This window comes from Aphelocoma coerulescens, unplaced genomic scaffold (genome assembly GCF_041296385.1).
Source record: "Aphelocoma coerulescens isolate FSJ_1873_10779 unplaced genomic scaffold, UR_Acoe_1.0 HiC_scaffold_59, whole genome shotgun sequence".
In the NCBI taxonomy this organism is placed as follows: domain Eukaryota; kingdom Metazoa; phylum Chordata; class Aves; order Passeriformes; family Corvidae; genus Aphelocoma; species Aphelocoma coerulescens.
Window position 1 is genome coordinate 586,532 of NW_027183938.1, and position 142,506 is coordinate 729,037.

Here is a 142,506-nt window from a genome sequence, read left to right on the forward strand (position 1 = left end):
TTTTGGAAAAAAGAACTTTCCTGGGAAGAAAGTGAAAGAGATAAAAACTATTTTTTTAACAAACACACAGGAAAAGGATAGCAATGCTAAATATTAAAAGCTCTCGCTGTGCAGAGAAAGCTGGGATAATTTGAGAGTCCTTCCGTGTTTCGGTGGGGTCTCCTGAAACATCCATAGACAGCGAGGCCCGTGCAAAGAAACAGGGAGCGATTCTTGAGAGAAGTTTCAGAGCTCTTTCTTCTCCAGCCACATGGGCGGGGCACTGCCAAAGAACTGAGCAATCACAGCACAACCAGGGCCCTCCTGGCACAAGGCAACACAAAATAAGCAGTGCTGAACAGGGTTAGGGCACATGTGAGCAGGGAGCAGGGAGACCCCCGTGCCCAGGCCATGCCTCTACCCCAGGGTCCCCTCTCCCATGACCTCATGGCAGGGGGGAGGAACCCCAACACTTCCGTAGGTGTAGTCTCTCTCCTCCTCCTTGCAGCTGGCTCATGGGCCCACATTCAGGGCCCCCACCTCGGGAGAAAATTCTCCCAATGTGGTCTGATGTTGAAAGAGTCAAGAAGAGAAGAAGGGAAAAAAACCCCCAAAGTCCCAGGAAAACAAAGTTCAACTCTCCATCTCCCCCCAGAGAAAAGGAGCTGAAAACTGGCTAAAAAGAAACCAAGTTGCTTCCTCTGCTCTTGCTGCAAGCAGGATGCAGAGGAGTGTGTATGTGTGTCCTTGAACAAACGCTCTGAGAAGTTTGTCCGGTTTTTTTCCTCTCCCCCCTCTCAGGCTCAGTTGAAAGGCACAGAAATGCACAAAGTTCACTTCTGGGCATAGAGCAGCAATAGGGGATACACACAATAAAGTCACCCCAAGACACAGGGACAGAGAATTCAGTGGAAAGACTCCGAGAATTCTGCTCCCAGAGATCATTCATTCCTGCTCACACTGACCCTTGTAGAAAGGGGACATCGTTCCAGGCAGCCTGTACTGAGCATGTGGCTCCTGAGTGGGGTTTGTTGTTTAGGAAACCTGCTCCGGCTTTTCCATTCTTTCCTTGCAAACAGGAAAACTTCTCCTGGGGCTGTGTGCAGGCAGAGCCCTGAGGAGAGCAGGTGGCACATGGTGCGCTGGGCTGGGACAGCCAGCTGCAGAGCTCAAGGGAAGAAGCCCAAAGTGTCACAATGGCTCCTTGCCTTCCCATGCAACACCTGGGTCACAATGGTCTCCTTGATTCCATGAGGCCCCACTGTGTCACAATGGCTCCTTGGTTCCATCAGGTTCCGCAGTGTCACCGTGGTCTCCTTTGATCCGCACTGTCATCATGGACAATTGGTTCCATGAGGCCCCGCAGTGTCACAATGGTCCCTTGCTTCCATAGCTTTTACGTTGTAACAATGGACTCCTTGCTTCTATGAGCTAGCCTGCTTTTTGCAGAGGTGTCTTTGGTTCCAACAAGGCCCCGCTGTGTCTCAGTGCACCCTGGCTTCCATGCGGATCTGGAGTATCACAAAGGCTCCTTGGTTCCACCAGGTCCTGCTGTGTCACAATGGGTCCTGTGGTCCCTGAGGCCCTCCAAAGTCATTGTGGAGGCTTGCTTCCATGAGGTTCCATTATGTGCCAGTGGTCATCTTGGTTCCAGGAGTTTCCTTAGTGTCACAATGCTCTCCATGCTTCCATTAGGCCCTGCTTTGCCACAATGGTCCCCTTGTTTCCATGAGGCCCCGCTGTGTCACAATGGACCTATGGTTCCATGATGTTGCGTGGTGTCACCGTGCTCTTCTTGAATCCGCAGTGTAACCATGGACCATTGGTTCCATGCAGCCGTGTCACAATGGGCTCCTTGATTCCATGATTCCCCACGGTGTCACAATGGAGCCTTGTTTCTAGGAGGTTCTGTACTGTCACAATTGCCTCCTTGATGCCATCAGCCCCTGCAGTGTCACAATGGCTCCTTGGTTCCATGAGGAACACAATAGCTTGGCATAAGCATTGAGCAACAGCTGCTGAACACACCTGGCAACATCTGCTTGCATCAAAAGAGGGCTTCAAGCTGACAATGGCACCAGCAGCTTCCATCTGCAACAGAGACCCAGGAAAGGACAGGCTGTGCCGGTTTGGACAAATTTGGAGGAAAATATCCTCTGATAGAAGGCAGGTTACACCCAGCCCTCCCCCACCAGGTTTTTGGAAAAAAGAACTTTCCTGGGAAGAAAGTGAAAGAGATAAAAACTATTTTTTTAACAAACACACAGGAAAAGGATAGCAATGCTAAATATTAAAAGCTCTCGCTGTGCAGAGAAAGCTGGGATAATTTGAGAGTCCTTCCGTGTTTCGGTGGGGTCTCCTGAAACATCCATAGACAGCGAGGCCCGTGCAAAGAAACAGGGAGCCATTCTTGAGAGAAGTTTCAGAGCTCTTTCTTCTCCAGCCACATGGGCGGGGCACTGCCAAAGAACTGAGCAATCACAGCACAACCAGGGCCCTCCTCGCACAAGGCAACACAAAATAAGCAGTGCTGAACAGGGTTAGGGCACATGTGAGCAGGGAGCAGGGAGACCCCCGTGCCCAGGCCATGCCTCTACCCCAGGGTCCCCTCTCCCATGACCTCATGGCAGGGGGGAGGAACCCCAACACTTCCGTAGGTGTAGTCTCTCTCCTCCTCCTTGCAGCTGGCTCATGGGCCCACATTCAGGGCCCCCACCTCGGGAGAAAATTCTCCCAATGTGGTCTGATGTTGAAAGAGTCAAGAAGAGAAGAAGGGAAAAAAACCCCCCGAAGTCCCAGGAAAACAAAGTTCAACTCTCCATCTCCCCCCAGAGAAAAGGAGCTGAAAACTGGCTAAAAAGAAACCAAGTTGCTTCCTCTGCTCTTGCTGCAAGCAGGATGCAGAGGAGTGTGTATGTGTGTCCTTGAACAAACGCTCTGAGAAGTTTGTCCGGTTTTTTTTCCTCTCCCCCCTCTCAGGCTCAGTTGAAAGGCACAGAAATGCACAAAGTTCACTTCTGGGCATAGAGCAGCAATAGGGGATACACACAATAAAGTCACCCCAAGACACAGGGACAGAGAATTCAGTGGAAAGACTCCGAGAATTCTGCTCCCAGAGATCATTCATTCCTGCTCACACTGACCCTTGTAGAAAGGGGACATCGTTCCAGGCAGCCTGTACTGAGCATGTGGCTCCTGAGTGGGGTTTGTTGTTTAGGAAACCTGCTCCGGCTTTTCCATTCTTTCCTTGCAAACAGGAAAACTTCTCCTGGGGCTGTGTGCAGGCAGAGCCCTGAGGAGAGCAGGTGGCACATGGTGCGCTGGGCTGGGACAGCCAGCTGCAGAGCTCAAGGGAAGAAGCCCAAAGTGGCACAATGGCTCCTTGCCTTCCCATGCAACACCTGGGTCACAATGGTCTCCTTGATTCCATGAGGCCCCACTGTGTCACAATGGCTCCTTGGTTCCATCAGGTTCCGCAGTGTCACCGTGGTCTCCTTTGATCCGCACTGTCATCATGGACAATTGGTTCCATGAGGCCCCGCAGTGTCACAATGGTCCCTTGCTTCCATAGCTTTTACGTTGTAACAATGGACTCCTTGCTTCTATGAGCTAGCCTGCTTTTTGCAGAGGTGTCTTTGGTTCCAACAAGGCCCCGCTGTGTCTCAGTGCACCCTGGCTTCCATGTGGATGTGGAGTATCACAAAGGCTCCTTGGTTCCACCAGGTCCTGCTGTGTCACAATCAGTCCTGTGGTCCCTGAGGCCCTCCAAAGTCATCATGGAGGCTTGGTTCCATGAGGTTCCATTATGTGCCAGTGGTCATCTTGGTTCCAGGAGTTTCCTTAGTTTCACAATGCTCTCCATGCTTCCATTAGGCCCTGCTTTGCCACAATGGTCCCCTTGTTTCCATGAGGCCCCGCTGTGTCACAATGGACCTATGGTTCCGTGATGTTGCGTGGTGTCACCGTGCTCTTCTTGAATCCGCCGTGTAACCATGGACCATTGGTTCCATGCAGCCGTGTCACAATGGGCTCCTTGATTCCATGATTCCCCACGGTGTCACAATGGAGCCTTGTTTCTAGGAGGTTCTGTACTGTCACAATTGCCTCCTTGATGCCATCAGCCCCTGCAGTGTCACAATGGCTCCTTGGTTCCATGAGGAACACAATAGCTTGGCATAAGCATTGAGCAACAGCTGCTGAACACACCTGGCAACATCTGCTTGCATCAAAAGAGGGCTTCAAGCTGACAATGGCACCAGCAGCTTCCATCTGCAACAGAGACCCAGGAAAGGACAGGCTGTGCCGGTTTGGACAAATGTGGAGGAAAATATCCTCTGATAGAAGGCAGGTTACACCCAGCCCTCCCCCACCAGGTTTTTGGAAAAAAGAACTTTCCTGGGAAGAAAGTGAAAGAGATAAAAACTATTTTTTTAACAAACACACAGGAAAAGGATAGCAATGCTAAATATTAAAAGCTCTCGCTGTGCAGAGAAAGCTGGGATAATTTGAGAGTCCTTCCGTGTTTCGCTGGGGTCTCCTGAAACATCCATAGACAGCGAGGCCCGTGCAAAGAAACAGGGAGCGATTCTTGAGAGAAGTTTCAGAGCTCTTTCTTCTCCAGCCACATGGGCGGGGCACTGCCAAAGAACTGAGCAATCACAGCACAACCAGGGCCCTCCTGGCACAGGGCAACACAAAATAAGCAGTGCTGAACAGGGTTAGGGCACATGTGAGCAGGGAGCAGGGAGACCCCTGTGCCCAGGCCATGCCTCTACCCCAGGGTCCCCTCTCCCATGACCTCATGGCAGGGGGGAGGAACCCCAACACTTCCGTAGGTGTAGTCTCTCTCCTCCTCCTTGCAGCTGGCTCATGGGCCCACATTCAGGGCCCCCACCTCGGGAGAAAATTCTCCCAATGTGCTCTGATGTTGAAAGAGTCAAGAAGAGAAGAAGGGAAAAAAACCCCCAAAGTCCCAGGAAAACAAAGTTCAACTCTCCATCTCCCCCCAGAGAAAAGGAGCTGAAAACTGGCTAAAAAGAAACCAAGTTGCTTCCTCTGCTCTTGCTGCAAGCAGGATGCAGAGGAGTGTGTATGTGTGTCCTTGAACAAACGCTCTGAGAAGTTTGTCCGGTTTTTTTTCCTCTCCCCCCTCTCAGGCTCAGTTGAAAGGCACAGAAATGCACAAAGTTCACTTCTGGGCATAGAGCAGCAATAGGGGATACACATGATAAAGTCACCCCAAGACACAGGGACAGAGAATTCAGTGGAAAGACTCCGAGAATTCTGCTCCCAGAGATCATTCATTCCTGCTCACACTGACCCTTGTAGAAAGGGGACATCGTTCCAGGCAGCCTGTACTGAGCATGTGGCTCCTGAGTGGGGTTTGTTGTTTAGGAAACCTGCTCCGGCTTTTCCATTCTTTCCTTGCAAACAGGAAAACTTCTCCTGGGGCTGTGTGCAGGCAGAGCCCTGAGGAGAGCAGGTGGCACATGGTGCGCTGGGCTGGGACAGCCAGCTGCAGAGCTCAAGGGAAGAAGCCCAAAGTGGCACAATGGCTCCTTGCCTTCCCATGCAACACCTGGGTCACAATGGTCTCCTTGATTCCATGAGGCCCCACTGTGTCACAATGGCTCCTTGGTTCCATCAGGTTCCGCAGTGTCACCGTGGTCTCCTTTGATCCGCACTGTCATCATGGACAATTGGTTCCATGAGGCCCCGCAGTGTCACAATGGTCCCTTGCTTCCATAGCTTTTACGTTGTAACAATGGACTCCTTGCTTCTATGAGCTAGCCTGCTTTTTGCAGAGGTGTCTTTGGTTCCAACAAGGCCCCGCTGTGTCTCAGTGCACCCTGGCTTCCATGCGGATCTGGAGTATCACAAAGGCTCCTTGGTTCCACCAGGTCCTGCTGTGTCACAATGGGTCCTGTGGTCCCTGAGGCCCTCCAAAGTCATTGTGGAGGCTTGCTTCCATGAGGTTCCATTATGTGCCAGTGGTCATCTTGGTTCCAGGAGTTTCCTTAGTGTCACAATGCTCTCCATGCTTCCATTAGGCCCTGCTTTGCCACAATGGTCCCCTTGTTTCCATGAGGCCCCGCTGTGTCACAATGGACCTATGGTTCCATGATGTTGCGTGGTGTCACCGTGCTCTTCTTGAATCCGCAGTGTAACCATGGACCATTGGTTCCATGCAGCCGTGTCACAATGGGCTCCTTGATTCCATGATTCCCCACGGTGTCACAATGGAGCCTTGTTTCTAGGAGGTTCTGTACTGTCACAATTGCCTCCTTGATGCCATCAGCCCCTGCAGTGTCACAATGGCTCCTTGGTTCCATGAGGAACACAATAGCTTGGCATAAGCATTGAGCAACAGCTGCTGAACACACCTGGCAACATCTGCTTGCATCAAAAGAGGGCTTCAAGCTGACAATGGCACCAGCAGCTTCCATCTGCAACAGAGACCCAGGAAAGGACAGGCTGTGCCGGTTTGGACAAATTTGGAGGAAAATATCCTCTGATAGAAGGCAGGTTACACCCAGCCCTCCCCCACCAGGTTTTTGGAAAAAAGAACTTTCCTGGGAAGAAAGTGAAAGAGATAAAAACTATTTTTTTAACAAACACACAGGAAAAGGATAGCAATGCTAAATATTAAAAGCTCTCGCTGTGCAGAGAAAGCTGGGATAATTTGAGAGTCCTTCCGTGTTTCGGTGGGGTCTCCTGAAACATCCATAGACAGCGAGGCCCGTGCAAAGAAACAGGGAGCCATTCTTGAGAGAAGTTTCAGAGCTCTTTCTTCTCCAGCCACATGGGCGGGGCACTGCCAAAGAACTGAGCAATCACAGCACAACCAGGGCCCTCCTCGCACAAGGCAACACAAAATAAGCAGTGCTGAACAGGGTTAGGGCACATGTGAGCAGGGAGCAGGGAGACCCCCGTGCCCAGGCCATGCCTCTACCCCAGGGTCCCCTCTCCCATGACCTCATGGCAGGGGGGAGGAACCCCAACACTTCCGTAGGTGTAGTCTCTCTCCTCCTCCTTGCAGCTGGCTCATGGGCCCACATTCAGGGCCCCCACCTCGGGAGAAAATTCTCCCAATGTGGTCTGATGTTGAAAGAGTCAAGAAGAGAAGAAGGGAAAAAAACCCCCCGAAGTCCCAGGAAAACAAAGTTCAACTCTCCATCTCCCCCCAGAGAAAAGGAGCTGAAAACTGGCTAAAAAGAAACCAAGTTGCTTCCTCTGCTCTTGCTGCAAGCAGGATGCAGAGGAGTGTGTATGTGTGTCCTTGAACAAACGCTCTGAGAAGTTTGTCCGGTTTTTTTTCCTCTCCCCCCTCTCAGGCTCAGTTGAAAGGCACAGAAATGCACAAAGTTCACTTCTGGGCATAGAGCAGCAATAGGGGATACACACAATAAAGTCACCCCAAGACACAGGGACAGAGAATTCAGTGGAAAGACTCCGAGAATTCTGCTCCCAGAGATCATTCATTCCTGCTCACACTGACCCTTGTAGAAAGGGGACATCGTTCCAGGCAGCCTGTACTGAGCATGTGGCTCCTGAGTGGGGTTTGTTGTTTAGGAAACCTGCTCCGGCTTTTCCATTCTTTCCTTGCAAACAGGAAAACTTCTCCTGGGGCTGTGTGCAGGCAGAGCCCTGAGGAGAGCAGGTGGCACATGGTGCGCTGGGCTGGGACAGCCAGCTGCAGAGCTCAAGGGAAGAAGCCCAAAGTGGCACAATGGCTCCTTGCCTTCCCATGCAACACCTGGGTCACAATGGTCTCCTTGATTCCATGAGGCCCCACTGTGTCACAATGGCTCCTTGGTTCCATCAGGTTCCGCAGTGTCACCGTGGTCTCCTTTGATCCGCACTGTCATCATGGACAATTGGTTCCATGAGGCCCCGCAGTGTCACAATGGTCCCTTGCTTCCATAGCTTTTACGTTGTAACAATGGACTCCTTGCTTCTATGAGCTAGCCTGCTTTTTGCAGAGGTGTCTTTGGTTCCAACAAGGCCCCGCTGTGTCTCAGTGCACCCTGGCTTCCATGTGGATGTGGAGTATCACAAAGGCTCCTTGGTTCCACCAGGTCCTGCTGTGTCACAATCAGTCCTGTGGTCCCTGAGGCCCTCCAAAGTCATCATGGAGGCTTGGTTCCATGAGGTTCCATTATGTGCCAGTGGTCATCTTGGTTCCAGGAGTTTCCTTAGTTTCACAATGCTCTCCATGCTTCCATTAGGCCCTGCTTTGCCACAATGGTCCCCTTGTTTCCATGAGGCCCCGCTGTGTCACAATGGACCTATGGTTCCGTGATGTTGCGTGGTGTCACCGTGCTCTTCTTGAATCCGCCGTGTAACCATGGACCATTGGTTCCATGCAGCCGTGTCACAATGGGCTCCTTGATTCCATGATTCCCCACGGTGTCACAATGGAGCCTTGTTTCTAGGAGGTTCTGTACTGTCACAATTGCCTCCTTGATGCCATCAGCCCCTGCAGTGTCACAATGGCTCCTTGGTTCCATGAGGAACACAATAGCTTGGCATAAGCATTGAGCAACAGCTGCTGAACACACCTGGCAACATCTGCTTGCATCAAAAGAGGGCTTCAAGCTGACAATGGCACCAGCAGCTTCCATCTGCAACAGAGACCCAGGAAAGGACAGGCTGTGCCGGTTTGGACAAATGTGGAGGAAAATATCCTCTGATAGAAGGCAGGTTACACCCAGCCCTCCCCCACCAGGTTTTTGGAAAAAAGAACTTTCCTGGGAAGAAAGTGAAAGAGATAAAAACTATTTTTTTAACAAACACACAGGAAAAGGATAGCAATGCTAAATATTAAAAGCTCTCGCTGTGCAGAGAAAGCTGGGATAATTTGAGAGTCCTTCCGTGTTTCGCTGGGGTCTCCTGAAACATCCATAGACAGCGAGGCCCGTGCAAAGAAACAGGGAGCGATTCTTGAGAGAAGTTTCAGAGCTCTTTCTTCTCCAGCCACATGGGCGGGGCACTGCCAAAGAACTGAGCAATCACAGCACAACCAGGGCCCTCCTGGCACAGGGCAACACAAAATAAGCAGTGCTGAACAGGGTTAGGGCACATGTGAGCAGGGAGCAGGGAGACCCCTGTGCCCAGGCCATGCCTCTACCCCAGGGTCCCCTCTCCCATGACCTCATGGCAGGGGGGAGGAACCCCAACACTTCCGTAGGTGTAGTCTCTCTCCTCCTCCTTGCAGCTGGCTCATGGGCCCACATTCAGGGCCCCCACCTCGGGAGAAAATTCTCCCAATGTGCTCTGATGTTGAAAGAGTCAAGAAGAGAAGAAGGGAAAAAAACCCCCAAAGTCCCAGGAAAACAAAGTTCAACTCTCCATCTCCCCCCAGAGAAAAGGAGCTGAAAACTGGCTAAAAAGAAACCAAGTTGCTTCCTCTGCTCTTGCTGCAAGCAGGATGCAGAGGAGTGTGTATGTGTGTCCTTGAACAAACGCTCTGAGAAGTTTGTCCGGTTTTTTTTCCTCTCCCCCCTCTCAGGCTCAGTTGAAAGGCACAGAAATGCACAAAGTTCACTTCTGGGCATAGAGCAGCAATAGGGGATACACATGATAAAGTCACCCCAAGACACAGGGACAGAGAATTCAGTGGAAAGACTCCGAGAATTCTGCTCCCAGAGATCATTCATTCCTGCTCACACTGACCCTTGTAGAAAGGGGACATCGTTCCAGGCAGCCTGTACTGAGCATGTGGCTCCTGAGTGGGGTTTGTTGTTTAGGAAACCTGCTCCGGCTTTTCCATTCTTTCCTTGCAAACAGGAAAACTTCTCCTGGGGCTGTGTGCAGGCAGAGCCCTGAGGAGAGCAGGTGGCACATGGTGCGCTGGGCTGGGACAGCCAGCTGCAGAGCTCAAGGGAAGAAGCCCAAAGTGGCACAATGGCTCCTTGCCTTCCCATGCAACACCTGGGTCACAATGGTCTCCTTGATTCCATGAGGCCCCACTGTGTCACAATGGCTCCTTGGTTCCATCAGGTTCCGCAGTGTCACCGTGGTCTCCTTTGATCCGCACTGTCATCATGGACAATTGGTTCCATGAGGCCCCGCAGTGTCACAATGGTCCCTTGCTTCCATAGCTTTTACGTTGTAACAATGGACTCCTTGCTTCTATGAGCTAGCCTGCTTTTTGCAGAGGTGTCTTTGGTTCCAACAAGGCCCCGCTGTGTCTCAGTGCACCCTGGCTTCCATGTGGATGTGGAGTATCACAAAGGCTCCTTGGTTCCACCAGGTCCTGCTGTGTCACAATCAGTCCTGTGGTCCCTGAGGCCCTCCAAAGTCATCATGGAGGCTTGGTTCCATGAGGTTCCATTATGTGCCAGTGGTCATCTTGGTTCCAGGAGTTTCCTTAGTGTCACAATGCCCTCCATGCTTCCATTAGGCCCTGCTTTGCCACAATGGTCCCCTTGTTTCCATGAGGCCCCGCTGTGTCACAATGGACCTATGGTTCCGTGATGTTGCGTGGTGTCACCGTGCTCTTCTTGAATCCGCCGTGTAACCATGGACCATTGGTTCCATGCAGCCGTGTCACAATGGGCTCCTTGATTCCATGATTCCCCACGGTGTCACAATGGAGCCTTGTTTCTAGGAGGTTCTGTACTGTCACAATTGCCTCCTTGATGCCATCAGCCCCTGCAGTGTCACAATGGCTCCTTGGTTCCATGAGGAACACAATAGCTTGGCATAAGCATTGAGCAACAGCTGCTGAACACACCTGGCAACATCTGCTTGCATCAAAAGAGGGCTTCAAGCTGACAATGGCACCAGCAGCTTCCATCTGCAACAGAGACCCAGGAAAGGACAGGCTGTGCCGGTTTGGACAAATTTGGAGGAAAATATCCTCTGATAGAAGGCAGGTTACACCCAGCCCTCCCCCACCAGGTTTTTGGAAAAAAGAACTTTCCTGGGAAGAAAGTGAAAGAGATAAAAACTATTTTTTTAACAAACACACAGGAAAAGGATAGCAATGCTAAATATTAAAAGCTCTCGCTGTGCAGAGAAAGCTGGGATAATTTGAGAGTCCTTCCGTGTTTCGGTGGGGTCTCCTGAAACATCCATAGACAGCGAGGCCCGTGCAAAGAAACAGGGAGCGATTCTTGAGAGAAGTTTCAGAGCTCTTTCTTCTCCAGCCACATGGGCGGGGCACTGCCAAAGAACTGAGCAATCACAGCACAACCAGGGCCCTCCTGGCACAAGGCAACACAAAATAAGCAGTGCTGAACAGGGTTAGGGCACATGTGAGCAGGGAGCAGGGAGACCTCGTGCCCAGGCCATGCCTCTACCCCAGGGTCCCCTCTCCCATGACCTCATGGCAGGGGGGAGGAACCCCAACACTTCCGTAGGTGTAGTCTCTCTCCTCCTCCTTGCAGCTGGCTCATGGGCCCACATTCAGGGCCCCCACCTCGGGAGAAAATTCTCCCAATGTGCTCTGATGTTGAAAGAGTCAAGAAGAGAAGAAGGGAAAAAAACCCCCCGAAGTCCCAGGAAAACAAAGTTCAACTCTCCATCTCCCCCCAGAGAAAAGGAGCTGAAAACTGGCTAAAAAGAAACCAAGTTGCTTCCTCTGCTCTTGCTGCAAGCAGGATGCAGAGGAGTGTGTATGTGTGTCCTTGAACAAACGCTCTGAGAAGTTTGTCCGGTTTTTTTTCCTCTCCCCCCTCTCAGGCTCAGTTGAAAGGCACAGAAATGCACAAAGTTCACTTCTGGGCATAGAGCAGCAATAGGGGATACACACGATAAAGTCACCCCAAGACACAGGGACAGAGAATTCAGTGGAAAGACTCCGAGAATTCTGCTCCCAGAGATCATTCATTCCTGCTCACACTGACCCTTGTAGAAAGGGGACATCGTTCCAGGCAGCCTGTACTGAGCATGTGGCTCCTGAGTGGGGTTTGTTGTTTAGGAAACCTGCTCAGGCTTTTCCATTCTTTCCTTCCAAACAGGAAAACTTCTCCTGGGGCTGTGTGCAGGCAGAGCCCTGAGGAGAGCAGGTGGCACATGGTGCGCTGGGCTGGGACAGCCAGCTGCAGAGCTCAAGGGAAGAAGCCCAAAGTGGCACAATGGCTCCTTGCCTTCCCATGCAACACCTGGGTCACAATGGTCTCCTTGATTCCATGAGGCCCCACTGTGTCACAATGGCTCCTTGGTTCCATCAGGTTCCGCAGTGTCACCGTGGTCTCCTTTGATCCGCACTGTCATCATGGACAATTGGTTCCATGAGGCCCCGCAGTGTCACAATGGTCCCTTGCTTCCATAGCTTTTACGTTGTAACAATGGACTCCTTGCTTCTATGAGCTAGCCTGCTTTTTGCAGAGGTGTCTTTGGTTCCAACAAGGCCCCGCTGTGTCTCAGTGCACCCTGGCTTCCATGTGGATCTGGAGTATCACAAAGGCTCCTTGGTTCCACCAGGTCCTGCTGTGTCACAATCAGTCCTGTGGTCCCTGAGGCCCTCCAAAGTCATCATGGAGGCTTGGTTCCATGAGGTTCCATTATGTGCCAGTGGTCATCTTGGTTCCAGGAGTTTCCTTAGTTTCACAATGCTCTCCATGCTTCCATTAGGCCCTGCTTTGCCACAATGGTCCCCTTGTTTCCATGAGGCCCCGCTGTGTCACAATGGACCTATGGTTCCGTGATGTTGCGTGGTGTCACCGTGCTCTTCTTGAATCCGCCGTGTAACCATGGACCATTGGTTCCATGCAGCCGTGTCACAATGGGCTCCTTGATTCCATGATTCCCCACGGTGTCACAATGGAGCCTTGTTTCTAGGAGGTTCTGTACTGTCACAATTGCCTCCTTGATGCCATCAGCCCCTGCAGTGTCACAATGGCTCCTTGGTTCCATGAGGAACACAATAGCTTGGCATAAGCATTGAGCAACAGCTGCTGAACACACCTGGCAACATCTGCTTGCATCAAAAGAGGGCTTCAAGCTGACAATGGCACCAGCAGCTTCCATCTGCAACAGAGACCCAGGAAAGGACAGGCTGTGCCGGTTTGGACAAATTTGGAGGAAAATATCCTCTGATAGAAGGCAGGTTACACCCAGCCCTCCCCCACCAGGTTTTTGGAAAAAAGAACTTTCCTGGGAAGAAAGTGAAAGAGATAAAAACTATTTTTTTAACAAACACACAGGAAAAGGATAGCAATGCTAAATATTAAAAGCTCTCGCTGTGCAGAGAAAGCTGGGATAATTTGAGAGTCCTTCCGTGTTTCGGTGGGGTCTCCTGAAACATCCATAGACAGCGAGGCCCGTGCAAAGAAACAGGGAGCGATTCTTGAGAGAAGTTTCAGAGCTCTTTCTTCTCCAGCCACATGGGCGGGGCACTGCCAAAGAACTGAGCAATCACAGCACAACCAGGGCCCTCCTGGCACAAGGCAACACAAAATAAGCAGTGCTGAACAGGGTTAGGGCACATGTGAGCAGGGAGCAGGGAGACCCCCGTGCCCAGGCCATGCCTCTACCCCAGGGTCCCCTCTCCCATGACCTCATGGCAGGGGGGAGGAACCCCAACACTTCCGTAGGTGTAGTCTCTCTCCTCCTCCTTGCAGCTGGCTCATGGGCCCACATTCAGGGCCCCCACCTCGGGAGAAAATTCTCCCAATGTGGTCTGATGTTGAAAGAGTCAAGAAGAGAAGAAGGGAAAAAAACCCCCAAAGTCCCAGGAAAACAAAGTTCAACTCTCCATCTCCCCCCAGAGAAAAGGAGCTGAAAACTGGCTAAAAAGAAACCAAGTTGCTTCCTCTGCTCTTGCTGCAAGCAGGATGCAGAGGAGTGTGTATGTGTGTCCTTGAACAAACGCTCTGAGAAGTTTGTCCGGTTTTTTTCCTCTCCCCCCTCTCAGGCTCAGTTGAAAGGCACAGAAATGCACAAAGTTCACTTCTGGGCATAGAGCAGCAATAGGGGATACACACAATAAAGTCACCCCAAGACACAGGGACAGAGAATTCAGTGGAAAGACTCCGAGAATTCTGCTCCCAGAGATCATTCATTCCTGCTCACACTGACCCTTGTAGAAAGGGGACATCGTTCCAGGCAGCCTGTACTGAGCATGTGGCTCCTGAGTGGGGTTTGTTGTTTAGGAAACCTGCTCCGGCTTTTCCATTCTTTCCTTGCAAACAGGAAAACTTCTCCTGGGGCTGTGTGCAGGCAGAGCCCTGAGGAGAGCAGGTGGCACATGGTGCGCTGGGCTGGGACAGCCAGCTGCAGAGCTCAAGGGAAGAAGCCCAAAGTGTCACAATGGCTCCTTGCCTTCCCATGCAACACCTGGGTCACAATGGTCTCCTTGATTCCATGAGGCCCCACTGTGTCACAATGGCTCCTTGGTTCCATCAGGTTCCGCAGTGTCACCGTGGTCTCCTTTGATCCGCACTGTCATCATGGACAATTGGTTCCATGAGGCCCCGCAGTGTCACAATGGTCCCTTGCTTCCATAGCTTTTACGTTGTAACAATGGACTCCTTGCTTCTATGAGCTAGCCTGCTTTTTGCAGAGGTGTCTTTGGTTCCAACAAGGCCCCGCTGTGTCTCAGTGCACCCTGGCTTCCATGTGGATGTGGAGTATCACAAAGGCTCCTTGGTTCCACCAGGTCCTGCTGTGTCACAATGGGTCCTGTGGTCCCTGAGGCCCTCCAAAGTCATTGTGGAGGCTTGCTTCCATGAGGTTCCATTATGTGCCAGTGGTCATCTTGGTTCCAGGAGTTTCCTTAGTGTCACAATGCTCTCCATGCTTCCATTAGGCCCTGCTTTGCCACAATGGTCCCCTTGTTTCCATGAGGCCCCGCTGTGTCACAATGGACCTATGGTTCCATGATGTTGCGTGGTGTCACCGTGCTCTTCTTGAATCCGCAGTGTAACCATGGACCATTGGTTCCATGCAGCCGTGTCACAATGGGCTCCTTGATTCCATGATTCCCCACGGTGTCACAATGGAGCCTTGTTTCTAGGAGGTTCTGTACTGTCACAATTGCCTCCTTGATGCCATCAGCCCCTGCAGTGTCACAATGGCTCCTTGGTTCCATGAGGAACACAATAGCTTGGCATAAGCATTGAGCAACAGCTGCTGAACACACCTGGCAACATCTGCTTGCATCAAAAGAGGGCTTCAAGCTGACAATGGCACCAGCAGCTTCCATCTGCAACAGAGACCCAGGAAAGGACAGGCTGTGCCGGTTTGGACAAATTTGGAGGAAAATATCCTCTGATAGAAGGCAGGTTACACCCAGCCCTCCCCCACCAGGTTTTTGGAAAAAAGAACTTTCCTGGGAAGAAAGTGAAAGAGATAAAAACTATTTTTTTAACAAACACACAGGAAAAGGATAGCAATGCTAAATATTAAAAGCTCTCGCTGTGCAGAGAAAGCTGGGATAATTTGAGAGTCCTTCCGTGTTTCGCTGGGGTCTCCTGAAACATCCATAGACAGCGAGGCCCGTGCAAAGAAACAGGGAGCCATTCTTGAGAGAAGTTTCAGAGCTCTTTCTTCTCCAGCCACATGGGCGGGGCACTGCCAAAGAACTGAGCAATCACAGCACAACCAGGGCCCTCCTCGCACAGGGCAACACAAAATAAGCAGTGCTGAACAGGGTTAGGGCACATGTGGGCAGGGAGCAGGGAGACCCCCGTGCCCAGGCCATGCCTCTACCCCAGGGTCCCCTCTCCCATGACCTCATGGCAGGGGGGAGGAACCCCAACACTTCCGTAGGTGTAGTCTCTCTCCTCCTCCTTGCAGCTGGCTCATGGGCCCACATTCAGGGCCCCCACCTCGGGAGAAAATTCTCCCAATGTGCTCTGATGTTGAAAGAGTCAAGAAGAGAAGAAGGGAAAAAAACCCCCCGAAGTCCCAGGAAAACAAAGTTCAACTCTCCATCTCCCCCCAGAGAAAAGGAGCTGAAAACTGGCTAAAAAGAAACCAAGTTGCTTCCTCTGCTCTTGCTGCAAGCAGGATGCAGAGGAGTGTGTATGTGTGTCCTTGAACAAACGCTCTGAGAAGTTTGTCCGGTTTTTTTTCCTCTCCCCCCTCTCAGGCTCAGTTGAAAGGCACAGAAATGCACAAAGTTCACTTCTGGGCATAGAGCAGCAATAGGGGATACACACAATAAAGTCACCCCAAGACACAGGGACAGAGAATTCAGTGGAAAGACTCCGAGAATTCTGCTCCCAGAGATCATTCATTCCTGCTCACACTGACCCTTGTAGAAAGGGGACATCGTTCCAGGCAGCCTGTACTGAGCATGTGGCTCCTGAGTGGGGTTTGTTGTTTAGGAAACCTGCTCCGGCTTTTCCATTCTTTCCTTGCAAACAGGAAAACTTCTCCTGGGGCTGTGTGCAGGCAGAGCCCTGAGGAGAGCAGGTGGCACATGGTGCGCTGGGCTGGGACAGCCAGCTGCAGAGCTCAAGGGAAGAAGCCCAAAGTGTCACAATGGCTCCTTGCCTTCCCATGCAACACCTGGGTCACAATGGTCTCCTTGATTCCATGAGGCCCCACTGTGTCACAATGGCTCCTTGGTTCCATCAGGTTCCGCAGTGTCACCGTGGTCTCCTTTGATCCGCACTGTCATCATGGACAATTGGTTCCATGAGGCCCCGCAGTGTCACAATGGTCCCTTGCTTCCATAGGTTTGATGTTGTAACAAAGGACTCCTTGCTTCTATGAGCTAGCCTGCTTTTTGCAGAGGTGTCTTTGGTTCCAACAAGGCCCCGCTGTGTCTCAGTGCACCCTGGCTTCCATGCGGATCTGGAGTATCACAAAGGCTCCTTGGTTCCACCAGGTCCTGCTGTGTCACAATGGGTCCTGTGGTCCCTGAGGCCCTCCAAAGTCATTGTGGAGGCTTGCTTCCATGAGGTTCCATTATGTGCCAGTGGTCATCTTGGTTCCAGGAGTTTCCTTAGTGTCACAATGCTCTCCATGCTTCCATTAGGCCCTGCTTTGCCACAATGGTCCCCTTGTTTCCATGAGGCCCCGCTGTGTCACAATGGACCTATGGTTCCGTGATGTTGCGTGGTGTCACCGTGCTCTTCTTGAATCCGCCGTGTAACCATGGACCATTGGTTCCATGCAGCCGTGTCACAATGGGCTCCTTGATTCCATGATTCCCCACGGTGTCACAATGGAGCCTTGTTTCTAGGAGGTTCTGTACTGTCACAATTGCCTCCTTGATGCCATCAGCCCCTGCAGTGTCACAATGGCTCCTTGGTTCCATGAGGAACACAATAGCTTGGCATAAGCATTGAGCAACAGCTGCTGAACACACCTGGCAACATCTGCTTGCATCAAAAGAGGGCTTCAAGCTGACAATGGCACCAGCAGCTTCCATCTGCAACAGAGACCCAGGAAAGGACAGGCTGTGCCGGTTTGGACAAATGTGGAGGAAAATATCCTCTGATAGAAGGCAGGTTACACCCAGCCCTCCCCCACCAGGTTTTTGGAAAAAAGAACTTTCCTGGGAAGAAAGTGAAAGAGATAAAAACTATTTTTTTAACAAACACACAGGAAAAGGATAGCAATGCTAAATATTAAAAGCTCTCGCTGTGCAGAGAAAGCTGGGATAATTTGAGAGTCCTTCCGTGTTTCGGTGGGGTCTCCTGAAACATCCATAGACAGCGAGGCCCGTGCAAAGAAACAGGGAGCGATTCTTGAGAGAAGTTGCAGAGCTCTTTCTTCTCCAGCCACATGGGCGGGGCACTGCCAAAGAACTGAGCAATCACAGCACAACCAGGGCCCTCCTGGCACAAGGCAACACAAAATAAGCAGTGCTGAACAGGGTTAGGGCACATGTGAGCAGGGAGCAGGGAGACCCCCGTGCCCAGGCCATGCCTCTACCCCAGGGTCCCCTCTCCCATGACCTCATGGCAGGGGGGAGGAACCCCAACACTTCCGTAGGTGTAGTCTCTCTCCTCCTCCTTGCAGCTGGCTCATGGGCCCACATTCAGGGCCCCCACCTCGGGAGAAAATTCTCCCAATGTGCTCTGATGTTGAAAGAGTCAAGAAGAGAAGAAGGGAAAAAAACCCCCCGAAGTCCCAGGAAAACAAAGTTCAACTCTCCATCTCCCCCCAGAGAAAAGGAGCTGAAAACTGGCTAAAAAGAAACCAAGTTGCTTCCTCTGCTCTTGCTGCAAGCAGGATGCAGAGGAGTGTGTATGTGTGTCCTTGAACAAACGCTCTGAGAAGTTTGTCCGGTTTTTTTTCCTCTCCCCCCTCTCAGGCTCAGTTGAAAGGCACAGAAATGCACAAAGTTCACTTCTGGGCATAGAGCAGCAATAGGGGATACACACAATAAAGTCACCCCAAGACACAGGGACAGAGAATTCAGTGGAAAGACTCCGAGAATTCTGCTCCCAGAGATCATTCATTCCTGCTCACACTGACCCTTGTAGAAAGGGGACATCGTTCCAGGCAGCCTGTACTGAGCATGTGGCTCCTGAGTGGGGTTTGTTGTTTAGGAAACCTGCTCAGGCTTTTCCATTCTTTCCTTCCAAACAGGAAAACTTCTCCTGGGGCTGTGTGCAGGCAGAGCCCTGAGGAGAGCAGGTGGCACATGGTGCGCTGGGCTGGGACAGCCAGCTGCAGAGCTCAAGGGAAGAAGCCCAAAGTGGCACAATGGCTCCTTGCCTTCCCATGCAACACCTGGGTCACAATGGTCTCCTTGATTCCATGAGGCCCCACTGTGTCACAATGGCTCCTTGGTTCCATCAGGTTCCGCAGTGTCACCGTGGTCTCCTTTGATCCGCACTGTCATCATGGACAATTGGTTCCATGAGGCCCCGCAGTGTCACAATGGTCCCTTGCTTCCATAGGTTTTACGTTGTAACAATGGACTCCTTGCTTCTATGAGCTAGCCTGCTTTTTGCAGAGGTGTCTTTGGTTCCAACAAGGCCCCGCTGTGTCTCAGTGCACCCTGGCTTCCATGTGGATCTGGAGTATCACAAAGGCTCCTTGGTTCCACCAGGTCCTGCTGTGTCACAATCAGTCCTGTGGTCCCTGAGGCCCTCCAAAGTCATCATGGAGGCTTGGTTCCATGAGGTTCCATTATGTGCCAGTGGTCATCTTGGTTCCAGGAGTTTCCTTAGTTTCACAATGCTCTCCATGCTTCCATTAGGCCCTGCTTTGCCACAATGGTCCCCTTGTTTCCATGAGGCCCCGCTGTGTCACAATGGACCTATGGTTCCGTGATGTTGCGTGGTATCACCGTGCTCTTCTTGAATCCGCCGTGTAACCATGGACCATTGGTTCCATGCAGCCGTGTCACAATGGGCTCCTTGATTCCATGATTCCCCACGGTGTCACAATGGAGCCTTGTTTCTAGGAGGTTCTGTACTGTCACAATTGCCTCCTTGATGCCATCAGCCCCTGCAGTGTCACAATGGCTCCTTGGTTCCATGAGGAACACAATAGCTTGGCATAAGCATTGAGCAACAGCTGCTGAACACACCTGGCAACATCTGCTTGCATCAAAAGAGGGCTTCAAGCTGACAATGGCACCAGCAGCTTCCATCTGCAACAGAGACCCAGGAAAGGACAGGCTGTGCCGGTTTGGACAAATGTGGAGGAAAATATCCTCTGATAGAAGGCAGGTTACACCCAGCCCTCCCCCACCAGGTTTTTGGAAAAAAGAACTTTCCTGGGAAGAAAGTGAAAGAGATAAAAACTATTTTTTTAACAAACACACAGGAAAAGGATAGCAATGCTAAATATTAAAAGCTCTCGCTGTGCAGAGAAAGCTGGGATAATTTGAGAGTCCTTCCGTGTTTCGGTGGGGTCTCCTGAAACATCCATAGACAGCGAGGCCCGTGCAAAGAAACAGGGAGCGATTCTTGAGAGAAGTTTCAGAGCTCTTTCTTCTCCAGCCACATGGGCGGGGCACTGCCAAAGAACTGAGCAATCACAGCACAACCAGGGCCCTCCTGGCACAAGGCAACACAAAATAAGCAGTGCTGAACAGGGTTAGGGCACATGTGAGCAGGGAGCAGGGAGACCCCCGTGCCCAGGCCATGCCTCTACCCCAGGGTCCCCTCTCCCATGACCTCATGGCAGGGGGGAGGAACCCCAACACTTCCGTAGGTGTAGTCTCTCTCCTCCTCCTTGCAGCTGGCTCATGGGCCCACATTCAGGGCCCCCACCTCGGGAGAAAATTCTCCCAATGTGGTCTGATGTTGAAAGAGTCAAGAAGAGAAGAAGGGAAAAAAACCCCCGAAGTCCCAGGAAAACAAAGTTCAACTCTCCATCTCCCCCCAGAGAAAAGGAGCTGAAAACTGGCTAAAAAGAAACCAAGTTGCTTCCTCTGCTCTTGCTGCAAGCAGGATGCAGAGGAGTGTGTATGTGTGTCCTTGAACAAACGCTCTGAGAAGTTTGTCTGGCTTTTTTTTCCTCTCCCCCCTCTCAGGCTCAGTTGAAAGGCACAGAAATGCACAAAGTTCACTTCTGGGCATAGAGCAGCAATAGGGGATACACATGATAAAGTCACCCCAAGACATAGGGACAGAGAATTCAGTGGAAAGACTCCGAGAATTCTGCTCCCAGAGATCATTCATTCCTGCTCACACTGACCCTTGTAGAAAGGGGACATCGTTCCCGGCAGCCTGTACTGAGCATGTGGCTCCTGAGTGGGGTTTGTTGTTTAGGAAACCTGCTCCGGCTTTTCCATTCTTTCCTTCCAAACAGGAAAACTTCTCCTGGGGCTGTGTGCAGGCAGAGCCCTGAGGAGAGCAGGTGGCACATGGTGCGCTTGGCTGGGACAGCCAGCTGCAGAGCTCAAGGGAAGAAGCCCAAAGTGTCACAATGGCTCCTTGCCTTCACATGCAACACCTGGGTCACAATGGTCTCTTTGATTCCATGAGGCCCCACTGTGTCACAATGGCTCCTTGGTTCCATCAGGTTCCGCAGTGTCACCATGGTCTCCTTTGATCCGCACTGTCATCATGGACAATTGGTTCCATGAGGCCCCGCAGTGTCACAATGGTCCCTTGCTTCCATAGCTTTGATGTTGTAAGAAAGGACTCCTTGCTTCTATGAGCTAGCCTGCTTTTTGCAGAGGTGTCTTTGGTTCCAACAAGGCCCCGCTGTGTCTCAGTGCACCCTGGCTTCCATGTGGATGTGGAGTATCACAAAGGCTCCTTGGTTCCACCAGGTCCTGCTGTGTCACAATGGGTCCTGTGGTCCCTGAGGCCCTCCAAAACCATCGTGGAGGCTTGCTTCCATGAGGTTCCATTATGTGCCAGTGGTCATCTTGGTTCCAGGAGTTTCCTTAGTTTCACAATGCCCTCCATGCTTCCATTAGGCCCTGCTTTGCCACAATGGTCCCCTTGTTTCCATGAGGCCCCGCTGTGTCACAATGGACCTATGGTTCCGTGATGTTGCGTGGTGTCACCGTGCTCTTCTTGAATCCGCCGTGTAACCATGGACCATTGGTTCCATGCAGCCGTGTCACAATGGGCTCCTTGATTCCATGATTCCCCACGGTGTCACAATGGAGCCTTGTTTCTAGGAGGTTCTGTACTGTCACAATTGCCTCCTTGATGCCATCAGCCCCTGCAGTGTCACAATGGCTCCTTGGTTCCATGAGGAACACAATAGCTTGGCATAAGCATTGAGCAACAGCTGCTGAACACACCTGGCAACATCTGCTTGCATCAAAAGAGGGCTTCAAGCTGACAATGGCACCAGCAGCTTCCATCTGCAACAGAGACCCAGGAAAGGACAGGCTGTGCCGGTTTGGACAAATGTGGAGGAAAATATCCTCTGATAGAAGGCAGGTTACACCCAGCCCTCCCCCACCAGGTTTTTGGAAAAAAGAACTTTCCTGGGAAGAAAGTGAAAGAGATAAAAACTATTTTTTTAACAAACACACAGGAAAAGGATAACAATGCTAAATATTAAAACCTCTCGCTGTGCAGAGAAAGCTGGGATAATTTGAGAGTCCTTCCGTGTTTTGGTGGGGTCTCCTGAAACATCCATAGACAGCGAGGCCCGTGCAAAGAAACAGGGAGCGATTCTTGAGAGAAGTTTCAGAGCTCTTTCTTCTCCAGCCACATGGGCGGGGCACTGCCAAAGAACTGAGCAATCACGGAACAACCAGGGCCCTCCTGGCACAGGGCAACACAAAATAAGCAGTGCTGCACAGGATTAGGGCACATGTGAGCAGGGAGCAGGGAGACCCCGTGCCCAGGCCATGCCTCTACCCCAGGGTCCCCTCTCCCATGACCGCATGGCAGGGGGGAAGAACCCCAACACTTCCGTAGGTGTAGTCTCTCTCCTCCTCCTTGCAGCTGGCTCATGGGCCCACATTCAGGGCCCCCACCTCGGGAGAAAATTCTCCCAATGTGCTCTGATGTTGAAAGAGTCAAGAAGAGAAGAAGGGAAAAAAACCCCCAAAGTCCCAGGAAAACAAAGTTCAACTCTCCATCTCCCCCCAGAGAAAAGGAGCTGAAAACTGGCTAAAAAGAAACCAAGTTGCTTCCTCTGCTCTTGCTGCAAGCAGGATGCAGAGGAGTGTGTATGTGTGTCCTTGAACAAACGCTCTGAGAAGTTTGTCCGGTTTTTTTTCCTCTCCCCCCTCTCAGGCTCAGTTGAAAGGCACAGAAATGCACAAAGTTCACTTCTGGGCATAGAGCAGCAATAGGGGATACACATGATAAAGTCACCCCAAGACACAGGGACAGAGAATTCAGTGGAAAGACTCCGAGAATTCTGCTCCCAGAGATCATTCATTCCTGCTCACACTGACCCTTGTAGAAAGGGGACATCGTTCCAGGCAGCCTGTACTGAGCATGTGGCTCCTGAGTGGGGTTTGTTGTTTAGGAAACCTGCTCAGGCTTTTCCATTCTTTCCTTGCAAACAGGAAAACTTCTCCTGGGGCTGTGTGCAGGCAGAGCCCTGAGGAGAGCAGGTGGCACATGGTGCGCTGGGCTGGGACAGCCAGCTGCAGAGCTCAAGGGAAGAAGCCCAAAGTGGCACAATGGCTCCTTGCCTTCCCATGCAACACCTGGGTCACAATGGTCTCCTTGATTCCATGAGGCCCCACTGTGTCACAATGGCTCCTTGGTTCCATCAGGTTCCGCAGTGTCACCATGGTCTCCTTTGATCCGCACTGTCATCATGGACAATTGGTTCCATGAGGCCCCGCAGTGTCACAATGGTCCCTTGCTTCCATAGCTTTTACGTTGTAACAATGGACTCCTTGCTTCTATGAGCTAGCCTGCTTTTTGCAGAGGTGTCTTTGGTTCCAACAAGGCCCCGCTGTGTCTCAGTGCACCCTGGCTTCCATGTGGATCTGGAGTATCACAAAGGCTCCTTGGTTCCACCAGGTCCTGCTGTGTCACAATGGGTCCTGTGGTCCCTGAGGCCCTCCAAAGTCATTGTGGAGGCTTGCTTCCATGAGGTTCCATTATGTGCCAGTGGTCATCTTGGTTCCAGGAGTTTCCTTAGTGTCACAATGCTCTCCATGCTTCCATTAGGCCCTGCTTTGCCACAATGGTCCCCTTGTTTCCATGAGGCCCCGCTGTGTCACAATGGACCTATGGTTCCATGATGTTGCGTGGTGTCACCGTGCTCTTCTTGAATCCGCCGTGTAACCATGGACCATTGGTTCCATGCGGCCTGGCTGTGTCACAATGGGCTCCTTGATTCCATGATTCCCCACGGTGTCACAATGGAGCCTTGTTTCTAGGAGGTTCTGTACTGTCACAATTGCCTCCTTGATGCCATCAGCCCCTGCAGTGTCACAATGGCTCCTTGGTTCCATGAGGAACACAATAGCTTGGCATAAGCATTGAGCAACAGCTGCTGAACACACCTGGCAACATCTGCTTGCATCAAAAGAGGGCTTCAAGCTGACAATGGCACCAGCAGCTTCCATCTGCAACAGAGACCCAGGAAAGGACAGGCTGTGCCGGTTTGGACAAATTTGGAGGAAAATATCCTCTGATAGAAGGCAGGTTACACCCAGCCCTCCCCCACCAGGTTTTTGGAAAAAAGAACTTTCCTGGGAAGAAAGTGAAAGAGATAAAAACTATTTTTTTAACAAACACACAGGAAAAGGATAGCAATGCTAAATATTAAAAGCTCTCGCTGTGCAGAGAAAGCTGGGATAATTTGAGAGTCCTTCCGTGTTTCGCTGGGGTCTCCTGAAACATCCATAGACAGCGAGGCCCGTGCAAAGAAACAGGGAGCGATTCTTGAGAGAAGTTTCAGAGCTCTTTCTTCTCCAGCCACATGGGCGGGGCACTGCCAAAGAACTGAGCAATCACAGCACAACCAGGGCCCTCCTGGCACAAGGCAACACAAAATAAGCAGTGCTGAACAGGGTTAGGGCACATGTGAGCAGGGAGCAGGGAGACCCCCGTGCCCAGGCCATGCCTCTACCCCAGGGTCCCCTCTCCCATGACCTCATGGCAGGGGGGAGGAACCCCAACACTTCCGTAGGTGTAGTCTCTCTCCTCCTCCTTGCAGCTGGCTCATGGGCCCACATTCAGGGCCCCCACCTCGGGAGAAAATTCTCCCAATGTGCTCTGATGTTGAAAGAGTCAAGAAGAGAAGAAGGGAAAAAAACCCCCCGAAGTCCCAGGAAAACAAAGTTCAACTCTCCATCTCCCCCCAGAGAAAAGGAGCTGAAAACTGGCTAAAAAGAAACCAAGTTGCTTCCTCTGCTCTTGCTGCAAGCAGGATGCAGAGGAGTGTGTATGTGTGTCCTTGAACAAACGCTCTGAGAAGTTTGTCCGGTTTTTTTTCCTCTCCCCCCTCTCAGGCTCAGTTGAAAGGCACAGAAATGCACAAAGTTCACTTCTGGGCATAGAGCAGCAATAGGGGATACACACAATAAAGTCACCCCAAGACACAGGGACAGAGAATTCAGTGGAAAGACTCCGAGAATTCTGCTCCCAGAGATCATTCATTCCTGCTCACACTGACCCTTGTAGAAAGGGGACATCGTTCCAGGCAGCCTGTACTGAGCATGTGGCTCCTGAGTGGGGTTTGTTGTTTAGGAAACCTGCTCAGGCTTTTCCATTCTTTCCTTGCAAACAGGAAAACTTCTCCTGGGGCTGTGTGCAGGCAGAGCCCTGAGGAGAGCAGGTGGCACATGGTGCGCTGGGCTGGGACAGCCAGCTGCAGAGCTCAAGGGAAGAAGCCCAAAGTGGCACAATGGCTCCTTGCCTTCCCATGCAACACCTGGGTCACAATGGTCTCCTTGATTCCATGAGGCCCCACTGTGTCACAATGGCTCCTTGGTTCCATCAGGTTCCGCAGTGTCACCGTGGTCTCCTTTGATCCGCACTGTCATCATGGACAATTGGTTCCATGAGGCCCCGCAGTGTCACAATGGTCCCTTGCTTCCATAGCTTTTACGTTGTAACAATGGACTCCTTGCTTCTATGAGCTAGCCTGCTTTTTGCAGAGGTGTCTTTGGTTCCAACAAGGCCCCGCTGTGTCTCAATGCACCCTGGCTTCCATGTGGATGTGGAGTATCACAAAGGCTCCTTGGTTCCACCAGGTCCTGCTGTGTCACAATGGGTCCTGTGGTCCCTGAGGCCCTCCAAAGTCATCATGGAGGCTTGGTTCCATGAGGTTCCATTATGTGCCAGTGGTCATCTTGGTTCCAGGAGTTTCCTTAGTTTCACAATGCTCTCCATGCTTCCATTAGGCCCTGCTTTGCCACAATGGTCCCCTTGTTTCCATGAGGCCCCGCTGTGTCACAATGGACCTATGGTTCCGTGATGTTGCGTGGTGTCACCGTGCTCTTCTTGAATCCGCCGTGTAACCATGGACCATTGGTTCCATGCAGCCGTGTCACAATGGGCTCCTTGATTCCATGATTCCCCACGGTGTCACAATGGAGCCTTGTTTCTAGGAGGTTCTGTACTGTCACAATTGCCTCCTTGATGCCATCAGCCCCTGCAGTGTCACAATGGCTCCTTGGTTCCATGAGGAACACAATAGCTTGGCATAAGCATTGAGCAACAGCTGCTGAACACACCTGGCAACATCTGCTTGCATCAAAAGAGGGCTTCAAGCTGACAATGGCACCAGCAGCTTCCATCTGCAACAGAGACCCAGGAAAGGACAGGCTGTGCCGGTTTGGACAAATTTGGAGGAAAATATCCTCTGATAGAAGGCAGGTTACACCCAGCCCTCCCCCACCAGGTTTTTGGAAAAAAGAACTTTCCTGGGAAGAAAGTGAAAGAGATAAAAACTATTTTTTTAACAAACACACAGGAAAAGGATAGCAATGCTAAATATTAAAAGCTCTCGCTGTGCAGAGAAAGCTGGGATAATTTGAGAGTCCTTCCGTGTTTCGGTGGGGTCTCCTGAAACATCCATAGACAGCGAGGCCCGTGCAAAGAAACAGGGAGCCATTCTTGAGAGAAGTTTCAGAGCTCTTTCTTCTCCAGCCACATGGGCGGGGCACTGCCAAAGAACTGAGCAATCACAGCACAACCAGGGCCCTCCTGGCACAAGGCAACACAAAATAAGCAGTGCTGAACAGGGTTAGGGCACATGTGAGCAGGGAGCAGGGAGACCCCCGTGCCCAGGCCATGCCTCTACCCCAGGGTCCCCTCTCCCATGACCTCATGGCAGGGGGGAGGAACCCCAACACTTCCGTAGGTGTAGTCTCTCTCCTCCTCCTTGCAGCTGGCTCATGGGCCCACATTCAGGGCCCCCACCTCGGGAGAAAATTCTCCCAATGTGCTCTGATGTTGAAAGAGTCAAGAAGAGAAGAAGGGAAAAAAACCCCCCGAAGTCCCAGGAAAACAAAGTTCAACTCTCCATCTCCCCCCAGAGAAAAGGAGCTGAAAACTGGCTAAAAAGAAACCAAGTTGCTTCCTCTGCTCTTGCTGCAAGCAGGATGCAGAGGAGTGTGTATGTGTGTCCTTGAACAAACGCTCTGAGAAGTTTGTCCGGTTTTTTTTCCTCTCCCCCCTCTCAGGCTCAGTTGAAAGGCACAGAAATGCACAAAGTTCACTTCTGGGCATAGAGCAGCAATAGGGGATACACACAATAAAGTCACCCCAAGACACAGGGACAGAGAATTCAGTGGAAAGACTCCGAGAATTCTGCTCCCAGAGATCATTCATTCCTGCTCACACTGACCCTTGTAGAAAGGGGACATCGTTCCAGGCAGCCTGTACTGAGCATGTGGCTCCTGAGTGGGGTTTGTTGTTTAGGAAACCTGCTCAGGCTTTTCCATTCTTTCCTTCCAAACAGGAAAACTTCTCCTGGGGCTGTGTGCAGGCAGAGCCCTGAGGAGAGCAGGTGGCACATGGTGCGCTGGGCTGGGACAGCCAGCTGCAGAGCTCAAGGGAAGAAGCCCAAAGTGGCACAATGGCTCCTTGCCTTCCCATGCAACACCTGGGTCACAATGGTCTCCTTGATTCCATGAGGCCCCACTGTGTCACAATGGCTCCTTGGTTCCATCAGGTTCCGCAGTGTCACCGTGGTCTCCTTTGATCCGCACTGTCATCATGGACAATTGGTTCCATGAGGCCCCGCAGTGTCACAATGGTCCCTTGCTTCCATAGCTTTTACGTTGTAACAATGGACTCCTTGCTTCTATGAGCTAGCCTGCTTTTTGCAGAGGTGTCTTTGGTTCCAACAAGGCCCCGCTGTGTCTCAGTGCACCCTGGCTTCCATGTGGATGTGGAGTATCACAAAGGCTCCTTGGTTCCACCAGGTCCTGCTGTGTCACAATCAGTCCTGTGGTCCCTGAGGCCCTCCAAAGTCATCATGGAGGCTTGGTTCCATGAGGTTCCATTATGTGCCAGTGGTCATCTTGGTTCCAGGAGTTTCCTTAGTTTCACAATGCTCTCCATGCTTCCATTAGGCCCTGCTTTGCCACAATGGTCCCCTTGTTTCCATGAGGCCCCGCTGTGTCACAATGGACCTATGGTTCCGTGATGTTGCGTGGTGTCACCGTGCTCTTCTTGAATCCGCCGTGTAACCATGGACCATTGGTTCCATGCAGCCGTGTCACAATGGGCTCCTTGATTCCATGATTCCCCACGGTGTCACAATGGAGCCTTGTTTCTAGGAGGTTCTGTACTGTCACAATTGCCTCCTTGATGCCATCAGCCCCTGCAGTGTCACAATGGCTCCTTGGTTCCATGAGGAACACAATAGCTTGGCATAAGCATTGAGCAACAGCTGCTGAACACACCTGGCAACATCTGCTTGCATCAAAAGAGGGCTTCAAGCTGACAATGGCACCAGCAGCTTCCATCTGCAACAGAGACCCAGGAAAGGACAGGCTGTGCCGGTTTGGACAAATGTGGAGGAAAATATCCTCTGATAGAAGGCAGGTTACACCCAGCCCTCCCCCACCAGGTTTTTGGAAAAAAGAACTTTCCTGGGAAGAAAGTGAAAGAGATAAAAACTATTTTTTTAACAAACACACAGGAAAAGGATAGCAATGCTAAATATTAAAAGCTCTCGCTGTGCAGAGAAAGCTGGGATAATTTGAGAGTCCTTCCGTGTTTCGCTGGGGTCTCCTGAAACATCCATAGACAGCGAGGCCCGTGCAAAGAAACAGGGAGCGATTCTTGAGAGAAGTTTCAGAGCTCTTTCTTCTCCAGCCACATGGGCGGGGCACTGCCAAAGAACTGAGCAATCACAGCACAACCAGGGCCCTCCTGGCACAGGGCAACACAAAATAAGCAGTGCTGAACAGGGTTAGGGCACATGTGAGCAGGGAGCAGGGAGACCCCCGTGCCCAGGCCATGCCTCTACCCCAGGGTCCCCTCTCCCATGACCTCATGGCAGGGGGGAGGAACCCCAACACTTCCGTAGGTGTAGTCTCTCTCCTCCTCCTTGCAGCTGGCTCATGGGCCCACATTCAGGGCCCCCACCTCGGGAGAAAATTCTCCCAATGTGCTCTGATGTTGAAAGAGTCAAGAAGAGAAGAAGGGAAAAAAACCCCCAAAGTCCCAGGAAAACAAAGTTCAACTCTCCATCTCCCCCCAGAGAAAAGGAGCTGAAAACTGGCTAAAAAGAAACCAAGTTGCTTCCTCTGCTCTTGCTGCAAGCAGGATGCAGAGGAGTGTGTATGTGTGTCCTTGAACAAACGCTCTGAGAAGTTTGTCCGGTTTTTTTTCCTCTCCCCCCTCTCAGGCTCAGTTGAAAGGCACAGAAATGCACAAAGTTCACTTCTGGGCATAGAGCAGCAATAGGGGATACACATGATAAAGTCACCCCAAGACACAGGGACAGAGAATTCAGTGGAAAGACTCCGAGAATTCTGCTCCCAGAGATCATTCATTCCTGCTCACACTGACCCTTGTAGAAAGGGGACATCGTTCCAGGCAGCCTGTACTGAGCATGTGGCTCCTGAGTGGGGTTTGTTGTTTAGGAAACCTGCTCCGGCTTTTCCATTCTTTCCTTGCAAACAGGAAAACTTCTCCTGGGGCTGTGTGCAGGCAGAGCCCTGAGGAGAGCAGGTGGCACATGGTGCGCTGGGCTGGGACAGCCAGCTGCAGAGCTCAAGGGAAGAAGCCCAAAGTGTCACAATGGCTCCTTGCCTTCCCATGCAACACCTGGGTCACAATGGTCTCCTTGATTCCATGAGGCCCCACTGTGTCACAATGGCTCCTTGGTTCCATCAGGTTCCGCAGTGTCACCATGGTCTCCTTTGATCCGCACTGTCATCATGGACAATTGGTTCCATGAGGCCCCGCAGTGTCACAATGGTCCCTTGCTTCCATAGCTTTGATGTTGTAAGAAAGGACTCCTTGCTTCTATGAGCTAGCCTGCTTTTTGCAGAGGTGTCTTTGGTTCCAACAAGGCCCCGCTGTGTCTCAGTGCACCCTGGCTTCCATGTGGATGTGGAGTATCACAAAGGCTCCTTGGTTCCACCAGGTCCTGCTGTGTCACAATGGGTCCTGTGGTCCCTGAGGCCCTCCAAAGTCATTGTGGAGGCTTGCTTCCATGAGGTTCCATTATGTGCCAGTGGTCATCTTGGTTCCAGGAGTTTCCTTAGTGTCACAATGCTCTCCATGCTTCCATTAGGCCCTGCTTTGCCACAATGGTCCCCTTGTTTCCATGAGGCCCCGCTGTGTCACAATGGACCTATGGTTCCATGATGTTGCGTGGTGTCACCGTGCTCTTCTTGAATCCGCAGTGTAACCATGGACCATTGGTTCCATGCAGCCGTGTCACAATGGGCTCCTTGATTCCATGATTCCCCACGGTGTCACAATGGAGCCTTGTTTCTAGGAGGTTCTGTACTGTCACAATTGCCTCCTTGATGCCATCAGCCCCTGCAGTGTCACAATGGCTCCTTGGTTCCATGAGGAACACAATAGCTTGGCATAAGCATTGAGCAACAGCTGCTGAACACACCTGGCAACATCTGCTTGCATCAAAAGAGGGCTTCAAGCTGACAATGGCACCAGCAGCTTCCATCTGCAACAGAGACCCAGGAAAGGACAGGCTGTGCCGGTTTGGACAAATTTGGAGGAAAATATCCTCTGATAGAAGGCAGGTTACACCCAGCCCTCCCCCACCAGGTTTTTGGAAAAAAGAACTTTCCTGGGAAGAAAGTGAAAGAGATAAAAACTATTTTTTTAACAAACACACAGGAAAAGGATAGCAATGCTAAATATTAAAAGCTCTCGCTGTGCAGAGAAAGCTGGGATAATTTGAGAGTCCTTCCGTGTTTCGGTGGGGTCTCCTGAAACATCCATAGACAGCGAGGCCCGTGCAAAGAAACAGGGAGCCATTCTTGAGAGAAGTTTCAGAGCTCTTTCTTCTCCAGCCACATGGGCGGGGCACTGCCAAAGAACTGAGCAATCACAGCACAACCAGGGCCCTCCTCGCACAGGGCAACACAAAATAAGCAGTGCTGAACAGGGTTAGGGCACATGTGGGCAGGGAGCAGGGAGACCCCCGTGCCCAGGCCATGCCTCTACCCCAGGGTCCCCTCTCCCATGACCTCATGGCAGGGGGGAGGAACCCCAACACTTCCGTAGGTGTAGTCTCTCTCCTCCTCCTTGCAGCTGGCTCATGGGCCCACATTCAGGGCCCCCACCTCGGGAGAAAATTCTCCCAATGTGCTCTGATGTTGAAAGAGTCAAGAAGAGAAGAAGGGAAAAAAACCCCCCGAAGTCCCAGGAAAACAAAGTTCAACTCTCCATCTCCCCCCAGAGAAAAGGAGCTGAAAACTGGCTAAAAAGAAACCAAGTTGCTTCCTCTGCTCTTGCTGCAAGCAGGATGCAGAGGAGTGTGTATGTGTGTCCTTGAACAAACGCTCTGAGAAGTTTGTCCGGTTTTTTTTCCTCTCCCCCCTCTCAGGCTCAGTTGAAAGGCACAGAAATGCACAAAGTTCACTTCTGGGCATAGAGCAGCAATAGGGGATACACACAATAAAGTCACCCCAAGACACAGGGACAGAGAATTCAGTGGAAAGACTCCGAGAATTCTGCTCCCAGAGATCATTCCTGCTCACACTGACCCTTGTAGAAAGGGGACATCGTTCCAGGCAGCCTGTACTGAGCATGTGGCTCCTGAGTGGGGTTTGTTGTTTAGGAAACCTGCTCCGGCTTTTCCATTCTTTCCTTGCAAACAGGAAAACTTCTCCTGGGGCTGTGTGCAGGCAGAGCCCTGAGGAGAGCAGGTGGCACATGGTGCGCTGGGCTGGGACAGCCAGCTGCAGAGCTCAAGGGAAGAAGCCCAAAGTGTCACAATGGCTCCTTGCCTTCCCATGCAACACCTGGGTCACAATGGTCTCCTTGATTCCATGAGGCCCCACTGTGTCACAATGGCTCCTTGGTTCCATCAGGTTCCGCAGTGTCACCGTGGTCTCCTTTGATCCGCACTGTCATCATGGACAATTGGTTCCATGAGGCCCCGCAGTGTCACAATGGTCCCTTGCTTCCATAGGTTTGATGTTGTAACAAAGGACTCCTTGCTTCTATGAGCTAGCCTGCTTTTTGCAGAGGTGTCTTTGGTTCCAACAAGGCCCCGCTGTGTCTCAGTGCACCCTGGCTTCCATGCGGATCTGGAGTATCACAAAGGCTCCTTGGTTCCACCAGGTCCTGCTGTGTCACAATGGGTCCTGTGGTCCCTGAGGCCCTCCAAAGTCATTGTGGAGGCTTGCTTCCATGAGGTTCCATTATGTGCCAGTGGTCATCTTGGTTCCAGGAGTTTCCTTAGTGTCACAATGCTCTCCATGCTTCCATTAGGCCCTGCTTTGCCACAATGGTCCCCTTGTTTCCATGAGGCCCCGCTGTGTCACAATGGACCTATGGTTCCGTGATGTTGCGTGGTGTCACCGTGCTCTTCTTGAATCCGCAGTGTAACCATGGACCATTGGTTCCATGCAGCCGTGTCACAATGGGCTCCTTGATTCCATGATTCCCCACGGTGTCACAATGGAGCCTTGTTTCTAGGAGGTTCTGTACTGTCACAATTGCCTCCTTGATGCCATCAGCCCCTGCAGTGTCACAATGGCTCCTTGGTTCCATGAGGAACACAATAGCTTGGCATAAGCATTGAGCAACAGCTGCTGAACACACCTGGCAACATCTGCTTGCATCAAAAGAGGGCTTCAAGCTGACAATGGCACCAGCAGCTTCCATCTGCAACAGAGACCCAGGAAAGGACAGGCTGTGCCGGTTTGGACAAATGTGGAGGAAAATATCCTCTGATAGAAGGCAGGTTACACCCAGCCCTCCCCCACCAGGTTTTTGGAAAAAAGAACTTTCCTGGGAAGAAAGTGAAAGAGATAAAAACTATTTTTTTAACAAACACACAGGAAAAGGATAGCAATGCTAAATATTAAAAGCTCTCGCTGTGCAGAGAAAGCTGGGATAATTTGAGAGTCCTTCCGTGTTTCGGTGGGGTCTCCTGAAACATCCATAGACAGCGAGGCCCGTGCAAAGAAACAGGGAGCGATTCTTGAGAGAAGTTTCAGAGCTCTTTCTTCTCCAGCCACATGGGCGGGGCACTGCCAAAGAACTGAGCAATCACAGCACAACCAGGGCCCTCCTGGCACAAGGCAACACAAAATAAGCAGTGCTGAACAGGGTTAGGGCACATGTGAGCAGGGAGCAGGGAGACCTCGTGCCCAGGCCATGCCTCTACCCCAGGGTCCCCTCTCCCATGACCTCATGGCAGGGGGGAGGAACCCCAACACTTCCGTAGGTGTAGTCTCTCTCCTCCTCCTTGCAGCTGGCTCATGGGCCCACATTCAGGGCCCCCACCTCGGGAGAAAATTCTCCCAATGTGCTCTGATGTTGAAAGAGTCAAGAAGAGAAGAAGGGAAAAAAACCCCCCGAAGTCCCAGGAAAACAAAGTTCAACTCTCCATCTCCCCCCAGAGAAAAGGAGCTGAAAACTGGCTAAAAAGAAACCAAGTTGCTTCCTCTGCTCTTGCTGCAAGCAGGATGCAGAGGAGTGTGTATGTGTGTCCTTGAACAAACGCTCTGAGAAGTTTGTCCGGTTTTTTTTCCTCTCCCCCCTCTCAGGCTCAGTTGAAAGGCACAGAAATGCACAAAGTTCACTTCTGGGCATAGAGCAGCAATAGGGGATACACACAATAAAGTCACCCCAAGACACAGGGACAGAGAATTCAGTGGAAAGACTCCGAGAATTCTGCTCCCAGAGATCATTCATTCCTGCTCACACTGACCCTTGTAGAAAGGGGACATCGTTCCAGGCAGCCTGTACTGAGCATGTGGCTCCTGAGTGGGGTTTGTTGTTTAGGAAACCTGCTCAGGCTTTTCCATTCTTTCCTTCCAAACAGGAAAACTTCTCCTGGGGCTGTGTGCAGGCAGAGCCCTGAGGAGAGCAGGTGGCACATGGTGCGCTGGGCTGGGACAGCCAGCTGCAGAGCTCAAGGGAAGAAGCCCAAAGTGGCACAATGGCTCCTTGCCTTCCCATGCAACACCTGGGTCACAATGGTCTCCTTGATTCCATGAGGCCCCACTGTGTCACAATGGCTCCTTGGTTCCATCAGGTTCCGCAGTGTCACCGTGGTCTCCTTTGATCCGCACTGTCATCATGGACAATTGGTTCCATGAGGCCCCGCAGTGTCACAATGGTCCCTTGCTTCCATAGCTTTGATGTTGTAAGAAAGGACTCCTTGCTTCTATGAGCTAGCCTGCTTTTTGCAGAGGTGTCTTTGGTTCCAACAAGGCCCCGCTGTGTCTCAGTGCACCCTGGCTTCCATGTGGATGTGGAGTATCACAAAGGCTCCTTGGTTCCACCAGGTCCTGCTGTGTCACAATCAGTCCTGTGGTCCCTGAGGCCCTCCAAAGTCATCATGGAGGCTTGGTTCCATGAGGTTCCATTATGTGCCAGTGGTCATCTTGGTTCCAGGAGTTTCCTTAGTTTCACAATGCTCTCCATGCTTCCATTAGGCCCTGCTTTGCCACAATGGTCCCCTTGTTTCCATGAGGCCCCGCTGTGTCACAATGGACCTATGGTTCCGTGATGTTGCGTGGTATCACCGTGCTCTTCTTGAATCCGCCGTGTAACCATGGACCATTGGTTCCATGCAGCCGTGTCACAATGGGCTCCTTGATTCCATGATTCCCCACGGTGTCACAATGGAGCCTTGTTTCTAGGAGGTTCTGTACTGTCACAATTGCCTCCTTGATGCCATCAGCCCCTGCAGTGTCACAATGGCTCCTTGGTTCCATGAGGAACACAATAGCTTGGCATAAGCATTGAGCAACAGCTGCTGAACACACCTGGCAACATCTGCTTGCATCAAAAGAGGGCTTCAAGCTGACAATGGCACCAGCAGCTTCCATCTGCAACAGAGACCCAGGAAAGGACAGGCTGTGCCGGTTTGGACAAATGTGGAGGAAAATATCCTCTGATAGAAGGCAGGTTACACCCAGCCCTCCCCCACCAGGTTTTTGGAAAAAAGAACTTTCCTGGGAAGAAAGTGAAAGAGATAAAAACTATTTTTTTAACAAACACACAGGAAAAGGATAGCAATGCTAAATATTAAAAGCTCTCGCTGTGCAGAGAAAGCTGGGATAATTTGAGAGTCCTTCCGTGTTTCGGTGGGGTCTCCTGAAACATCCATAGACAGCGAGGCCCGTGCAAAGAAACAGGGAGCGATTCTTGAGAGAAGTTTCAGAGCTCTTTCTTCTCCAGCCACATGGGCGGGGCACTGCCAAAGAACTGAGCAATCACAGCACAACCAGGGCCCTCCTGGCACAAGGCAACACAAAATAAGCAGTGCTGAACAGGGTTAGGGCACATGTGAGCAGGGAGCAGGGAGACCCCCGTGCCCAGGCCATGCCTCTACCCCAGGGTCCCCTCTCCCATGACCTCATGGCAGGGGGGAGGAACCCCAACACTTCCGTAGGTGTAGTCTCTCTCCTCCTCCTTGCAGCTGGCTCATGGGCCCACATTCAGGGCCCCCACCTCGGGAGAAAATTCTCCCAATGTGCTCTGATGTTGAAAGAGTCAAGAAGAGAAGAAGGGAAAAAAACCCCCCGAAGTCCCAGGAAAACAAAGTTCAACTCTCCATCTCCCCCCAGAGAAAAGGAGCTGAAAACTGGCTAAAAAGAAACCAAGTTGCTTCCTCTGCTCTTGCTGCAAGCAGGATGCAGAGGAGTGTGTATGTGTGTCCTTGAACAAACGCTCTGAGAAGTTTGTCCGGTTTTTTTTCCTCTCCCCCCTCTCAGGCTCAGTTGAAAGGCACAGAAATGCACAAAGTTCACTTCTGGGCATAGAGCAGCAATAGGGGATACACACAATAAAGTCACCCCAAGACACAGGGACAGAGAATTCAGTGGAAAGACTCCGAGAATTCTGCTCCCAGAGATCATTCATTCCTGCTCACACTGACCCTTGTAGAAAGGGGACATCGTTCCAGGCAGCCTGTACTGAGCATGTGGCTCCTGAGTGGGGTTTGTTGTTTAGGAAACCTGCTCAGGCTTTTCCATTCTTTCCTTCCAAACAGGAAAACTTCTCCTGGGGCTGTGTGCAGGCAGAGCCCTGAGGAGAGCAGGTGGCACATGGTGCGCTGGGCTGGGACAGCCAGCTGCAGAGCTCAAGGGAAGAAGCCCAAAGTGGCACAATGGCTCCTTGCCTTCCCATGCAACACCTGGGTCACAATGGTCTCCTTGATTCCATGAGGCCCCACTGTGTCACAATGGCTCCTTGGTTCCATCAGGTTCCGCAGTGTCACCGTGGTCTCCTTTGATCCGCACTGTCATCATGGACAATTGGTTCCATGAGGCCCCGCAGTGTCACAATGGTCCCTTGCTTCCATAGCTTTTACGTTGTAACAATGGACTCCTTGCTTCTATGAGCTAGCCTGCTTTTTGCAGAGGTGTCTTTGGTTCCAACAAGGCCCCGCTGTGTCTCAGTGCACCCTGGCTTCCATGTGGATCTGGAGTATCACAAAGGCTCCTTGGTTCCACCAGGTCCTGCTGTGTCACAATCAGTCCTGTGGTCCCTGAGGCCCTCCAAAGTCATCATGGAGGCTTGGTTCCATGAGGTTCCATTATGTGCCAGTGGTCATCTTGGTTCCAGGAGTTTCCTTAGTGTCACAATGCTCTCCATGCTTCCATTAGGCCCTGCTTTGCCACAATGGTCCCCTTGTTTCCATGAGGCCCCGCTGTGTCACAATGGACCTATGGTTCCGTGATGTTGCGTGGTGTCACCGTGCTCTTCTTGAATCCGCCGTGTAACCATGGACCATTGGTTCCATGCAGCCGTGTCACAATGGGCTCCTTGATTCCATGATTCCCCACGGTGTCACAATGGAGCCTTGTTTCTAGGAGGTTCTGTACTGTCACAATTGCCTCCTTGATGCCATCAGCCCCTGCAGTGTCACAATGGCTCCTTGGTTCCATGAGGAACACAATAGCTTGGCATAAGCATTGAGCAACAGCTGCTGAACACACCTGGCAACATCTGCTTGCATCAAAAGAGGGCTTCAAGCTGACAATGGCACCAGCAGCTTCCATCTGCAACAGAGACCCAGGAAAGGACAGGCTGTGCCGGTTTGGACAAATTTGGAGGAAAATATCCTCTGATAGAAGGCAGGTTACACCCAGCCCTCCCCCACCAGGTTTTTGGAAAAAAGAACTTTCCTGGGAAGAAAGTGAAAGAGATAAAAACTATTTTTTTAACAAACACACAGGAAAAGGATAGCAATGCTAAATATTAAAAGCTCTCGCTGTGCAGAGAAAGCTGGGATAATTTGAGAGTCCTTCCGTGTTTCGCTGGGGTCTCCTGAAACATCCATAGACAGCGAGGCCCGTGCAAAGAAACAGGGAGCGATTCTTGAGAGAAGTTTCAGAGCTCTTTCTTCTCCAGCCACATGGGCGGGGCACTGCCAAAGAACTGAGCAATCACAGCACAACCAGGGCCCTCCTGGCACAAGGCAACACAAAATAAGCAGTGCTGAACAGGGTTAGGGCACATGTGAGCAGGGAGCAGGGAGACCCCCGTGCCCAGGCCATGCCTCTACCCCAGGGTCCCCTCTCCCATGACCTCATGGCAGGGGGGAGGAACCCCAACACTTCCGTAGGTGTAGTCTCTCTCCTCCTCCTTGCAGCTGGCTCATGGGCCCACATTCAGGGCCCCCACCTCGGGAGAAAATTCTCCCAATGTGCTCTGATGTTGAAAGAGTCAAGAAGAGAAGAAGGGAAAAAAACCCCCCGAAGTCCCAGGAAAACAAAGTTCAACTCTCCATCTCCCCCCAGAGAAAAGGAGCTGAAAACTGGCTAAAAAGAAACCAAGTTGCTTCCTCTGCTCTTGCTGCAAGCAGGATGCAGAGGAGTGTGTATGTGTGTCCTTGAACAAACGCTCTGAGAAGTTTGTCTGGCTTTTTTTTCCTCTCCCCCCTCTCAGGCTCAGTTGAAAGGCACAGAAATGCACAAAGTTCACTTCTGGGCATAGAGCAGCAATAGGGGATACACATGATAAAGTCACCCCAAGACATAGGGACAGAGAATTCAGTGGAAAGACTCCGAGAATTCTGCTCCCAGAGATCATTCATTCCTGCTCACACTGACCCTTGTAGAAAGGGGACATCGTTCCCGGCAGCCTGTACTGAGCATGTGGCTCCTGAGTGGGGTTTGTTGTTTAGGAAACCTGCTCCGGCTTTTCCATTCTTTCCTTCCAAACAGGAAAACTTCTCCTGGGGCTGTGTGCAGGCAGAGCCCTGAGGAGAGCAGGTGGCACATGGTGCGCTTGGCTGGGACAGCCAGCTGCAGAGCTCAAGGGAAGAAGCCCAAAGTGTCACAATGGCTCCTTGCCTTCACATGCAACACCTGGGTCACAATGGTCTCTTTGATTCCATGAGGCCCCACTGTGTCACAATGGCTCCTTGGTTCCATCAGGTTCCGCAGTGTCACCATGGTCTCCTTTGATCCGCACTGTCATCATGGACAATTGGTTCCATGAGGCCCCGCAGTGTCACAATGGTCCCTTGCTTCCATAGCTTTGATGTTGTAAGAAAGGACTCCTTGCTTCTATGAGCTAGCCTGCTTTTTGCAGAGGTGTCTTTGGTTCCAACAAGGCCCCGCTGTGTCTCAGTGCACCCTGGCTTCCATGTGGATGTGGAGTATCACAAAGGCTCCTTGGTTCCACCAGGTCCTGCTGTGTCACAATGGGTCCTGTGGTCCCTGAGGCCCTCCAAAACCATCGTGGAGGCTTGCTTCCATGAGGTTCCATTATGTGCCAGTGGTCATCTTGGTTCCAGGAGTTTCCTTAGTTTCACAATGCCCTCCATGCTTCCATTAGGCCCTGCTTTGCCACAATGGTCCCCTTGTTTCCATGAGGCCCCGCTGTGTCACAATGGACCTATGGTTCCGTGATGTTGCGTGGTGTCACCGTGCTCTTCTTGAATCCGCCGTGTAACCATGGACCATTGGTTCCATGCAGCCGTGTCACAATGGGCTCCTTGATTCCATGATTCCCCACGGTGTCACAATGGAGCCTTGTTTCTAGGAGGTTCTGTACTGTCACAATTGCCTCCTTGATGCCATCAGCCCCTGCAGTGTCACAATGGCTCCTTGGTTCCATGAGGAACACAATAGCTTGGCATAAGCATTGAGCAACAGCTGCTGAACACACCTGGCAACATCTGCTTGCATCAAAAGAGGGCTTCAAGCTGACAATGGCACCAGCAGCTTCCATCTGCAACAGAGACCCAGGAAAGGACAGGCTGTGCCGGTTTGGACAAATGTGGAGGAAAATATCCTCTGATAGAAGGCAGGTTACACCCAGCCCTCCCCCACCAGGTTTTTGGAAAAAAGAACTTTCCTGGGAAGAAAGTGAAAGAGATAAAAACTATTTTTTTAACAAACACACAGGAAAAGGATAACAATGCTAAATATTAAAACCTCTCGCTGTGCAGAGAAAGCTGGGATAATTTGAGAGTCCTTCCGTGTTTTGGTGGGGTCTCCTGAAACATCCATAGACAGCGAGGCCCGTGCAAAGAAACAGGGAGCGATTCTTGAGAGAAGTTTCAGAGCTCTTTCTTCTCCAGCCACATGGGCGGGGCACTGCCAAAGAACTGAGCAATCACGGAACAACCAGGGCCCTCCTGGCACAGGGCAACACAAAATAAGCAGTGCTGCACAGGATTAGGGCACATGTGAGCAGGGAGCAGGGAGACCCCGTGCCCAGGCCATGCCTCTACCCCAGGGTCCCCTCTCCCATGACCGCATGGCAGGGGGGAGGAACCCCAACACTTCCGTAGGTGTAGTCTCTCTCCTCCTCCTTGCAGCTGGCTCATGGGCCCACATTCAGGGCCCCCACCTCGGGAGAAAATTCTCCCAATGTGCTCTGATGTTGAAAGAGTCAAGAAGAGAAGAAGGGAAAAAAACCCCCAAAGTCCCAGGAAAACAAAGTTCAACTCTCCATCTCCCCCCAGAGAAAAGGAGCTGAAAACTGGCTAAAAAGAAACCAAGTTGCTTCCTCTGCTCTTGCTGCAAGCAGGATGCAGAGGAGTGTGTATGTGTGTCCTTGAACAAACGCTCTGAGAAGTTTGTCCGGTTTTTTTTCCTCTCCCCCCTCTCAGGCTCAGTTGAAAGGCACAGAAATGCACAAAGTTCACTTCTGGGCATAGAGCAGCAATAGGGGATACACATGATAAAGTCACCCCAAGACACAGGGACAGAGAATTCAGTGGAAAGACTCCGAGAATTCTGCTCCCAGAGATCATTCATTCCTGCTCACACTGACCCTTGTAGAAAGGGGACATCGTTCCAGGCAGCCTGTACTGAGCATGTGGCTCCTGAGTGGGGTTTGTTGTTTAGGAAACCTGCTCAGGCTTTTCCATTCTTTCCTTGCAAACAGGAAAACTTCTCCTGGGGCTGTGTGCAGGCAGAGCCCTGAGGAGAGCAGGTGGCACATGGTGCGCTGGGCTGGGACAGCCAGCTGCAGAGCTCAAGGGAAGAAGCCCAAAGTGGCACAATGGCTCCTTGCCTTCCCATGCAACACCTGGGTCACAATGGTCTCCTTGATTCCATGAGGCCCCACTGTGTCACAATGGCTCCTTGGTTCCATCAGGTTCCGCAGTGTCACCATGGTCTCCTTTGATCCGCACTGTCATCATGGACAATTGGTTCCATGAGGCCCCGCAGTGTCACAATGGTCCCTTGCTTCCATAGCTTTTACGTTGTAACAATGGACTCCTTGCTTCTATGAGCTAGCCTGCTTTTTGCAGAGGTGTCTTTGGTTCCAACAAGGCCCCGCTGTGTCTCAGTGCACCCTGGCTTCCATGTGGATGTGGAGTATCACAAAGGCTCCTTGGTTCCACCAGGTCCTGCTGTGTCACAATGGGTCCTGTGGTCCCTGAGGCCCTCCAAAGTCATTGTGGAGGCTTGCTTCCATGAGGTTCCATTATGTGCCAGTGGTCATCTTGGTTCCAGGAGTTTCCTTAGTGTCACAATGCTCTCCATGCTTCCATTAGGCCCTGCTTTGCCACAATGGTCCCCTTGTTTCCATGAGGCCCCGCTGTGTCACAATGGACCTATGGTTCCATGATGTTGCGTGGTGTCACCGTGCTCTTCTTGAATCCGCCGTGTAACCATGGACCATTGGTTCCATGCGGCCTGGCTGTGTCACAATGGGCTCCTTGATTCCATGATTCCCCACGGTGTCACAATGGAGCCTTGTTTCTAGGAGGTTCTGTACTGTCACAATTGCCTCCTTGATGCCATCAGCCCCTGCAGTGTCACAATGGCTCCTTGGTTCCATGAGGAACACAATAGCTTGGCATAAGCATTGAGCAACAGCTGCTGAACACACCTGGCAACATCTGCTTGCATCAAAAGAGGGCTTCAAGCTGACAATGGCACCAGCAGCTTCCATCTGCAACAGAGACCCAGGAAAGGACAGGCTGTGCCGGTTTGGACAAATTTGGAGGAAAATATCCTCTGATAGAAGGCAGGTTACACCCAGCCCTCCCCCACCAGGTTTTTGGAAAAAAGAACTTTCCTGGGAAGAAAGTGAAAGAGATAAAAACTATTTTTTTAACAAACACACAGGAAAAGGATAGCAATGCTAAATATTAAAAGCTCTCGCTGTGCAGAGAAAGCTGGGATAATTTGAGAGTCCTTCCGTGTTTCGGTGGGGTCTCCTGAAACATCCATAGACAGCGAGGCCCGTGCAAAGAAACAGGGAGCGATTCTTGAGAGAAGTTTCAGAGCTCTTTCTTCTCCAGCCACATGGGCGGGGCACTGCCAAAGAACTGAGCAATCACAGCACAACCAGGGCCCTCCTGGCACAAGGCAACACAAAATAAGCAGTGCTGAACAGGGTTAGGGCACATGTGAGCAGGGAGCAGGGAGACCCCCGTGCCCAGGCCATGCCTCTACCCCAGGGTCCCCTCTCCCATGACCTCATGGCAGGGGGGAGGAACCCCAACACTTCCGTAGGTGTAGTCTCTCTCCTCCTCCTTGCAGCTGGCTCATGGGCCCACATTCAGGGCCCCCACCTCGGGAGAAAATTCTCCCAATGTGCTCTGATGTTGAAAGAGTCAAGAAGAGAAGAAGGGAAAAAAAACCCCCGAAGTCCCAGGAAAACAAAGTTCAACTCTCCATCTCCCCCCAGAGAAAAGGAGCTGAAAACTGGCTAAAAAGAAACCAAGTTGCTTCCTCTGCTCTTGCTGCAAGCAGGATGCAGAGGAGTGTGTATGTGTGTCCTTGAACAAACGCTCTGAGAAGTTTGTCCGGTTTTTTTTCCTCTCCCCCCTCTCAGGCTCAGTTGAAAGGCACAGAAATGCACAAAGTTCACTTCTGGGCATAGAGCAGCAATAGGGGATACACACAATAAAGTCACCCCAAGACACAGGGACAGAGAATTCAGTGGAAAGACTCCGAGAATTCTGCTCCCAGAGATCATTCATTCCTGCTCACACTGACCCTTGTAGAAAGGGGACATCGTTCCAGGCAGCCTGTACTGAGCATGTGGCTCCTGAGTGGGGTTTGTTGTTTAGGAAACCTGCTCAGGCTTTTCCATTCTTTCCTTCCAAACAGGAAAACTTCTCCTGGGGCTGTGTGCAGGCAGAGCCCTGAGGAGAGCAGGTGGCACATGGTGCGCTGGGCTGGGACAGCCAGCTGCAGAGCTCAAGGGAAGAAGCCCAAAGTGGCACAATGGCTCCTTGCCTTCCCATGCAACACCTGGGTCACAATGGTCTCCTTGATTCCATGAGGCCCCACTGTGTCACAATGGCTCCTTGGTTCCATCAGGTTCCGCAGTGTCACCGTGGTCTCCTTTGATCCGCACTGTCATCATGGACAATTGGTTCCATGAGGCCCCGCAGTGTCACAATGGTCCCTTGCTTCCATAGCTTTTACGTTGTAACAATGGACTCCTTGCTTCTATGAGCTAGCCTGCTTTTTGCAGAGGTGTCTTTGGTTCCAACAAGGCCCCGCTGTGTCTCAGTGCACCCTGGCTTCCATGTGGATGTGGAGTATCACAAAGGCTCCTTGGTTCCACCAGGTCCTGCTGTGTCACAATCAGTCCTGTGGTCCCTGAGGCCCTCCAAAGTCATCATGGAGGCTTGGTTCCATGAGGTTCCATTATGTGCCAGTGGTCATCTTGGTTCCAGGAGTTTCCTTAGTTTCACAATGCTCTCCATGCTTCCATTAGGCCCTGCTTTGCCACAATGGTCCCCTTGTTTCCATGAGGCCCCGCTGTGTCACAATGGACCTATGGTTCCGTGATGTTGCGTGGTGTCACCGTGCTCTTCTTGAATCCGCCGTGTAACCATGGACCATTGGTTCCATGCAGCCGTGTCACAATGGGCTCCTTGATTCCATGATTCCCCACGGTGTCACAATGGAGCCTTGTTTCTAGGAGGTTCTGTACTGTCACAATTGCCTCCTTGATGCCATCAGCCCCTGCAGTGTCACAATGGCTCCTTGGTTCCATGAGGAACACAATAGCTTGGCATAAGCATTGAGCAACAGCTGCTGAACACACCTGGCAACATCTGCTTGCATCAAAAGAGGGCTTCAAGCTGACAATGGCACCAGCAGCTTCCATCTGCAACAGAGACCCAGGAAAGGACAGGCTGTGCCGGTTTGGACAAATTTGGAGGAAAATATCCTCTGATAGAAGGCAGGTTACACCCAGCCCTCCCCCACCAGGTTTTTGGAAAAAAGAACTTTCCTGGGAAGAAAGTGAAAGAGATAAAAACTATTTTTTTAACAAACACACAGGAAAAGGATAGCAATGCTAAATATTAAAAGCTCTCGCTGTGCAGAGAAAGCTGGGATAATTTGAGAGTCCTTCCGTGTTTCGGTGGGGTCTCCTGAAACATCCATAGACAGCGAGGCCCGTGCAAAGAAACAGGGAGCCATTCTTGAGAGAAGTTTCAGAGCTCTTTCTTCTCCAGCCACATGGGCGGGGCACTGCCAAAGAACTGAGCAATCACAGCACAACCAGGGCCCTCCTGGCACAAGGCAACACAAAATAAGCAGTGCTGAACAGGGTTAGGGCACATGTGAGCAGGGAGCAGGGAGACCCCCGTGCCCAGGCCATGCCTCTACCCCAGGGTCCCCTCTCCCATGACCTCATGGCAGGGGGGAGGAACCCCAACACTTCCGTAGGTGTAGTCTCTCTCCTCCTCCTTGCAGCTGGCTCATGGGCCCACATTCAGGGCCCCCACCTCGGGAGAAAATTCTCCCAATGTGCTCTGATGTTGAAAGAGTCAAGAAGAGAAGAAGGGAAAAAAACCCCCCGAAGTCCCAGGAAAACAAAGTTCAACTCTCCATCTCCCCCCAGAGAAAAGGAGCTGAAAACTGGCTAAAAAGAAACCAAGTTGCTTCCTCTGCTCTTGCTGCAAGCAGGATGCAGAGGAGTGTGTATGTGTGTCCTTGAACAAACGCTCTGAGAAGTTTGTCCGGTTTTTTTTCCTCTCCCCCCTCTCAGGCTCAGTTGAAAGGCACAGAAATGCACAAAGTTCACTTCTGGGCATAGAGCAGCAATAGGGGATACACACAATAAAGTCACCCCAAGACACAGGGACAGAGAATTCAGTGGAAAGACTCCGAGAATTCTGCTCCCAGAGATCATTCATTCCTGCTCACACTGACCCTTGTAGAAAGGGGACATCGTTCCAGGCAGCCTGTACTGAGCATGTGGCTCCTGAGTGGGGTTTGTTGTTTAGGAAACCTGCTCAGGCTTTTCCATTCTTTCCTTCCAAACAGGAAAACTTCTCCTGGGGCTGTGTGCAGGCAGAGCCCTGAGGAGAGCAGGTGGCACATGGTGCGCTGGGCTGGGACAGCCAGCTGCAGAGCTCAAGGGAAGAAGCCCAAAGTGGCACAATGGCTCCTTGCCTTCCCATGCAACACCTGGGTCACAATGGTCTCCTTGATTCCATGAGGCCCCACTGTGTCACAATGGCTCCTTGGTTCCATCAGGTTCCGCAGTGTCACCGTGGTCTCCTTTGATCCGCATTGTCATCATGGACAATTGGTTCCATGAGGCCCCGCAGTGTCACAATGGTCCCTTGCTTCCATAGCTTTTACGTTGTAACAATGGACTCCTTGCTTCTATGAGCTAGCCTGCTTTTTGCAGAGGTGTCTTTGGTTCCAACAAGGCCCCGCTGTGTCTCAGTGCACCCTGGCTTCCATGTGGATGTGGAGTATCACAAAGGCTCCTTGGTTCCACCAGGTCCTGCTGTGTCACAATCAGTCCTGTGGTCCCTGAGGCCCTCCAAAGTCATCATGGAGGCTTGGTTCCATGAGGTTCCATTATGTGCCAGTGGTCATCTTGGTTCCAGGAGTTTCCTTAGTTTCACAATGCTCTCCATGCTTCCATTAGGCCCTGCTTTGCCACAATGGTCCCCTTGTTTCCATGAGGCCCCGCTGTGTCACAATGGACCTATGGTTCCGTGATGTTGCGTGGTGTCACCGTGCTCTTCTTGAATCCGCCGTGTAACCATGGACCATTGGTTCCATGCAGCCGTGTCACAATGGGCTCCTTGATTCCATGATTCCCCACGGTGTCACAATGGAGCCTTGTTTCTAGGAGGTTCTGTACTGTCACAATTGCCTCCTTGATGCCATCAGCCCCTGCAGTGTCACAATGGCTCCTTGGTTCCATGAGGAACACAATAGCTTGGCATAAGCATTGAGCAACAGCTGCTGAACACACCTGGCAACATCTGCTTGCATCAAAAGAGGGCTTCAAGCTGACAATGGCACCAGCAGCTTCCATCTGCAACAGAGACCCAGGAAAGGACAGGCTGTGCCGGTTTGGACAAATGTGGAGGAAAATATCCTCTGATAGAAGGCAGGTTACACCCAGCCCTCCCCCACCAGGTTTTTGGAAAAAAGAACTTTCCTGGGAAGAAAGTGAAAGAGATAAAAACTATTTTTTTAACAAACACACAGGAAAAGGATAGCAATGCTAAATATTAAAAGCTCTCGCTGTGCAGAGAAAGCTGGGATAATTTGAGAGTCCTTCCGTGTTTCGCTGGGGTCTCCTGAAACATCCATAGACAGCGAGGCCCGTGCAAAGAAACAGGGAGCGATTCTTGAGAGAAGTTTCAGAGCTCTTTCTTCTCCAGCCACATGGGCGGGGCACTGCCAAAGAACTGAGCAATCACAGCACAACCAGGGCCCTCCTGGCACAGGGCAACACAAAATAAGCAGTGCTGAACAGGGTTAGGGCACATGTGAGCAGGGAGCAGGGAGACCCCCGTGCCCAGGCCATGCCTCTACCCCAGGGTCCCCTCTCCCATGACCTCATGGCAGGGGGGAGGAACCCCAACACTTCCGTAGGTGTAGTCTCTCTCCTCCTCCTTGCAGCTGGCTCATGGGCCCACATTCAGGGCCCCCACCTCGGGAGAAAATTCTCCCAATGTGCTCTGATGTTGAAAGAGTCAAGAAGAGAAGAAGGGAAAAAAACCCCCAAAGTCCCAGGAAAACAAAGTTCAACTCTCCATCTCCCCCCAGAGAAAAGGAGCTGAAAACTGGCTAAAAAGAAACCAAGTTGCTTCCTCTGCTCTTGCTGCAAGCAGGATGCAGAGGAGTGTGTATGTGTGTCCTTGAACAAACGCTCTGAGAAGTTTGTCCGGTTTTTTTTCCTCTCCCCCCTCTCAGGCTCAGTTGAAAGGCACAGAAATGCACAAAGTTCACTTCTGGGCATAGAGCAGCAATAGGGGATACACATGATAAAGTCACCCCAAGACACAGGGACAGAGAATTCAGTGGAAAGACTCCGAGAATTCTGCTCCCAGAGATCATTCATTCCTGCTCACACTGACCCTTGTAGAAAGGGGACATCGTTCCAGGCAGCCTGTACTGAGCATGTGGCTCCTGAGTGGGGTTTGTTGTTTAGGAAACCTGCTCCGGCTTTTCCATTCTTTCCTTGCAAACAGGAAAACTTCTCCTGGGGCTGTGTGCAGGCAGAGCCCTGAGGAGAGCAGGTGGCACATGGTGCGCTGGGCTGGGACAGCCAGCTGCAGAGCTCAAGGGAAGAAGCCCAAAGTGTCACAATGGCTCCTTGCCTTCCCATGCAACACCTGGGTCACAATGGTCTCCTTGATTCCATGAGGCCCCACTGTGTCACAATGGCTCCTTGGTTCCATCAGGTTCCGCAGTGTCACCGTGGTCTCCTTTGATCCGCACTGTCATCATGGACAATTGGTTCCATGAGGCCCCGCAGTGTCACAATGGTCCCTTGCTTCCATAGCTTTTACGTTGTAACAATGGACTCCTTGCTTCTATGAGCTAGCCTGCTTTTTGCAGAGGTGTCTTTGGTTCCAACAAGGCCCCGCTGTGTCTCAGTGCACCCTGGCTTCCATGTGGATCTGGAGTATCACAAAGGCTCCTTGGTTCCACCAGGTCCTGCTGTGTCACAATCAGTCCTGTGGTCCCTGAGGCCCTCCAAAGTCATCATGGAGGCTTGGTTCCATGAGGTTCCATTATGTGCCAGTGGTCATCTTGGTTCCAGGAGTTTCCTTAGTGTCACAATGCCCTCCATGCTTCCATTAGGCCCTGCTTTGCCACAATGGTCCCCTTGTTTCCATGAGGCCCCGCTGTGTCACAATGGACCTATGGTTCCGTGATGTTGCGTGGTGTCACCGTGCTCTTCTTGAATCCGCCGTGTAACCATGGACCATTGGTTCCATGCAGCCGTGTCACAATGGGCTCCTTGATTCCATGATTCCCCACGGTGTCACAATGGAGCCTTGTTTCTAGGAGGTTCTGTACTGTCACAATTGCCTCCTTGATGCCATCAGCCCCTGCAGTGTCACAATGGCTCCTTGGTTCCATGAGGAACACAATAGCTTGGCATAAGCATTGAGCAACAGCTGCTGAACACACCTGGCAACATCTGCTTGCATCAAAAGAGGGCTTCAAGCTGACAATGGCACCAGCAGCTTCCATCTGCAACAGAGACCCAGGAAAGGACAGGCTGTGCCGGTTTGGACAAATTTGGAGGAAAATATCCTCTGATAGAAGGCAGGTTACACCCAGCCCTCCCCCACCAGGTTTTTGGAAAAAAGAACTTTCCTGGGAAGAAAGTGAAAGAGATAAAAACTATTTTTTTAACAAACACACAGGAAAAGGATAGCAATGCTAAATATTAAAAGCTCTCGCTGTGCAGAGAAAGCTGGGATAATTTGAGAGTCCTTCCGTGTTTCGCTGGGGTCTCCTGAAACATCCATAGACAGCGAGGCCCGTGCAAAGAAACAGGGAGCCATTCTTGAGAGAAGTTTCAGAGCTCTTTCTTCTCCAGCCACATGGGCGGGGCACTGCCAAAGAACTGAGCAATCACAGCACAACCAGGGCCCTCCTGGCACAAGGCAACACAAAATAAGCAGTGCTGAACAGGGTTAGGGCACATGTGAGCAGGGAGCAGGGAGACCTCGTGCCCAGGCCATGCCTCTACCCCAGGGTCCCCTCTCCCATGACCTCATGGCAGGGGGGAGGAACCCCAACACTTCCGTAGGTGTAGTCTCTCTCCTCCTCCTTGCAGCTGGCTCATGGGCCCACATTCAGGGCCCCCACCTCGGGAGAAAATTCTCCCAATGTGCTCTGATGTTGAAAGAGTCAAGAAGAGAAGAAGGGAAAAAAACCCCCCGAAGTCCCAGGAAAACAAAGTTCAACTCTCCATCTCCCCCCAGAGAAAAGGAGCTGAAAACTGGCTAAAAAGAAACCAAGTTGCTTCCTCTGCTCTTGCTGCAAGCAGGATGCAGAGGAGTGTGTATGTGTGTCCTTGAACAAACGCTCTGAGAAGTTTGTCCGGTTTTTTTTCCTCTCCCCCCTCTCAGGCTCAGTTGAAAGGCACAGAAATGCACAAAGTTCACTTCTGGGCATAGAGCAGCAATAGGGGATACACACAATAAAGTCACCCCAAGACACAGGGACAGAGAATTCAGTGGAAAGACTCCGAGAATTCTGCTCCCAGAGATCATTCATTCCTGCTCACACTGACCCTTGTAGAAAGGGGACATCGTTCCAGGCAGCCTGTACTGAGCATGTGGCTCCTGAGTGGGGTTTGTTGTTTAGGAAACCTGCTCAGGCTTTTCCATTCTTTCCTTCCAAACAGGAAAACTTCTCCTGGGGCTGTGTGCAGGCAGAGCCCTGAGGAGAGCAGGTGGCACATGGTGCGCTGGGCTGGGACAGCCAGCTGCAGAGCTCAAGGGAAGAAGCCCAAAGTGGCACAATGGCTCCTTGCCTTCCCATGCAACACCTGGGTCACAATGGTCTCCTTGATTCCATGAGGCCCCACTGTGTCACAATGGCTCCTTGGTTCCATCAGGTTCCGCAGTGTCACCGTGGTCTCCTTTGATCCGCACTGTCATCATGGACAATTGGTTCCATGAGGCCCCGCAGTGTCACAATGGTCCCTTGCTTCCATAGCTTTTACGTTGTAACAATGGACTCCTTGCTTCTATGAGCTAGCCTGCTTTTTGCAGAGGTGTCTTTGGTTCCAACAAGGCCCCGCTGTGTCTCAGTGCACCCTGGCTTCCATGTGGATCTGGAGTATCACAAAGGCTCCTTGGTTCCACCAGGTCCTGCTGTGTCACAATCAGTCCTGTGGTCCCTGAGGCCCTCCAAAGTCATCATGGAGGCTTGGTTCCATGAGGTTCCATTATGTGCCAGTGGTCATCTTGGTTCCAGGAGTTTCCTTAGTTTCACAATGCTCTCCATGCTTCCATTAGGCCCTGCTTTGCCACAATGGTCCCCTTGTTTCCATGAGGCCCCGCTGTGTCACAATGGACCTATGGTTCCGTGATGTTGCGTGGTGTCACCGTGCTCTTCTTGAATCCGCCGTGTAACCATGGACCATTGGTTCCATGCAGCCGTGTCACAATGGGCTCCTTGATTCCATGATTCCCCACGGTGTCACAATGGAGCCTTGTTTCTAGGAGGTTCTGTACTGTCACAATTGCCTCCTTGATGCCATCAGCCCCTGCAGTGTCACAATGGCTCCTTGGTTCCATGAGGAACACAATAGCTTGGCATAAGCATTGAGCAACAGCTGCTGAACACACCTGGCAACATCTGCTTGCATCAAAAGAGGGCTTCAAGCTGACAATGGCACCAGCAGCTTCCATCTGCAACAGAGACCCAGGAAAGGACAGGCTGTGCCGGTTTGGACAAATTTGGAGGAAAATATCCTCTGATAGAAGGCAGGTTACACCCAGCCCTCCCCCACCAGGTTTTTGGAAAAAAGAACTTTCCTGGGAAGAAAGTGAAAGAGATAAAAACTATTTTTTTAACAAACACACAGGAAAAGGATAGCAATGCTAAATATTAAAAGCTCTCGCTGTGCAGAGAAAGCTGGGATAATTTGAGAGTCCTTCCGTGTTTCGCTGGGGTCTCCTGAAACATCCATAGACAGCGAGGCCCGTGCAAAGAAACAGGGAGCCATTCTTGAGAGAAGTTTCAGAGCTCTTTCTTCTCCAGCCACATGGGCGGGGCACTGCCAAAGAACTGAGCAATCACAGCACAACCAGGGCCCTCCTGGCACAAGGCAACACAAAATAAGCAGTGCTGAACAGGGTTAGGGCACATGTGAGCAGGGAGCAGGGAGACCCCCGTGCCCAGGCCATGCCTCTACCCCAGGGTCCCCTCTCCCATGACCTCATGGCAGGGGGGAGGAACCCCAACACTTCCGTAGGTGTAGTCTCTCTCCTCCTCCTTGCAGCTGGCTCATGGGCCCACATTCAGGGCCCCCACCTCGGGAGAAAATTCTCTAAATGTGGTCTGATGTTGAAAGAGTCAAGAAGAGAAGAAGGGAAAAAAACCCCCAAAGTCCCAGGAAAACAAAGTTCAACTCTCCATCTCCCCCCAGAGAAAAGGAGCTGAAAACTGGCTAAAAAGAAACCAAGTTGCTTCCTCTGCTCTTGCTGCAAGCAGGATGCAGAGGAGTGTGTATGTGTGTCCTTGAACAAACGCTCTGAGAAGTTTGTCCGGTTTTTTTCCTCTCCCCCCTCTCAGGCTCAGTTGAAAGGCACAGAAATGCACAAAGTTCACTTCTGGGCATAGAGCAGCAATAGGGGATACACACAATAAAGTCACCCCAAGACACAGGGACAGAGAATTCAGTGGAAAGACTCCGAGAATTCTGCTCCCAGAGATCATTCATTCCTGCTCACACTGACCCTTGTAGAAAGGGGACATCGTTCCAGGCAGCCTGTACTGAGCATGTGGCTCCTGAGTGGGGTTTGTTGTTTAGGAAACCTGCTCCGGCTTTTCCATTCTTTCCTTGCAAACAGGAAAACTTCTCCTGGGGCTGTGTGCAGGCAGAGCCCTGAGGAGAGCAGGTGGCACATGGTGCGCTGGGCTGGGACAGCCAGCTGCAGAGCTCAAGGGAAGAAGCCCAAAGTGTCACAATGGCTCCTTGCCTTCCCATGCAACACCTGGGTCACAATGGTCTCCTTGATTCCATGAGGCCCCACTGTGTCACAATGGCTCCTTGGTTCCATCAGGTTCCGCAGTGTCACCGTGGTCTCCTTTGATCCGCACTGTCATCATGGACAATTGGTTCCATGAGGCCCCGCAGTGTCACAATGGTCCCTTGCTTCCATAGCTTTTACGTTGTAACAATGGACTCCTTGCTTCTATGAGCTAGCCTGCTTTTTGCAGAGGTGTCTTTGGTTCCAACAAGGCCCCGCTGTGTCTCAGTGCACCCTGGCTTCCATGCGGATCTGGAGTATCACAAAGGCTCCTTGGTTCCACCAGGTCCTGCTGTGTCACAATGGGTCCTGTGGTCCCTGAGGCCCTCCAAAGTCATTGTGGAGGCTTGCTTCCATGAGGTTCCATTATGTGCCAGTGGTCATCTTGGTTCCAGGAGTTTCCTTAGTGTCACAATGCTCTCCATGCTTCCATTAGGCCCTGCTTTGCCACAATGGTCCCCTTGTTTCCATGAGGCCCCGCTGTGTCACAATGGACCTATGGTTCCATGATGTTGCGTGGTGTCACCGTGCTCTTCTTGAATCCGCAGTGTAACCATGGACCATTGGTTCCATGCAGCCGTGTCACAATGGGCTCCTTGATTCCATGATTCCCCACGGTGTCACAATGGAGCCTTGTTTCTAGGAGGTTCTGTACTGTCACAATTGCCTCCTTGATGCCATCAGCCCCTGCAGTGTCACAATGGCTCCTTGGTTCCATGAGGAACACAATAGCTTGGCATAAGCATTGAGCAACAGCTGCTGAACACACCTGGCAACATCTGCTTGCATCAAAAGAGGGCTTCAAGCTGACAATGGCACCAGCAGCTTCCATCTGCAACAGAGACCCAGGAAAGGACAGGCTGTGCCGGTTTGGACAAATTTGGAGGAAAATATCCTCTGATAGAAGGCAGGTTACACCCAGCCCTCCCCCACCAGGTTTTTGGAAAAAAGAACTTTCCTGGGAAGAAAGTGAAAGAGATAAAAACTATTTTTTTAACAAACACACAGGAAAAGGATAGCAATGCTAAATATTAAAAGCTCTCGCTGTGCAGAGAAAGCTGGGATAATTTGAGAGTCCTTCCGTGTTTCGGTGGGGTCTCCTGAAACATCCATAGACAGCGAGGCCCGTGCAAAGAAACAGGGAGCCATTCTTGAGAGAAGTTTCAGAGCTCTTTCTTCTCCAGCCACATGGGCGGGGCACTGCCAAAGAACTGAGCAATCACAGCACAACCAGGGCCCTCCTCGCACAAGGCAACACAAAATAAGCAGTGCTGAACAGGGTTAGGGCACATGTGAGCAGGGAGCAGGGAGACCCCCGTGCCCAGGCCATGCCTCTACCCCAGGGTCCCCTCTCCCATGACCTCATGGCAGGGGGGAGGAACCCCAACACTTCCGTAGGTGTAGTCTCTCTCCTCCTCCTTGCAGCTGGCTCATGGGCCCACATTCAGGGCCCCCACCTCGGGAGAAAATTCTCCCAATGTGCTCTGATGTTGAAAGAGTCAAGAAGAGAAGAAGGGAAAAAAACCCCCCGAAGTCCCAGGAAAACAAAGTTCAACTCTCCATCTCCCCCCAGAGAAAAGGAGCTGAAAACTGGCTAAAAAGAAACCAAGTTGCTTCCTCTGCTCTTGCTGCAAGCAGGATGCAGAGGAGTGTGTATGTGTGTCCTTGAACAAACGCTCTGAGAAGTTTGTCCGGTTTTTTTTCCTCTCCCCCCTCTCAGGCTCAGTTGAAAGGCACAGAAATGCACAAAGTTCACTTCTGGGCATAGAGCAGCAATAGGGGATACACACAATAAAGTCACCCCAAGACACAGGGACAGAGAATTCAGTGGAAAGACTCCGAGAATTCTGCTCCCAGAGATCATTCATTCCTGCTCACACTGACCCTTGTAGAAAGGGGACATCGTTCCAGGCAGCCTGTACTGAGCATGTGGCTCCTGAGTGGGGTTTGTTGTTTAGGAAACCTGCTCCGGCTTTTCCATTCTTTCCTTGCAAACAGGAAAACTTCTCCTGGGGCTGTGTGCAGGCAGAGCCCTGAGGAGAGCAGGTGGCACATGGTGCGCTGGGCTGGGACAGCCAGCTGCAGAGCTCAAGGGAAGAAGCCCAAAGTGTCACAATGGCTCCTTGCCTTCCCATGCAACACCTGGGTCACAATGGTCTCCTTGATTCCATGAGGCCCCACTGTGTCACAATGGCTCCTTGGTTCCATCAGGTTCCGCAGTGTCACCATGGTCTCCTTTGATCCGCACTGTCATCATGGACAATTGGTTCCATGAGGCCCCGCAGTGTCACAATGGTCCCTTGCTTCCATAGCTTTGATGTTGTAAGAAAGGACTCCTTGCTTCTATGAGCTAGCCTGCTTTTTGCAGAGGTGTCTTTGGTTCCAACAAGGCCCCGCTGTGTCTCAGTGCACCCTGGCTTCCATGTGGATGTGGAGTATCACAAAGGCTCCTTGGTTCCACCAGGTCCTGCTGTGTCACAATGGGTCCTGTGGTCCCTGAGGCCCTCCAAAGTCATTGTGGAGGCTTGCTTCCATGAGGTTCCATTATGTGCCAGTGGTCATCTTGGTTCCAGGAGTTTCCTTAGTGTCACAATGCTCTCCATGCTTCCATTAGGCCCTGCTTTGCCACAATGGTCCCCTTGTTTCCATGAGGCCCCGCTGTGTCACAATGGACCTATGGTTCCGTGATGTTGCGTGGTGTCACCGTGCTCTTCTTGAATCCGCAGTGTAACCATGGACCATTGGTTCCATGCAGCCGTGTCACAATGGGCTCCTTGATTCCATGATTCCCCACGGTGTCACAATGGAGCCTTGTTTCTAGGAGGTTCTGTACTGTCACAATTGCCTCCTTGATGCCATCAGCCCCTGCAGTGTCACAATGGCTCCTTGGTTCCATGAGGAACACAATAGCTTGGCATAAGCATTGAGCAACAGCTGCTGAACACACCTGGCAACATCTGCTTGCATCAAAAGAGGGCTTCAAGCTGACAATGGCACCAGCAGCTTCCATCTGCAACAGAGACCCAGGAAAGGACAGGCTGTGCCGGTTTGGACAAATTTGGAGGAAAATATCCTCTGATAGAAGGCAGGTTACACCCAGCCCTCCCCCACCAGGTTTTTGGAAAAAAGAACTTTCCTGGGAAGAAAGTGAAAGAGATAAAAACTATTTTTTTAACAAACACACAGGAAAAGGATAGCAATGCTAAATATTAAAAGCTCTCGCTGTGCAGAGAAAGCTGGGATAATTTGAGAGTCCTTCCGTGTTTCGGTGGGGTCTCCTGAAACATCCATAGACAGCGAGGCCCGTGCAAAGAAACAGGGAGCCATTCTTGAGAGAAGTTTCAGAGCTCTTTCTTCTCCAGCCACATGGGCGGGGCACTGCCAAAGAACTGAGCAATCACAGCACAACCAGGGCCCTCCTCGCACAAGGCAACACAAAATAAGCAGTGCTGAACAGGGTTAGGGCACATGTGAGCAGGGAGCAGGGAGACCCCCGTGCCCAGGCCATGCCTCTACCCCAGGGTCCCCTCTCCCATGACCTCATGGCAGGGGGGAGGAACCCCAACACTTCCGTAGGTGTAGTCTCTCTCCTCCTCCTTGCAGCTGGCTCATGGGCCCACATTCAGGGCCCCCACCTCGGGAGAAAATTCTCCCAATGTGCTCTGATGTTGAAAGAGTCAAGAAGAGAAGAAGGGAAAAAAACCCCCCGAAGTCCCAGGAAAACAAAGTTCAACTCTCCATCTCCCCCCAGAGAAAAGGAGCTGAAAACTGGCTAAAAAGAAACCAAGTTGCTTCCTCTGCTCTTGCTGCAAGCAGGATGCAGAGGAGTGTGTATGTGTGTCCTTGAACAAACGCTCTGAGAAGTTTGTCCGGTTTTTTTTCCTCTCCCCCCTCTCAGGCTCAGTTGAAAGGCACAGAAATGCACAAAGTTCACTTCTGGGCATAGAGCAGCAATAGGGGATACACACAATAAAGTCACCCCAAGACACAGGGACAGAGAATTCAGTGGAAAGACTCCGAGAATTCTGCTCCCAGAGATCATTCATTCCTGCTCACACTGACCCTTGTAGAAAGGGGACATCGTTCCAGGCAGCCTGTACTGAGCATGTGGCTCCTGAGTGGGGTTTGTTGTTTAGGAAACCTGCTCCGGCTTTTCCATTCTTTCCTTGCAAACAGGAAAACTTCTCCTGGGGCTGTGTGCAGGCAGAGCCCTGAGGAGAGCAGGTGGCACATGGTGCGCTGGGCTGGGACAGCCAGCTGCAGAGCTCAAGGGAAGAAGCCCAAAGTGTCACAATGGCTCCTTGCCTTCCCATGCAACACCTGGGTCACAATGGTCTCCTTGATTCCATGAGGCCCCACTGTGTCACAATGGCTCCTTGGTTCCATCAGGTTCCGCAGTGTCACCATGGTCTCCTTTGATCTGCACTGTCATCATGGACAATTGGTTCCATGAGGCCCCGCAGTGTCACAATGGTCCCTTGCTTCCATAGCTTTGATGTTGTAAGAAAGGACTCCTTGCTTCTATGAGCTAGCCTGCTTTTTGCAGAGGTGTCTTTGGTTCCAACAAGGCCCCGCTGTGTCTCAGTGCACCCTGGCTTCCATGTGGATGTGGAGTATCACAAAGGCTCCTTGGTTCCACCAGGTCCTGCTGTGTCACAATGGGTCCTGTGGTCCCTGAGGCCCTCCAAAGTCATTGTGGAGGCTTGCTTCCATGAGGTTCCATTATGTGCCAGTGGTCATCTTGGTTCCAGGAGTTTCCTTAGTGTCACAATGCTCTCCATGCTTCCATTAGGCCCTGCTTTGCCACAATGGTCCCCTTGTTTCCATGAGGCCCCGCTGTGTCACAATGGACCTATGGTTCCATGATGTTGCGTGGTGTCACCGTGCTCTTCTTGAATCCGCAGTGTAACCATGGACCATTGGTTCCATGCAGCCGTGTCACAATGGGCTCCTTGATTCCATGATTCCCCACGGTGTCACAATGGAGCCTTGTTTCTAGGAGGTTCTGTACTGTCACAATTGCCTCCTTGATGCCATCAGCCCCTGCAGTGTCACAATGGCTCCTTGGTTCCATGAGGAACACAATAGCTTGGCATAAGCATTGAGCAACAGCTGCTGAACACACCTGGCAACATCTGCTTGCATCAAAAGAGGGCTTCAAGCTGACAATGGCACCAGCAGCTTCCATCTGCAACAGAGACCCAGGAAAGGACAGGCTGTGCCGGTTTGGACAAATTTGGAGGAAAATATCCTCTGATAGAAGGCAGGTTACACCCAGCTCTCCCCCACCAGGTTTTTGGAAAAAAGAACTTTCCTGGGAAGAAAGTGAAAGAGATAAAAACTATTTTTTTAACAAACACACAGGAAAAGGATAGCAATGCTAAATATTAAAAGCTCTCGCTGTGCAGAGAAAGCTGGGATAATTTGAGAGTCCTTCCGTGTTTCGGTGGGGTCTCCTGAAACATCCATAGACAGCGAGGCCCGTGCAAAGAAACAGGGAGCGATTCTTGAGAGAAGTTTCAGAGCTCTTTCTTCTCCAGCCACATGGGCGGGGCACTGCCAAAGAACTGAGCAATCACAGCACAACCAGGGCCCTCCTCGCACAGGGCAACACAAAATAAGCAGTGCTGAACAGGGTTAGGGCACATGTGAGCAGGGAGCAGGGAGACCCCCGTGCCCAGGCCATGCCTCTACCCCAGGGTCCCCTCTCCCATGACCTCATGGCAGGGGGGAGGAACCCCAACACTTCCGTAGGTGTAGTCTCTCTCCTCCTCCTTGCAGCTGGCTCATGGGCCCACATTCAGGGCCCCCACCTCGGGAGAAAATTCTCCCAATGTGCTCTGATGTTGAAAGAGTCAAGAAGAGAAGAAGGGAAAAAAACCCCCCGAAGTCCCAGGAAAACAAAGTTCAACTCTCCATTTCCCCCCAGAGAAAAGGAGCTGAAAACTGGCTAAAAAGAAACCAAGTTGCTTCCTCTGCTCTTGCTGCAAGCAGGATGCAGAGGAGTGTGTATGTGTGTCCTTGAACAAACGCTCTGAGAAGTTTGTCCGGTTTTTTTTCCTCTCCCCCCTCTCAGGCTCAGTTGAAAGGCACAGAAATGCACAAAGTTCACTTCTGGGCATAGAGCAGCAATAGGGGATACACACAATAAAGTCACCCCAAGACACAGGGACAGAGAATTCAGTGGAAAGACTCCGAGAATTCTGCTCCCAGAGATCATTCCTGCTCACACTGACCCTTGTAGAAAGGGGACATCGTTCCAGGCAGCCTGTACTGAGCATGTGGCTCCTGAGTGGGGTTTGTTGTTTAGGAAACCTGCTCCGGCTTTTCCATTCTTTCCTTGCAAACAGGAAAACTTCTCCTGGGGCTGTGTGCAGGCAGAGCCCTGAGGAGAGCAGGTGGCACATGGTGCGCTGGGCTGGGACAGCCAGCTGCAGAGCTCAAGGGAAGAAGCCCAAAGTGTCACAATGGCTCCTTGCCTTCCCATGCAACACCTGGGTCACAATGGTCTCCTTGATTCCATGAGGCCCCACTGTGTCACAATGGCTCCTTGGTTCCATCAGGTTCCGCAGTGTCACCGTGGTCTCCTTTGATCCGCACTGTCATCATGGACAATTGGTTCCATGAGGCCCCGCAGTGTCACAATGGTCCCTTGCTTCCATAGGTTTGATGTTGTAACAAAGGACTCCTTGCTTCTATGAGCTAGCCTGCTTTTTGCAGAGGTGTCTTTGGTTCCAACAAGGCCCCGCTGTGTCTCAGTGCACCCTGGCTTCCATGCGGATCTGGAGTATCACAAAGGCTCCTTGGTTCCACCAGGTCCTGCTGTGTCACAATGTGTCCTGTGGTCCCTGAGGCCCTCCAAAGTCATTGTGGAGGCTTGCTTCCATGAGGTTCCATTATGTGCCAGTGGTCATCTTGGTTCCAGGAGTTTCCTTAGTGTCACAATGCTCTCCATGCTTCCATTAGGCCCTGCTTTGCCACAATGGTCCCCTTGTTTCCATGAGGCCCCGCTGTGTCACAATGGACCTATGGTTCCGTGATGTTGCGTGGTGTCACCGTGCTCTTCTTGAATCCGCCGTGTAACCATGGACCATTGGTTCCATGCAGCCGTGTCACAATGGGCTCCTTGATTCCATGATTCCCCACGGTGTCACAATGGAGCCTTGTTTCTAGGAGGTTCTGTACTGTCACAATTGCCTCCTTGATGCCATCAGCCCCTGCAGTGTCACAATGGCTCCTTGGTTCCATGAGGAACACAATAGCTTGGCATAAGCATTGAGCAACAGCTGCTGAACACACCTGGCAACATCTGCTTGCATCAAAAGAGGGCTTCAAGCTGACAATGGCACCAGCAGCTTCCATCTGCAACAGAGACCCAGGAAAGGACAGGCTGTGCCGGTTTGGACAAATGTGGAGGAAAATATCCTCTGATAGAAGGCAGGTTACACCCAGCCCTCCCCCACCAGGTTTTTGGAAAAAAGAACTTTCCTGGGAAGAAAGTGAAAGAGATAAAAACTATTTTTTTAACAAACACACAGGAAAAGGATAGCAATGCTAAATATTAAAAGCTCTCGCTGTGCAGAGAAAGCTGGGATAATTTGAGAGTCCTTCCGTGTTTCGGTGGGGTCTCCTGAAACATCCATAGACAGCGAGGCCCGTGCAAAGAAACAGGGAGCGATTCTTGAGAGAAGTTTCAGAGCTCTTTCTTCTCCAGCCACATGGGCGGGGCACTGCCAAAGAACTGAGCAATCACAGCACAACCAGGGCCCTCCTGGCACAAGGCAACACAAAATAAGCAGTGCTGAACAGGGTTAGGGCACATGTGAGCAGGGAGCAGGGAGACCCCCGTGCCCAGGCCATGCCTCTACCCCAGGGTCCCCTCTCCCATGACCTCATGGCAGGGGGGAGGAACCCCAACACTTCCGTAGGTGTAGTCTCTCTCCTCCTCCTTGCAGCTGGCTCATGGGCCCACATTCAGGGCCCCCACCTCGGGAGAAAATTCTCCCAATGTGCTCTGATGTTGAAAGAGTCAAGAAGAGAAGAAGGGAAAAAAACCCCCCGAAGTCCCAGGAAAACAAAGTTCAACTCTCCATCTCCCCCCAGAGAAAAGGAGCTGAAAACTGGCTAAAAAGAAACCAAGTTGCTTCCTCTGCTCTTGCTGCAAGCAGGATGCAGAGGAGTGTGTATGTGTGTCCTTGAACAAACGCTCTGAGAAGTTTGTCCGGTTTTTTTTCCTCTCCCCCCTCTCAGGCTCAGTTGAAAGGCACAGAAATGCACAAAGTTCACTTCTGGGCATAGAGCAGCAATAGGGGATACACACAATAAAGTCACCCCAAGACACAGGGACAGAGAATTCAGTGGAAAGACTCCGAGAATTCTGCTCCCAGAGATCATTCATTCCTGCTCACACTGACCCTTGTAGAAAGGGGACATCGTTCCAGGCAGCCTGTACTGAGCATGTGGCTCCTGAGTGGGGTTTGTTGTTTAGGAAACCTGCTCAGGCTTTTCCATTCTTTCCTTCCAAACAGGAAAACTTCTCCTGGGGCTGTGTGCAGGCAGAGCCCTGAGGAGAGCAGGTGGCACATGGTGCGCTGGGCTGGGACAGCCAGCTGCAGAGCTCAAGGGAAGAAGCCCAAAGTGGCACAATGGCTCCTTGCCTTCCCATGCAACACCTGGGTCACAATGGTCTCCTTGATTCCATGAGGCCCCACTGTGTCACAATGGCTCCTTGGTTCCATCAGGTTCCGCAGTGTCACCGTGGTCTCCTTTGATCCGCATTGTCATCATGGACAATTGGTTCCATGAGGCCCCGCAGTGTCACAATGGTCCCTTGCTTCCATAGCTTTTACGTTGTAACAATGGACTCCTTGCTTCTATGAGCTAGCCTGCTTTTTGCAGAGGTGTCTTTGGTTCCAACAAGGCCCCGCTGTGTCTCAGTGCACCCTGGCTTCCATGTGGATCTGGAGTATCACAAAGGCTCCTTGGTTCCACCAGGTCCTGCTGTGTCACAATCAGTCCTGTGGTCCCTGAGGCCCTCCAAAGTCATCATGGAGGCTTGGTTCCATGAGGTTCCATTATGTGCCAGTGGTCATCTTGGTTCCAGGAGTTTCCTTAGTTTCACAATGCTCTCCATGCTTCCATTAGGCCCTGCTTTGCCACAATGGTCCCCTTGTTTCCATGAGGCCCCGCTGTGTCACAATGGACCTATGGTTCCGTGATGTTGCGTGGTGTCACCGTGCTCTTCTTGAATCCGCCGTGTAACCATGGACCATTGGTTCCATGCAGCCGTGTCACAATGGGCTCCTTGATTCCATGATTCCCCACGGTGTCACAATGGAGCCTTGTTTCTAGGAGGTTCTGTACTGTCACAATTGCCTCCTTGATGCCATCAGCCCCTGCAGTGTCACAATGGCTCCTTGGTTCCATGAGGAACACAATAGCTTGGCATAAGCATTGAGCAACAGCTGCTGAACACACCTGGCAACATCTGCTTGCATCAAAAGAGGGCTTCAAGCTGACAATGGCACCAGCAGCTTCCATCTGCAACAGAGACCCAGGAAAGGACAGGCTGTGCCGGTTTGGACAAATTTGGAGGAAAATATCCTCTGATAGAAGGCAGGTTACACCCAGCCCTCCCCCACCAGGTTTTTGGAAAAAAGAACTTTCCTGGGAAGAAAGTGAAAGAGATAAAAACTATTTTTTTAACAAACACACAGGAAAAGGATAGCAATGCTAAATATTAAAAGCTCTCGCTGTGCAGAGAAAGCTGGGATAATTTGAGAGTCCTTCCGTGTTTCGGTGGGGTCTCCTGAAACATCCATAGACAGCGAGGCCCGTGCAAAGAAACAGGGAGCGATTCTTGAGAGAAGTTTCAGAGCTCTTTCTTCTCCAGCCACATGGGCGGGGCACTGCCAAAGAACTGAGCAATCACAGCACAACCAGGGCCCTCCTGGCACAAGGCAACACAAAATAAGCAGTGCTGAACAGGGTTAGGGCACATGTGAGCAGGGAGCAGGGAGACCCCCGTGCCCAGGCCATGCCTCTACCCCAGGGTCCCCTCTCCCATGACCTCATGGCAGGGGGGAGGAACCCCAACACTTCCGTAGGTGTAGTCTCTCTCCTCCTCCTTGCAGCTGGCTCATGGGCCCACATTCAGGGCCCCCACCTCGGGAGAAAATTCTCCCAATGTGCTCTGATGTTGAAAGAGTCAAGAAGAGAAGAAGGGAAAAAAACCCCCCGAAGTCCCAGGAAAACAAAGTTCAACTCTCCATCTCCCCCCAGAGAAAAGGAGCTGAAAACTGGCTAAAAAGAAACCAAGTTGCTTCCTCTGCTCTTGCTGCAAGCAGGATGCAGAGGAGTGTGTATGTGTGTCCTTGAACAAACGCTCTGAGAAGTTTGTCCGGTTTTTTTTCCTCTCCCCCCTCTCAGGCTCAGTTGAAAGGCACAGAAATGCACAAAGTTCACTTCTGGGCATAGAGCAGCAATAGGGGATACACATGATAAAGTCACCCCAAGACACAGGGACAGAGAATTCAGTGGAAAGACTCCGAGAATTCTGCTCCCAGAGATCATTCATTCCTGCTCACACTGACCCTTGTAGAAAGGGGACATCGTTCCAGGCAGCCTGTACTGAGCATGTGGCTCCTGAGTGGGGTTTGTTGTTTAGGAAACCTGCTCAGGCTTTTCCATTCTTTCCTTGCAAACAGGAAAACTTCTCCTGGGGCTGTGTGCAGGCAGAGCCCTGAGGAGAGCAGGTGGCACATGGTGCGCTGGGCTGGGACAGCCAGCTGCAGAGCTCAAGGGAAGAAGCCCAAAGTGGCACAATGGCTCCTTGCCTTCCCATGCAACACCTGGGTCACAATGGTCTCCTTGATTCCATGAGGCCCCACTGTGTCACAATGGCTCCTTGGTTCCATCAGGTTCCGCAGTGTCACCGTGGTCTCCTTTGATCCGCACTGTCATCATGGACAATTGGTTCCATGAGGCCCCGCAGTGTCACAATGGTCCCTTGCTTCCATAGCTTTTACGTTGTAACAATGGACTCCTTGCTTCTATGAGCTAGCCTGCTTTTTGCAGAGGTGTCTTTGGTTCCAACAAGGCCCCGCTGTGTCTCAGTGCACCCTGGCTTCCATGTGGATGTGGAGTATCACAAAGGCTCCTTGGTTCCACCAGGTCCTGCTGTGTCACAATCAGTCCTGTGGTCCCTGAGGCCCTCCAAAGTCATCATGGAGGCTTGGTTCCATGAGGTTCCATTATGTGCCAGTGGTCATCTTGGTTCCAGGAGTTTCCTTAGTGTCACAATGCCCTCCATGCTTCCATTAGGCCCTGCTTTGCCACAATGGTCCCCTTGTTTCCATGAGGCCCCGCTGTGTCACAATGGACCTATGGTTCCGTGATGTTGCGTGGTGTCACCGTGCTCTTCTTGAATCCGCCGTGTAACCATGGACCATTGGTTCCATGCAGCCGTGTCACAATGGGCTCCTTGATTCCATGATTCCCCACGGTGTCACAATGGAGCCTTGTTTCTAGGAGGTTCTGTACTGTCACAATTGCCTCCTTGATGCCATCAGCCCCTGCAGTGTCACAATGGCTCCTTGGTTCCATGAGGAACACAATAGCTTGGCATAAGCATTGAGCAACAGCTGCTGAACACACCTGGCAACATCTGCTTGCATCAAAAGAGGGCTTCAAGCTGACAATGGCACCAGCAGCTTCCATCTGCAACAGAGACCCAGGAAAGGACAGGCTGTGCCGGTTTGGACAAATTTGGAGGAAAATATCCTCTGATAGAAGGCAGGTTACACCCAGCCCTCCCCCACCAGGTTTTTGGAAAAAAGAACTTTCCTGGGAAGAAAGTGAAAGAGATAAAAACTATTTTTTTAACAAACACACAGGAAAAGGATAGCAATGCTAAATATTAAAAGCTCTCGCTGTGCAGAGAAAGCTGGGATAATTTGAGAGTCCTTCCGTGTTTCGGTGGGGTCTCCTGAAACATCCATAGACAGCGAGGCCCGTGCAAAGAAACAGGGAGCGATTCTTGAGAGAAGTTTCAGAGCTCTTTCTTCTCCAGCCACATGGGCGGGGCACTGCCAAAGAACTGAGCAATCACAGCACAACCAGGGCCCTCCTGGCACAAGGCAACACAAAATAAGCAGTGCTGAACAGGGTTAGGGCACATGTGAGCAGGGAGCAGGGAGACCCCGTGCCCAGGCCATGCCTCTACCCCAGGGTCCCCTCTCCCATGACCTCATGGCAGGGGGGAGGAACCCCAACACTTCCGTAGGTGTAGTCTCTCTCCTCCTCCTTGCAGCTGGCTCATGGGCCCACATTCAGGGCCCCCACCTCGGGAGAAAATTCTCCCAATGTGCTCTGATGTTGAAAGAGTCAAGAAGAGAAGAAGGGAAAAAAACCCCCCGAAGTCCCAGGAAAACAAAGTTCAACTCTCCATCTCCCCCCAGAGAAAAGGAGCTGAAAACTGGCTAAAAAGAAACCAAGTTGCTTCCTCTGCTCTTGCTGCAAGCAGGATGCAGAGGAGTGTGTATGTGTGTCCTTGAACAAACGCTCTGAGAAGTTTGTCCGGTTTTTTTTCCTCTCCCCCCTCTCAGGCTCAGTTGAAAGGCACAGAAATGCACAAAGTTCACTTCTGGGCATAGAGCAGCAATAGGGGATACACACAATAAAGTCACCCCAAGACACAGGGACAGAGAATTCAGTGGAAAGACTCCGAGAATTCTGCTCCCAGAGATCATTCATTCCTGCTCACACTGACCCTTGTAGAAAGGGGACATCGTTCCAGGCAGCCTGTACTGAGCATGTGGCTCCTGAGTGGGGTTTGTTGTTTAGGAAACCTGCTCAGGCTTTTCCATTCTTTCCTTCCAAACAGGAAAACTTCTCCTGGGGCTGTGTGCAGGCAGAGCCCTGAGGAGAGCAGGTGGCACATGGTGCGCTGGGCTGGGACAGCCAGCTGCAGAGCTCAAGGGAAGAAGCCCAAAGTGGCACAATGGCTCCTTGCCTTCCCATGCAACACCTGGGTCACAATGGTCTCCTTGATTCCATGAGGCCCCACTGTGTCACAATGGCTCCTTGGTTCCATCAGGTTCCGCAGTGTCACCGTGGTCTCCTTTGATCCGCACTGTCATCATGGACAATTGGTTCCATGAGGCCCCGCAGTGTCACAATGGTCCCTTGCTTCCATAGCTTTTACGTTGTAACAATGGACTCCTTGCTTCTATGAGCTAGCCTGCTTTTTGCAGAGGTGTCTTTGGTTCCAACAAGGCCCCGCTGTGTCTCAGTGCACCCTGGCTTCCATGTGGATCTGGAGTATCACAAAGGCTCCTTGGTTCCACCAGGTCCTGCTGTGTCACAATCAGTCCTGTGGTCCCTGAGGCCCTCCAAAGTCATCATGGAGGCTTGGTTCCATGAGGTTCCATTATGTGCCAGTGGTCATCTTGGTTCCAGGAGTTTCCTTAGTTTCACAATGCTCTCCATGCTTCCATTAGGCCCTGCTTTGCCACAATGGTCCCCTTGTTTCCATGAGGCCCCGCTGTGTCACAATGGACCTATGGTTCCGTGATGTTGCGTGGTGTCACCGTGCTCTTCTTGAATCCGCCGTGTAACCATGGACCATTGGTTCCATGCAGCCGTGTCACAATGGGCTCCTTGATTCCATGATTCCCCACGGTGTCACAATGGAGCCTTGTTTCTAGGAGGTTCTGTACTGTCACAATTGCCTCCTTGATGCCATCAGCCCCTGCAGTGTCACAATGGCTCCTTGGTTCCATGAGGAACACAATAGCTTGGCATAAGCATTGAGCAACAGCTGCTGAACACACCTGGCAACATCTGCTTGCATCAAAAGAGGGCTTCAAGCTGACAATGGCACCAGCAGCTTCCATCTGCAACAGAGACCCAGGAAAGGACAGGCTGTGCCGGTTTGGACAAATTTGGAGGAAAATATCCTCTGATAGAAGGCAGGTTACACCCAGCCCTCCCCCACCAGGTTTTTGGAAAAAAGAACTTTCCTGGGAAGAAAGTGAAAGAGATAAAAACTATTTTTTTAACAAACACACAGGAAAAGGATAGCAATGCTAAATATTAAAAGCTCTCGCTGTGCAGAGAAAGCTGGGATAATTTGAGAGTCCTTCCGTGTTTCGCTGGGGTCTCCTGAAACATCCATAGACAGCGAGGCCCGTGCAAAGAAACAGGGAGCCATTCTTGAGAGAAGTTTCAGAGCTCTTTCTTCTCCAGCCACATGGGCGGGGCACTGCCAAAGAACTGAGCAATCACAGCACAACCAGGGCCCTCCTCGCACAAGGCAACACAAAATAAGCAGTGCTGAACAGGGTTAGGGCACATGTGAGCAGGGAGCAGGGAGACCCCCGTGCCCAGGCCATGCCTCTACCCCAGGGTCCCCTCTCCCATGACCTCATGGCAGGGGGGAGGAACCCCAACACTTCCGTAGGTGTAGTCTCTCTCCTCCTCCTTGCAGCTGGCTCATGGGCCCACATTCAGGGCCCCCACCTCGGGAGAAAATTCTCCCAATGTGCTCTGATGTTGAAAGAGTCAAGAAGAGAAGAAGGGAAAAAAACCCCCCGAAGTCCCAGGAAAACAAAGTTCAACTCTCCATCTCCCCCCAGAGAAAAGGAGCTGAAAACTGGCTAAAAAGAAACCAAGTTGCTTCCTCTGCTCTTGCTGCAAGCAGGATGCAGAGGAGTGTGTATGTGTGTCCTTGAACAAACGCTCTGAGAAGTTTGTCCGGTTTTTTTTCCTCTCCCCCCTCTCAGGCTCAGTTGAAAGGCACAGAAATGCACAAAGTTCACTTCTGGGCATAGAGCAGCAATAGGGGATACACACAATAAAGTCACCCCAAGACACAGGGACAGAGAATTCAGTGGAAAGACTCCGAGAATTCTGCTCCCAGAGATCATTCATTCCTGCTCACACTGACCCTTGTAGAAAGGGGACATCGTTCCAGGCAGCCTGTACTGAGCATGTGGCTCCTGAGTGGGGTTTGTTGTTTAGGAAACCTGCTCCGGCTTTTCCATTCTTTCCTTGCAAACAGGAAAACTTCTCCTGGGGCTGTGTGCAGGCAGAGCCCTGAGGAGAGCAGGTGGCACATGGTGCGCTGGGCTGGGACAGCCAGCTGCAGAGCTCAAGGGAAGAAGCCCAAAGTGTCACAATGGCTCCTTGCCTTCCCATGCAACACCTGGGTCACAATGGTCTCCTTGATTCCATGAGGCCCCACTGTGTCACAATGGCTCCTTGGTTCCATCAGGTTCCGCAGTGTCACCATGGTCTCCTTTGATCCGCACTGTCATCATGGACAATTGGTTCCATGAGGCCCCGCAGTGTCACAATGGTCCCTTGCTTCCATAGCTTTGATGTTGTAAGAAAGGACTCCTTGCTTCTATGAGCTAGCCTGCTTTTTGCAGAGGTGTCTTTGGTTCCAACAAGGCCCCGCTGTGTCTCAGTGCACCCTGGCTTCCATGTGGATGTGGAGTATCACAAAGGCTCCTTGGTTCCACCAGGTCCTGCTGTGTCACAATGGGTCCTGTGGTCCCTGAGGCCCTCCAAAGTCATTGTGGAGGCTTGCTTCCATGAGGTTCCATTATGTGCCAGTGGTCATCTTGGTTCCAGGAGTTTCCTTAGTGTCACAATGCTCTCCATGCTTCCATTAGGCCCTGCTTTGCCACAATGGTCCCCTTGTTTCCATGAGGCCCCGCTGTGTCACAATGGACCTATGGTTCCATGATGTTGCGTGGTGTCACCGTGCTCTTCTTGAATCCGCAGTGTAACCATGGACCATTGGTTCCATGCAGCCGTGTCACAATGGGCTCCTTGATTCCATGATTCCCCACGGTGTCACAATGGAGCCTTGTTTCTAGGAGGTTCTGTACTGTCACAATTGCCTCCTTGATGCCATCAGCCCCTGCAGTGTCACAATGGCTCCTTGGTTCCATGAGGAACACAATAGCTTGGCATAAGCATTGAGCAACAGCTGCTGAACACACCTGGCAACATCTGCTTGCATCAAAAGAGGGCTTCAAGCTGACAATGGCACCAGCAGCTTCCATCTGCAACAGAGACCCAGGAAAGGACAGGCTGTGCCGGTTTGGACAAATTTGGAGGAAAATATCCTCTGATAGAAGGCAGGTTACACCCAGCCCTCCCCCACCAGGTTTTTGGAAAAAAGAACTTTCCTGGGAAGAAAGTGAAAGAGATAAAAACTATTTTTTTAACAAACACACAGGAAAAGGATAGCAATGCTAAATATTAAAAGCTCTCGCTGTGCAGAGAAAGCTGGGATAATTTGAGAGTCCTTCCGTGTTTCGGTGGGGTCTCCTGAAACATCCATAGACAGCGAGGCCCGTGCAAAGAAACAGGGAGCCATTCTTGAGAGAAGTTTCAGAGCTCTTTCTTCTCCAGCCACATGGGCGGGGCACTGCCAAAGAACTGAGCAATCACAGCACAACCAGGGCCCTCCTCGCACAAGGCAACACAAAATAAGCAGTGCTGAACAGGGTTAGGGCACATGTGAGCAGGGAGCAGGGAGACCCCCGTGCCCAGGCCATGCCTCTACCCCAGGGTCCCCTCTCCCATGACCTCATGGCAGGGGGGAGGAACCCCAACACTTCCGTAGGTGTAGTCTCTCTCCTCCTCCTTGCAGCTGGCTCATGGGCCCACATTCAGGGCCCCCACCTCGGGAGAAAATTCTCCCAATGTGCTCTGATGTTGAAAGAGTCAAGAAGAGAAGAAGGGAAAAAAACCCCCCGAAGTCCCAGGAAAACAAAGTTCAACTCTCCATCTCCCCCCAGAGAAAAGGAGCTGAAAACTGGCTAAAAAGAAACCAAGTTGCTTCCTCTGCTCTTGCTGCAAGCAGGATGCAGAGGAGTGTGTATGTGTGTCCTTGAACAAACGCTCTGAGAAGTTTGTCCGGTTTTTTTTCCTCTCCCCCCTCTCAGGCTCAGTTGAAAGGCACAGAAATGCACAAAGTTCACTTCTGGGCATAGAGCAGCAATAGGGGATACACACAATAAAGTCACCCCAAGACACAGGGACAGAGAATTCAGTGGAAAGACTCCGAGAATTCTGCTCCCAGAGATCATTCATTCCTGCTCACACTGACCCTTGTAGAAAGGGGACATCGTTCCAGGCAGCCTGTACTGAGCATGTGGCTCCTGAGTGGGGTTTGTTGTTTAGGAAACCTGCTCCGGCTTTTCCATTCTTTCCTTGCAAACAGGAAAACTTCTCCTGGGGCTGTGTGCAGGCAGAGCCCTGAGGAGAGCAGGTGGCACATGGTGCGCTGGGCTGGGACAGCCAGCTGCAGAGCTCAAGGGAAGAAGCCCAAAGTGGCACAATGGCTCCTTGCCTTCCCATGCAACACCTGGGTCACAATGGTCTCCTTGATTCCATGAGGCCCCACTGTGTCACAATGGCTCCTTGGTTCCATCAGGTTCCGCAGTGTCACCGTGGTCTCCTTTGATCCGCACTGTCATCATGGACAATTGGTTCCATGAGGCCCCGCAGTGTCACAATGGTCCCTTGCTTCCATAGGTTTGATGTTGTAACAAAGGACTCCTTGCTTCTATGAGCTAGCCTGCTTTTTGCAGAGGTGTCTTTGGTTCCAACAAGGCCCCGCTGTGTCTCAGTGCACCCTGGCTTCCATGCGGATCTGGAGTATCACAAAGGCTCCTTGGTTCCACCAGGTCCTGCTGTGTCACAATGGGTCCTGTGGTCCCTGAGGCCCTCCAAAGTCATTGTGGAGGCTTGCTTCCATGAGGTTCCATTATGTGCCAGTGGTCATCTTGGTTCCAGGAGTTTCCTTAGTGTCACAATGCTCTCCATGCTTCCATTAGGCCCTGCTTTGCCACAATGGTCCCCTTGTTTCCATGAGGCCCCGCTGTGTCACAATGGACCTATGGTTCCGTGATGTTGCGTGGTGTCACCGTGCTCTTCTTGAATCCGCCGTGTAACCATGGACCATTGGTTCCATGCAGCCGTGTCACAATGGGCTCCTTGATTCCATGATTCCCCACGGTGTCACAATGGAGCCTTGTTTCTAGGAGGTTCTGTACTGTCACAATTGCCTCCTTGATGCCATCAGCCCCTGCAGTGTCACAATGGCTCCTTGGTTCCATGAGGAACACAATAGCTTGGCATAAGCATTGAGCAACAGCTGCTGAACACACCTGGCAACATCTGCTTGCATCAAAAGAGGGCTTCAAGCTGACAATGGCACCAGCAGCTTCCATCTGCAACAGAGACCCAGGAAAGGACAGGCTGTGCCGGTTTGGACAAATGTGGAGGAAAATATCCTCTGATAGAAGGCAGGTTACACCCAGCCCTCCCCCACCAGGTTTTTGGAAAAAAGAACTTTCCTGGGAAGAAAGTGAAAGAGATAAAAACTATTTTTTTAACAAACACACAGGAAAAGGATAGCAATGCTAAATATTAAAAGCTCTCGCTGTGCAGAGAAAGCTGGGATAATTTGAGAGTCCTTCCGTGTTTCGGTGGGGTCTCCTGAAACATCCATAGACAGCGAGGCCCGTGCAAAGAAACAGGGAGCGATTCTTGAGAGAAGTTTCAGAGCTCTTTCTTCTCCAGCCACATGGGCGGGGCACTGCCAAAGAACTGAGCAATCACAGCACAACCAGGGCCCTCCTGGCACAAGGCAACACAAAATAAGCAGTGCTGAACAGGGTTAGGGCACATGTGAGCAGGGAGCAGGGAGACCCCCGTGCCCAGGCCATGCCTCTACCCCAGGGTCCCCTCTCCCATGACCTCATGGCAGGGGGGAGGAACCCCAACACTTCCGTAGGTGTAGTCTCTCTCCTCCTCCTTGCAGCTGGCTCATGGGCCCACATTCAGGGCCCCCACCTCGGGAGAAAATTCTCCCAATGTGCTCTGATGTTGAAAGAGTCAAGAAGAGAAGAAGGGAAAAAAAACCCCCAAAGTCCCAGGAAAACAAAGTTCAACTCTCCATCTCCCCCCAGAGAAAAGGAGCTGAAAACTGGCTAAAAAGAAACCAAGTTGCTTCCTCTGCTCTTGCTGCAAGCAGGATGCAGAGGAGTGTGTATGTGTGTCCTTGAACAAACGCTCTGAGAAGTTTGTCCGGTTTTTTTTCCTCTCCCCCCTCTCAGGCTCAGTTGAAAGGCACAGAAATGCACAAAGTTCACTTCTGGGCATAGAGCAGCAATAGGGGATACACACAATAAAGTCACCCCAAGACACAGGGACAGAGAATTCAGTGGAAAGACTCCGAGAATTCTGCTCCCAGAGATCATTCATTCCTGCTCACACTGACCCTTGTAGAAAGGGGACATCGTTCCAGGCAGCCTGTACTGAGCATGTGGCTCCTGAGTGGGGTTTGTTGTTTAGGAAACCTGCTCAGGCTTTTCCATTCTTTCCTTCCAAACAGGAAAACTTCTCCTGGGGCTGTGTGCAGGCAGAGCCCTGAGGAGAGCAGGTGGCACATGGTGCGCTGGGCTGGGACAGCCAGCTGCAGAGCTCAAGGGAAGAAGCCCAAAGTGGCACAATGGCTCCTTGCCTTCCCATGCAACACCTGGGTCACAATGGTCTCCTTGATTCCATGAGGCCCCACTGTGTCACAATGGCTCCTTGGTTCCATCAGGTTCCGCAGTGTCACCGTGGTCTCCTTTGATCCGCACTGTCATCATGGACAATTGGTTCCATGAGGCCCCGCAGTGTCACAATGGTCCCTTGCTTCCATAGGTTTGATGTTGTAACAAAGGACTCCTTGCTTCTATGAGCTAGCCTGCTTTTTGCAGAGGTGTCTTTGGTTCCAACAAGGCCCCGCTGTGTCTCAGTGCACCCTGGCTTCCATGCGGATCTGGAGTATCACAAAGGCTCCTTGGTTCCACCAGGTCCTGCTGTGTCACAATGGGTCCTGTGGTCCCTGAGGCCCTCCAAAGTCATTGTGGAGGCTTGCTTCCATGAGGTTCCATTATGTGCCAGTGGTCATCTTGGTTCCAGGAGTTTCCTTAGTGTCACAATGCTCTCCATGCTTCCATTAGGCCCTGCTTTGCCACAATGGTCCCCTTGTTTCCATGAGGCCCCGCTGTGTCACAATGGACCTATGGTTCCATGATGTTGCGTGGTGTCACCGTGCTCTTCTTGAATCCGCAGTGTAACCATGGACCATTGGTTCCATGCAGCCGTGTCACAATGGGCTCCTTGATTCCATGATTCCCCACGGTGTCACAATGGAGCCTTGTTTCTAGGAGGTTCTGTACTGTCACAATTGCCTCCTTGATGCCATCAGCCCCTGCAGTGTCACAATGGCTCCTTGGTTCCATGAGGAACACAATAGCTTGGCATAAGCATTGAGCAACAGCTGCTGAACACACCTGGCAACATCTGCTTGCATCAAAAGAGGGCTTCAAGCTGACAATGGCACCAGCAGCTTCCATCTGCAACAGAGACCCAGGAAAGGACAGGCTGTGCCGGTTTGGACAAATTTGGAGGAAAATATCCTCTGATAGAAGGCAGGTTACACCCAGCCCTCCCCCACCAGGTTTTTGGAAAAAAGAACTTTCCTGGGAAGAAAGTGAAAGAGATAAAAACTATTTTTTTAACAAACACACAGGAAAAGGATAGCAATGCTAAATATTAAAAGCTCTCGCTGTGCAGAGAAAGCTGGGATAATTTGAGAGTCCTTCCGTGTTTCGCTGGGGTCTCCTGAAACATCCATAGACAGCGAGGCCCGTGCAAAGAAACAGGGAGCGATTCTTGAGAGAAGTTTCAGAGCTCTTTCTTCTCCAGCCACATGGGCGGGGCACTGCCAAAGAACTGAGCAATCACAGCACAACCAGGGCCCTCCTCGCACAAGGCAACACAAAATAAGCAGTGCTGAACAGGGTTAGGGCACATGTGAGCAGGGAGCAGGGAGACCCCCGTGCCCAGGCCATGCCTCTACCCCAGGGTCCCCTCTCCCATGACCTCATGGCAGGGGGGAGGAACCCCAACACTTCCGTAGGTGTAGTCTCTCTCCTCCTCCTTGCAGCTGGCTCATGGGCCCACATTCAGGGCCCCCACCTCGGGAGAAAATTCTCCCAATGTGGTCTGATGTTGAAAGAGTCAAGAAGAGAAGAAGGGAAAAAAACCCCCCGAAGTCCCAGGAAAACAAAGTTCAACTCTCCATCTCCCCCCAGAGAAAAGGAGCTGAAAACTGGCTAAAAAGAAACCAAGTTGCTTCCTCTGCTCTTGCTGCAAGCAGGATGCAGAGGAGTGTGTATGTGTGTCCTTGAACAAACGCTCTGAGAAGTTTGTCCGGTTTTTTTTCCTCTCCCCCCTCTCAGGCTCAGTTGAAAGGCACAGAAATGCACAAAGTTCACTTCTGGGCATAGAGCAGCAATAGGGGATACACACAATAAAGTCACCCCAAGACACAGGGACAGAGAATTCAGTGGAAAGACTCCGAGAATTCTGCTCCCAGAGATCATTCCTGCTCACACTGACCCTTGTAGAAAGGGGACATCGTTCCAGGCAGCCTGTACTGAGCATGTGGCTCCTGAGTGGGGTTTGTTGTTTAGGAAACCTGCTCCGGCTTTTCCATTCTTTCCTTGCAAACAGGAAAACTTCTCCTGGGGCTGTGTGCAGGCAGAGCCCTGAGGAGAGCAGGTGGCACATGGTGCGCTGGGCTGGGACAGCCAGCTGCAGAGCTCAAGGGAAGAAGCCCAAAGTGTCACAATGGCTCCTTGCCTTCCCATGCAACACCTGGGTCACAATGGTCTCCTTGATTCCATGAGGCCCCACTGTGTCACAATGGCTCCTTGGTTCCATCAGGTTCCGCAGTGTCACCGTGGTCTCCTTTGATCCGCACTGTCATCATGGACAATTGGTTCCATGAGGCCCCGCAGTGTCACAATGGTCCCTTGCTTCCATAGGTTTGATGTTGTAACAAAGGACTCCTTGCTTCTATGAGCTAGCCTGCTTTTTGCAGAGGTGTCTTTGGTTCCAACAAGGCCCCGCTGTGTCTCAGTGCACCCTGGCTTCCATGCGGATCTGGAGTATCACAAAGGCTCCTTGGTTCCACCAGGTCCTGCTGTGTCACAATGGGTCCTGTGGTCCCTGAGGCCCTCCAAAGTCATTGTGGAGGCTTGCTTCCATGAGGTTCCATTATGTGCCAGTGGTCATCTTGGTTCCAGGAGTTTCCTTAGTGTCACAATGCTCTCCATGCTTCCATTAGGCCCTGCTTTGCCACAATGGTCCCCTTGTTTCCATGAGGCCCCGCTGTGTCACAATGGACCTATGGTTCCGTGATGTTGCGTGGTGTCACCGTGCTCTTCTTGAATCCGCCGTGTAACCATGGACCATTGGTTCCATGCAGCCGTGTCACAATGGGCTCCTTGATTCCATGATTCCCCACGGTGTCACAATGGAGCCTTGTTTCTAGGAGGTTCTGTACTGTCACAATTGCCTCCTTGATGCCATCAGCCCCTGCAGTGTCACAATGGCTCCTTGGTTCCATGAGGAACACAATAGCTTGGCATAAGCATTGAGCAACAGCTGCTGAACACACCTGGCAACATCTGCTTGCATCAAAAGAGGGCTTCAAGCTGACAATGGCACCAGCAGCTTCCATCTGCAACAGAGACCCAGGAAAGGACAGGCTGTGCCGGTTTGGACAAATGTGGAGGAAAATATCCTCTGATAGAAGGCAGGTTACACCCAGCCCTCCCCCACCAGGTTTTTGGAAAAAAGAACTTTCCTGGGAAGAAAGTGAAAGAGATAAAAACTATTTTTTTAACAAACACACAGGAAAAGGATAGCAATGCTAAATATTAAAAGCTCTCGCTGTGCAGAGAAAGCTGGGATAATTTGAGAGTCCTTCCGTGTTTCGGTGGGGTCTCCTGAAACATCCATAGACAGCGAGGCCCGTGCAAAGAAACAGGGAGCGATTCTTGAGAGAAGTTTCAGAGCTCTTTCTTCTCCAGCCACATGGGCGGGGCACTGCCAAAGAACTGAGCAATCACAGCACAACCAGGGCCCTCCTCGCACAGGGCAACACAAAATAAGCAGTGCTGAACAGGGTTAGGGCACATGTGAGCAGGGAGCAGGGAGACCCCCGTGCCCAGGCCATGCCTCTACCCCAGGGTCCCCTCTCCCATGACCTCATGGCAGGGGGGAGGAACCCCAACACTTCCGTAGGTGTAGTCTCTCTCCTCCTCCTTGCAGCTGGCTCATGGGCCCACATTCAGGGCCCCCACCTCGGGAGAAAATTCTCCCAATGTGCTCTGATGTTGAAAGAGTCAAGAAGAGAAGAAGGGAAAAAAACCCCCAAAGTCCCAGGAAAACAAAGTTCAACTCTCCATCTCCCCCCAGAGAAAAGGAGCTGAAAACTGGCTAAAAAGAAACCAAGTTGCTTCCTCTGCTCTTGCTGCAAGCAGGATGCAGAGGAGTGTGTATGTGTGTCCTTGAACAAACGCTCTGAGAAGTTTGTCCGGTTTTTTTTCCTCTCCCCCCTCTCAGGCTCAGTTGAAAGGCACAGAAATGCACAAAGTTCACTTCTGGGCATAGAGCAGCAATAGGGGATACACACAATAAAGTCACCCCAAGACACAGGGACAGAGAATTCAGTGGAAAGACTCCGAGAATTCTGCTCCCAGAGATCATTCATTCCTGCTCACACTGACCCTTGTAGAAAGGGGACATCGTTCCAGGCAGCCTGTACTGAGCATGTGGCTCCTGAGTGGGGTTTGTTGTTTAGGAAACCTGCCCAGGCTTTTCCATTCTTTCCTTGCAAACAGGAAAACTTCTCCTGGGGCTGTGTGCAGGCAGAGCCCTGAGGAGAGCAGGTGGCACATGGTGCGCTGGGCTGGGACAGCCAGCTGCAGAGCTCAAGGGAAGAAGCCCAAAGTGTCACAATGGCTCCTTGCCTTCCCATGCAACACCTGGGTCACAATGGTCTCCTTGATTCCATGAGGCCCCACTGTGTCACAATGGCTCCTTGGTTCCATCAGGTTCCGCAGTGTCACCATGGTCTCCTTTGATCCGCACTGTCATCATGGACAATTGGTTCCATGAGGCCCCGCAGTGTCACAATGGTCCCTTGCTTCCATAGGTTTGATGTTGTAACAAAGGACTCCTTGCTTCTATGAGCTAGCCTGCTTTTTGCAGAGGTGTCTTTGGTTCCAACAAGGCCCCGCTGTGTCTCAGTGCACCCTGGCTTCCATGCGGATCTGGAGTATCACAAAGGCTCCTTGGTTCCACCAGGTCCTGCTGTGTCACAATGGGTCCTGTGGTCCCTGAGGCCCTCCAAAGTCATTGTGGAGGCTTGCTTCCATGAGGTTCCATTATGTGCCAGTGGTCATCTTGGTTCCAGGAGTTTCCTTAGTGTCACAATGCTCTCCATGCTTCCATTAGGCCCTGCTTTGCCACAATGGTCCCCTTGTTTCCATGAGGCTCCGCTGTGTCACAATGGACCTATGGTTCCATGATGTTGCGTGGTGTCACCGTGCTCTTCTTGAATCCGCAGTGTAACCATGGACCATTGGTTCCATGCAGCCGTGTCACAATGGGCTCCTTGATTCCATGATTCCCCACAGTGTCACAATGGAGCCTTGTTTCTAGGAGGTTCTGTACTGTCACAATTGCCTCCTTGATGCCATCAGCCCCTGCAGTGTCACAATGGCTCCTTGGTTCCATGAGGAACACAATAGCTTGGCATAAGCATTGAGCAACAGCTGCTGAACACACCTGGCAACATCTGCTTGCATCAAAAGAGGGCTTCAAGCTGACAATGGCACCAGCAGCTTCCATCTGCAACAGAGACCCAGGAAAGGACAGGCTGTGCCGGTTTGGACAAATGTGGAGGAAAATATCCTCTGATAGAAGGCAGGTTACACCCAGCCCTCCCCCACCAGGTTTTTGGAAAAAAGAACTTTCCTGGGAAGAAAGTGAAAGAGATAAAAACTATTTTTTTAACAAACACACAGGAAAAGGATAGCAATGCTAAATATTAAAAGCTCTCGCTGTGCAGAGAAAGCTGGGATAATTTGAGAGTCCTTCCGTGTTTCGCTGGGGTCTCCTGAAACATCCATAGACAGCGAGGCCCGTGCAAAGAAACAGGGAGCGATTCTTGAGAGAAGTTTCAGAGCTCTTTCTTCTCCAGCCACATGGGCGGGGCACTGCCAAAGAACTGAGCAATCACAGCACAACCAGGGCCCTCCTGGCACAAGGCAACACAAAATAAGCAGTGCTGAACAGGGTTAGGGCACATGTGAGCAGGGAGCAGGGAGACCCCCGTGCCCAGGCCATGCCTCTACCCCAGGGTCCCCTCTCCCATGACCTCATGGCAGGGGGGAGGAACCCCAACACTTCCGTAGGTGTAGTCTCTCTCCTCCTCCTTGCAGCTGGCTCATGGGCCCACATTCAGGGCCCCCACCTCGGGAGAAAATTCTCCCAATGTGCTCTGATGTTGAAAGAGTCAAGAAGAGAAGAAGGGAAAAAAACCCCCCGAAGTCCCAGGGAAACAAAGTTCAACTCTCCATCTCCCCCCAGAGAAAAGGAGCTGAAAACTGGCTAAAAAGAAACCAAGTTGCTTCCTCTGCTCTTGCTGCAAGCAGGATGCAGAGGAGTGTGTATGTGTGTCCTTGAACAAACGCTCTGAGAAGTTTGTCCGGTTTTTTTTCCTCTCCCCTCTCTCAGGCTCAGTTGAAAGGCACAGAAATGCACAAAGTTCACTTCTGGGCATAGAGCAGCAATAGGGGATACACACAATAAAGTCACCCCAAGACACAGGGACAGAGAATTCAGTGGAAAGACTCCGAGAATTCTGCTCCCAGAGATCATTCATTCCTGCTCACACTGACCCTTGTAGAAAGGGGACATCGTTCCAGGCAGCCTGTACTGAGCATGTGGCTCCTGAGTGGGGTTTGTTGTTTAGGAAACCTGCTCCGGCTTTTCCATTCTTTCCTTGCAAACAGGAAAACTTCTCCTGGGGCTGTGTGCAGGCAGAGCCCTGAGGAGAGCAGGTGGCACATGGTGCGCTGGGCTGGGACAGCCAGCTGCAGAGCTCAAGGGAAGAAGCCCAAAGTGTCACAATGGCTCCTTGCCTTCACATGCAACACCTGGGTCACAATGGTCTCCTTGATTCCATGAGGCCCCACTGTGTCACAATGGCTCCTTGGTTCCATCAGGTTCCGCAGTGTCACCATGGTCTCCTTTGATCCGCATTGTCATCATGGACAATTGGTTCCATGAGGCCCTGCAGTGTCACAATGGTCCCTTGCTTCCATAGGTTTTATGTTGGGGAAGATGAAACAGGAAAGCCTTATAAATATGATTGCCTAACAAAAGATTTTGGGAATATGAAAACTGTGAGCGACATCGAAATGAAGGCCATCTTTGAGATATAGAGTCTTAGTTACTGAACAACTAGAAAACAATGGTATAGCCGGCTGAAGGTAATCCCCTCTTGATTGAACAATACCCTCTGCTTGCAGACAGGTCCAAGGGTCAGAGCAGACCCTACTAGCTCAGCAGAAGGGGTCCAAGGAGTAGTTTTTAGAAGTTAAAATGTAACACTCTATGGTAATGTAAGAACTCTTATAGGCTGTATGTAAATGCTATAGGATTTGTACCTTGTATTAGATTGGCTAGTGAGAATTAGAATATTCACTACAGAAGATGATTTATTGTATTGTAACAAGGACCTCGCGGCTCCTCTTAATTCAGCTCTCCTCTTAATTCGTCTCTCTTACCTCTTAGTTCTCTCTCTCTCTCAGTTTACCTCTCTTAGTAACTCTCTTAGCTCTTAGCTCTCTCGCTCACTCTCTCTCCCTCTCTTACACCTTGGGCCTGCTTGGAGCTGCAGCTGGCAGCTCTAAGCAGTGCCTCTGTACCCACGCCCTCTGCAATAAACTGCATGCTCCAAAGACCTGCTTATAGAGATCTCTCGTCGCCGTCCATCTCCGGCCGGGCCCGACCGAACCCACACCCTCATCACGATCAGTTTCGACAAACTGGCGCCCAAACGTGAGTGAAGGCCCGATTCAGCTTCTTCCACCAGTGGGAGACTTCTCCATGGACGGTAGCTAAATGACCAGTTATAGCCACCTGGAACGTGTCGTGAGCACGGCATACCGTTGCTGCGCAGCGTAAAAGCCGGAGCTCTATAACTCTGCCGAGGCAGCCCTCGAGCACGGGGAGCCGTTACTTCGTAGCAATTACCTGGAGCTCTCGGAGGGAGGAAATTGCCTGGCAGTCCTCGAGCACAGACGGCCACTGCTGCGCAGCGGTTACCTGGAGCTCTTTGAGGAAGTTTGCCGCGGTACCCCTCGAGCACGGACACGCTGCTAAGCAGTGCAGACCGGAGCTCTACGGAGGGACCCAGCCGCGCGCCCGAGCACAGACGGGTATTGCTCAGCACCGCCCGCGCTGGAGCTCTGAGTGGAGACACCTGCGAGGTCCCGAGCACGGAAAGCCGTTGCCAAGCGACGCCTGAAACCGGAGCTCTGAGGAGGGACCCGACAGCAGCGTCCTGAGCGCCGTGTGGAGAGCCTGGCCAGCCCCCCACGACGGATCCCTCACTAAGGACCCTGCCCCCTGCGACATCTAGGTGAGTATCATACTGGTCAATAATGGGACAAACTCACTCTGCCCATGACAGACATCTCTATAAGCAACTTAAGTATTTACTAAGCTCCGGTCCAAGTCAATTACCTAAACAGGAGCTAAAAAACCTCTTAGAATGGACTCTGATTAATTTCCCAAATGCTGACCGTTCAGCCGTCTTTACAAGAGACTTCTGGGACACAGTTGGGGTTAAACTCTTTAATAATATCTCCCGCCGGGATATGGCTGCCGCGGAGCTGCTCCCGGCTTGCAGAGCGCTTGTGGAGCTGTTTGCTGCGAAGGCGCCGCCCGCAGCACTCACCTCGCCGGGTCCCGCTCCTGCTGCGAGCCCGCCCCTCACCGCCGCGAGCCTGCAACAGGGCACGGCCCCCGCCCCGCCGCCGGACCTCACGGCTCCGGTACCCGCGGTCCGGCTGTCTCGTGCCGCCCCGCCCCACCCCCCCGCGGTCCCTGCACCGGTCACCCCTGCTCCACCGGACCCCACCGCCCCCCCCACCGCCCCCGTCATCTCCACCCCCACGGTCCCGTTAGTCCCTGCTGTCCCGCCTCTCGCGGCTCCGGTAGCCGCGGTCCGACTGACTCGTGCCGCCCCGCCCCCCGCCCCCGCTGTCCCGGCAGCCGTCACCCCTGTCCCACCGGACCCTACGACCCCCTCCACCGCTCCCCCCATCCCCGCCCCCCCCATCCCGTTCCTCCCTGCTGCCCCGGCTCCCGCGGTCCCCGCCCTCGGCTCCAGCGTCTTCGCGGCCCCGTCCCTCGCTCCTCCCACCCCGTCCGCCAGCGCCTTCGCGGCCCCGCCCCCCGCCGATAGCCCCGCGGGGCCAGCGGCTGCTCCCCTGCCACCTACGGGTCCTACCGATCCCCCAGCCGCGCCTGTTATGGCTGTAGCCGCCATCATAGCCGGCCCCCCGCAAAGCCAGGCGGCGACCCTTCTTCCAGCCCCCCAGGTCCCCCTCGCCGCCACCGACACGGCGCCGGTGGTGGCCAACGTCCCGTCCGCGTCCGTGGGACACGGAGCGCCCCAGCCCCGCCAGCTACCTGGTGCCGGCGCTGCAGCGCCTACACAGATGGCTGCTGCCTCTCCCGTGCCTGCCGCTGCTCCAGCCCCGTCTCCCGGCACCGCCGCGCCGGCAGCCACACCAGCCCAGCCTGCAAACTCCCAGCGGCAGCACGCCGCGGTCCAGCCGCCGACTGGCCCACCGTTCGCCATGGCCCCACCGCAACATACTCCCGCCGCCTCCACGCCGGCCCTCCCGCCTCCCGCAGCCCCGGGATCATCTCCTGCCGACGGGACAGCCCTGCCACCTCCCGCTCTCCCCGACACACAGACAGCGGCCATCACAGTCCGCCACGTTGACCTGATGACGCAACCCAAGTATGCTCACACTTCTCCAACCACAGCACTGCTCACGGAACTAGCTCCGCCACCGCCCCCCACGGCTTTCACCTCGCCTTCAATAGATCCACCCGCACCCCCTCGCCCGCTGCCGCGGAGCCAGTTCCCCGCGGCTCCCCCGCCTCCTCGCCCGCCACCGCGGAGATCGGCAGTGCCATCGCCGCCCCCGCCGGGGCCCTCCGGCACCGTGCAGCTGTATCCCTCGGCTACCGCCGCCCAGCTGTATCCCTCCGCGCAGCTCAGCCTCGCCTCACAGGCCGCAAACAGGGGGGGAACGGAGGGCAATGGTCCAGCTCCGGTGGCAGGGAAGACGGAGAGCCGCTCTGCCGGAGCTGATGCTTTAAATCTAACACCAGGAAACCCTGAAAAGCAGCCAGATTTGTTTGCAATGAGCCCCAGAGTCCCGCCAGCGAGCGGCTGGGATCTTGCAACCCATAAGGAGAAAACGAGTTCTGAGAGTTTGTTAGCGCTACTTTCTGAATCAAAAAATCCTCCAAAGTGCTCAGATTATTCTCAATTAACAGATTGGCATGAAATAAGACGCCAAAGCTGTAAAGATGAAAGTCTATTAGCTAAGCCTGTGATAGCTAGCCAACAGCCTGACAGTCCTAAAACGTGGGTTCCCATCCCCACTCACGAAATTAAAGAACTAAGAAGGGCTGTAAGAGATAGTGGTATTTGCTCACCGTATCTTAAACAACTGCTAAAAAGTACCCTAAAAAGAACACATCAAACCCTAAAACGCATTTTAGATCAACAGAAAGGGGGAGAAGCCCAGGATACACCTCAAAGGAGGTTGAACAAGGCTTTGTATGTGTACAATTTTTTGAATAGCTCTGCAGAAGAGCCTGATCCTCCCATTTATAGACATTTTTTGAACAACAAAAAAGCAAAACTGAAAGAGCGCCCCCCAGTTTTGATTAAAAATCTAGACTCAGGAAAAATAGAAGGACCATACAATCTTATAATGTGGGGGAAGGGGTTTGCGTGTGTTTCCACAGGTGAAGGAATCAAGTGGGTTCCAGCAAAAAACGTGAAGCCATACCTCGCATCAAAGCCTGCCGACGCCTCCACACCAGCCAGTGACCCTGCAAGTGGAAGCCAGGAAGCAAGCACCCAGACCTGAACTGTGCAGAATCACCAGAAGAAAGTGATCTGCCAAAAACAGCTCAAGAAAAGAATGGAGTTTTCTCATTTGCGCGCGTGCATGTTGCTTTTATTCTTTTGTTTTAGTTTTTGTAGTGAAGCTTTACCTGTGAATCAACCAAAGACAAATGTCTGGGTTGCTTTGGCAAATCTGCAGGCTCCGATACCATCTGTCTATATGACACAAGCCCTGACAAACCTTTTTCAACCTGTTTAGTTGGAATACCTCTTCCAGAAGGTTTTGATAATATTACTCTTGATAAATATTGGCCATAAGACGATCATCATGTATCTCCAACTCCCAGCCATAGACACCAAACTTATATTGATAATTCTAAAATTGATAAATCTGACCTAGCTAACCAAATCACAACAGATGACCCGTCTTGGCTAGACAGTTTGTTTGATGATTGGAGCTTTGCACCTTGGCTAAGGGAACTCTGTAAAATAGGCTTGATTATTCTAGTAGTAATAATTATAGTATTAGTAGCAGTACCTTGTATACTTCAGTGTGTGCAAAAAATAACGAGTAGGACTGTATCTAATATCTTAGTTGTTCATCAGAACGGGGGAGATGTTGGGGAAGATGAAACAGGAAAGCCTTATAAATATGATTGCCTAACAAAAGATTTTGGGAATATGAAAACTGTGAGCGACATCAAAATGAAGGCCATCTTTGAGATATAGAGTCTTAGTTACTGAACAACTAGAAAACAATGGTATAGCCGGCTGAAGGTAATCCCCTCTTGATTGAACAATACCCTCTGCTTGCAGACAGGTCCAAGGGTCAGAGCAGACCCTACTAGCTCAGCAGAAGGGGTCCAAGGAGTAGTTTTTAGAAGTTAAAATGTAACACTCTATGGTAATATAAGAACTCTTATAGGCTGTATGTAAATGCTATAGGATTTGTACCTTGTATTAGATTGGCTAGTGAGAATTAGAATATTCACTACAGAAGATGATTTATTGTATTGTAACAAGGACCTCGCGGCTCTTCTTAATTCAGCTCTCCTCTTAATTCGTCTCTCTTACCTCTTAGTTCTCTCTCTCTCTCAGTTTACCTCTCTTAGTAACTCTCTTAGCTCTTAGCTCTCTCGCTCACTCTCTCTCCCTCTCTTACACCTTGGGCCTGCTTGGAGCTGCAGCTGGCAGCTCTAAGCAGTGCCTCTGTACCCACGCCCTCTGCAATAAACTGCATGCTCCAAAGACCTGCTTATAGAGATCTCTCGTCGCCGTCCATCTCCGGCCGGGCCCGACCGAACCCACACCCTCATCACGATCAGTTTCGACAGTTATATGTTGTAACAATGGACTCCTTGCTTCTATGAGCTAGCCTGCTTTTTGCAGAGGTGTCTTTGGTTCCAACAAGGCCCCGCTGTGTCCCAGTGCACCCTGGCTTCCATGTGGATCTGGAGTATCACAAAGGCTCCTTGGTTCCACCAGGTCCTGCTGTGTCACAATGGGTCCTGTGGTCCCTGAGGCCCTCCAAAACCATCGTGGAGGCTTGCTTCCATGAGGTTCCATTATGTGCCAGTGGTCATCTTGGTTCCAGGAGTTTCCTTAGTGTCACAATGCCCTCCATGCTTCCATTAGGCCCTGCTTTGCCACAATGGTCCCCTTGTTTCCATGAGGCCCCGCTGTGTCACAATGGACCTATGGTTCCGTGATGTTGCGTGGTGTCACCGTGCTCTTCTTGAATCCGCAGTGTAACCATGGACCATTGGTTCCATGCAGCCGTGTCACAATGGGCTCCTTGATTCCATGATTCCCCACGGTGTCACAATGGAGCCTTGTTTCTAGGAGGTTCTGTACTGTCACAATTGCCTCAGTGATGCCATCAGCCCCTGCAGTGTCACAATGGCTCCTTGGTTCCATGAGGAACACAATAGCTTGGCATAAGCATTGAGCAACAGCTGCTGAACACACCTGGCAACATCTGCTTGCATCAAAAGAGGGCTTCAAGCTGACAATGGCACCAGCAGCTTCCATCTGCAACAGAGACCCAGGAAAGGACAGGCTGTGCCGGTTTGGACAAATGTGGAGGAAAATATCCTCTGATAGAAGGCAGGTTACACCCAGCCCTCCCCCACCAGGTTTTTGGAAAAAAGAACTTTCCTGGGAAGAAAGTGAAAGAGATAAAAACTATTTTTTTAACAAACACACAGGAAAAGGATAACAATGCTAAATATTAAAAGCTCTCGCTGTGCAGAGAAAGCTGGGATAATTTGAGAGTCCTTCCGTGTTTCGGTGGGGTCTCCTGAAACATCCATAGACAGCGAGGCCCGTGCAAAGAAACAGGGAGCGATTCTTGAGAGAAGTTTCAGAGCTCTTTCTTCTCCAGCCACATGGGCGGGGCACTGCCAAAGAACTGAGCAATCACAGCACAACCAGGGCCCTCCTGGCACAGGGCAACACAAAATAAGCAGTGCTGAACAGGATTAGGGCACATGTGAGCAGGGAGCAGGGAGACCCCGTGCCCAGGCCATGCCTCTACCCCAGGGTCCCCTCTCCCATGACCTCATGGCAGGGGGGAGGAACCCCAACACTTCCGTAGGTGCAGTCTCTCTCCTCCTCCTTGCAGCTGGCTCATGGGCCCACATTCAGGGCCCCCACCTCGGGAGAAAATTCTCCCAATGTGGTCTGATGTTGAAAGAGTCAAGAAGAGAAGAAGGGGAAAAAACCCCCAAAGTCCCAGGAAAACAAAGTTCAACTCTCCATCTCCCTCCAGGGAAAAGGAGCTGAAAACTGGCTAAAAAGAAACAAGGTTGCTTCCTTCGCTCTTGCTGCCAGCAGGATGCAGAGGAGTGTGTATGTGTGTCCTTGAACAAACGCTCTGAGAAGTTTGTCCGGTTTTTTTTCCTCTCCCCCCTCTCAGGCTCAGTGGAAAGGCACAGAAATGCACAAAGTTCACTTCTGGGCATAGAGCAGCAATAGGGGATACACACAATAAAGTCACCCCAAGACACAGGGACAGAGAATTCAGTGGAAAGACTCCGAGAATTCTGCTCCCAGAGATCATTCCTGCTCACACTGACCCTTGTAGAAAGGGGACATCGTTCCAGGCAGCCCGTACTGAGCATGTGGCTCCTGAGTGGGGTTTGTTGTTTAGGAAACCTGCTCCGGCTTTTCCATTCTTTCCTTGCAAACAGGAAAACTTCTCCTGGGGCTGTGTGCAGGCAGAGCCCTGAGGAGAGCAGGTGGCACATGGTGCGCTGGGCTGGGACAGCCAGCTGCAGAGCTCAAGGGAAGAAGCCCAAAGTGTCACAATGGCTCCTTGCCTTCACATGCAACACCTGGGTCACAATGGTCTCCTTGATTCCATGAGGCCCCACTGTGTCACAATGGCTCCTTGGTTCCATCAGGTTCCGCAGTGTCACCATGGTCTCCTTTGATCCGCATTGTCATCATGGACAATTGGTTCCATGAGGCCCCGCAGTGTGACAATGGTCCCTTGCTTCCATAGGTTTGATGTTGTAACAATGGACTCCTTGCTTCTATGAGCTAGCCTGCTTTTTGCAGAGGTGTCTTTGGTTCCAACAAGGCCCCGCTGTGTCCCAGTGCACCCTGGCTTCCATGTGGATCTGGAGTATCACAAAGGCTCCTTGGTTCCACCAGGTCCTGCTGTCTCACAATGGGTCCTGTGGTCCCTGAGGCCCTCCAAAGTCATCATGGAGGCTTGCTTCCATGAGGTTCCATTATGTGCCAGTGGTCATCTTGGTTCCAGGAGTTTCCTTAGTGTCACAATGCTCTCCAGGCTTCCATTAGGCCCTGCTTTGCCACAATGGTCCCCTTGTTTCCATGAGGCCCCGCTGTGTCACAATGGACCTATGGTTCCATGATGTTGCATGGTGTCACCGTGCTCTTCTTGAATCCGCAGTGTAACCATGGACCATTGGTTCCATGCAGCCGTGTCACAATGGGCTCCTTGATTCCATGATTCCCCACGGTGTCACAATGGAGCCTTGTTTCTAGGAGGTTCTGTACTGTCACAATTGCCTCCTTGATGCCATCAGCCCCTGCAGTGTCACAATGGCTCCTTGGTTCCATGAGGAACACAATAGCTTGGCATAAGCATTGAGCAACAGCTGCTGAACACACCTGGCAACATCTGCTTGCATCAAAAGAGGGCTTCAAGCTGACAATGGCACCAGCAGCTTCCATCTGCAACAGAGACCCAGGAAAGGACAGGCTGTGCCGGTTTGGACAAATTTGGAGGAAAATATCCTCTGATAGAAGGCAGGTTACACCCAGCCCTCCCCCACCAGGTTTTTGGAAAAAAGAACTTTCCTGGGAAGAAAGTGAAAGAGATAAAAACTATTTTTTTAACAAACACACAGGAAAAGGATAGCAATGCTAAATATTAAAAGCTCTCGCTGTGCAGAGAAAGCTGGGATAATTTGAGAGTCCTTCCGTGTTTCGGTGGGGTCTCCTGAAACATCCATAGACAGCGAGGCCCGTGCAAAGAAACAGGGAGCGATTCTTGAGAGAAGTTTCAGAGCTCTTTCTTCTCCAGCCACATGGGCGGGGCACTGCCAAAGAACTGAGCAATCACAGCACAACCAGGGCCCTCCTGGCACAAGGCAACACAAAATAAGCAGTGCTGAACAGGGTTAGGGCACATGTGAGCAGGGAGCAGGGAGACCCCGTGCCCAGGCCATGCCTCTACCCCAGGGTCCCCTCTCCCATGACCTCATGGCAGGGGGGAGGAACCCCAACACTTCCGTAGGTGTAGTCTCTCTCCTCCTCCTTGCAGCTGGCTCATGGGCCCACATTCAGGGCCCCCACCTCGGGAGAAAATTCTCCCAATGTGCTCTGATGTTGAAAGAGTCAAGAAGAGAAGAAGGGAAAAAAACCCCCCGAAGTCCCAGGAAAACAAAGTTCAACTCTCCATCTCCCCCCAGAGAAAAGGAGCTGAAAACTGGCTAAAAAGAAACCAAGTTGCTTCCTCTGCTCTTGCTGCAAGCAGGATGCAGAGGAGTGTGTATGTGTGTCCTTGAACAAACGCTCTGAGAAGTTTGTCCGGTTTTTTTTCCTCTCCCCCCTCTCAGGCTCAGTTGAAAGGCACAGAAATGCACAAAGTTCACTTCTGGGCATAGAGCAGCAATAGGGGATACACACAATAAAGTCACCCCAAGACACAGGGACAGAGAATTCAGTGGAAAGACTCCGAGAATTCTGCTCCCAGAGATCATTCATTCCTGCTCACACTGACCCTTGTAGAAAGGGGACATCGTTCCAGGCAGCCTGTACTGAGCATGTGGCTCCTGAGTGGGGTTTGTTGTTTAGGAAACCTGCTCAGGCTTTTCCATTCTTTCCTTCCAAACAGGAAAACTTCTCCTGGGGCTGTGTGCAGGCAGAGCCCTGAGGAGAGCAGGTGGCACATGGTGCGCTGGGCTGGGACAGCCAGCTGCAGAGCTCAAGGGAAGAAGCCCAAAGTGGCACAATGGCTCCTTGCCTTCCCATGCAACACCTGGGTCACAATGGTCTCCTTGATTCCATGAGGCCCCACTGTGTCACAATGGCTCCTTGGTTCCATCAGGTTCCGCAGTGTCACCGTGGTCTCCTTTGATCCGCACTGTCATCATGGACAATTGGTTCCATGAGGCCCCGCAGTGTCACAATGGTCCCTTGCTTCCATAGCTTTTACGTTGTAACAATGGACTCCTTGCTTCTATGAGCTAGCCTGCTTTTTGCAGAGGTGTCTTTGGTTCCAACAAGGCCCCGCTGTGTCTCAGTGCACCCTGGCTTCCATGTGGATCTGGAGTATCACAAAGGCTCCTTGGTTCCACCAGGTCCTGCTGTGTCACAATCAGTCCTGTGGTCCCTGAGGCCCTCCAAAGTCATCATGGAGGCTTGGTTCCATGAGGTTCCATTATGTGCCAGTGGTCATCTTGGTTCCAGGAGTTTCCTTAGTTTCACAATGCTCTCCATGCTTCCATTAGGCCCTGCTTTGCCACAATGGTCCCCTTGTTTCCATGAGGCCCCGCTGTGTCACAATGGACCTATGGTTCCGTGATGTTGCGTGGTGTCACCGTGCTCTTCTTGAATCCGCCGTGTAACCATGGACCATTGGTTCCATGCAGCCGTGTCACAATGGGCTCCTTGATTCCATGATTCCCCACGGTGTCACAATGGAGCCTTGTTTCTAGGAGGTTCTGTACTGTCACAATTGCCTCCTTGATGCCATCAGCCCCTGCAGTGTCACAATGGCTCCTTGGTTCCATGAGGAACACAATAGCTTGGCATAAGCATTGAGCAACAGCTGCTGAACACACCTGGCAACATCTGCTTGCATCAAAAGAGGGCTTCAAGCTGACAATGGCACCAGCAGCTTCCATCTGCAACAGAGACCCAGGAAAGGACAGGCTGTGCCGGTTTGGACAAATTTGGAGGAAAATATCCTCTGATAGAAGGCAGGTTACACCCAGCCCTCCCCCACCAGGTTTTTGGAAAAAAGAACTTTCCTGGGAAGAAAGTGAAAGAGATAAAAACTATTTTTTTAACAAACACACAGGAAAAGGATAGCAATGCTAAATATTAAAAGCTCTCGCTGTGCAGAGAAAGCTGGGATAATTTGAGAGTCCTTCCGTGTTTCGCTGGGGTCTCCTGAAACATCCATAGACAGCGAGGCCCGTGCAAAGAAACAGGGAGCCATTCTTGAGAGAAGTTTCAGAGCTCTTTCTTCTCCAGCCACATGGGCGGGGCACTGCCAAAGAACTGAGCAATCACAGCACAACCAGGGCCCTCCTCGCACAAGGCAACACAAAATAAGCAGTGCTGAACAGGGTTAGGGCACATGTGAGCAGGGAGCAGGGAGACCCCCGTGCCCAGGCCATGCCTCTACCCCAGGGTCCCCTCTCCCATGACCTCATGGCAGGGGGGAGGAACCCCAACACTTCCGTAGGTGTAGTCTCTCTCCTCCTCCTTGCAGCTGGCTCATGGGCCCACATTCAGGGCCCCCACCTCGGGAGAAAATTCTCCCAATGTGCTCTGATGTTGAAAGAGTCAAGAAGAGAAGAAGGGAAAAAAACCCCCCGAAGTCCCAGGAAAACAAAGTTCAACTCTCCATCTCCCCCCAGAGAAAAGGAGCTGAAAACTGGCTAAAAAGAAACCAAGTTGCTTCCTCTGCTCTTGCTGCAAGCAGGATGCAGAGGAGTGTGTATGTGTGTCCTTGAACAAACGCTCTGAGAAGTTTGTCCGGTTTTTTTTCCTCTCCCCCCTCTCAGGCTCAGTTGAAAGGCACAGAAATGCACAAAGTTCACTTCTGGGCATAGAGCAGCAATAGGGGATACACACAATAAAGTCACCCCAAGACACAGGGACAGAGAATTCAGTGGAAAGACTCCGAGAATTCTGCTCCCAGAGATCATTCATTCCTGCTCACACTGACCCTTGTAGAAAGGGGACATCGTTCCAGGCAGCCTGTACTGAGCATGTGGCTCCTGAGTGGGGTTTGTTGTTTAGGAAACCTGCTCCGGCTTTTCCATTCTTTCCTTGCAAACAGGAAAACTTCTCCTGGGGCTGTGTGCAGGCAGAGCCCTGAGGAGAGCAGGTGGCACATGGTGCGCTGGGCTGGGACAGCCAGCTGCAGAGCTCAAGGGAAGAAGCCCAAAGTGTCACAATGGCTCCTTGCCTTCCCATGCAACACCTGGGTCACAATGGTCTCCTTGATTCCATGAGGCCCCACTGTGTCACAATGGCTCCTTGGTTCCATCAGGTTCCGCAGTGTCACCATGGTCTCCTTTGATCCGCACTGTCATCATGGACAATTGGTTCCATGAGGCCCCGCAGTGTCACAATGGTCCCTTGCTTCCATAGCTTTGATGTTGTAAGAAAGGACTCCTTGCTTCTATGAGCTAGCCTGCTTTTTGCAGAGGTGTCTTTGGTTCCAACAAGGCCCCGCTGTGTCTCAGTGCACCCTGGCTTCCATGTGGATGTGGAGTATCACAAAGGCTCCTTGGTTCCACCAGGTCCTGCTGTGTCACAATGGGTCCTGTGGTCCCTGAGGCCCTCCAAAGTCATTGTGGAGGCTTGCTTCCATGAGGTTCCATTATGTGCCAGTGGTCATCTTGGTTCCAGGAGTTTCCTTAGTGTCACAATGCTCTCCATGCTTCCATTAGGCCCTGCTTTGCCACAATGGTCCCCTTGTTTCCATGAGGCCCCGCTGTGTCACAATGGACCTATGGTTCCATGATGTTGCGTGGTGTCACCGTGCTCTTCTTGAATCCGCAGTGTAACCATGGACCATTGGTTCCATGCAGCCGTGTCACAATGGGCTCCTTGATTCCATGATTCCCCACGGTGTCACAATGGAGCCTTGTTTCTAGGAGGTTCTGTACTGTCACAATTGCCTCCTTGATGCCATCAGCCCCTGCAGTGTCACAATGGCTCCTTGGTTCCATGAGGAACACAATAGCTTGGCATAAGCATTGAGCAACAGCTGCTGAACACACCTGGCAACATCTGCTTGCATCAAAAGAGGGCTTCAAGCTGACAATGGCACCAGCAGCTTCCATCTGCAACAGAGACCCAGGAAAGGACAGGCTGTGCCGGTTTGGACAAATTTGGAGGAAAATATCCTCTGATAGAAGGCAGGTTACACCCAGCCCTCCCCCACCAGGTTTTTGGAAAAAAGAACTTTCCTGGGAAGAAAGTGAAAGAGATAAAAACTATTTTTTTAACAAACACACAGGAAAAGGATAGCAATGCTAAATATTAAAAGCTCTCGCTGTGCAGAGAAAGCTGGGATAATTTGAGAGTCCTTCCGTGTTTCGGTGGGGTCTCCTGAAACATCCATAGACAGCGAGGCCCGTGCAAAGAAACAGGGAGCCATTCTTGAGAGAAGTTTCAGAGCTCTTTCTTCTCCAGCCACATGGGCGGGGCACTGCCAAAGAACTGAGCAATCACAGCACAACCAGGGCCCTCCTCGCACAAGGCAACACAAAATAAGCAGTGCTGAACAGGGTTAGGGCACATGTGAGCAGGGAGCAGGGAGACCCCCGTGCCCAGGCCATGCCTCTACCCCAGGGTCCCCTCTCCCATGACCTCATGGCAGGGGGGAGGAACCCCAACACTTCCGTAGGTGTAGTCTCTCTCCTCCTCCTTGCAGCTGGCTCATGGGCCCACATTCAGGGCCCCCACCTCGGGAGAAAATTCTCCCAATGTGCTCTGATGTTGAAAGAGTCAAGAAGAGAAGAAGGGAAAAAAACCCCCCGAAGTCCCAGGAAAACAAAGTTCAACTCTCCATCTCCCCCCAGAGAAAAGGAGCTGAAAACTGGCTAAAAAGAAACCAAGTTGCTTCCTCTGCTCTTGCTGCAAGCAGGATGCAGAGGAGTGTGTATGTGTGTCCTTGAACAAACGCTCTGAGAAGTTTGTCCGGTTTTTTTTCCTCTCCCCCCTCTCAGGCTCAGTTGAAAGGCACAGAAATGCACAAAGTTCACTTCTGGGCATAGAGCAGCAATAGGGGATACACACAATAAAGTCACCCCAAGACACAGGGACAGAGAATTCAGTGGAAAGACTCCGAGAATTCTGCTCCCAGAGATCATTCATTCCTGCTCACACTGACCCTTGTAGAAAGGGGACATCGTTCCAGGCAGCCTGTACTGAGCATGTGGCTCCTGAGTGGGGTTTGTTGTTTAGGAAACCTGCTCCGGCTTTTCCATTCTTTCCTTGCAAACAGGAAAACTTCTCCTGGGGCTGTGTGCAGGCAGAGCCCTGAGGAGAGCAGGTGGCACATGGTGCGCTGGGCTGGGACAGCCAGCTGCAGAGCTCAAGGGAAGAAGCCCAAAGTGGCACAATGGCTCCTTGCCTTCCCATGCAACACCTGGGTCACAATGGTCTCCTTGATTCCATGAGGCCCCACTGTGTCACAATGGCTCCTTGGTTCCATCAGGTTCCGCAGTGTCACCGTGGTCTCCTTTGATCCGCACTGTCATCATGGACAATTGGTTCCATGAGGCCCCGCAGTGTCACAATGGTCCCTTGCTTCCATAGGTTTGATGTTGTAACAAAGGACTCCTTGCTTCTATGAGCTAGCCTGCTTTTTGCAGAGGTGTCTTTGGTTCCAACAAGGCCCCGCTGTGTCTCAGTGCACCCTGGCTTCCATGCGGATCTGGAGTATCACAAAGGCTCCTTGGTTCCACCAGGTCCTGCTGTGTCACAATGGGTCCTGTGGTCCCTGAGGCCCTCCAAAGTCATTGTGGAGGCTTGCTTCCATGAGGTTCCATTATGTGCCAGTGGTCATCTTGGTTCCAGGAGTTTCCTTAGTGTCACAATGCTCTCCATGCTTCCATTAGGCCCTGCTTTGCCACAATGGTCCCCTTGTTTCCATGAGGCCCCGCTGTGTCACAATGGACCTATGGTTCCGTGATGTTGCGTGGTGTCACCGTGCTCTTCTTGAATCCGCCGTGTAACCATGGACCATTGGTTCCATGCAGCCGTGTCACAATGGGCTCCTTGATTCCATGATTCCCCACGGTGTCACAATGGAGCCTTGTTTCTAGGAGGTTCTGTACTGTCACAATTGCCTCCTTGATGCCATCAGCCCCTGCAGTGTCACAATGGCTCCTTGGTTCCATGAGGAACACAATAGCTTGGCATAAGCATTGAGCAACAGCTGCTGAACACACCTGGCAACATCTGCTTGCATCAAAAGAGGGCTTCAAGCTGACAATGGCACCAGCAGCTTCCATCTGCAACAGAGACCCAGGAAAGGACAGGCTGTGCCGGTTTGGACAAATGTGGAGGAAAATATCCTCTGATAGAAGGCAGGTTACACCCAGCCCTCCCCCACCAGGTTTTTGGAAAAAAGAACTTTCCTGGGAAGAAAGTGAAAGAGATAAAAACTATTTTTTTAACAAACACACAGGAAAAGGATAGCAATGCTAAATATTAAAAGCTCTCGCTGTGCAGAGAAAGCTGGGATAATTTGAGAGTCCTTCCGTGTTTCGGTGGGGTCTCCTGAAACATCCATAGACAGCGAGGCCCGTGCAAAGAAACAGGGAGCGATTCTTGAGAGAAGTTTCAGAGCTCTTTCTTCTCCAGCCACATGGGCGGGGCACTGCCAAAGAACTGAGCAATCACAGCACAACCAGGGCCCTCCTGGCACAAGGCAACACAAAATAAGCAGTGCTGAACAGGGTTAGGGCACATGTGAGCAGGGAGCAGGGAGACCCCCGTGCCCAGGCCATGCCTCTACCCCAGGGTCCCCTCTCCCATGACCTCATGGCAGGGGGGAGGAACCCCAACACTTCCGTAGGTGTAGTCTCTCTCCTCCTCCTTGCAGCTGGCTCATGGGCCCACATTCAGGGCCCCCACCTCGGGAGAAAATTCTCCCAATGTGCTCTGATGTTGAAAGAGTCAAGAAGAGAAGAAGGGAAAAAAAACCCCCAAAGTCCCAGGAAAACAAAGTTCAACTCTCCATCTCCCCCCAGAGAAAAGGAGCTGAAAACTGGCTAAAAAGAAACCAAGTTGCTTCCTCTGCTCTTGCTGCAAGCAGGATGCAGAGGAGTGTGTATGTGTGTCCTTGAACAAACGCTCTGAGAAGTTTGTCCGGTTTTTTTTCCTCTCCCCCCTCTCAGGCTCAGTTGAAAGGCACAGAAATGCACAAAGTTCACTTCTGGGCATAGAGCAGCAATAGGGGATACACACAATAAAGTCACCCCAAGACACAGGGACAGAGAATTCAGTGGAAAGACTCCGAGAATTCTGCTCCCAGAGATCATTCATTCCTGCTCACACTGACCCTTGTAGAAAGGGGACATCGTTCCAGGCAGCCTGTACTGAGCATGTGGCTCCTGAGTGGGGTTTGTTGTTTAGGAAACCTGCTCAGGCTTTTCCATTCTTTCCTTCCAAACAGGAAAACTTCTCCTGGGGCTGTGTGCAGGCAGAGCCCTGAGGAGAGCAGGTGGCACATGGTGCGCTGGGCTGGGACAGCCAGCTGCAGAGCTCAAGGGAAGAAGCCCAAAGTGGCACAATGGCTCCTTGCCTTCCCATGCAACACCTGGGTCACAATGGTCTCCTTGATTCCATGAGGCCCCACTGTGTCACAATGGCTCCTTGGTTCCATCAGGTTCCGCAGTGTCACCGTGGTCTCCTTTGATCCGCACTGTCATCATGGACAATTGGTTCCATGAGGCCCCGCAGTGTCACAATGGTCCCTTGCTTCCATAGGTTTGATGTTGTAACAAAGGACTCCTTGCTTCTATGAGCTAGCCTGCTTTTTGCAGAGGTGTCTTTGGTTCCAACAAGGCCCCGCTGTGTCTCAGTGCACCCTGGCTTCCATGCGGATCTGGAGTATCACAAAGGCTCCTTGGTTCCACCAGGTCCTGCTGTGTCACAATGGGTCCTGTGGTCCCTGAGGCCCTCCAAAGTCATTGTGGAGGCTTGCTTCCATGAGGTTCCATTATGTGCCAGTGGTCATCTTGGTTCCAGGAGTTTCCTTAGTGTCACAATGCTCTCCATGCTTCCATTAGGCCCTGCTTTGCCACAATGGTCCCCTTGTTTCCATGAGGCCCCGCTGTGTCACAATGGACCTATGGTTCCATGATGTTGCGTGGTGTCACCGTGCTCTTCTTGAATCCGCAGTGTAACCATGGACCATTGGTTCCATGCAGCCGTGTCACAATGGGCTCCTTGATTCCATGATTCCCCACGGTGTCACAATGGAGCCTTGTTTCTAGGAGGTTCTGTACTGTCACAATTGCCTCCTTGATGCCATCAGCCCCTGCAGTGTCACAATGGCTCCTTGGTTCCATGAGGAACACAATAGCTTGGCATAAGCATTGAGCAACAGCTGCTGAACACACCTGGCAACATCTGCTTGCATCAAAAGAGGGCTTCAAGCTGACAATGGCACCAGCAGCTTCCATCTGCAACAGAGACCCAGGAAAGGACAGGCTGTGCCGGTTTGGACAAATTTGGAGGAAAATATCCTCTGATAGAAGGCAGGTTACACCCAGCCCTCCCCCACCAGGTTTTTGGAAAAAAGAACTTTCCTGGGAAGAAAGTGAAAGAGATAAAAACTATTTTTTTAACAAACACACAGGAAAAGGATAGCAATGCTAAATATTAAAAGCTCTCGCTGTGCAGAGAAAGCTGGGATAATTTGAGAGTCCTTCCGTGTTTCGCTGGGGTCTCCTGAAACATCCATAGACAGCGAGGCCCGTGCAAAGAAACAGGGAGCGATTCTTGAGAGAAGTTTCAGAGCTCTTTCTTCTCCAGCCACATGGGCGGGGCACTGCCAAAGAACTGAGCAATCACAGCACAACCAGGGCCCTCCTCGCACAAGGCAACACAAAATAAGCAGTGCTGAACAGGGTTAGGGCACATGTGAGCAGGGAGCAGGGAGACCCCCGTGCCCAGGCCATGCCTCTACCCCAGGGTCCCCTCTCCCATGACCTCATGGCAGGGGGGAGGAACCCCAACACTTCCGTAGGTGTAGTCTCTCTCCTCCTCCTTGCAGCTGGCTCATGGGCCCACATTCAGGGCCCCCACCTCGGGAGAAAATTCTCCCAATGTGGTCTGATGTTGAAAGAGTCAAGAAGAGAAGAAGGGAAAAAAACCCCCCGAAGTCCCAGGAAAACAAAGTTCAACTCTCCATCTCCCCCCAGAGAAAAGGAGCTGAAAACTGGCTAAAAAGAAACCAAGTTGCTTCCTCTGCTCTTGCTGCAAGCAGGATGCAGAGGAGTGTGTATGTGTGTCCTTGAACAAACGCTCTGAGAAGTTTGTCCGGTTTTTTTTCCTCTCCCCCCTCTCAGGCTCAGTTGAAAGGCACAGAAATGCACAAAGTTCACTTCTGGGCATAGAGCAGCAATAGGGGATACACACAATAAAGTCACCCCAAGACACAGGGACAGAGAATTCAGTGGAAAGACTCCGAGAATTCTGCTCCCAGAGATCATTCCTGCTCACACTGACCCTTGTAGAAAGGGGACATCGTTCCAGGCAGCCTGTACTGAGCATGTGGCTCCTGAGTGGGGTTTGTTGTTTAGGAAACCTGCTCCGGCTTTTCCATTCTTTCCTTGCAAACAGGAAAACTTCTCCTGGGGCTGTGTGCAGGCAGAGCCCTGAGGAGAGCAGGTGGCACATGGTGCGCTGGGCTGGGACAGCCAGCTGCAGAGCTCAAGGGAAGAAGCCCAAAGTGTCACAATGGCTCCTTGCCTTCCCATGCAACACCTGGGTCACAATGGTCTCCTTGATTCCATGAGGCCCCACTGTGTCACAATGGCTCCTTGGTTCCATCAGGTTCCGCAGTGTCACCGTGGTCTCCTTTGATCCGCACTGTCATCATGGACAATTGGTTCCATGAGGCCCCGCAGTGTCACAATGGTCCCTTGCTTCCATAGGTTTGATGTTGTAACAAAGGACTCCTTGCTTCTATGAGCTAGCCTGCTTTTTGCAGAGGTGTCTTTGGTTCCAACAAGGCCCCGCTGTGTCTCAGTGCACCCTGGCTTCCATGCGGATCTGGAGTATCACAAAGGCTCCTTGGTTCCACCAGGTCCTGCTGTGTCACAATGGGTCCTGTGGTCCCTGAGGCCCTCCAAAGTCATTGTGGAGGCTTGCTTCCATGAGGTTCCATTATGTGCCAGTGGTCATCTTGGTTCCAGGAGTTTCCTTAGTGTCACAATGCTCTCCATGCTTCCATTAGGCCCTGCTTTGCCACAATGGTCCCCTTGTTTCCATGAGGCCCCGCTGTGTCACAATGGACCTATGGTTCCGTGATGTTGCGTGGTGTCACCGTGCTCTTCTTGAATCCGCCGTGTAACCATGGACCATTGGTTCCATGCAGCCGTGTCACAATGGGCTCCTTGATTCCATGATTCCCCACGGTGTCACAATGGAGCCTTGTTTCTAGGAGGTTCTGTACTGTCACAATTGCCTCCTTGATGCCATCAGCCCCTGCAGTGTCACAATGGCTCCTTGGTTCCATGAGGAACACAATAGCTTGGCATAAGCATTGAGCAACAGCTGCTGAACACACCTGGCAACATCTGCTTGCATCAAAAGAGGGCTTCAAGCTGACAATGGCACCAGCAGCTTCCATCTGCAACAGAGACCCAGGAAAGGACAGGCTGTGCCGGTTTGGACAAATGTGGAGGAAAATATCCTCTGATAGAAGGCAGGTTACACCCAGCCCTCCCCCACCAGGTTTTTGGAAAAAAGAACTTTCCTGGGAAGAAAGTGAAAGAGATAAAAACTATTTTTTTAACAAACACACAGGAAAAGGATAGCAATGCTAAATATTAAAAGCTCTCGCTGTGCAGAGAAAGCTGGGATAATTTGAGAGTCCTTCCGTGTTTCGGTGGGGTCTCCTGAAACATCCATAGACAGCGAGGCCCGTGCAAAGAAACAGGGAGCGATTCTTGAGAGAAGTTTCAGAGCTCTTTCTTCTCCAGCCACATGGGCGGGGCACTGCCAAAGAACTGAGCAATCACAGCACAACCAGGGCCCTCCTCGCACAGGGCAACACAAAATAAGCAGTGCTGAACAGGGTTAGGGCACATGTGAGCAGGGAGCAGGGAGACCCCCGTGCCCAGGCCATGCCTCTACCCCAGGGTCCCCTCTCCCATGACCTCATGGCAGGGGGGAGGAACCCCAACACTTCCGTAGGTGTAGTCTCTCTCCTCCTCCTTGCAGCTGGCTCATGGGCCCACATTCAGGGCCCCCACCTCGGGAGAAAATTCTCCCAATGTGCTCTGATGTTGAAAGAGTCAAGAAGAGAAGAAGGGAAAAAAACCCCCAAAGTCCCAGGAAAACAAAGTTCAACTCTCCATCTCCCCCCAGAGAAAAGGAGCTGAAAACTGGCTAAAAAGAAACCAAGTTGCTTCCTCTGCTCTTGCTGCAAGCAGGATGCAGAGGAGTGTGTATGTGTGTCCTTGAACAAACGCTCTGAGAAGTTTGTCCGGTTTTTTTTCCTCTCCCCCCTCTCAGGCTCAGTTGAAAGGCACAGAAATGCACAAAGTTCACTTCTGGGCATAGAGCAGCAATAGGGGATACACACAATAAAGTCACCCCAAGACACAGGGACAGAGAATTCAGTGGAAAGACTCCGAGAATTCTGCTCCCAGAGATCATTCATTCCTGCTCACACTGACCCTTGTAGAAAGGGGACATCGTTCCAGGCAGCCTGTACTGAGCATGTGGCTCCTGAGTGGGGTTTGTTGTTTAGGAAACCTGCCCAGGCTTTTCCATTCTTTCCTTGCAAACAGGAAAACTTCTCCTGGGGCTGTGTGCAGGCAGAGCCCTGAGGAGAGCAGGTGGCACATGGTGCGCTGGGCTGGGACAGCCAGCTGCAGAGCTCAAGGGAAGAAGCCCAAAGTGTCACAATGGCTCCTTGCCTTCCCATGCAACACCTGGGTCACAATGGTCTCCTTGATTCCATGAGGCCCCACTGTGTCACAATGGCTCCTTGGTTCCATCAGGTTCCGCAGTGTCACCATGGTCTCCTTTGATCCGCACTGTCATCATGGACAATTGGTTCCATGAGGCCCCGCAGTGTCACAATGGTCCCTTGCTTCCATAGGTTTGATGTTGTAACAAAGGACTCCTTGCTTCTATGAGCTAGCCTGCTTTTTGCAGAGGTGTCTTTGGTTCCAACAAGGCCCCGCTGTGTCTCAGTGCACCCTGGCTTCCATGCGGATCTGGAGTATCACAAAGGCTCCTTGGTTCCACCAGGTCCTGCTGTGTCACAATGGGTCCTGTGGTCCCTGAGGCCCTCCAAAGTCATTGTGGAGGCTTGCTTCCATGAGGTTCCATTATGTGCCAGTGGTCATCTTGGTTCCAGGAGTTTCCTTAGTGTCACAATGCTCTCCATGCTTCCATTAGGCCCTGCTTTGCCACAATGGTCCCCTTGTTTCCATGAGGCTCCGCTGTGTCACAATGGACCTATGGTTCCATGATGTTGCGTGGTGTCACCGTGCTCTTCTTGAATCCGCAGTGTAACCATGGACCATTGGTTCCATGCAGCCGTGTCACAATGGGCTCCTTGATTCCATGATTCCCCACAGTGTCACAATGGAGCCTTGTTTCTAGGAGGTTCTGTACTGTCACAATTGCCTCCTTGATGCCATCAGCCCCTGCAGTGTCACAATGGCTCCTTGGTTCCATGAGGAACACAATAGCTTGGCATAAGCATTGAGCAACAGCTGCTGAACACACCTGGCAACATCTGCTTGCATCAAAAGAGGGCTTCAAGCTGACAATGGCACCAGCAGCTTCCATCTGCAACAGAGACCCAGGAAAGGACAGGCTGTGCCGGTTTGGACAAATGTGGAGGAAAATATCCTCTGATAGAAGGCAGGTTACACCCAGCCCTCCCCCACCAGGTTTTTGGAAAAAAGAACTTTCCTGGGAAGAAAGTGAAAGAGATAAAAACTATTTTTTTAACAAACACACAGGAAAAGGATAGCAATGCTAAATATTAAAAGCTCTCGCTGTGCAGAGAAAGCTGGGATAATTTGAGAGTCCTTCCGTGTTTCGCTGGGGTCTCCTGAAACATCCATAGACAGCGAGGCCCGTGCAAAGAAACAGGGAGCGATTCTTGAGAGAAGTTTCAGAGCTCTTTCTTCTCCAGCCACATGGGCGGGGCACTGCCAAAGAACTGAGCAATCACAGCACAACCAGGGCCCTCCTGGCACAAGGCAACACAAAATAAGCAGTGCTGAACAGGGTTAGGGCACATGTGAGCAGGGAGCAGGGAGACCCCCGTGCCCAGGCCATGCCTCTACCCCAGGGTCCCCTCTCCCATGACCTCATGGCAGGGGGGAGGAACCCCAACACTTCCGTAGGTGTAGTCTCTCTCCTCCTCCTTGCAGCTGGCTCATGGGCCCACATTCAGGGCCCCCACCTCGGGAGAAAATTCTCCCAATGTGCTCTGATGTTGAAAGAGTCAAGAAGAGAAGAAGGGAAAAAAACCCCCCGAAGTCCCAGGGAAACAAAGTTCAACTCTCCATCTCCCCCCAGAGAAAAGGAGCTGAAAACTGGCTAAAAAGAAACCAAGTTGCTTCCTCTGCTCTTGCTGCAAGCAGGATGCAGAGGAGTGTGTATGTGTGTCCTTGAACAAACGCTCTGAGAAGTTTGTCCGGTTTTTTTTCCTCTCCCCTCTCTCAGGCTCAGTTGAAAGGCACAGAAATGCACAAAGTTCACTTCTGGGCATAGAGCAGCAATAGGGGATACACACAATAAAGTCACCCCAAGACACAGGGACAGAGAATTCAGTGGAAAGACTCCGAGAATTCTGCTCCCAGAGATCATTCATTCCTGCTCACACTGACCCTTGTAGAAAGGGGACATCGTTCCAGGCAGCCTGTACTGAGCATGTGGCTCCTGAGTGGGGTTTGTTGTTTAGGAAACCTGCTCCGGCTTTTCCATTCTTTCCTTGCAAACAGGAAAACTTCTCCTGGGGCTGTGTGCAGGCAGAGCCCTGAGGAGAGCAGGTGGCACATGGTGCGCTGGGCTGGGACAGCCAGCTGCAGAGCTCAAGGGAAGAAGCCCAAAGTGTCACAATGGCTCCTTGCCTTCACATGCAACACCTGGGTCACAATGGTCTCCTTGATTCCATGAGGCCCCACTGTGTCACAATGGCTCCTTGGTTCCATCAGGTTCCGCAGTGTCACCATGGTCTCCTTTGATCCGCATTGTCATCATGGACAATTGGTTCCATGAGGCCCTGCAGTGTCACAATGGTCCCTTGCTTCCATAGGTTTTATGTTGGGGAAGATGAAACAGGAAAGCCTTATAAATATGATTGCCTAACAAAAGATTTTGGGAATATGAAAACTGTGAGCGACATCGAAATGAAGGCCATCTTTGAGATATAGAGTCTTAGTTACTGAACAACTAGAAAACAATGGTATAGCCGGCTGAAGGTAATCCCCTCTTGATTGAACAATACCCTCTGCTTGCAGACAGGTCCAAGGGTCAGAGCAGACCCTACTAGCTCAGCAGAAGGGGTCCAAGGAGTAGTTTTTAGAAGTTAAAATGTAACACTCTATGGTAATGTAAGAACTCTTATAGGCTGTATGTAAATGCTATAGGATTTGTACCTTGTATTAGATTGGCTAGTGAGAATTAGAATATTCACTACAGAAGATGATTTATTGTATTGTAACAAGGACCTCGCGGCTCCTCTTAATTCAGCTCTCCTCTTAATTCGTCTCTCTTACCTCTTAGTTCTCTCTCTCTCTCAGTTTACCTCTCTTAGTAACTCTCTTAGCTCTTAGCTCTCTCGCTCACTCTCTCTCCCTCTCTTACACCTTGGGCCTGCTTGGAGCTGCAGCTGGCAGCTCTAAGCAGTGCCTCTGTACCCACGCCCTCTGCAATAAACTGCATGCTCCAAAGACCTGCTTATAGAGATCTCTCGTCGCCGTCCATCTCCGGCCGGGCCCGACCGAACCCACACCCTCATCACGATCAGTTTCGACAAACTGGCGCCCAAACGTGAGTGAAGGCCCGATTCAGCTTCTTCCACCAGTGGGAGACTTCTCCATGGACGGTAGCTAAATGACCAGTTATAGCCACCTGGAACGTGTCGTGAGCACGGCATACCGTTGCTGCGCAGCGTAAAAGCCGGAGCTCTATAACTCTGCCGAGGCAGCCCTCGAGCACGGGGAGCCGTTACTTCGTAGCAATTACCTGGAGCTCTCGGAGGGAGGAAATTGCCTGGCAGTCCTCGAGCACAGACGGCCACTGCTGCGCAGCGGTTACCTGGAGCTCTTTGAGGAAGTTTGCCGCGGTACCCCTCGAGCACGGACACGCTGCTAAGCAGTGCAGACCGGAGCTCTACGGAGGGACCCAGCCGCGCGCCCGAGCACAGACGGGTATTGCTCAGCACCGCCCGCGCTGGAGCTCTGAGTGGAGACACCTGCGAGGTCCCGAGCACGGAAAGCCGTTGCCAAGCGACGCCTGAAACCGGAGCTCTGAGGAGGGACCCGACAGCAGCGTCCTGAGCGCCGTGTGGAGAGCCTGGCCAGCCCCCCACGACGGATCCCTCACTAAGGACCCTGCCCCCTGCGACATCTAGGTGAGTATCATACTGGTCAATAATGGGACAAACTCACTCTGCCCATGACAGACATCTCTATAAGCAACTTAAGTATTTACTAAGCTCCGGTCCAAGTCAATTACCTAAACAGGAGCTAAAAAACCTCTTAGAATGGACTCTGATTAATTTCCCAAATGCTGACCGTTCAGCCGTCTTTACAAGAGACTTCTGGGACACAGTTGGGGTTAAACTCTTTAATAATATCTCCCGCCGGGATATGGCTGCCGCGGAGCTGCTCCCGGCTTGCAGAGCGCTTGTGGAGCTGTTTGCTGCGAAGGCGCCGCCCGCAGCACTCACCTCGCCGGGTCCCGCTCCTGCTGCGAGCCCGCCCCTCACCGCCGCGAGCCTGCAACAGGGCACGGCCCCCGCCCCGCCGCCGGACCTCACGGCTCCGGTACCCGCGGTCCGGCTGTCTCGTGCCGCCCCGCCCCACCCCCCCGCGGTCCCTGCACCGGTCACCCCTGCTCCACCGGACCCCACCGCCCCCCCCACCGCCCCCGTCATCTCCACCCCCACGGTCCCGTTAGTCCCTGCTGTCCCGCCTCTCGCGGCTCCGGTAGCCGCGGTCCGACTGACTCGTGCCGCCCCGCCCCCCGCCCCCGCTGTCCCGGCAGCCGTCACCCCTGTCCCACCGGACCCTACGACCCCCTCCACCGCTCCCCCCATCCCCGCCCCCCCCATCCCGTTCCTCCCTGCTGCCCCGGCTCCCGCGGTCCCCGCCCTCGGCTCCAGCGTCTTCGCGGCCCCGTCCCTCGCTCCTCCCACCCCGTCCGCCAGCGCCTTCGCGGCCCCGCCCCCCGCCGATAGCCCCGCGGGGCCAGCGGCTGCTCCCCTGCCACCTACGGGTCCTACCGATCCCCCAGCCGCGCCTGTTATGGCTGTAGCCGCCATCATAGCCGGCCCCCCGCAAAGCCAGGCGGCGACCCTTCTTCCAGCCCCCCAGGTCCCCCTCGCCGCCACCGACACGGCGCCGGTGGTGGCCAACGTCCCGTCCGCGTCCGTGGGACACGGAGCGCCCCAGCCCCGCCAGCTACCTGGTGCCGGCGCTGCAGCGCCTACACAGATGGCTGCTGCCTCTCCCGTGCCTGCCGCTGCTCCAGCCCCGTCTCCCGGCACCGCCGCGCCGGCAGCCACACCAGCCCAGCCTGCAAACTCCCAGCGGCAGCACGCCGCGGTCCAGCCGCCGACTGGCCCACCGTTCGCCATGGCCCCACCGCAACATACTCCCGCCGCCTCCACGCCGGCCCTCCCGCCTCCCGCAGCCCCGGGATCATCTCCTGCCGACGGGACAGCCCTGCCACCTCCCGCTCTCCCCGACACACAGACAGCGGCCATCACAGTCCGCCACGTTGACCTGATGACGCAACCCAAGTATGCTCACACTTCTCCAACCACAGCACTGCTCACGGAACTAGCTCCGCCACCGCCCCCCACGGCTTTCACCTCGCCTTCAATAGATCCACCCGCACCCCCTCGCCCGCTGCCGCGGAGCCAGTTCCCCGCGGCTCCCCCGCCTCCTCGCCCGCCACCGCGGAGATCGGCAGTGCCATCGCCGCCCCCGCCGGGGCCCTCCGGCACCGTGCAGCTGTATCCCTCGGCTACCGCCGCCCAGCTGTATCCCTCCGCGCAGCTCAGCCTCGCCTCACAGGCCGCAAACAGGGGGGGAACGGAGGGCAATGGTCCAGCTCCGGTGGCAGGGAAGACGGAGAGCCGCTCTGCCGGAGCTGATGCTTTAAATCTAACACCAGGAAACCCTGAAAAGCAGCCAGATTTGTTTGCAATGAGCCCCAGAGTCCCGCCAGCGAGCGGCTGGGATCTTGCAACCCATAAGGAGAAAACGAGTTCTGAGAGTTTGTTAGCGCTACTTTCTGAATCAAAAAATCCTCCAAAGTGCTCAGATTATTCTCAATTAACAGATTGGCATGAAATAAGACGCCAAAGCTGTAAAGATGAAAGTCTATTAGCTAAGCCTGTGATAGCTAGCCAACAGCCTGACAGTCCTAAAACGTGGGTTCCCATCCCCACTCACGAAATTAAAGAACTAAGAAGGGCTGTAAGAGATAGTGGTATTTGCTCACCGTATCTTAAACAACTGCTAAAAAGTACCCTAAAAAGAACACATCAAACCCTAAAACGCATTTTAGATCAACAGAAAGGGGGAGAAGCCCAGGATACACCTCAAAGGAGGTTGAACAAGGCTTTGTATGTGTACAATTTTTTGAATAGCTCTGCAGAAGAGCCTGATCCTCCCATTTATAGACATTTTTTGAACAACAAAAAAGCAAAACTGAAAGAGCGCCCCCCAGTTTTGATTAAAAATCTAGACTCAGGAAAAATAGAAGGACCATACAATCTTATAATGTGGGGGAAGGGGTTTGCGTGTGTTTCCACAGGTGAAGGAATCAAGTGGGTTCCAGCAAAAAACGTGAAGCCATACCTCGCATCAAAGCCTGCCGACGCCTCCACACCAGCCAGTGACCCTGCAAGTGGAAGCCAGGAAGCAAGCACCCAGACCTGAACTGTGCAGAATCACCAGAAGAAAGTGATCTGCCAAAAACAGCTCAAGAAAAGAATGGAGTTTTCTCATTTGCGCGCGTGCATGTTGCTTTTATTCTTTTGTTTTAGTTTTTGTAGTGAAGCTTTACCTGTGAATCAACCAAAGACAAATGTCTGGGTTGCTTTGGCAAATCTGCAGGCTCCGATACCATCTGTCTATATGACACAAGCCCTGACAAACCTTTTTCAACCTGTTTAGTTGGAATACCTCTTCCAGAAGGTTTTGATAATATTACTCTTGATAAATATTGGCCATAAGACGATCATCATGTATCTCCAACTCCCAGCCATAGACACCAAACTTATATTGATAATTCTAAAATTGATAAATCTGACCTAGCTAACCAAATCACAACAGATGACCCGTCTTGGCTAGACAGTTTGTTTGATGATTGGAGCTTTGCACCTTGGCTAAGGGAACTCTGTAAAATAGGCTTGATTATTCTAGTAGTAATAATTATAGTATTAGTAGCAGTACCTTGTATACTTCAGTGTGTGCAAAAAATAACGAGTAGGACTGTATCTAATATCTTAGTTGTTCATCAGAACGGGGGAGATGTTGGGGAAGATGAAACAGGAAAGCCTTATAAATATGATTGCCTAACAAAAGATTTTGGGAATATGAAAACTGTGAGCGACATCAAAATGAAGGCCATCTTTGAGATATAGAGTCTTAGTTACTGAACAACTAGAAAACAATGGTATAGCCGGCTGAAGGTAATCCCCTCTTGATTGAACAATACCCTCTGCTTGCAGACAGGTCCAAGGGTCAGAGCAGACCCTACTAGCTCAGCAGAAGGGGTCCAAGGAGTAGTTTTTAGAAGTTAAAATGTAACACTCTATGGTAATATAAGAACTCTTATAGGCTGTATGTAAATGCTATAGGATTTGTACCTTGTATTAGATTGGCTAGTGAGAATTAGAATATTCACTACAGAAGATGATTTATTGTATTGTAACAAGGACCTCGCGGCTCTTCTTAATTCAGCTCTCCTCTTAATTCGTCTCTCTTACCTCTTAGTTCTCTCTCTCTCTCAGTTTACCTCTCTTAGTAACTCTCTTAGCTCTTAGCTCTCTCGCTCACTCTCTCTCCCTCTCTTACACCTTGGGCCTGCTTGGAGCTGCAGCTGGCAGCTCTAAGCAGTGCCTCTGTACCCACGCCCTCTGCAATAAACTGCATGCTCCAAAGACCTGCTTATAGAGATCTCTCGTCGCCGTCCATCTCCGGCCGGGCCCGACCGAACCCACACCCTCATCACGATCAGTTTCGACAGTTATATGTTGTAACAATGGACTCCTTGCTTCTATGAGCTAGCCTGCTTTTTGCAGAGGTGTCTTTGGTTCCAACAAGGCCCCGCTGTGTCCCAGTGCACCCTGGCTTCCATGTGGATCTGGAGTATCACAAAGGCTCCTTGGTTCCACCAGGTCCTGCTGTGTCACAATGGGTCCTGTGGTCCCTGAGGCCCTCCAAAACCATCGTGGAGGCTTGCTTCCATGAGGTTCCATTATGTGCCAGTGGTCATCTTGGTTCCAGGAGTTTCCTTAGTGTCACAATGCCCTCCATGCTTCCATTAGGCCCTGCTTTGCCACAATGGTCCCCTTGTTTCCATGAGGCCCCGCTGTGTCACAATGGACCTATGGTTCCGTGATGTTGCGTGGTGTCACCGTGCTCTTCTTGAATCCGCAGTGTAACCATGGACCATTGGTTCCATGCAGCCGTGTCACAATGGGCTCCTTGATTCCATGATTCCCCACGGTGTCACAATGGAGCCTTGTTTCTAGGAGGTTCTGTACTGTCACAATTGCCTCAGTGATGCCATCAGCCCCTGCAGTGTCACAATGGCTCCTTGGTTCCATGAGGAACACAATAGCTTGGCATAAGCATTGAGCAACAGCTGCTGAACACACCTGGCAACATCTGCTTGCATCAAAAGAGGGCTTCAAGCTGACAATGGCACCAGCAGCTTCCATCTGCAACAGAGACCCAGGAAAGGACAGGCTGTGCCGGTTTGGACAAATGTGGAGGAAAATATCCTCTGATAGAAGGCAGGTTACACCCAGCCCTCCCCCACCAGGTTTTTGGAAAAAAGAACTTTCCTGGGAAGAAAGTGAAAGAGATAAAAACTATTTTTTTAACAAACACACAGGAAAAGGATAACAATGCTAAATATTAAAAGCTCTCGCTGTGCAGAGAAAGCTGGGATAATTTGAGAGTCCTTCCGTGTTTCGGTGGGGTCTCCTGAAACATCCATAGACAGCGAGGCCCGTGCAAAGAAACAGGGAGCGATTCTTGAGAGAAGTTTCAGAGCTCTTTCTTCTCCAGCCACATGGGCGGGGCACTGCCAAAGAACTGAGCAATCACAGCACAACCAGGGCCCTCCTGGCACAGGGCAACACAAAATAAGCAGTGCTGAACAGGATTAGGGCACATGTGAGCAGGGAGCAGGGAGACCCCGTGCCCAGGCCATGCCTCTACCCCAGGGTCCCCTCTCCCATGACCTCATGGCAGGGGGGAGGAACCCCAACACTTCCGTAGGTGCAGTCTCTCTCCTCCTCCTTGCAGCTGGCTCATGGGCCCACATTCAGGGCCCCCACCTCGGGAGAAAATTCTCCCAATGTGGTCTGATGTTGAAAGAGTCAAGAAGAGAAGAAGGGGAAAAAAACCCCAAAGTCCCAGGAAAACAAAGTTCAACTCTCCATCTCCCTCCAGGGAAAAGGAGCTGAAAACTGGCTAAAAAGAAACAAGGTTGCTTCCTTCGCTCTTGCTGCCAGCAGGATGCAGAGGAGTGTGTATGTGTGTCCTTGAACAAACGCTCTGAGAAGTTTGTCCGGTTTTTTTTCCTCTCCCCCCTCTCAGGCTCAGTGGAAAGGCACAGAAATGCACAAAGTTCACTTCTGGGCATAGAGCAGCAATAGGGGATACACACAATAAAGTCACCCCAAGACACAGGGACAGAGAATTCAGTGGAAAGACTCCGAGAATTCTGCTCCCAGAGATCATTCCTGCTCACACTGACCCTTGTAGAAAGGGGACATCGTTCCAGGCAGCCCGTACTGAGCATGTGGCTCCTGAGTGGGGTTTGTTGTTTAGGAAACCTGCTCCGGCTTTTCCATTCTTTCCTTGCAAACAGGAAAACTTCTCCTGGGGCTGTGTGCAGGCAGAGCCCTGAGGAGAGCAGGTGGCACATGGTGCGCTGGGCTGGGACAGCCAGCTGCAGAGCTCAAGGGAAGAAGCCCAAAGTGTCACAATGGCTCCTTGCCTTCACATGCAACACCTGGGTCACAATGGTCTCCTTGATTCCATGAGGCCCCACTGTGTCACAATGGCTCCTTGGTTCCATCAGGTTCCGCAGTGTCACCATGGTCTCCTTTGATCCGCATTGTCATCATGGACAATTGGTTCCATGAGGCCCCGCAGTGTGACAATGGTCCCTTGCTTCCATAGGTTTGATGTTGTAACAATGGACTCCTTGCTTCTATGAGCTAGCCTGCTTTTTGCAGAGGTGTCTTTGGTTCCAACAAGGCCCCGCTGTGTCCCAGTGCACCCTGGCTTCCATGTGGATCTGGAGTATCACAAAGGCTCCTTGGTTCCACCAGGTCCTGCTGTCTCACAATGGGTCCTGTGGTCCCTGAGGCCCTCCAAAGTCATCATGGAGGCTTGCTTCCATGAGGTTCCATTATGTGCCAGTGGTCATCTTGGTTCCAGGAGTTTCCTTAGTGTCACAATGCTCTCCAGGCTTCCATTAGGCCCTGCTTTGCCACAATGGTCCCCTTGTTTCCATGAGGCCCCGCTGTGTCACAATGGACCTATGGTTCCATGATGTTGCATGGTGTCACCGTGCTCTTCTTGAATCCGCAGTGTAACCATGGACCATTGGTTCCATGCAGCCGTGTCACAATGGGCTCCTTGATTCCATGATTCCCCACGGTGTCACAATGGAGCCTTGTTTCTAGGAGGTTCTGTACTGTCACAATTGCCTCCTTGATGCCATCAGCCCCTGCAGTGTCACAATGGCTCCTTGGTTCCATGAGGAACACAATAGCTTGGCATAAGCATTGAGCAACAGCTGCTGAACACACCTGGCAACATCTGCTTGCATCAAAAGAGGGCTTCAAGCTGACAATGGCACCAGCAGCTTCCATCTGCAACAGAGACCCAGGAAAGGACAGGCTGTGCCGGTTTGGACAAATTTGGAGGAAAATATCCTCTGATAGAAGGCAGGTTACACCCAGCCCTCCCCCACCAGGTTTTTGGAAAAAAAGAACTTTCCTGGGAAGAAAGTGAAAGAGATAAAAACTGTTTTTTTAACAAACACACAGGAAAAGGATAACAATGCTAAATATTAAAACCTCTCGCTGTGCAGAGAAAGCTGGGATAATTTGAGAGTCCTTCTGTGTTTCGGTGGGGTCTCCTGAAACATCCATAGACAGCGAGGCCCGTGCAAAGAAACAGGGAGCGATTCTTGAGAGAAGTTTCAGAGCTCTTTCTTCTCCAGCCGCACGGGCGGGGCACTGCCAAAGAACTGAGCAATCACAGCACAACCAGGGCCCTCCTGGCACAGGGCAACACAAAATAAGCAGTGCTGAACAGGATTAGGGCACATGTGAGCAGGGAGCAGGGAGACCCCGTGCCCAGGCCATGCCTCTACCCCAGGGTCCCCTCTCCCATGACCTCATGGCAGGGGGGAGGAACCCCAACACTTCCGGAGGTGTAGTCTCTCTCCTCCTCCTTGCAGCTGGCTCATGGGCCCACATTCAGGGCCCCCACCTCGGGAGAAAATTCTCCCAATGTGGTCTGATGTTGAAAGAGTCAAGAAGAGAAGAAGGGGAAAAAACCCCCAAAGTCCCAGGAAAACAAAGTTCAACTCTCCATCTCCCCCCAGAGAAAAGGAGCTGAAAACTGGCTAAAAAGAAACCAAGTTGCTTCCTCTGCTCTTGCTGCAAGCAGGATGCAGAGGAGTGTGTATGTGTGTCCTTGAACAAACGCTCTGAGAAGTTTGTCCGGTTTTTTTTCCTCTCCCCCCTCTCAGGCTCAGTTGAAAGGCACAGAAATGCACAAAGTTCACTTCTGGGCATAGAGCAGCAATAGGGGATACACACAATAAAGTCACCCCAAGACACAGGGACAGAGAATTCAGTGGAAAGACTCCGAGAATTCTGCTCCCAGAGATCATTCATTCCTGCTCACACTGACCCTTGTAGAAAGGGGACATCGTTCCAGGCAGCCTGTACTGAGCATGTGGCTCCTGAGTGGGGTTTGTTGTTTAGGAAACCTGCTCCGGCTTTTCCATTCTTTCCTTGCAAACAGGAAAACTTCTCCTGGGGCTGTGTGCAGGCAGAGCCCTGAGGAGAGCAGGTGGCACATGGTGCGCTGGGCTGGGACAGCCAGCTGCAGAGCTCAAGGGAAGAAGCCCAAAGTGTCACAATGGCTCCTTGCCTTCACATGCAAGACCTGGGTCACAATGGTCTCCTTGATTCCATGAGGCCCCACTGTGTCACAATGGCTCCTTGGTTCCATCAGGTTCCGCAGTGTCACCATGGTCTCCTTTGATCCACACTGTCATCATGGACAATTGGTTCCATGAGGCCCCGCAGTGTCACAATGGTCCCTTGCTTCCATAGGTTTGATGTTGTAACAAAGGACTCCTTGCTTCTATGAGCTAGCCTGCTTTTTGCAGAGGTGTCTTTGGTTCCAACAAGGCCCCGCTGTGTCTCAGTGCACCCTGGCTTCCATGTGGATCTGGAGTATCACAAAGGCTCCTTGGTTCCACCAGGTCCTGCTGTGTCACAATGGGTCCTGTGGTCCCTGAGGCCCTCCAAAACCATCGTGGAGGCTTGCTTCCATGAGGTTCCATTATGTGCCAGTGGTCATCTTGGTTCCAGGAGTTTCCTTAGTGTCACAATGCTCTCCAGGCTTCCATTAGGCCCTGCTTTGCCACAATGGTCCCCTTGTTTCCATGAGGCCCCGCTGTGTCACAATGGACCTATGGTTCCGTGATGTTGCGTGGTGTCACCGTGCTCTTCTTGAATCCGCAGTGTAACCATGGACCATTGGTTCCATGCAGCCGTGTCACAATGGGCTCCTTGATTCCATGATTCCCCACGGTGTCACAATGGAGCCTTGTTTCTAGGAGGTTCTGTACTGTCACAATTGCCTCAGTGATGCCATCAGCCCCTGCAGTGTCACAATGGCTCCTTGGTTCCATGAGGAACACAATAGCTTGGCATAAGCATTGAGCAACAGCTGCTGAACACACCTGGCAACATCTGCTTGCATCAAAAGAGGGCTTCAAGCTGACAATGGCACCAGCAGCTTCCATCTGCAACAGAGACCCAGGAAAGGACAGGCTGTGCCGGTTTGAACAAATGTGGAGGAAAATATCCTCTGATAGAAGGCAGGTTACACCCAGCCCTCCCCCACCAGGTTTTTGGAAAAAAGAACTTTCCTGGGAAGAAAGTGAAAGAGATAAAAACTATTTTTTTAACAAACACACAGGAAAAGGATAACAATGCTAAATATTAAAAGCTCTCGCTGTGCAGAGAAAGCTGGGATAATTTGAGAGTCCTTCCGTGTTTCGGTGGGGTCTCCTGAAACATCCATAGACAGCGAGGCCCGTGCAAAGAAACAGGGAGCGATTCTTGAGAGAAGTTTCAGAGCTCTTTCTTCTCCAGCCACATGGGCGGGGCACTGCCAAAGAACTGAGCAATCACAGCACAACCAGGGCCCTCCTGGCACAGGGCAACACAAAATAAGCAGTGCTGAACAGGATTAGGGCACATGTGAGCAGGGAGCAGGGAGACCCCGTGCCCAGGCCATGCCTCTACCCCAGGGTCCCCTCTCCCATGACCTCATGGCAGGGGGGAGGAACCCCAACACTTCCGTAGGTGCAGTCTCTCTCCTCCTCCTTGCAGCTGGCTCATGGGCCCACATTCAGGGCCCCCACCTCGGGAGAAAATTCTCCCAATGTGGTCTGATGTTGAAAGAGTCAAGAAGAGAAGAAGGGGAAAAAACCCCCAAAGTCCCAGGAAAACAAAGTTCAACTCTCCATCTCCCTCCAGGGAAAAGGAGCTGAAAACTGGCTAAAAAGAAACAAGGTTGCTTCCTTCGCTCTTGCTGCCAGCAGGATGCAGAGGAGTGTGTATGTGTGTCCTTGAACAAACGCTCTGAGAAGTTTGTCCGGTTTTTTTTCCTCTCCCCCCTCTCAGGCTCAGTGGAAAGGCACAGAAATGCACAAAGTTCACTTCTGGGCATAGAGCAGCAATAGGGGATACACACAATAAAGTCACCCCAAGACACAGGGACAGAGAATTCAGTGGAAAGACTCCGAGAATTCTGCTCCCAGAGATCATTCCTGCTCACACTGACCCTTGTAGAAAGGGGACATCGTTCCAGGCAGCCCGTACTGAGCATGTGGCTCCTGAGTGGGGTTTGTTGTTTAGGAAACCTGCTCCGGCTTTTCCATTCTTTCCTTGCAAACAGGAAAACTTCTCCTGGGGCTGTGTGCAGGCAGAGCCCTGAGGAGAGCAGGTGGCACATGGTGCGCTGGGCTGGGACAGCCAGCTGCAGAGCTCAAGGGAAGAAGCCCAAAGTGTCACAATGGCTCCTTGCCTTCCCATGCAACACCTGGGTCACAATGGTCTCCTTGATTCCATGAGGCCCCACTGTGTCACAATGGCTCCTTGGTTCCATCAGGTTCCGCAGTGTCACCATGGTCTCCTTTGATCCGCATTGTCATCATGGACAATTGGTTCCATGAGGCCCCGCAGTGTGACAATGGTCCCTTGCTTCCATAGGTTTGATGTTGTAACAATGGACTCCTTGCTTCTATGAGCTAGCCTGCTTTTTGCAGAGGTGTCTTTGGTTCCAACAAGGCCCCGCTGTGTCCCAGTGCACCCTGGCTTCCATGTGGATCTGGAGTATCACAAAGGCTCCTTGGTTCCACCAGGTCCTGCTGTGTCACAATGGGTCCTGTGGTCCCTGAGGCCCTCCAAAGTCATCATGGAGGCTTGCTTCCATGAGGTTCCATTATGTGCCAGTGGTCATCTTGGTTCCAGGAGTTTCCTTAGTGTCACAATGCTCTCCAGGCTTCCATTAGGCCCTGCTTTGCCACAATGGTCCCCTTGTTTCCATGAGGCCCCGCTGTGTCACAATGGACCTATGGTTCCATGATGTTGCGTGGTGTCACCGTGCTCTTCTTGAATCCGCAGTGTAACCATGGACCATTGGTTCCATGCAGCCGTGTCACAATGGGCTCCTTGATTCCATGATTCCCCACGGTGTCACAATGGAGCCTTGTTTCTAGGAGGTTCTGTACTGTCACAATTGCCTCCTTGGTGCCATCAGCCCCTGCAGTGTCACAATGGCTCCTTGGTTCCATGAGGAACACAATAGCTTGGCATAAGCATTGAGCAACAGCTGCTGAACACACCTGGCAACATCTGCTTGCATCAAAAGAGGGCTTCAAGCTGACAATGGCACCAGCAGCTTCCATCTGCAACAGAGACCCAGGAAAGGACAGGCTGTGCCGGTTTGGACAAATTTGGAGGAAAATATCCTCTGATAGAAGGCAGGTTACACCCAGCCCTCCCCCACCAGGTTTTTGGAAAAAAAGAACTTTCCTGGGAAGAAAGTGAAAGAGATAAAAACTGTTTTTTTAACAAACACACAGGAAAAGGATAACAATGCTAAATATTAAAACCTCTCGCTGTGCAGAGAAAGCTGGGATAATTTGAGAGTCCTTCTGTGTTTCGGTGGGGTCTCCTGAAACATCCATAGACAGCGAGGCCCGTGCAAAGAAACAGGGAGCGATTCTTGAGAGAAGTTTCAGAGCTCTTTCTTCTCCAGCCGCACGGGCGGGGCACTGCCAAAGAACTGAGCAATCACAGCACAACCAGGGCCCTCCTGGCACAGGGCAACACAAAATAAGCAGTGCTGAACAGGATTAGGGCACATGTGAGCAGGGAGCAGGGAGACCCCGTGCCCAGGCCATGCCTCTACCCCAGGGTCCCCTCTCCCATGACCTCATGGCAGGGGGGAGGAACCCCAACACTTCCGGAGGTGTAGTCTCTCTCCTCCTCCTTGCAGCTGGCTCATGGGCCCACATTCAGGGCCCCCACCTCGGGAGAAAATTCTCCCAATGTGGTCTGATGTTGAAAGAGTCAAGAAGAGAAGAAGGGGAAAAAACCCCCAAAGTCCCAGGAAAACAAAGTTCAACTCTCCATCTCCCCCCAGAGAAAAGGAGCTGAAAACTGGCTAAAAAGAAACCAAGTTGCTTCCTCTGCTCTTGCTGCAAGCAGGATGCAGAGGAGTGTGTATGTGTGTCCTTGAACAAACGCTCTGAGAAGTTTGTCCGGTTTTTTTTCCTCTCCCCCCTCTCAGGCTCAGTTGAAAGGCACAGAAATGCACAAAGTTCACTTCTGGGCATAGAGCAGCAATAGGGGATACACACAATAAAGTCACCCCAAGACACAGGGACAGAGAATTCAGTGGAAAGACTCCGAGAATTCTGCTCCCAGAGATCATTCATTCCTGCTCACACTGACCCTTGTAGAAAGGGGACATCGTTCCAGGCAGCCTGTACTGAGCATGTGGCTCCTGAGTGGGGTTTGTTGTTTAGGAAACCTGCTCAGGCTTTTCCATTCTTTCCTTGCAAACAGGAAAACTTCTCCTGGGGCTGTGTGCAGGCAGAGCCCTGAGGAGAGCAGGTGGCACATGGTGCGCTGGGCTGGGACAGCCAGCTGCAGAGCTCAAGGGAAGAAGCCCAAAGTGTCACAATGGCTCCTTGCCTTCACATGCAACACCTGGGTCACAATGGTCTCCTTGATTCCATGAGGCCCCACTGTGTCACAATGGCTCCTTGGTTCCATCAGGTTCCGCAGTGTCACCATGGTCTCCTTTGATCCACACTGTCATCATGGACAATTGGTTCCATGAGGCCCCGCAGTGTCACAATGGTCCCTTGCTTCCATAGGTTTGATGTTGTAACAAAGGACTCCTTGCTTCTATGAGCTAGCCTGCTTTTTGCAGAGGTGTCTTTGGTTCCAACAAGGCCCCGCTGTGTCTCAGTGCACCCTGGCTTCCATGTGGATCTGGAGTATCACAAAGGCTCCTTGGTTCCACCAGGTCCTGCTGTGTCACAATGGGTCCTGTGGTCCCTGAGGCCCTCCAAAACCATCGTGGAGGCTTGCTTCCATGAGGTTCCATTATGTGCCAGTGGTCATCTTGGTTCCAGGAGTTTCCTTAGTGTCACAATGCCCTCCATGCTTCCATTAGGCCCTGCTTTGCCACAATGGTCCCCTTGTTTCCATGAGGCCCCGCTGTGTCACAATGGACCTATGGTTCCGTGATGTTGCGTGGTGTCACCGTGCTCTTCTTGAATCCGCAGTGTAAGCATGGACCATTGGTTCCATGCAGCCGTGTCACAATGGGCTCCTTGATTCCATGATTCCCCACGGTGTCACAATGGAGCCTTGTTTCTAGGAGGTTCTGTACTGTCACAATTGCCTCCTTGATGCCATCAGCCCCTGCAGTGTCACAATGGCTCCTTGGTTCCATGAGGAACACAATAGCTTGGCATAAGCATTGAGCAACAGCTGCTGAACACACCTGGCAACATCTGCTTGCATCAAAAGAGGGCTTCAAGCTGACAATGGCACCAGCAGCTTCCATCTGCAACAGAGACCCAGGAAAGGACAGGCTGTGCCGGTTTGGACAAATGTGGAGGAAAATATCCTCTGATAGAAGGCAGGTTACACCCAGCCCTCCCCCACCAGGTTTTTGGAAAAAAGAACTTTCCTGGGAAGAAAGTGAAAGAGATAAAAACTATTTTTTTAACAAACACACAGGAAAAGGATAACAATGCTAAATATTAAAAGCTCTCGCTGTGCAGAGAAAGCTGGGATAATTTGAGAGTCCTTCTGTGTTTCGGTGGGGTCTCCTGAAACATCCATAGACAGCGAGGCCCGTGCAAAGAAACAGGGAGCGATTCTTGAGAGAAGTTTCAGAGCTCTTTCTTCTCCAGCCACATGGGCGGGGCACTGCCAAAGAACTGAGCAATCACAGCACAACCAGGGCCCTCCTGGCACAGGGCAACACAAAATAAGCAGTGCTGAACAGGATTAGGGCACATGTGAGCAGGGAGCAGGGAGACCCCCGTGCCCAGGCCATGCCTCTACCCCAGGGTCCCCTCTCCCATGACCGCATGGCAGGGGGGAGGAACCCCAACACTTCCGGAGGTGCAGTCTCTCTCCTCCTCCTTGCAGCTGGCTCATGGGCCCACATTCAGGGCCCCCACCTCGGGAGAAAATTCTCCCAATGTGGTCTGATGTTGAAAGAGTCAAGAAGAGAAGAAGGGAAAAAAACCCCCAAAGTCCCAGGAAAACAAAGTTCAACTCTCCATCTCCCTCCAGGGAAAAGGAGCTGAAAACTGGCTAAAAAGAAACCAAGTTGCTTCCTCTGCTCTTGCTGCAAGCAGGATGCAGAGGAGTGTGTATGTGTGTCCTTGAACAAACGCTCTGAGAAGTTTGTCCGGTTTTTTTTCCTCTCCCCCCTCTCAGGCTCAGTGGAAAGGCACAGAAATGCACAAAGTTCACTTCTGGGCATAGAGCAGCAATAGGGGATACACACAATAAAGTCACCCCAAGACACAGGGACAGAGAATTCAGTGGAAAGACTCCAAGAATTCTGCTCCCAGAGATCATTCCTGCTCACACTGACCCTTGTAGAAAGGGGACATCGTTCCAGGCAGCCCGTACTGAGCATGTGGCTCCTGAGTGGGGTTTGTTGTTTAGGAAACCTGCTCCGGCTTTTCCATTCTTTCCTTGCAAACAGGAAAACTTCTCCTGGGGCTGTGTGCAGGCAGAGCCCTGAGGAGAGCAGGTGGCACATGGTGCGCTGGGCTGGGACAGCCAGCTGCAGAGCTCAAGGGAAGAAGCCCAAAGTGTCACAATGGCTCCTTGCCTTCACATGCAAGACCTGGGTCACAATGGTCTCCTTGATTCCATGAGGCCCCACTGTGTCACAATGGCTCCTTGGTTCCATCAGGTTCCGCAGTGTCACCATGGTCTCCTTTGATCCACACTGTCATCATGGACAATTGGTTCCATGAGGCCCCGCAGTGTGACAATGGTCCCTTGCTTCCATAGGTTTGATGTTGTAACAATGGACTCCTTGCTTCTATGAGCTAGCCTGCTTTTTGCAGAGGTGTCTTTGGTTCCAACAAGGCCCCGCTGTGTCCCAGTGCACCCTGGCTTCCATGTGGATCTGGAGTATCACAAAGGCTCCTTGGTTCCACCAGGTCCTGCTGTGTCACAATGGGTCCTGTGGTCCCTGAGGCCCTCCAAAGTCATCATGGAGGCTTGCTTCCATGAGGTTCCATTATGTGCCAGTGGTCATCTTGGTTCCAGGAGTTTCCTTAGTGTCACAATGCTCTCCATGCTTCCATTAGGCCCTGCTTTGCCACAATGGTCCCCTTGTTTCCATGAGGCCCCGCTGTGTCACAATGGACCTATGGTTCCATGATGTTGCGTGGTGTCACCGTGCTCTTCTTGAATCCGCAGTGTAACCATGGACCATTGGTTCCATGCAGCCGTGTCACAATGGGCTCCTTGATTCCATGATTCCCCACGGTGTCACAATGGAGCCTTGTTTCTAGGAGGTTCTGTACTGTCACAATTGCCTCCTTGATGCCATCAGCCCCTGCAGTGTCACAATGGCTCCTTGGTTCCATGAGGAACACAATAGCTTGGCATAAGCATTGAGCAACAGCTGCTGAACACACCTGGCAACATCTGCTTGCATCAAAAGAGGGCTTCAAGCTGACAATGGCACCAGCAGCTTCCATCTGCAACAGAGACCCAGGAAAGGACAGGCTGTGCCGGTTTGGACAAATTTGGAGGAAAATATCCTCTGATAGAAGGCAGGTTACACCCAGCCCTCCCCCACCAGGTTTTTGGAAAAAAAGAACTTTCCTGGGAAGAAAGTGAAAGAGATAAAAACTGTTTTTTTAACAAACATACAGGAAAAGGATAACAATGCTAAATATTAAAAGCTCTCGCTGTGCAGAGAAAGCTGGGATAATTTGAGAGTCCTTCTGTGTTTCGGTGGGGTCTCCTGAAACATCCATAGACAGCGAGGCCCGTGCAAAGAAACAGGGAGCGATTCTTGAGAGAAGTTTCAGAGCTCTTTCTTCTCCAGCCGCACGGGCGGGGCACTGCCAAAGAACTGAGCAATCACAGCACAACCAGGGCCCTCCTGGCACAGGGCAACACAAAATAAGCAGTGCTGAACAGGATTAGGGCACATGTGAGCAGGGAGCAGGGAGACCCCGTGCCCAGGCCATGCCTCTACCCCAGGGTCCCCTCTCCCATGACCTCATGGCAGGGGGGAGGAACCCCAACACTTCCGGAGGTGTAGTCTCTCTCCTCCTCCTTGCAGCTGGCTCATGGGCCCACATTCAGGGCCCCCACCTCGGGAGAAAATTCTCCCAATGTGGTCTGATGTTGAAAGAGTCAAGAAGAGAAGAAGGGGAAAAAACCCCCAAAGTCCCAGGAAAACAAAGTTCAACTCTCCATCTCCCCCCAGAGAAAAGGAGCTGAAAACTGGCTAAAAAGAAACCAAGTTGCTTCCTCTGCTCTTGCTGCAAGCAGGATGCAGAGGAGTGTGTATGTGTGTCCTTGAACAAACGCTCTGAGAAGTTTGTCCGGTTTTTTTTCCTCTCCCCCCTCTCAGGCTCAGTTGAAAGGCACAGAAATGCACAAAGTTCACTTCTGGGCATAGAGCAGCAATAGGGGATACACACAATAAAGTCACCCCAAGACACAGGGACAGAGAATTCAGTGGAAAGACTCCGAGAATTCTGCTCCCAGAGATCATTCATTCCTGCTCACACTGACCCTTGTAGAAAGGGGACATCGTTCCAGGCAGCCTGTACTGAGCATGTGGCTCCTGAGTGGGGTTTGTTGTTTAGGAAACCTGCTCCGGCTTTTCCATTCTTTCCTTGCAAACAGGAAAACTTCTCCTGGGGCTGTGTGCAGGCAGAGCCCTGAGGAGAGCAGGTGGCACATGGTGCGCTGGGCTGGGACAGCCAGCTGCAGAGCTCAAGGGAAGAAGCCCAAAGTGTCACAATGGCTCCTTGCCTTCACATGCAAGACCTGGGTCACAATGGTCTCCTTGATTCCATGAGGCCCCACTGTGTCACAATGGCTCCTTGGTTCCATCAGGTTCCGCAGTGTCACCATGGTCTCCTTTGATCCACACTGTCATCATGGACAATTGGTTCCATGAGGCCCCGCAGTGTGACAATGGTCCCTTGCTTCCATAGGTTTGATGTTGTAACAATGGACTCCTTGCTTCTATGAGCTAGCCTGCTTTTTGCAGAGGTGTCTTTGGTTCCAACAAGGCCCCGCTGTGTCCCAGTGCACCCTGGCTTCCATGTGGATCTGGAGTATCACAAAGGCTCCTTGGTTCCACCACGTCCTGCTGTGTCACAATGGGTCCTGTGGTCCCTGAGGCCCTCCAAAGTCATTGTGGAGGCTTGCTTCCATGAGGTTCCATTATGTGCCAGTGGTCATCTTGGTTCCAGGAGTTTCCTTAGTGTCACAATGCTCTCCATGCTTCCATTAGGCCCTGCTTTGCCACAATGGTCCCCTTGTTTCCATGAGGCCCCGCTGTGTCACAATGGACCTATGGTTCCATGATGTTGCGTGGTGTCACCGTGCTCTTCTTGAATCCGCAGTGTAAGCATGGACCATTGGTTCCATGCAGCCGTGTCACAATGGGCTCCTTGATTCCATGATTCCCCACGGTGTCACAATGGAGCCTTGTTTCTAGGAGGTTCTGTACTGTCACAATTGCCTCCTTGATGCCATCAGCCCCTGCAGTGTCACAATGGCTCCTTGGTTCCATGAGGAACACAATAGCTTGGCATAAGCATTGAGCAACAGCTGCTGAACACACCTGGCAACATCTGCTTGCATCAAAAGAGGGCTTCAAGCTGACAATGGCACCAGCAGCTTCCATCTGCAACAGAGACCCAGGAAAGGACAGGCTGTGCCGGTTTGGACAAATGTGGAGGAAAATATCCTCTGATAGAAGGCAGGTTACACCCAGCCCTCCCCCACCAGGTTTTTGGAAAAAAGAACTTTCCTGGGAAGAAAGTGAAAGAGATAAAAACTATTTTTTTAACAAACACACAGGAAAAGGATAACAATGCTAAATATTAAAAGCTCTCGCTGTGCAGAGAAAGCTGGGATAATTTGAGAGTCCTTCCGTGTTTCGCTGGGGTCTCCTGAAACATCCATAGACAGCGAGGCCCGTGCAAAGAAACAGGGAGCGATTCTTGAGAGAAGTTTCAGAGCTCTTTCTTCTCCAGCCACATGGGCGGGGCACTGCCAAAGAACTGAGCAATCACAGCACAACCAGGGCCCTCCTGGCACAGGGCAACACAAAATAAGCAGTGCTGAACAGGGTTAGGGCACATGTGAGCAGGGAGCAGGGAGACCCCCGTGCCCAGGCCATGCCTCTACCCCAGGGTCCCCTCTCCCATGACCGCATGGCAGGGGGGAGGAACCCCAACACTTCCGGAGGTGCAGTCTCTCTCCTCCTCCTTGCAGCTGGCTCATGGGCCCACATTCAGGGCCCCCACCTCGGGAGAAAATTCTCCCAATGTGGTCTGATGTTGAAAGAGTCAAGAAGAGAAGAAGGGAAAAAAACCCCCAAAGTCCCAGGAAAACAAAGTTCAACTCTCCATCTCCCTCCAGGGAAAAGGAGCTGAAAACTGGCTAAAAAGAAACCAAGTTGCTTCCTCTGCTCTTGCTGCAAGCAGGATGCAGAGGAGTGTGTATGTGTGTCCTTGAACAAACGCTCTGAGAAGTTTGTCCGGTTTTTTTTCCTCTCCCCCCTCTCAGGCTCAGTGGAAAGGCACAGAAATGCACAAAGTTCACTTCTGGGCATAGAGCAGCAATAGGGGATACACACAATAAAGTCACCCCAAGACACAGGGACAGAGAATTCAGTGGAAAGACTCCAAGAATTCTGCTCCCAGAGATCATTCCTGCTCACACTGACCCTTGTAGAAAGGGGACATCGTTCCAGGCAGCCCGTACTGAGCATGTGGCTCCTGAGTGGGGTTTGTTGTTTAGGAAACCTGCTCCGGCTTTTCCATTCTTTCCTTGCAAACAGGAAAACTTCTCCTGGGGCTGTGTGCAGGCAGAGCCCTGAGGAGAGCAGGTGGCACATGGTGCGCTGGGCTGGGACAGCCAGCTGCAGAGCTCAAGGGAAGAAGCCCAAAGTGTCACAATGGCTCCTTGCCTTCACATGCAAGACCTGGGTCACAATGGTCTCCTTGATTCCATGAGGCCCCACTGTGTCACAATGGCTCCTTGGTTCCATCAGGTTCCGCAGTGTCACCATGGTCTCCTTTGATCCACACTGTCATCATGGACAATTGGTTCCATGAGGCCCCGCAGTGTGACAATGGTCCCTTGCTTCCATAGGTTTGATGTTGTAACAATGGACTCCTTGCTTCTATGAGCTAGCCTGCTTTTTGCAGAGGTGTCTTTGGTTCCAACAAGGCCCCGCTGTGTCCCAGTGCACCCTGGCTTCCATGTGGATCTGGAGTATCACAAAGGCTCCTTGGTTCCACCAGGTCCTGCTGTGTCACAATGGGTCCTGTGGTCCCTGAGGCCCTCCAAAGTCATCATGGAGGCTTGCTTCCATGAGGTTCCATTATGTGCCAGTGGTCATCTTGGTTCCAGGAGTTTCCTTAGTGTCACAATGCTCTCCATGCTTCCATTAGGCCCTGCTTTGCCACAATGGTCCCCTTGTTTCCATGAGGCCCCGCTGTGTCACAATGGACCTATGGTTCCATGATGTTGCGTGGTGTCACCGTGCTCTTCTTGAATCCGCAGTGTAACCATGGACCATTGGTTCCATGCAGCCGTGTCACAATGGGCTCCTTGATTCCATGATTCCCCACGGTGTCACAATGGAGCCTTGTTTCTAGGAGGTTCTGTACTGTCACAATTGCCTCCTTGATGCCATCAGCCCCTGCAGTGTCACAATGGCTCCTTGGTTCCATGAGGAACACAATAGCTTGGCATAAGCATTGAGCAACAGCTGCTGAACACACCTGGCAACATCTGCTTGCATCAAAAGAGGGCTTCAAGCTGACAATGGCACCAGCAGCTTCCATCTGCAACAGAGACCCAGGAAAGGACAGGCTGTGCCGGTTTGGACAAATTTGGAGGAAAATATCCTCTGATAGAAGGCAGGTTACACCCAGCCCTCCCCCACCAGGTTTTTGGAAAAAAAGAACTTTCCTGGGAAGAAAGTGAAAGAGATAAAAACTGTTTTTTTAACAAACATACAGGAAAAGGATAACAATGCTAAATATTAAAAGCTCTCGCTGTGCAGAGAAAGCTGGGATAATTTGAGAGTCCTTCTGTGTTTCGGTGGGGTCTCCTGAAACATCCATAGACAGCGAGGCCCGTGCAAAGAAACAGGGAGCGATTCTTGAGAGAAGTTTCAGAGCTCTTTCTTCTCCAGCCGCACGGGCGGGGCACTGCCAAAGAACTGAGCAATCACAGCACAACCAGGGCCCTCCTGGCACAGGGCAACACAAAATAAGCAGTGCTGAACAGGATTAGGGCACATGTGAGCAGGGAGCAGGGAGACCCCGTGCCCAGGCCATGCCTCTACCCCAGGGTCCCCTCTCCCATGACCTCATGGCAGGGGGGAGGAACCCCAACACTTCCGGAGGTGTAGTCTCTCTCCTCCTCCTTGCAGCTGGCTCATGGGCCCACATTCAGGGCCCCCACCTCGGGAGAAAATTCTCCCAATGTGGTCTGATGTTGAAAGAGTCAAGAAGAGAAGAAGGGGAAAAAACCCCCAAAGTCCCAGGAAAACAAAGTTCAACTCTCCATCTCCCCCCAGAGAAAAGGAGCTGAAAACTGGCTAAAAAGAAACCAAGTTGCTTCCTCTGCTCTTGCTGCAAGCAGGATGCAGAGGAGTGTGTATGTGTGTCCTTGAACAAACGCTCTGAGAAGTTTGTCCGGTTTTTTTTCCTCTCCCCCCTCTCAGGCTCAGTTGAAAGGCACAGAAATGCACAAAGTTCACTTCTGGGCATAGAGCAGCAATAGGGGATACACACAATAAAGTCACCCCAAGACACAGGGACAGAGAATTCAGTGGAAAGACTCCGAGAATTCTGCTCCCAGAGATCATTCATTCCTGCTCACACTGACCCTTGTAGAAAGGGGACATCGTTCCAGGCAGCCTGTACTGAGCATGTGGCTCCTGAGTGGGGTTTGTTGTTTAGGAAACCTGCTCCGGCTTTTCCATTCTTTCCTTGCAAACAGGAAAACTTCTCCTGGGGCTGTGTGCAGGCAGAGCCCTGAGGAGAGCAGGTGGCACATGGTGCGCTGGGCTGGGACAGCCAGCTGCAGAGCTCAAGGGAAGAAGCCCAAAGTGTCACAATGGCTCCTTGCCTTCACATGCAAGACCTGGGTCACAATGGTCTCCTTGATTCCATGAGGCCCCACTGTGTCACAATGGCTCCTTGGTTCCATCAGGTTCCGCAGTGTCACCATGGTCTCCTTTGATCCACACTGTCATCATGGACAATTGGTTCCATGAGGCCCCGCAGTGTGACAATGGTCCCTTGCTTCCATAGGTTTGATGTTGTAACAATGGACTCCTTGCTTCTATGAGCTAGCCTGCTTTTTGCAGAGGTGTCTTTGGTTCCAACAAGGCCCCGCTGTGTCCCAGTGCACCCTGGCTTCCATGTGGATCTGGAGTATCACAAAGGCTCCTTGGTTCCACCAGGTCCTGCTGTGTCACAATGGGTCCTGTGGTCCCTGAGGCCCTCCAAAGTCATTGTGGAGGCTTGCTTCCATGAGGTTCCATTATGTGCCAGTGGTCATCTTGGTTCCAGGAGTTTCCTTAGTGTCACAATGCTCTCCATGCTTCCATTAGGCCCTGCTTTGCCACAATGGTCCCCTTGTTTCCATGAGGCCCCGCTGTGTCACAATGGACCTATGGTTCCATGATGTTGCGTGGTGTCACCGTGCTCTTCTTGAATCCGCAGTGTAACCATGGACCATTGGTTCCATGCAGCCGTGTCACAATGGGCTCCTTGATTCCATGATTCCCCACGGTGTCACAATGGAGCCTTGTTTCTAGGAGGTTCTGTACTGTCACAATTGCCTCCTTGATGCCATCAGCCCCTGCAGTGTCACAATGGCTCCTTGGTTCCATGAGGAACACAATAGCTTGGCATAAGCATTGAGCAACAGCTGCTGAACACACCTGGCAACATCTGCTTGCATCAAAAGAGGGCTTCAAGCTGACAATGGCACCAGCAGCTTCCATCTGCAACAGAGACCCAGGAAAGGACAGGCTGTGCCGGTTTGGACAAATTTGGAGGAAAATATCCTCTGATAGAAGGCAGGTTACACCCAGCCCTCCCCCACCAGGTTTTTGGAAAAAAGAACTTTCCTGGGAAGAAAGTGAAAGAGATAAAAACTATTTTTTTAACAAACACACAGGAAAAGGATAGCAATGCTAAATATTAAAAGCTCTCGCTGTGCAGAGAAAGCTGGGATAATTTGAGAGTCCTTCCGTGTTTCGGTGGGGTCTCCTGAAACATCCATAGACAGCGAGGCCCGTGCAAAGAAACAGGGAGCGATTCTTGAGAGAAGTTTCAGAGCTCTTTCTTCTCCAGCCACATGGGCGGGGCACTGCCAAAGAACTGAGCAATCACAGCACAACCAGGGCCCTCCTCGCACAGGGCAACACAAAATAAGCAGTGCTGAACAGGGTTAGGGCACATGTGGGCAGGGAGCAGGGAGACCCCCGTGCCCAGGCCATGCCTCTACCCCAGGGTCCCCTCTCCCATGACCTCATGGCAGGGGGGAGGAACCCCAACACTTCCGTAGGTGTAGTCTCTCTCCTCCTCCTTGCAGCTGGCTCATGGGCCCACATTCAGGGCCCCCACCTCGGGAGAAAATTCTCCCAATGTGCTCTGATGTTGAAAGAGTCAAGAAGAGAAGAAGGGAAAAAAACCCCCCGAAGTCCCAGGAAAACAAAGTTCAACTCTCCATTTCCCCCCAGAGAAAAGGAGCTGAAAACTGGCTAAAAAGAAACCAAGTTGCTTCCTCTGCTCTTGCTGCAAGCAGGATGCAGAGGAGTGTGTATGTGTGTCCTTGAACAAACGCTCTGAGAAGTTTGTCCGGTTTTTTTTCCTCTCCCCCCTCTCAGGCTCAGTTGAAAGGCACAGAAATGCACAAAGTTCACTTCTGGGCATAGAGCAGCAATAGGGGATACACACAATAAAGTCACCCCAAGACACAGGGACAGAGAATTCAGTGGAAAGACTCCGAGAATTCTGCTCCCAGAGATCATTCCTGCTCACACTGACCCTTGTAGAAAGGGGACATCGTTCCAGGCAGCCTGTACTGAGCATGTGGCTCCTGAGTGGGGTTTGTTGTTTAGGAAACCTGCTCCGGCTTTTCCATTCTTTCCTTGCAAACAGGAAAACTTCTCCTGGGGCTGTGTGCAGGCAGAGCCCTGAGGAGAGCAGGTGGCACATGGTGCGCTGGGCTGGGACAGCCAGCTGCAGAGCTCAAGGGAAGAAGCCCAAAGTGTCACAATGGCTCCTTGCCTTCCCATGCAACACCTGGGTCACAATGGTCTCCTTGATTCCATGAGGCCCCACTGTGTCACAATGGCTCCTTGGTTCCATCAGGTTCCGCAGTGTCACCGTGGTCTCCTTTGATCCGCACTGTCATCATGGACAATTGGTTCCATGAGGCCCCGCAGTGTCACAATGGTCCCTTGCTTCCATAGGTTTGATGTTGTAACAAAGGACTCCTTGCTTCTATGAGCTAGCCTGCTTTTTGCAGAGGTGTCTTTGGTTCCAACAAGGCCCCGCTGTGTCTCAGTGCACCCTGGCTTCCATGCGGATCTGGAGTATCACAAAGGCTCCCTGGTTCCACCAGGTCCTGCTGTGTCACAATGTGTCCTGTGGTCCCTGAGGCCCTCCAAAGTCATTGTGGAGGCTTGCTTCCATGAGGTTCCATTATGTGCCAGTGGTCATCTTGGTTCCAGGAGTTTCCTTAGTGTCACAATGCTCTCCATGCTTCCATTAGGCCCTGCTTTGCCACAATGGTCCCCTTGTTTCCATGAGGCCCCGCTGTGTCACAATGGACCTATGGTTCCGTGATGTTGCGTGGTGTCACCGTGCTCTTCTTGAATCCGCCGTGTAACCATGGACCATTGGTTCCATGCAGCCGTGTCACAATGGGCTCCTTGATTCCATGATTCCCCACGGTGTCACAATGGAGCCTTGTTTCTAGGAGGTTCTGTACTGTCACAATTGCCTCCTTGATGCCATCAGCCCCTGCAGTGTCACAATGGCTCCTTGGTTCCATGAGGAACACAATAGCTTGGCATAAGCATTGAGCAACAGCTGCTGAACACACCTGGCAACATCTGCTTGCATCAAAAGAGGGCTTCAAGCTGACAATGGCACCAGCAGCTTCCATCTGCAACAGAGACCCAGGAAAGGACAGGCTGTGCCGGTTTGGACAAATGTGGAGGAAAATATCCTCTGATAGAAGGCAGGTTACACCCAGCCCTCCCCCACCAGGTTTTTGGAAAAAAGAACTTTCCTGGGAAGAAAGTGAAAGAGATAAAAACTATTTTTTTAACAAACACACAGGAAAAGGATAGCAATGCTAAATATTAAAAGCTCTCGCTGTGCAGAGAAAGCTGGGATAATTTGAGAGTCCTTCCGTGTTTCGGTGGGGTCTCCTGAAACATCCATAGACAGCGAGGCCCGTGCAAAGAAACAGGGAGCGATTCTTGAGAGAAGTTTCAGAGCTCTTTCTTCTCCAGCCACATGGGCGGGGCACTGCCAAAGAACTGAGCAATCACAGCACAACCAGGGCCCTCCTCGCACAAGGCAACACAAAATAAGCAGTGCTGAACAGGGTTAGGGCACATGTGGGCAGGGAGCAGGGAGACCCCCGTGCCCAGGCCATGCCTCTACCCCAGGGTCCCCTCTCCCATGACCTCATGGCAGGGGGGAGGAACCCCAACACTTCCGTAGGTGTAGTCTCTCTCCTCCTCCTTGCAGCTGGCTCATGGGCCCACATTCAGGGCCCCCACCTCGGGAGAAAATTCTCCCAATGTGCTCTGATGTTGAAAGAGTCAAGAAGAGAAGAAGGGAAAAAAACCCCCCGAAGTCCCAGGAAAACAAAGTTCAACTCTCCATCTCCCCCCAGAGAAAAGGAGCTGAAAACTGGCTAAAAAGAAACCAAGTTGCTTCCTCTGCTCTTGCTGCAAGCAGGATGCAGAGGAGTGTGTATGTGTGTCCTTGAACAAACGCTCTGAGAAGTTTGTCCGGTTTTTTTTCCTCTCCCCCCTCTCAGGCTCAGTTGAAAGGCACAGAAATGCACAAAGTTCACTTCTGGGCATAGAGCAGCAATAGGGGATACACACAATAAAGTCACCCCAAGACACAGGGACAGAGAATTCAGTGGAAAGACTCCGAGAATTCTGCTCCCAGAGATCATTCATTCCTGCTCACACTGACCCTTGTAGAAAGGGGACATCGTTCCAGGCAGCCTGTACTGAGCATGTGGCTCCTGAGTGGGGTTTGTTGTTTAGGAAACCTGCTCAGGCTTTTCCATTCTTTCCTTCCAAACAGGAAAACTTCTCCTGGGGCTGTGTGCAGGCAGAGCCCTGAGGAGAGCAGGTGGCACATGGTGCGCTGGGCTGGGACAGCCAGCTGCAGAGCTCAAGGGAAGAAGCCCAAAGTGGCACAATGGCTCCTTGCCTTCCCATGCAACACCTGGGTCACAATGGTCTCCTTGATTCCATGAGGCCCCACTGTGTCACAATGGCTCCTTGGTTCCATCAGGTTCCGCAGTGTCACCGTGGTCTCCTTTGATCCGCACTGTCATCATGGACAATTGGTTCCATGAGGCCCCGCAGTGTCACAATGGTCCCTTGCTTCCATAGCTTTTACGTTGTAACAATGGACTCCTTGCTTCTATGAGCTAGCCTGCTTTTTGCAGAGGTGTCTTTGGTTCCAACAAGGCCCCGCTGTGTCTCAGTGCACCCTGGCTTCCATGTGGATCTGGAGTATCACAAAGGCTCCTTGGTTCCACCAGGTCCTGCTGTGTCACAATCAGTCCTGTGGTCCCTGAGGCCCTCCAAAGTCATCATGGAGGCTTGGTTCCATGAGGTTCCATTATGTGCCAGTGGTCATCTTGGTTCCAGGAGTTTCCTTAGTTTCACAATGCTCTCCATGCTTCCATTAGGCCCTGCTTTGCCACAATGGTCCCCTTGTTTCCATGAGGCCCCGCTGTGTCACAATGGACCTATGGTTCCGTGATGTTGCGTGGTGTCACCGTGCTCTTCTTGAATCCGCCGTGTAACCATGGACCATTGGTTCCATGCAGCCGTGTCACAATGGGCTCCTTGATTCCATGATTCCCCACGGTGTCACAATGGAGCCTTGTTTCTAGGAGGTTCTGTACTGTCACAATTGCCTCCTTGATGCCATCAGCCCCTGCAGTGTCACAATGGCTCCTTGGTTCCATGAGGAACACAATAGCTTGGCATAAGCATTGAGCAACAGCTGCTGAACACACCTGGCAACATCTGCTTGCATCAAAAGAGGGCTTCAAGCTGACAATGGCACCAGCAGCTTCCATCTGCAACAGAGACCCAGGAAAGGACAGGCTGTGCCGGTTTGGACAAATTTGGAGGAAAATATCCTCTGATAGAAGGCAGGTTACACCCAGCCCTCCCCCACCAGGTTTTTGGAAAAAAGAACTTTCCTGGGAAGAAAGTGAAAGAGATAAAAACTATTTTTTTAACAAACACACAGGAAAAGGATAGCAATGCTAAATATTAAAAGCTCTCGCTGTGCAGAGAAAGCTGGGATAATTTGAGAGTCCTTCCGTGTTTCGGTGGGGTCTCCTGAAACATCCATAGACAGCGAGGCCCGTGCAAAGAAACAGGGAGCGATTCTTGAGAGAAGTTTCAGAGCTCTTTCTTCTCCAGCCACATGGGCGGGGCACTGCCAAAGAACTGAGCAATCACAGCACAACCAGGGCCCTCCTGGCACAAGGCAACACAAAATAAGCAGTGCTGAACAGGGTTAGGGCACATGTGAGCAGGGAGCAGGGAGACCCCCGTGCCCAGGCCATGCCTCTACCCCAGGGTCCCCTCTCCCATGACCTCATGGCAGGGGGGAGGAACCCCAACACTTCCGTAGGTGTAGTCTCTCTCCTCCTCCTTGCAGCTGGCTCATGGGCCCACATTCAGGGCCCCCACCTCGGGAGAAAATTCTCCCAATGTGCTCTGATGTTGAAAGAGTCAAGAAGAGAAGAAGGGAAAAAAACCCCCCGAAGTCCCAGGAAAACAAAGTTCAACTCTCCATCTCCCCCCAGAGAAAAGGAGCTGAAAACTGGCTAAAAAGAAACCAAGTTGCTTCCTCTGCTCTTGCTGCAAGCAGGATGCAGAGGAGTGTGTATGTGTGTCCTTGAACAAACGCTCTGAGAAGTTTGTCCGGTTTTTTTTCCTCTCCCCCCTCTCAGGCTCAGTTGAAAGGCACAGAAATGCACAAAGTTCACTTCTGGGCATAGAGCAGCAATAGGGGATACACATGATAAAGTCACCCCAAGACACAGGGACAGAGAATTCAGTGGAAAGACTCCGAGAATTCTGCTCCCAGAGATCATTCATTCCTGCTCACACTGACCCTTGTAGAAAGGGGACATCGTTCCAGGCAGCCTGTACTGAGCATGTGGCTCCTGAGTGGGGTTTGTTGTTTAGGAAACCTGCTCCGGCTTTTCCATTCTTTCCTTGCAAACAGGAAAACTTCTCCTGGGGCTGTGTGCAGGCAGAGCCCTGAGGAGAGCAGGTGGCACATGGTGCGCTGGGCTGGGACAGCCAGCTGCAGAGCTCAAGGGAAGAAGCCCAAAGTGGCACAATGGCTCCTTGCCTTCCCATGCAACACCTGGGTCACAATGGTCTCCTTGATTCCATGAGGCCCCACTGTGTCACAATGGCTCCTTGGTTCCATCAGGTTCCGCAGTGTCACCGTGGTCTCCTTTGATCCGCACTGTCATCATGGACAATTGGTTCCATGAGGCCCCGCAGTGTCACAATGGTCCCTTGCTTCCATAGGTTTGATGTTGTAACAATGGACTCCTTGCTTCTATGAGCTAGCCTGCTTTTTGCAGAGGTGTCTTTGGTTCCAACAAGGCCCCGCTGTGTCTCAGTGCACCCTGGCTTCCATGTGGATCTGGAGTATCACAAAGGCTCCTTGGTTCCACCAGGTCCTGCTGTGTCACAATCAGTCCTGTGGTCCCTGAGGCCCTCCAAAGTCATCATGGAGGCTTGGTTCCATGAGGTTCCATTATGTGCCAGTGGTCATCTTGGTTCCAGGAGTTTCCTTAGTTTCACAATGCTCTCCATGCTTCCATTAGGCCCTGCTTTGCCACAATGGTCCCCTTGTTTCCATGAGGCCCCGCTGTGTCACAATGGACCTATGGTTCCGTGATGTTGCGTGGTGTCACCGTGCTCTTCTTGAATCCGCCGTGTAACCATGGACCATTGGTTCCATGCAGCCGTGTCACAATGGGCTCCTTGATTCCATGATTCCCCACGGTGTCACAATGGAGCCTTGTTTCTAGGAGGTTCTGTACTGTCACAATTGCCTCCTTGATGCCATCAGCCCCTGCAGTGTCACAATGGCTCCTTGGTTCCATGAGGAACACAATAGCTTGGCATAAGCATTGAGCAACAGCTGCTGAACACACCTGGCAACATCTGCTTGCATCAAAAGAGGGCTTCAAGCTGACAATGGCACCAGCAGCTTCCATCTGCAACAGAGACCCAGGAAAGGACAGGCTGTGCCGGTTTGGACAAATTTGGAGGAAAATATCCTCTGATAGAAGGCAGGTTACACCCAGCCCTCCCCCACCAGGTTTTTGGAAAAAAGAACTTTCCTGGGAAGAAAGTGAAAGAGATAAAAACTATTTTTTTAACAAACACACAGGAAAAGGATAGCAATGCTAAATATTAAAAGCTCTCGCTGTGCAGAGAAAGCTGGGATAATTTGAGAGTCCTTCCGTGTTTCGGTGGGGTCTCCTGAAACATCCATAGACAGCGAGGCCCGTGCAAAGAAACAGGGAGCGATTCTTGAGAGAAGTTTCAGAGCTCTTTCTTCTCCAGCCACATGGGCGGGGCACTGCCAAAGAACTGAGCAATCACAGCACAACCAGGGCCCTCCTCGCACAAGGCAACACAAAATAAGCAGTGCTGAACAGGGTTAGGGCACATGTGAGCAGGGAGCAGGGAGACCCCCGTGCCCAGGCCATGCCTCTACCCCAGGGTCCCCTCTCCCATGACCTCATGGCAGGGGGGAGGAACCCCAACACTTCCGTAGGTGTAGTCTCTCTCCTCCTCCTTGCAGCTGGCTCATGGGCCCACATTCAGGGCCCCCACCTCGGGAGAAAATTCTCCCAATGTGCTCTGATGTTGAAAGAGTCAAGAAGAGAAGAAGGGAAAAAAACCCCCCGAAGTCCCAGGAAAACAAAGTTCAACTCTCCATTTCCCCCCAGAGAAAAGGAGCTGAAAACTGGCTAAAAAGAAACCAAGTTGCTTCCTCTGCTCTTGCTGCAAGCAGGATGCAGAGGAGTGTGTATGTGTGTCCTTGAACAAACGCTCTGAGAAGTTTGTCCGGTTTTTTTTCCTCTCCCCCCTCTCAGGCTCAGTTGAAAGGCACAGAAATGCACAAAGTTCACTTCTGGGCATAGAGCAGCAATAGGGGATACACACAATAAAGTCACCCCAAGACACAGGGACAGAGAATTCAGTGGAAAGACTCCGAGAATTCTGCTCCCAGAGATCATTCCTGCTCACACTGACCCTTGTAGAAAGGGGACATCGTTCCAGGCAGCCTGTACTGAGCATGTGGCTCCTGAGTGGGGTTTGTTGTTTAGGAAACCTGCTCCGGCTTTTCCATTCTTTCCTTGCAAACAGGAAAACTTCTCCTGGGGCTGTGTGCAGGCAGAGCCCTGAGGAGAGCAGGTGGCACATGGTGCGCTGGGCTGGGACAGCCAGCTGCAGAGCTCAAGGGAAGAAGCCCAAAGTGTCACAATGGCTCCTTGCCTTCCCATGCAACACCTGGGTCACAATGGTCTCCTTGATTCCATGAGGCCCCACTGTGTCACAATGGCTCCTTGGTTCCATCAGGTTCCGCAGTGTCACCGTGGTCTCCTTTGATCCGCACTGTCATCATGGACAATTGGTTCCATGAGGCCCCGCAGTGTCACAATGGTCCCTTGCTTCCATAGGTTTGATGTTGTAACAAAGGACTCCTTGCTTCTATGAGCTAGCCTGCTTTTTGCAGAGGTGTCTTTGGTTCCAACAAGGCCCCGCTGTGTCTCAGTGCACCCTGGCTTCCATGCGGATCTGGAGTATCACAAAGGCTCCCTGGTTCCACCAGGTCCTGCTGTGTCACAATGTGTCCTGTGGTCCCTGAGGCCCTCCAAAGTCATTGTGGAGGCTTGCTTCCATGAGGTTCCATTATGTGCCAGTGGTCATCTTGGTTCCAGGAGTTTCCTTAGTGTCACAATGCTCTCCATGCTTCCATTAGGCCCTGCTTTGCCACAATGGTCCCCTTGTTTCCATGAGGCCCCGCTGTGTCACAATGGACCTATGGTTCCGTGATGTTGCGTGGTGTCACCGTGCTCTTCTTGAATCCGCCGTGTAACCATGGACCATTGGTTCCATGCAGCCGTGTCACAATGGGCTCCTTGATTCCATGATTCCCCACGGTGTCACAATGGAGCCTTGTTTCTAGGAGGTTCTGTACTGTCACAATTGCCTCCTTGATGCCATCAGCCCCTGCAGTGTCACAATGGCTCCTTGGTTCCATGAGGAACACAATAGCTTGGCATAAGCATTGAGCAACAGCTGCTGAACACACCTGGCAACATCTGCTTGCATCAAAAGAGGGCTTCAAGCTGACAATGGCACCAGCAGCTTCCATCTGCAACAGAGACCCAGGAAAGGACAGGCTGTGCCGGTTTGGACAAATGTGGAGGAAAATATCCTCTGATAGAAGGCAGGTTACACCCAGCCCTCCCCCACCAGGTTTTTGGAAAAAAGAACTTTCCTGGGAAGAAAGTGAAAGAGATAAAAACTATTTTTTTAACAAACACACAGGAAAAGGATAGCAATGCTAAATATTAAAAGCTCTCGCTGTGCAGAGAAAGCTGGGATAATTTGAGAGTCCTTCCGTGTTTCGGTGGGGTCTCCTGAAACATCCATAGACAGCGAGGCCCGTGCAAAGAAACAGGGAGCGATTCTTGAGAGAAGTTTCAGAGCTCTTTCTTCTCCAGCCACATGGGCGGGGCACTGCCAAAGAACTGAGCAATCACAGCACAACCAGGGCCCTCCTCGCACAAGGCAACACAAAATAAGCAGTGCTGAACAGGGTTAGGGCACATGTGGGCAGGGAGCAGGGAGACCCCCGTGCCCAGGCCATGCCTCTACCCCAGGGTCCCCTCTCCCATGACCTCATGGCAGGGGGGAGGAACCCCAACACTTCCGTAGGTGTAGTCTCTCTCCTCCTCCTTGCAGCTGGCTCATGGGCCCACATTCAGGGCCCCCACCTCGGGAGAAAATTCTCCCAATGTGCTCTGATGTTGAAAGAGTCAAGAAGAGAAGAAGGGAAAAAAACCCCCCGAAGTCCCAGGAAAACAAAGTTCAACTCTCCATCTCCCCCCAGAGAAAAGGAGCTGAAAACTGGCTAAAAAGAAACCAAGTTGCTTCCTCTGCTCTTGCTGCAAGCAGGATGCAGAGGAGTGTGTATGTGTGTCCTTGAACAAACGCTCTGAGAAGTTTGTCCGGTTTTTTTTCCTCTCCCCCCTCTCAGGCTCAGTTGAAAGGCACAGAAATGCACAAAGTTCACTTCTGGGCATAGAGCAGCAATAGGGGATACACACAATAAAGTCACCCCAAGACACAGGGACAGAGAATTCAGTGGAAAGACTCCGAGAATTCTGCTCCCAGAGATCATTCATTCCTGCTCACACTGACCCTTGTAGAAAGGGGACATCGTTCCAGGCAGCCTGTACTGAGCATGTGGCTCCTGAGTGGGGTTTGTTGTTTAGGAAACCTGCTCAGGCTTTTCCATTCTTTCCTTCCAAACAGGAAAACTTCTCCTGGGGCTGTGTGCAGGCAGAGCCCTGAGGAGAGCAGGTGGCACATGGTGCGCTGGGCTGGGACAGCCAGCTGCAGAGCTCAAGGGAAGAAGCCCAAAGTGGCACAATGGCTCCTTGCCTTCCCATGCAACACCTGGGTCACAATGGTCTCCTTGATTCCATGAGGCCCCACTGTGTCACAATGGCTCCTTGGTTCCATCAGGTTCCGCAGTGTCACCGTGGTCTCCTTTGATCCGCACTGTCATCATGGACAATTGGTTCCATGAGGCCCCGCAGTGTCACAATGGTCCCTTGCTTCCATAGCTTTTACGTTGTAACAATGGACTCCTTGCTTCTATGAGCTAGCCTGCTTTTTGCAGAGGTGTCTTTGGTTCCAACAAGGCCCCGCTGTGTCTCAGTGCACCCTGGCTTCCATGTGGATCTGGAGTATCACAAAGGCTCCTTGGTTCCACCAGGTCCTGCTGTGTCACAATCAGTCCTGTGGTCCCTGAGGCCCTCCAAAGTCATCATGGAGGCTTGGTTCCATGAGGTTCCATTATGTGCCAGTGGTCATCTTGGTTCCAGGAGTTTCCTTAGTTTCACAATGCTCTCCATGCTTCCATTAGGCCCTGCTTTGCCACAATGGTCCCCTTGTTTCCATGAGGCCCCGCTGTGTCACAATGGACCTATGGTTCCGTGATGTTGCGTGGTGTCACCGTGCTCTTCTTGAATCCGCCGTGTAACCATGGACCATTGGTTCCATGCAGCCGTGTCACAATGGGCTCCTTGATTCCATGATTCCCCACGGTGTCACAATGGAGCCTTGTTTCTAGGAGGTTCTGTACTGTCACAATTGCCTCCTTGATGCCATCAGCCCCTGCAGTGTCACAATGGCTCCTTGGTTCCATGAGGAACACAATAGCTTGGCATAAGCATTGAGCAACAGCTGCTGAACACACCTGGCAACATCTGCTTGCATCAAAAGAGGGCTTCAAGCTGACAATGGCACCAGCAGCTTCCATCTGCAACAGAGACCCAGGAAAGGACAGGCTGTGCCGGTTTGGACAAATTTGGAGGAAAATATCCTCTGATAGAAGGCAGGTTACACCCAGCCCTCCCCCACCAGGTTTTTGGAAAAAAGAACTTTCCTGGGAAGAAAGTGAAAGAGATAAAAACTATTTTTTTAACAAACACACAGGAAAAGGATAGCAATGCTAAATATTAAAAGCTCTCGCTGTGCAGAGAAAGCTGGGATAATTTGAGAGTCCTTCCGTGTTTCGGTGGGGTCTCCTGAAACATCCATAGACAGCGAGGCCCGTGCAAAGAAACAGGGAGCGATTCTTGAGAGAAGTTTCAGAGCTCTTTCTTCTCCAGCCACATGGGCGGGGCACTGCCAAAGAACTGAGCAATCACAGCACAACCAGGGCCCTCCTGGCACAAGGCAACACAAAATAAGCAGTGCTGAACAGGGTTAGGGCACATGTGAGCAGGGAGCAGGGAGACCCCCGTGCCCAGGCCATGCCTCTACCCCAGGGTCCCCTCTCCCATGACCTCATGGCAGGGGGGAGGAACCCCAACACTTCCGTAGGTGTAGTCTCTCTCCTCCTCCTTGCAGCTGGCTCATGGGCCCACATTCAGGGCCCCCACCTCGGGAGAAAATTCTCCCAATGTGCTCTGATGTTGAAAGAGTCAAGAAGAGAAGAAGGGAAAAAAACCCCCCGAAGTCCCAGGAAAACAAAGTTCAACTCTCCATCTCCCCCCAGAGAAAAGGAGCTGAAAACTGGCTAAAAAGAAACCAAGTTGCTTCCTCTGCTCTTGCTGCAAGCAGGATGCAGAGGAGTGTGTATGTGTGTCCTTGAACAAACGCTCTGAGAAGTTTGTCCGGTTTTTTTTCCTCTCCCCCCTCTCAGGCTCAGTTGAAAGGCACAGAAATGCACAAAGTTCACTTCTGGGCATAGAGCAGCAATAGGGGATACACATGATAAAGTCACCCCAAGACACAGGGACAGAGAATTCAGTGGAAAGACTCCGAGAATTCTGCTCCCAGAGATCATTCATTCCTGCTCACACTGACCCTTGTAGAAAGGGGACATCGTTCCAGGCAGCCTGTACTGAGCATGTGGCTCCTGAGTGGGGTTTGTTGTTTAGGAAACCTGCTCAGGCTTTTCCATTCTTTCCTTGCAAACAGGAAAACTTCTCCTGGGGCTGTGTGCAGGCAGAGCCCTGAGGAGAGCAGGTGGCACATGGTGCGCTGGGCTGGGACAGCCAGCTGCAGAGCTCAAGGGAAGAAGCCCAAAGTGGCACAATGGCTCCTTGCCTTCCCATGCAACACCTGGGTCACAATGGTCTCCTTGATTCCATGAGGCCCCACTGTGTCACAATGGCTCCTTGGTTCCATCAGGTTCCGCAGTGTCACCGTGGTCTCCTTTGATCCGCACTGTCATCATGGACAATTGGTTCCATGAGGCCCCGCAGTGTCACAATGGTCCCTTGCTTCCATAGCTTTTACGTTGTAACAATGGACTCCTTGCTTCTATGAGCTAGCCTGCTTTTTGCAGAGGTGTCTTTGGTTCCAACAAGGCCCCGCTGTGTCTCAGTGCACCCTGGCTTCCATGTGGATGTGGAGTATCACAAAGGCTCCTTGGTTCCACCAGGTCCTGCTGTGTCACAATCAGTCCTGTGGTCCCTGAGGCCCTCCAAAGTCATCATGGAGGCTTGGTTCCATGAGGTTCCATTATGTGCCAGTGGTCATCTTGGTTCCAGGAGTTTCCTTAGTGTCACAATGCCCTCCATGCTTCCATTAGGCCCTGCTTTGCCACAATGGTCCCCTTGTTTCCATGAGGCCCCGCTGTGTCACAATGGACCTATGGTTCCGTGATGTTGCGTGGTGTCACCGTGCTCTTCTTGAATCCGCCGTGTAACCATGGACCATTGGTTCCATGCAGCCGTGTCACAATGGGCTCCTTGATTCCATGATTCCCCACGGTGTCACAATGGAGCCTTGTTTCTAGGAGGTTCTGTACTGTCACAATTGCCTCCTTGATGCCATCAGCCCCTGCAGTGTCACAATGGCTCCTTGGTTCCATGAGGAACACAATAGCTTGGCATAAGCATTGAGCAACAGCTGCTGAACACACCTGGCAACATCTGCTTGCATCAAAAGAGGGCTTCAAGCTGACAATGGCACCAGCAGCTTCCATCTGCAACAGAGACCCAGGAAAGGACAGGCTGTGCCGGTTTGGACAAATTTGGAGGAAAATATCCTCTGATAGAAGGCAGGTTACACCCAGCCCTCCCCCACCAGGTTTTTGGAAAAAAGAACTTTCCTGGGAAGAAAGTGAAAGAGATAAAAACTATTTTTTTAACAAACACACAGGAAAAGGATAGCAATGCTAAATATTAAAAGCTCTCGCTGTGCAGAGAAAGCTGGGATAATTTGAGAGTCCTTCCGTGTTTCGGTGGGGTCTCCTGAAACATCCATAGACAGCGAGGCCCGTGCAAAGAAACAGGGAGCGATTCTTGAGAGAAGTTTCAGAGCTCTTTCTTCTCCAGCCACATGGGCGGGGCACTGCCAAAGAACTGAGCAATCACAGCACAACCAGGGCCCTCCTGGCACAAGGCAACACAAAATAAGCAGTGCTGAACAGGGTTAGGGCACATGTGAGCAGGGAGCAGGGAGACCCCGTGCCCAGGCCATGCCTCTACCCCAGGGTCCCCTCTCCCATGACCTCATGGCAGGGGGGAGGAACCCCAACACTTCCGTAGGTGTAGTCTCTCTCCTCCTCCTTGCAGCTGGCTCATGGGCCCACATTCAGGGCCCCCACCTCGGGAGAAAATTCTCCCAATGTGCTCTGATGTTGAAAGAGTCAAGAAGAGAAGAAGGGAAAAAAACCCCCCGAAGTCCCAGGAAAACAAAGTTCAACTCTCCATCTCCCCCCAGAGAAAAGGAGCTGAAAACTGGCTAAAAAGAAACCAAGTTGCTTCCTCTGCTCTTGCTGCAAGCAGGATGCAGAGGAGTGTGTATGTGTGTCCTTGAACAAACGCTCTGAGAAGTTTGTCCGGTTTTTTTTCCTCTCCCCCCTCTCAGGCTCAGTTGAAAGGCACAGAAATGCACAAAGTTCACTTCTGGGCATAGAGCAGCAATAGGGGATACACACAATAAAGTCACCCCAAGACACAGGGACAGAGAATTCAGTGGAAAGACTCCGAGAATTCTGCTCCCAGAGATCATTCATTCCTGCTCACACTGACCCTTGTAGAAAGGGGACATCGTTCCAGGCAGCCTGTACTGAGCATGTGGCTCCTGAGTGGGGTTTGTTGTTTAGGAAACCTGCTCAGGCTTTTCCATTCTTTCCTTCCAAACAGGAAAACTTCTCCTGGGGCTGTGTGCAGGCAGAGCCCTGAGGAGAGCAGGTGGCACATGGTGCGCTGGGCTGGGACAGCCAGCTGCAGAGCTCAAGGGAAGAAGCCCAAAGTGGCACAATGGCTCCTTGCCTTCCCATGCAACACCTGGGTCACAATGGTCTCCTTGATTCCATGAGGCCCCACTGTGTCACAATGGCTCCTTGGTTCCATCAGGTTCCGCAGTGTCACCGTGGTCTCCTTTGATCCGCACTGTCATCATGGACAATTGGTTCCATGAGGCCCCGCAGTGTCACAATGGTCCCTTGCTTCCATAGGTTTGATGTTGTAACAATGGACTCCTTGCTTCTATGAGCTAGCCTGCTTTTTGCAGAGGTGTCTTTGGTTCCAACAAGGCCCCGCTGTGTCTCAGTGCACCCTGGCTTCCATGTGGATCTGGAGTATCACAAAGGCTCCTTGGTTCCACCAGGTCCTGCTGTGTCACAATCAGTCCTGTGGTCCCTGAGGCCCTCCAAAGTCATCATGGAGGCTTGGTTCCATGAGGTTCCATTATGTGCCAGTGGTCATCTTGGTTCCAGGAGTTTCCTTAGTTTCACAATGCTCTCCATGCTTCCATTAGGCCCTGCTTTGCCACAATGGTCCCCTTGTTTCCATGAGGCCCCGCTGTGTCACAATGGACCTATGGTTCCGTGATGTTGCGTGGTGTCACCGTGCTCTTCTTGAATCCGCCGTGTAACCATGGACCATTGGTTCCATGCAGCCGTGTCACAATGGGCTCCTTGATTCCATGATTCCCCACGGTGTCACAATGGAGCCTTGTTTCTAGGAGGTTCTGTACTGTCACAATTGCCTCCTTGATGCCATCAGCCCCTGCAGTGTCACAATGGCTCCTTGGTTCCATGAGGAACACAATAGCTTGGCATAAGCATTGAGCAACAGCTGCTGAACACACCTGGCAACATCTGCTTGCATCAAAAGAGGGCTTCAAGCTGACAATGGCACCAGCAGCTTCCATCTGCAACAGAGACCCAGGAAAGGACAGGCTGTGCCGGTTTGGACAAATTTGGAGGAAAATATCCTCTGATAGAAGGCAGGTTACACCCAGCCCTCCCCCACCAGGTTTTTGGAAAAAAGAACTTTCCTGGGAAGAAAGTGAAAGAGATAAAAACTATTTTTTTAACAAACACACAGGAAAAGGATAGCAATGCTAAATATTAAAAGCTCTCGCTGTGCAGAGAAAGCTGGGATAATTTGAGAGTCCTTCCGTGTTTCGGTGGGGTCTCCTGAAACATCCATAGACAGCGAGGCCCGTGCAAAGAAACAGGGAGCGATTCTTGAGAGAAGTTTCAGAGCTCTTTCTTCTCCAGCCACATGGGCGGGGCACTGCCAAAGAACTGAGCAATCACAGCACAACCAGGGCCCTCCTCGCACAAGGCAACACAAAATAAGCAGTGCTGAACAGGGTTAGGGCACATGTGAGCAGGGAGCAGGGAGACCCCCGTGCCCAGGCCATGCCTCTACCCCAGGGTCCCCTCTCCCATGACCTCATGGCAGGGGGGAGGAACCCCAACACTTCCGTAGGTGTAGTCTCTCTCCTCCTCCTTGCAGCTGGCTCATGGGCCCACATTCAGGGCCCCCACCTCGGGAGAAAATTCTCCCAATGTGCTCTGATGTTGAAAGAGTCAAGAAGAGAAGAAGGGAAAAAAACCCCCCGAAGTCCCAGGAAAACAAAGTTCAACTCTCCATCTCCCCCCAGAGAAAAGGAGCTGAAAACTGGCTAAAAAGAAACCAAGTTGCTTCCTCTGCTCTTGCTGCAAGCAGGATGCAGAGGAGTGTGTATGTGTGTCCTTGAACAAACGCTCTGAGAAGTTTGTCCGGTTTTTTTTCCTCTCCCCCCTCTCAGGCTCAGTGGAAAGGCACAGAAATGCACAAAGTTCACTTCTGGGCATAGAGCAGCAATAGGGGATACACACAATAAAGTCACCCCAAGACACAGGGACAGAGAATTCAGTGGAAAGACTCCGAGAATTCTGCTCCCAGAGATCATTCATTCCTGCTCACACTGACCCTTGTAGAAAGGGGACATCGTTCCAGGCAGCCTGTACTGAGCATGTGGCTCCTGAGTGGGGTTTGTTGTTTAGGAAACCTGCTCCGGCTTTTCCATTCTTTCCTTGCAAACAGGAAAACTTCTCCTGGGGCTGTGTGCAGGCAGAGCCCTGAGGAGAGCAGGTGGCACATGGTGCGCTGGGCTGGGACAGCCAGCTGCAGAGCTCAAGGGAAGAAGCCCAAAGTGTCACAATGGCTCCTTGCCTTCCCATGCAACACCTGGGTCACAATGGTCTCCTTGATTCCATGAGGCCCCACTGTGTCACAATGGCTCCTTGGTTCCATCAGGTTCCGCAGTGTCACCATGGTCTCCTTTGATCCGCACTGTCATCATGGACAATTGGTTCCATGAGGCCCCGCAGTGTCACAATGGTCCCTTGCTTCCATAGCTTTGATGTTGTAAGAAAGGACTCCTTGCTTCTATGAGCTAGCCTGCTTTTTGCAGAGGTGTCTTTGGTTCCAACAAGGCCCCGCTGTGTCTCAGTGCACCCTGGCTTCCATGTGGATGTGGAGTATCACAAAGGCTCCTTGGTTCCACCAGGTCCTGCTGTGTCACAATGGGTCCTGTGGTCCCTGAGGCCCTCCAAAGTCATTGTGGAGGCTTGCTTCCATGAGGTTCCATTATGTGCCAGTGGTCATCTTGGTTCCAGGAGTTTCCTTAGTGTCACAATGCTCTCCATGCTTCCATTAGGCCCTGCTTTGCCACAATGGTCCCCTTGTTTCCATGAGGCCCCGCTGTGTCACAATGGACCTATGGTTCCATGATGTTGCGTGGTGTCACCGTGCTCTTCTTGAATCCGCAGTGTAACCATGGACCATTGGTTCCATGCAGCCGTGTCACAATGGGCTCCTTGATTCCATGATTCCCCACGGTGTCACAATGGAGCCTTGTTTCTAGGAGGTTCTGTACTGTCACAATTGCCTCCTTGATGCCATCAGCCCCTGCAGTGTCACAATGGCTCCTTGGTTCCATGAGGAACACAATAGCTTGGCATAAGCATTGAGCAACAGCTGCTGAACACACCTGGCAACATCTGCTTGCATCAAAAGAGGGCTTCAAGCTGACAATGGCACCAGCAGCTTCCATCTGCAACAGAGACCCAGGAAAGGACAGGCTGTGCCGGTTTGGACAAATTTGGAGGAAAATATCCTCTGATAGAAGGCAGGTTACACCCAGCCCTCCCCCACCAGGTTTTTGGAAAAAAGAACTTTCCTGGGAAGAAAGTGAAAGAGATAAAAACTATTTTTTTAACAAACACACAGGAAAAGGATAGCAATGCTAAATATTAAAAGCTCTCGCTGTGCAGAGAAAGCTGGGATAATTTGAGAGTCCTTCCGTGTTTCGGTGGGGTCTCCTGAAACATCCATAGACAGCGAGGCCCGTGCAAAGAAACAGGGAGCGATTCTTGAGAGAAGTTTCAGAGCTCTTTCTTCTCCAGCCACATGGGCGGGGCACTGCCAAAGAACTGAGCAATCACAGCACAACCAGGGCCCTCCTCGCACAAGGCAACACAAAATAAGCAGTGCTGAACAGGGTTAGGGCACATGTGGGCAGGGAGCAGGGAGACCCCCGTGCCCAGGCCATGCCTCTACCCCAGGGTCCCCTCTCCCATGACCTCATGGCAGGGGGGAGGAACCCCAACACTTCCGTAGGTGTAGTCTCTCTCCTCCTCCTTGCAGCTGGCTCATGGGCCCACATTCAGGGCCCCCACCTCGGGAGAAAATTCTCCCAATGTGCTCTGATGTTGAAAGAGTCAAGAAGAGAAGAAGGGAAAAAAACCCCCCGAAGTCCCAGGAAAACAAAGTTCAACTCTCCATCTCCCCCCAGAGAAAAGGAGCTGAAAACTGGCTAAAAAGAAACCAAGTTGCTTCCTCTGCTCTTGCTGCAAGCAGGATGCAGAGGAGTGTGTATGTGTGTCCTTGAACAAACGCTCTGAGAAGTTTGTCCGGTTTTTTTTCCTCTCCCCCCTCTCAGGCTCAGTTGAAAGGCACAGAAATGCACAAAGTTCACTTCTGGGCATAGAGCAGCAATAGGGGATACACACAATAAAGTCACCCCAAGACACAGGGACAGAGAATTCAGTGGAAAGACTCCGAGAATTCTGCTCCCAGAGATCATTCCTGCTCACACTGACCCTTGTAGAAAGGGGACATCGTTCCAGGCAGCCTGTACTGAGCATGTGGCTCCTGAGTGGGGTTTGTTGTTTAGGAAACCTGCTCCGGCTTTTCCATTCTTTCCTTGCAAACAGGAAAACTTCTCCTGGGGCTGTGTGCAGGCAGAGCCCTGAGGAGAGCAGGTGGCACATGGTGCGCTGGGCTGGGACAGCCAGCTGCAGAGCTCAAGGGAAGAAGCCCAAAGTGGCACAATGGCTCCTTGCCTTCCCATGCAACACCTGGGTCACAATGGTCTCCTTGATTCCATGAGGCCCCACTGTGTCACAATGGCTCCTTGGTTCCATCAGGTTCCGCAGTGTCACCGTGGTCTCCTTTGATCCGCACTGTCATCATGGACAATTGGTTCCATGAGGCCCCGCAGTGTCACAATGGTCCCTTGCTTCCATAGGTTTGATGTTGTAACAAAGGACTCCTTGCTTCTATGAGCTAGCCTGCTTTTTGCAGAGGTGTCTTTGGTTCCAACAAGGCCCCGCTGTGTCTCAGTGCACCCTGGCTTCCATGCGGATCTGGAGTATCACAAAGGCTCCTTGGTTCCACCAGGTCCTGCTGTGTCACAATGGGTCCTGTGGTC